Source organism: Ahaetulla prasina, chromosome 8, assembly GCF_028640845.1.
Source record: "Ahaetulla prasina isolate Xishuangbanna chromosome 8, ASM2864084v1, whole genome shotgun sequence".
NCBI lineage: Eukaryota > Metazoa > Chordata > Lepidosauria > Squamata > Colubridae > Ahaetulla > Ahaetulla prasina.
In genome coordinates this window covers 9,709,894-9,831,789 of record NC_080546.1, presented here as the reverse complement: position 1 = coordinate 9,831,789, position 121,896 = coordinate 9,709,894, and the positions used below count along the sequence as shown (strand labels likewise).

The window sequence follows — 121,896 nt, the reverse complement described above, 5'->3', positions numbered from 1 at the left end:
CAGCACTAGGGATTCGAACGGCCGAGCTGCCGACCTTTCGATCGACAAGCTCAACGTCTTAGCCCGAGCCACTGTGTCCCCTTCTAAAAATGCATTAGGTAACTACGTAATTTCAGATCGTGGGATGGCACAAAGTCTTACACAGTGAAATAGGGATTTTATTTGTCATAAGGATGTAAAATAAGTCTTCAGTCAGAGGCTGGAAGGTCATCTGTCAAAAAATGCTCCTAAACCGAACGGAGGGTTAGGCTCAGGGATAAAATGCTCTTGGATACGGACTGGATTGTGCGATCCGGTAGTGATCGTGGCCAGTAGTTCGGCGATCTGGTAGCGATGGCTCCGCCCACCTACCCGGCTGTCATTATTTCCTGATTTTAACCAGGAAGTAATTTTTTTTTTTTAACCTTCTGCACGGTGCGTGCACTTCCGGACCGGTAAGGAAGTTAAGTAGTAGTTAAATTAGGCTGGATTAGGGATGTCAAACTCCATTTCATTGAGGGCCTCATCAGGGTTGTATCTGACCTCAGGGGGGCCAGGGTGGACGTGGCCAGCTTGATGTCACTCATGTTGAGGGCGCCTGTGGCAGCCTGAGCGCTCTGCCAGCAAAAACCAGCTCCTGATCTCCGTTTCCGGCTGTGATGGCCTCCTGCCAGCGAAAACGGAGCTCGGGAGGACCGCGCATGGCTCTCGCAAGCTCCGTTTTCGGCAGCGACGGCCTCCTGCAACCCTCTGTCAGGCCCTCCTGAGCTCCATTTTCACTGGCAGAGGCACCTCGGGCCGGTCCTTTGCTGTTTCCAGAGCCAGAGCTAAGCACCCCGTGGGCTGGATCTGGCCCGCGGGCCTTGAGTTTGACACCCCTGGGCTAGATGATTGCTACAATCTCTTCCAACTGTTTCTGTGGAAAGGGTTCTTCGGCAAACCGGGTTAGGTCAGCCAGTCCAACTCATGTTAAAAGTTTAGTCAATAAATGAGAGGGCAGATAAATATATTTTCAAATATATTTAAAATCATATTTTACAGTCATGTAGAAGATAGGTCCTTTTCCCGTATACATAAATTTGTAGGCCGATGTGGTTCTGCAGCACTGATTTCCTTACGTAACAATCCCGTTGCAGTTTGTAGGATTTGGATTGGATTATAAATCATCATCATCTTCTTTTAATGACCACAAAATCGCTTGCGGGGTGGAGTCTGGGCAACTGAATGGAACTGAGTATTTACTGGCCGGATGCCCTTACTGTCACCAATGCGGAGTTATATTCAGCAGATATATTCTTGTTGTGCCCAGAGAGAGAAATATCTGCCTCTACCTGTGATTGAACTCACAGCCTCTTGACTGTGAGTTCTAGGCCACCGTACCACTCAGGACTGGAATTATAAATGCCAGAACACAAATAATCTTAATTTTTTTTAATTTTTGAAAGAAATCTTCCTTGAAGGCTGCCATGAGCTGAGAAAAATAGCTGAATGTCATTTATACTTTTCTTGTGCATGCAATGTCTCTTTTTCTTAAATTATCTTGGGAATGAAAGTTTATTGTTTTCAGTTTATTACAGTTCACCATCTTCAGTTATCTTTCTCCAGTCCTCTTAGATTTTAACTTTTCAAACTATAATTTCTGAAATTTTTATCCTCTGCCGTGCCGTGGTTATTTCATCAACCTTTTCTTCTGTCTCAAAAGCGCATCCCGTAGAGCCAGCTGCAATAGCAAGAAAAAAGAAAATTAAAATGTTAGCATTACCTGCAAAGGAAAAACTCAGAATTTAGACATTGCGCAATATCTCTTATAAAATCCCCGTGGGTTTAATTCCCCAATTGAATAGCCAGTTTGTGTGCCCTGTTCTAATCCACACCGTATGCTAAGCCATGCTAAAAATAATTAGATGGTTCCCATATTACATAAAATGAAAGAAACCCTGTTTTGCTCACTGATGCATGTTTAACCTCAAAAGTAATAATCAGTAAAGTAAAAATGTTGGCATTTCAGTGCATCATCATTCAACCTTCTAAGCCAGATGTATCAAACTCAAGGCCTGCAGGGCGAGATCCGGTCTGCGGTATTCTTAGATCTGGCCCACGGGGAGGGTGGGGGGCTGGAAACAGCAAAGGATCGGCCTGCAGTGCCTCTGCCAGCAAAAACAGAGCTAGGGAGGGCTACTTAAATTAAAATCCTTAATTGCGCAGAAATGGACAGACTTACTCTGGAGCTCAAGGATAAAAGTGAATCAATGTATTATGAAACCAGGACTAAATTTTACAAATAGTTGGATAAGAGGAAGAATGCCAAGAATGTGAATGTCTGTAGTGAATGTCTAGAAATGTATATCTCAATGTATGTTAAATTTATAAGTGAGATTTGACTACATTGAGCATGGATGTAGCTGTTTAGGAGGAACTATTCTGTATACTTGACATGTAAAAAGTTACGTAAATTTATATAAGGGTTAAGAAGTATATTATTGATTAGCTTAAATTTGACGATAATGTTAAAAACCCGAGATGTCAAACCATGTCCATTGTTTTTTAATGTGATTCACTAATAAAAAAACTTTTTTTAAAAAAAGATTCAAATTTGAACGAGAATATATCTGCTGAACAAAACTCCGCATTGGCGACAGGAAGGGCATCTGGCCAGTAAACACTCAGTTCCATTCAGTTGCCCAGACTCCACCCAGCAAGGGATTATATGGGGTCGTTAAAAAAAAGATGATGATGATTTTTAGCTATTCTACAGTCAGGAAAAATAGAAAACTTGCACTGAGAAACAGAAAAGAAAGCAAGGGTGATGAAAGGAACTAAGCCGATGAATTAAAAGTTGCTCACTGCACAGAATTAGAAATACATAATTCACTCAAAAGGTTCGGACAACTATGCATTATCTCCGGTGTTTAATTAACGTGGAGTAAATTTTTAGACTCCTCATCTTCCCTTCAGGCAAAGTGCCACCGTATATAAGCAAACATAATGATTATTCATTTCCAGCAATCCTTGATCTGGTTTTTAGGGCCTGGCTGTAGAATTAAAAATAACCAGCATTAATAACATACAGAAACAGGTCTTTTGCTCAAGCATACAGGCGGTCCTCGACTTACGACAGTTCGTTTAGTGACCGTTCAAAGTTACAGGGGCACTGGAAAAAGTGATGTATGACTGTTTTTCACACTTATGACTGCATCCCCATGATCAAAATTTGGATGCATGGCAATTGACTCATGTTATGACGGCTGCCATGTTCTGGGGTCATGGTACCTTCTGGACAAGCAAAGCCAACTGGGAAGCCAGATTCACTTAACAACGGGGTGACTAACTGAACGACCGCAGCGATCCACTTACAGTAACAACGGTGGCCCAGAAAATTTGGAAAACGGGGCACCAAACTCACTCGCTTTGCTTAGCAACAGAAACTTGGGGGGCTCGATTGTGGTCGTCAGCTGAGGACTGCCTGTATTTGGGAATCTTTTTGATGACAAATGGTCAAACTTGCCTGCTTCTCCCTAAACGAACGCTTATTTTTCGTCCGGACGTTGTGACTGTATCGCATCATCATGAAATTCTTTTGTTTTTTCTTCTCTCTGTTTGTGGAGCTGGCGTAAGGGTTCAGCTTCGTTTTCTTCTTCACAAACTCTTTTCTGTCCGTCTTGCCAGCCTAAAAAAAAAACCCCACGGGGGAAGAAAAGAGATGTAGCGATACCATGCTCTTTTTATGACCCAGTTCGCTTTTCCTTTTCCTTTACTGTCATTGCACCTCGTACAACAAAATTATCGTAAGACTGTAAGACGCACCGGCGTATAAGACGCACCTAGATTTTGAAAAGGAAAACAATGGTTTTGGCCTCATGAACTCCCCACGCATCCGTATTTTCTCTCCCCAGCCCCAGGAGCACTCTGCAGGCCTCCCAAACCCCCACATGTCCCATATTTGCCCTCCCAGCCCCAGGAGCACTCTGCAGGCCTCCCAAACCCCCCACATGTCCCATATTTGCCCTCCCCAGCCCTCAGGAACACTCTGCAGGCCTCCCAAACCCTTCATGCGTCCCATTTTTGTCACAAACTGGCCCGTTTTCATGAAAAACAGGCCCATTTTTGGCCTCCTGAACCCCCCCCCTCACATCCCATATTTGCCCTCCCCAGCCCCCAGGAGCACTCTGCAGGCCTCCCAAACCCCTCATGCATCCTGTTTTCATCACAAACTGGCCCATTTTCATGAAAAACAGCCCCATTTCTGCCCTCCTGACCACCCCACGCATCCCGTTGCCCTCCCCAGCCCCCAGGAGCACTCTGCAGGCCTCCCAAACCCTTCATGCATCCTGTTTTCATCACAAACTGGCCCATTTTCATGAAAAACAGGCCCGTTTTTGGCCTCATGAACTCCCCACGCGTCCCGTATTTTCTCTCCCCAGCCCCCAGGAGCACTCTGCAGGCCTCCCAAACCCTTCACGTGTCCTGTTTTTGCCAAAAATGGGACGTGTGTGTGTGTGTTTTGCAAGGCCAAAAACAGGGCCGTATTCGGTCTATAAGACGCACAGACATTTCCACCCACTTTTTTGAGGGGGAAAAGTGCGTCTTATAGTCCGAAAAATATGGTAAATGCCATCTTCAGCGTACCACAAAAATATGGTATAACTATATCTTAAACTACAGTATAACTATAAAAATAAAACACAAACACACATCCTTCACATTCTATACAACTGAATTGAAAACCCCTGGTATTGCATATATGTTGCACTATACAGTAGAATTCAATATGGTTACTGCCCTGGGATAGAAGCTGTTTTTCAGCCTATTTGTCCTTGTTTTTTTATTATCCTGTACCATCTGCCAGATGGAAATAGTTCAGAAAAAAAGGGTGCCCAGGATGTGATGGATCTTTTAAGATTGTTTTGAGCTTTTCCCCTTTGCCTTAAAATGCATGAACGTGTTTCATTTTAAAACATGCACCACGCCTTGCATAAGTAAATACGGAAGCTCACAAATTAAATCATAGCTGCACCGCAGAAATGCAACATCATAATAAGCAGCTACATTAGCAGAGGAGGCATGCTGCGAAGTACTATCCGCCGTGGACTTATATTTGGTGGGTCTCGGTGGGGGTTGGGCTTTCTCTGCCACAGTGCCCACCTTAAGGGGCATCCTCCCTCCTCCCCAATAAATTAGCTTAGTTTTGCACATGATATTCTGGAAGTTTAAAATGATAAAATATTTCTGCAGGCAAAATTGTGGGATGAACTACTAAGGGAAGTAGGTCTGTCTAGTCTAATGAAAAGAAGGACTAGGGGGTGACATGATAGCAGGCTTTCAATCTTTGATGTATTCCCTAAAGCACCTGAGGGCAGGATAAGAAGCAATGGATGGAAGATCATTAAAGACAAATCCGACCTGGAACTAGGGAGGAATTTCCTGACCGTGACAATAATTAAGCAATGCAACAGCTTGACTCTCGGAGTTGTGGGAGCTCCATTGCTGGAGGTTCAATTTCAATTTTCAATTATACAGAGTTGGAAGGGACCTTGGAGGTCTTCTAGTCCAACCCCCTGCTTAGGCAGGAAACCCTACACCACTTCAGACAAATGGTTGTCCAACATCTTCTTAAAAATTTCCAGTGTTGGAGCATTCACAACTTCTGGAGGCATGTTGTTCCACTGTTTCATTGTTTGAACTGTTAGGAAATTTCTCCTTAGTTCTAGGTTGTTTCTCTCCTGGATTAGTTTCCACCCATTGCTTTTTGTCCTGCCCTCAGGTGCTTTGGAGAATAGTTTGACTCCCTCTTCTTTGTGGCAGCCCTTGAGATATTGGAACAGTGCTGTCATGTCTCCCCTAGTCCTTCTTTTCATCAGACTAGACAGTTTTTTAAGGAAAGACTGGGAAAACATTTGTCTGGGGTGGTGTAAGGAGTCCTCTCTTGGGCAGAGGGCTGGACTAGAAGACCTCCAAGGTCCCCTCAAGCCTTATTAATTCTAAGTCTGTCAAGACTTGGTTAGCAAGACCACGTCTGGTGATCGCAGGGATCTGGAAACCGGCTTAGATGGTTTTACAGTTAAAGTGGATGTACTCACTCACTCTCTGCCTGGGGTACGTATGTTTTGATCTGAACAATATTCAATCTGAAGGAGGCAGAGGGTAGAGCTCAGCCCTCAGCAGGTGCACAAGTTATGCGGAGAAAGCACCCACTGACTCCTCTTCATAAAAGGACATCAAGCACAAATGGGACAGGGTTTGTCCAAGTTCCCGCTAAATTGCCTTGCTTTGCAATTTTTAAGTGACCGAAGGCATAGATGTCTGCCTACTTGGACAGCCGTCATAGTAAATGTATTAAAAATGTCATTAGAATCAAAGATTCCATTTTCTCCTGCCTCCCCCCACCCTCCACCTGCCCTGTGCAATTTTACTGTTCTCCCCTTCCCACACACTCAAACTGCATGCCTCTGGCTTAGATGTTTTTAGCATGCAAGAATCTGTTGTGGCCTGTCGGATGTTGGCCCCTTCAGCAGCCGAATCAGAGGAGGAGAAGGAGGTGGCGTGGGAGTTAGACTCAGCATCAAGACAACCTGAGAGCTCCGAGGGGGAAGAGGGAATGGAGCTGTCAGAAAGAGAGAGACAGAGGCGGAGCCTGACCCGCCCGTCAGCCCTCAGATGGAGAGTCAACAGTCCCCAGGTCTGGAGGTGGCTGATGGGGAAGAGGAGGAACAGCTGGGTCTGGAGGTAGCTGATGAGGAAGGGGAGGAACAACTGGGTCCACTGCCTGATGTGCAGATGCGGAGAAGGCAGAGGAGAGGAGAACAGTGGAAATCTATGGGCCGGTCCTTGGGACGGAAGAACCACCGCTGCTAGCGAAGCCCCACCCTAGCTCTGGGGATAAAAGGCAGGGGGGCGGAGATGAATAGATGTGGCAGACAACTACTCATCTCCCTGCCGGATGGAGTCGTTAGCCTGCGGTGAGAGAGAAACTTTCTGCCGGGGCCGCTGGCGCTCCTAATAAAGGAATCATTGCTTCAACTTCAGAGGTCTTGTCGTGTTTGGGGAGGCAGAGGGAACATCAAAATGGAGACGGGCAAAAAGAGAATTGGCGAAAGGTTGGTTGAACGTTTCACCTGCTTTTTGAACAACTGCTGCCAATTTAGGTCTGGCGTGTTCCCGCCCACACACAACTCACCAGTGCTGTGGCTAATCTTGTCTCTTTATCAGATCGAGGTTTTTTATGGAGGTGTTCGATGTCTCTAAGCGATAGCAGCTCCCCCCTGGAAAAGATCAGAGAGATACTGACAGCCTGGGGCCAAAAGGGGAAAAACAAATATTCCTTCAAGAGGAGGAGAAACTTGAGAGCCATTCTGGGTCGTGGTTAAGGGCCTCGGGTCAAAGACCAAGAGATCCTGAGTTTTGCTGCTCTCCCTCCCTCAACCCTCAATGCAAGGGCCCCTCGCCTTCGTATACTCAGGGATTACTACCTTGATTCTTCCTCGCTGTCTATTTCGACGTTCTTCCTCTTGGCTGCCTTGCCAGGGGCGGATTTGATTTCTTTGCTCAGCTGAGCGAGCCGGATTTTCTGAAAGTCTTCTTGAGTGAGAAGGCGGCCGCGGCTGACTTCCGTTGCCTTGGCCTTCCGTTCCTCCACAGGCATGCTCTCCATCTTTTTTGCCTTTTAAGGGAAGAGGCAAAACAAGGTGAGGAAACCGGAGGGCCCTTTGAGTCAGAGCTGCACACAACCTAATTTCATTTTAATATATGCCGATTAGTGTACATTCGAAGTGACAATAAAGTTATTCTATTCTATTCTATTCTATTCTATTCTATGCTATGCTATTCTGTTCTGTTCTGTTCTGTTCTGTTCTACTCTACGCTACGCTACGCTACTCTACTATTCTACTCTATATTCCATTCCATTCCATTCCATATTTTCTATTCTATTCTATTCTATTCCATTCCATTCCATTCCATTATTTCTGTTCTGTTCTGTTCTGTTCTATTCTATTCTGTTAATGGCTTGAATTCTATTCTATTCTATTCTATTCTATTCTATTCTATTCTATTCTATTCTATTCTATTCTATTCTATTCTATTCTACGCTACTCTACTCTACTCTACTATTCTATTCTATTCTACTCTACTCTATATTCCATTCTATTCCATATTTTCTATTCTATTCTATTCTGTTCTGTTTCTGTTCCGTTCCGTTCCATTCCATTATTTCTATTCTGTTCTGTTCTATTCTATTCTGTTAATGGTTTGAATTCTATTCTATTCTATTCTATTCTATTCTATTCTATTCTATTCTATTCTATTCTATTCTATTCTACGCTACTCTACTCTACTATTCTATTCTACTCTACTCTATATTCCATTCCATTCCATATTTTCTATTCTATTCTATTCTGTTCTGTTTCTGTTCCGTTCCGTTCCATTCCATTATTTCTATTCTGTTCTGTTCTATTCTATTCTGTTAATGGTTTGAATTCTATTCTATTCTATTCTATTCTATTCTATTCTATTCTATTCTATTCTATTCTATTCTATTCTATTCTACTCTACTCTACTCTACGCTACTATTCTATTCTACTCTACTCTATATTCCATTCCATTCCATTCCATTCCATATTTTCTATTCCATTCCATTTCATTCCATTCCATTCCATTCCATTCCATTCCATTCCATTCCATTATTTCTATTCTGTTCTATTCTTTTCTTTTCTATTCTATTCTGTTAATGGCTTGAATTCTATTCTATTCTATTCTATTCTATTCTATTCTATTCTATTCTATTCTATTCTATTATTTCTATTCTATTCTATTCTAAAGATAGATGAAATCCAACCCCTTCTTCACTAAGAACAGATAATCCTTGCAGTTGTTAAGTTAGTTGCACGGCTACTGCCAGATTCTGTAACAGCTTTGTTCCTCATGCCATCCATCTGGTAAACTCGCAAGATTCATTTCCCCCCCCCCACATGTATGAATACATCTGAACTATATTCCGTTGTTTCTCCATATCATATAATACATGTGGGTATATGCATAATTTTCCTTCCTTCCTTCCTTTCCTTCCTTCTTTTTGTCATGTTTATAAAGTTATACTAAAGCTCAAAGTCGTCTAAACAGCTTTTAAGTGACTCCAGCTTCCCCATTGACTTTGCTTGTCAGAAGGTCGCAAACGGGACCCCCCCACCCCAGACACGGCAACCGTCATAAAGTTGAATCAGTTGCCAAGCGTCCGAATTCTGTTCATGTGTCCACCAGGAGGCTGCAACGCAGAGGGGGGTTTCAGCAGGTTCTGACCAGTTCTGGAGAACCGGTAGTAAAAATTCTGACTGGCCCGGCCCCCATCTATTCTCTGCCTCCCAAGTCCCAGCTGATCGTGAGGAAATGGGGATTTTGCAGTAACCTTCTCCTGGAGTGGGGTGGGAATGGGGATTTTACAGTATCCATCCCCTGCCACGCCCACCAAACCATGCCACGCCCCCAAGCCACGGCCACAGAACCGGTAGTAAAAAAAATTTTGAAACCCACCATTGCTGCAATGGTTGTCAATTACGAAAAAACGATCATAAGTCGCTTATTTCCGTGCTGTGTGAATGGTCGCTAAATGGATTATTGTAAGCTGAGGACTACTTGCACGCTGAGGAAGTTTCGTAGCAGTGAGTCACACCTACACAACAACGACGGACTGTTTGCAAGCAAGCGTGCTTGTGAACATCATCCTAGAGAATGTGCCTGGCTGTCACTTCCCGCAACTCGGACACAACTAAATTAGCTAGGAACTTAGCAAAGAATAATCATACTTATAGAGGAAAGTGTTTGGTAAAAAATATATAAGGATGAAAAAACATCCTACTATCTCTTGCTGCTCTTCATCCGAGGAGTGATGCACGTCCACCCATTCTCCCTCTTCATCGTCTTCCTCTTCGCTGCAGCTGGCCGTCTCCCAACCGTCTGTAAAGAGGTTAAAAAAAAATGTGAGTGGTTTTGCTTTCTTCAGACCTCCGTGAAGGACAAGTGTAAGCCTTAAGGCTACAACATTCACTATAAGTTTTACTGAGGCTAGTATATCTTGCTGTTGTGGTCCGCCAGCAGTCCGCAGAGCTGGCAGCGGAGTCGGACAGTGAGGAGGCTGGGGAGGACCATAGGCCAGTCCTGGAGTCCGGGGAAGGCCCGAACGAGGGCTCTGCATCAGAGATGGGGCCAGGGCCATCTGGGAGCGATGTGCGGACTCCCCAGCCTCCAGAGGCCGACAGCAGAGAGGCAGAGGAACAGGAGGAGCCTGTTTCTAGTGCGCACATGCGAAGAACTGCCAGAAGGCAAGAGCAACTAAAGCAAAAAGGACGACTCAGGAGTAAGGCCAGGAGATGATTGGCTCCTCCCATAAGGCTTAAAAGAGCAGCAAAGGCTCTTGGGTTCTTTGTAGGAAAGCCTCATGTTGCTACAATTGTTTCTTGTCCGCGTCTCCTGTGTGGGGTTCTCGCCAAGAAAAGCCTTTGGCCGGGTGCGTTGTGATAAGGTTTGTGATAAGGCCGAAGGACTTTTTATGAAGGATTTGTTGTGGAATTAATTTGGACTAAGCTGAGAATGAAGTAATTCTCAGCTGTTCTAATAAAATATGTTTGTTTAGGACTGATTGCGTCTGGTAGTAACTACTTGGGCCTAGGTCACAATACTTGCACATCAGAATTACTTTGTGAATCATGGCTATTCCTAATTGCTTTAAATATTAAATCTGCCTATCTTGTCTCTGCCTATCCCTGAGGAGCCGAAATGTATGGATGCCAAACTTAAACTCACCTCCATCTTCTTCAAGGTCTTTTTCTCCTTCCTTCTCGAGCTCCAGGATTTCAGCTCCTGGAATGTAATCTTTGACATCCAGTTCCCCATATTCGTGGATCTTGGCTTCTGATGTGGCTTCTGTCGGTTTACCCTGCAGACCAATCAGCGATCAATGAATGCTACATGCTACTGAGATACTTATTTCTAAAAAAGATGCTTCAAGACAACTAGGATGGCTTTAAGCTTGGGGAATCTTCTCTCTTGCTTCTACAACAGGGGTGTCATGCCCCTGTCCGAGTCTGAATCCGAAGGGGAAGAGAAACGGCTGACAAGAGAGTGAGAGAGTGGAGCCATTGGTTGTGGAAAAAACTGGGGAAGAACAAAGTCAGGCTGGGCCGAGCAGGGGAGAGGTAGAACAAGGGTTCAGATGAAGACCAAGGCCCACCCCTCCTCATCCTAGGCAGCGCAGGGAGGAACGGAGAAAGAGAGCAACGTGGGTTGCGTGGCTTACGAGGGAGGAAAGGGACCTGATCCTCTTTACAAGGCACAGGTGCTACTGGAATTTAAAAGGAAAGGCAAATGGGAGGGGCATTTGTCAGGAACAAATACTGAGTTTATCTGGTGTTTCTTTGAATCCTGGCATCCTCCCAACTGGTTTGATTTATTGCCGTGCTACTTCAATTCTGGAATTCCTTATTTTGTTTGCCCTGCCGGATTAATTACTTTGTCTTGCCTTTGGATTTTTAGTTGGAAGTTTTCTGCTTACAACGTTTGGGACTGAAGTATTGCCAGCCAAAGACCATTACAGGTTGGTGGAAGAGCTCTTTCCAGGCCGGAGAGTTGAAAGGGACATTGGGAGCACAGTTGGTGATAATAAAGGGACTCATATCAATGCTCTGGCTGTGTTGCCTTTGTGTCACGCCCGGGTCATCACAAGTGGTCTCCAAATGTGGCGACTTTAAAGACTTGTGGACCTCAACTCCCAGAATTCCCCACCCGACAGAGGAATTCTGAGTGCTGAAGTCCACATGTCTTAAAGTCGCCACGTTTGAGAGACCCCCGTTTTAGAAGATGCCATCGAAGGCCTAGAGACGATGGATGGCAATGACAGAATTAGCTTAAACAAGCCAGAACTGTCTCCTACAACCCCAACAGGTGCAAAGGGAGTTCCAAGCTAACATGAACCACGCCCACTAAATGGCCAATGGCCAAAAAAGCCCCATCCTGAACAGTTACAACTCCAGAATCAATCAAAAGCAGAAAATACAGAGCAGATACAGCAAAAGTTAGGACATCAGATGTGACTTACAAGAGGTCAACAGACTAAAGCACGGGTGTGAAACTCAAGGCCCAGGAATCAGATCCGGCCCACGGGATGCTTAGATCTGGCCCGCGGGGCCCCCCTGGAAACAACGAAGGACCGGCCCGCAATGACTTTGCCAGTGAAAACGGAGCTAGGAGGGCTGTGGGCGGCCTCCGTTTTCACTGGCAGAGGGTCACAGGAGGCTGTCACAGCCGAAAACAGAGTTCGGGAGCCCGTTTTCTCTGGCAGAGCACTCGGGTCCCACAGCCACACGACCCGAGTGACGTTGAGTGAAGAGTGACCACAGCCACACGACCCAAGTGATGTTTATTTTAACCCACACGACTCGAGTGACGTTAAGCTGGCCACGCCCACTCTGCCCCACCCCCCCTTGAGGTCAAACACAACCCTCATGCGGCCCTCAATGAAATTGAGTTTGACACCCCTGGACTATATAGCTTTCAGTCAGACGTTCACACCAACTCTTCATCGCACTCGGCTCTTTGTGTTTAATTTCAGGAGGCGGGCGTCAGCGGTGAGCAGTTCATTCTTTGACGTGAAAATGAAATAATTATTTACCCGGAATTTTTTCTGCAACATTTGTGGATTCAGTGACTGGAACAGGTGGATGAGTGTCTTTGCCGACATCACTACATCTGTGAAGAACAATTCATAACGCTGAGCATGATTTGCAAAGCTAAGTTCAGATATATATATGTATATATGTATGTATGTATGTAGGTCTTTGGTTATTCGGGTTTTCTGAAGCACGAAGCTGAAGCCTGAAGATGACGAATGAGACTTCGTCGAAACGTCGCCAAGACACTTCCAATTTTACGCGGGAGAAAACCCGAATAACCAAAGACCTACATACAAACACCCGCGAAAACCTCAGAAAACAAGTATGTATGTATACGTATATAGATTTAGGTCTTGGCATATTCGGGTTTTTTCCTGTGTAAGGTTGAAAGTATCTAGGCGACGTTCTGATGAGGTCCCACTCGTCATCTTCAGGCTGGTGCTTTCAGCTTCATGCTTGTGCGAGCAAAGCACGAAGCCGAAAGCACCAGCCTGAAGATGACGAGTGGGACCTCGTCAAAACGTCCCCTAGATACTTTCAACCTTACACGGGAAAAGGCCTGAATACGCCAAGACCTACATACCTATACCCATGAAAACCTACGAAAACATGTATATAGATATATATACAAAAAGTAGGCCTTTGGATTTTTTTATTCTTCCTGATGGCTTCCCGCTGTTTCTTTTTATTATTCATTACATTTTTACGCCTCCCAATTTCTCTACAAGCTGGCTCTGAAAACAAGTGATGTGACAACATTGAAATAAATTTAAAAAGCCAATTAAAAAACTACACTCCCTTAGAATTAATAACAAACAAGCTGTGCAAAGCTACCTAGCATCTGAAGCAAGTAAACAAGGCCCCTCGGGAGGAAAATATGAGCCTACGGAGGTAATTATTTTTGTACACACACAATGACTCACTTTTGTTTTTATGAGATCTGTATTGAACCAGGTCTTGAAGCAAATCTTCCGTCATGGCCAGAGGGCAGCGAACAGATATCTCTTTAATAGCATTGATCCTAAAAAGTTGGATAATTCAATAATCTTTTGAGTAAGATATACTCTTATATTGAATCAGAATCAGAAATAAGAGCTGGAAGGGACCTTGGAGGCCCCATTTAACACCCGTCATAAAAAAGGTCAACCAATTGAGTCCAGCCACATGGTGAATTCAACATACGACCACAATAACTTTTTTTTTTAATTTGAATTTATATCGCGCCCTTCTCCGGAGACTCAGGGCGGCTTACACTATGTTAGCAATAGTCTTCATCCTATTTGTATATTTATATACAAAGACAACTTTTATTGCCCCCAACAATCTGGGTCCTCATTTTACCTACCTTATAAAAAATGGAAGGCTGAGTCAACCTTGGGCCTGGTGGGACTAGAACCTGCAGTAATTGCAGGCAGCTGCTGTTAATAACAGATGAGCCACAGAGGCCCCTAAACTTACGACCAAAGTTCTGAGCTCCATTATGGTTAAGTCGAGAAGTACCGGTACTGAATTTTGCAAAGCTGCTTTATCTCCTCCTTAAGATTTTTCCACCAAAGCTTCCATGCTGGTCCCAAGCTCTAAATCGGGGGTCTCCAACCGTGGCAACTTTAAGCCTGGCGGACTTCAACTCCCAGAATTCCCCAGCCAGCAAAGTTGCCAAGGTTGGAGACCCCTGCTCTAAATGCTTACCCAACAGTCATGACTTCCCCAGAATTTTTGTCCGTCACAAAGTTGTTGGCTATCGTCATGATGACTGGCTGAATAGTCTGTTGAAAAGAAAGACAAAAAAAATTATGCTGAAGACTTAGTATGGGAGTCTTTCTCCGCCCACTTCTTTAAAAAAGTCAGGAATGGAATTTAATTGCCCCCAACAATCTGGGTCCTCATTTGACCCACCTCGGAAGGATGGAAAGCTGAGTCAAATCTTGAGCCTGGTGAGGTTGGAACTGCCAAATTGCAGGCAGCCGGCAGTCAGCAGAAGTCGCCTGCAGTACTGCACTCTAACCACTGCGCCACCGTGGCTCATTGTAAAATGAGCAAGTGTAAAAATGGTTGTATGTCCCTTTTTTCAGTGCTGGTGTAATTTTGCACGGTACTGTTGTTAAGTCGAGGTCTACCTGTATCAGCCACAGGCTAACATTTATGCCATGAAGCTATATCGGCTGCTATCTATAAAAGGAAAACCCAATCTTGATCTTGAAGAGGGTCAACGTCATTGCCCAGAGGATCATTGGTTGCCCTCTCCCTCCTTGGAAGAGCTTTATAACTCCCGCTGCCTTAAGAAAGTTCAAAACATTCTTAAAGATCCATCTCACCCTGGGCACTCTTTTTTTTTTTTTTGAACTATTACCATCTGGCAGCCGGTACAGGACAATAAAAACAAGGACAAATAGGCTGAAAAACAGCTTCTATCCCAGAGCAGTAACTATGTTAAATTCTACTATACAGTGTAGTGATGGCGAATCTTTTGGGCATCAAGTGCCCAAACTGCGCATGCCCAAAATGAAAGGTGCATGCATGTGTGAACGCACAAATGCACAGGGAATTGTTGTTTGCAGGGAAACAAGCTCACGAAAGAAACACCACGGAGATCTGACCTGGGCGTGCGTGCCAGCAGAGAGGGCTCTGCGTGTCACCTCTGGCACGTGTGCCATATATTCCCGTCATGGGTATAGTGTAATATTAATGCAGTGTCAGTGTTGTGACTTGTCCTCTCTCCTCTCCTCAGCCGGGCCCCTCCCGTCTCCAACCGGGCCTTTTATCAGACTCCGAATCTGATAATGAAGATGAACGGCCTGTCATGACTCCAGCCCCCGGCCTTAGCCCCATGCCCGGAGAGGATTCCAGGAGTGAAAGGACAAGCCCGATAAACCTCACTCATACAGCGTGTGTTCCTTTGGCTCAGCCTTCAGAGCAGGAAGCCAGCCAGGTGGTGGAATTGCTCGGGCCTACTCCATCTGACCCCTTCCTTTCCCAGACGCTGACAGCAGATCCAGCTGAAAACAATTCAGGGTGGGAGGACCCTCGCTTCCGGAGATCTGAGAGGCGACGCCAGCAGAAGGAAGGGAGGGGCAGGCCTGGATAAATGCTGAGTCATGGAGCCACACCCCACAGCCTATATAAAGGACCTGCTTTTGGCATTCCAACCTTGAGTCAAGCAAAGTCTTATCTAGTTTGCTGATATTGGACTCTATCGCTGAAGTCACAACTTGGACTCCTGCCTGCCCTGATAAACCTCGAAGGAACATGGCAAGCTGCAGAGGCTTCGTTGCCAAGTTTGTTACGGACTTCCTTGACTCGTTCGTCGGAGTGGAGTGGGACACGACAATCAGGGGGTTTCCAATTCAATTCTACAGAATGTGAAGGAAGTGGTTTATTTTTTATATAAAATGCACACTGAAGATGGCATTTAATTTCGTTGTACGAGATGCAATGACAATAAAGTAAACGAAACTAAACTAAGAAGTCTGCTTCTTTCTAGTGAACTTGGCTAACATGAGCTGTGAAATAGCCTCACCTCTGGTGGGACAAGCTGATGAGATGCTTGTGCAGCAAAAAGAAGAATCCTGGTAACTTCTGCAACAACAATAACAAAAGGATAGTTTTAATGATAGGCCAAGAGGTCCATGAGTTCCTCAAACAGAAGGGCAAAATAAAATCGTTAAGTTTATCACTTGGGGAAATCTTGTTTAGGACTGTTGGCAACAACTGGCACTGGTTCTCCATATTTAATAATGTTTTCCTCCCACATGACTTGAAAATGCTGAAGACTGAATACGTCAAAGGTTGAAAAATGACTTGAAGGTTCTGTAAACCACCCAGTTCCCCTTGGAAAGTGAGATAAACAGAGTTTAAAGTTTGATAAATAAATCAAAATAAACAGAAGCTCTGGGCCTGAAAAGCAACTTGCTATTTTCCGATAGTCTGACATTCCCCAAGAGTTAAATCACACCTTTTTAATACTTTGCAATCCAGATTTTTTTTAATTGTCAAAGGAGCATCTGCCTTCATCTCTTGTAAGTATCTTCTTTCAAAATCAAGGCTGTCGCCAAAATAAAATAAAATTTGTCGAAGAAAGAAGCAGGTTATCGAAAGGCTCACTTTCCCAGGAAGCTCGTGGAGTTAAAAAAAGAGAGGAACTTTTCACTTTTTCACTGCTCATAATGTTTTTCTTTTTCACTGCTCATAATGTTCTTTCTGCGCCAACTCAGTAAGCTCAAACTGCCCTAGGAGCTGCTGATTCAGTTCTACAGAGGAATTATTGAGTCTGTCCTCTGCACCTCTATAATTGTCTGGTTCGGTTCTGCAACCCAACAAGAAAGACACAGACTTCAGAGGATAATTAGAACTGCAGAAAAAATAATTGCTACCAACCTGCCTTCCATTGAGGACCTTATACTGCACGAATCAAGAAGAGGGTCGTGAAAATATTTACAGATCCCTCACATCCTGGACATAAACTGTTTCAACTCCTACCCTCAAAACGACGCTATAGAGCACTGCAAACCAGAACAACTAGACACAAGAACAGTTTTTTCCCGAAGGCCATCACTCTGCTAAACAAATAATTCCATCAACACTGTCAAACTATTTACTGAATCTGCACTACTATTAATCTTCTCATAGTTCCCATCACCAATCTCTTTCCACTTATGACTGTAACTTTGTTGCTGGCAATCCTTATGATTTATATTGATATACTGACCATCAATTGTGTTGTAAATGTTGTACCTTGATGAACGTATCTTTTCTTTTATGTACACTGAGAGCATATGCACCAAGACAAATTCCTTGTGTGTCCAATCACACTTGGCCAATAAAAAATTCTATTCTATTCTATTCTAAAACTGAGCAGTATTTTTCCTGGGAATGCTCAAAAGCTGCAAAATTTTGGCACCAGATAAGACAAAGGATAGAGGAGATCCTAATGCAAAATATAGAAGCAAAACCAAAATTCTTTCTACTGGGTATTATAGAGGGCAAATACAACAAGAGCACAATTTACCCAATGTTACACATATAACAGCAGCAAGATTAACTTTTGCACAAAAATGGAAAAACAAAGAGACTCCCCACAGAAGTAGTGTTAGCTAAAATATTAATTTGCACGGGAATGGACAGATTGACCTTGGAACTTAAAGATAACAATGAATCAGAGTATTATGAAATCTGGAACAAATTTTATTATTGGCTAGAAAGGAGGAGAAATGCTGGGATTTAGGACCATTGACGAGTAAAATGCTTGGAAGTTTTTATGCTAATTTGTTATGATAGATAACGATTGAATTAGATATCGAAATAACCTACATGGATGAAAGAATATACGTATTCAAAATGTGGCAATTAGTGTAAACATGTATAGCGATAAGGAAGTGTATCAATTATATGACAAAATTTGATGAAAATGTTTAATGCCACACTCAGCCAGCAAACACGGAACTTGGGAAGATTGCGAAAGGCCTTCCCAAGCTCCATTTTTGCTGGCAGAGGCACTATGGGCCAGTCCTTTGCTGTTTCCAGGGTGGGCCTTCCGAGGTCGATAAAATGAGGACCTAGATTGTGGAGGGCAATAGGCTGATTCTGTAAACTGCTTAGAGAGAGCTGTAAAGTACTATGAAAAGGTATGTAAGTCTAAGTGCTCCTCCTTCCTTCCTTCCTTCCTGATTCAAGTTTGACTCAGCTTTCCATGTCACGCTATGTCCGCTGTTTTTAATTTGTATTATAAATAAAATTTAATTAAAAACAAAGCAAAACAAAAAACTGAGCAATATTTTTCTGCTAGAATAGGATTCATTTCCATAGAATAGGAATTTCCTATTCTATGGAATAGAATTTCCATCCGCTAGAACAGGATTCATGTCCATTTCCACAGGAAAAAAATCCACCTTTTTGCGCTTTTCTTCGGAGCCCAGTAATTTGTTTTCTTGCTCCGAGTTCTTAAAAGAAGCTGCAAAAGGTCAGAGAGGTATCAGGGTGGGCTAAAATTAAAACTGGATGGACGACTTTTAACAACAAGGAACACAAAGCAGAGCAAACAAGAATCTCCTTGCCTATTTGCAACTCGTAAACGACAAAGTGAAATGACATTGGGAAGGATATTGTTGTGGCCCGCCAACTGCCAGCAGAGTTGGCGGCAGAGTTAGACGAGGTTGAGGAGATTGGGTAAGAACTTGGGCCAGTTCTGGAGCCTGGGGAAGGCTCTGATGGGATGCTCAGCATCCGGACACAGAGATAAGAGCCAGGGCCGTCCGGCATTTCCCAGCCAGAGAGGCAGCTGCCTTTGGCGTCAGAGATGAGTGAGGAGGAGGAATGGCTGGGACCTGTTCCAGATGCGTTTATACACAGAGCAGATAGGAGAGTGAACAACGGAGGACAATGAACTGGCTCAGGAAGCCAAAATGAACATGGATACTGAATGGCGCCTCTCTGGCTGGGGAATAAATAGGACGAAAGGGGAATGATTTAGTTGTAGCAGACAAAATTTATTATTTTTTATTTATTTATCTGAATTTATATCCCGCCCTTCTCCGAAGACTCAGGGCGGCTTACACTGTGTTAAGCAATAGTCTTCATCCATTTGTATATTATATACAACTTTTATTGCCCCCAACAATCTGGGTCCTCATTTTACTTACCTTATAAAGGATGGAAGGCTGAGTAAACCTTGGGCCTGGTGGGACTTGAACTTGCAGTAATTGCAAGCAGCTGCTGTTAATAACAGACTGACTTAGTCTGCTGAGCCACCAGAGGCCCTGTTTGCATTTCTGGAAAGTTTACTCCTTGTGTGTTTTGTGCGACAAAGACTGCCTTGCCAGAACTGATATTGGTCTATTTCTCTGTTTGCATTAGCTTACCTTATTTTTTCGGAGTATAAGATGCTCTGGACTGTAAGACGCACCTACCTTTTTTGGGTGAGGAAAACAAGAAAAAGAAATCTGCCTCTGCTTCCCAGCAATTTTGCCTCGTTGCAGCAAACAGCCTGCTTTGCTTTCATTTCCATTTTCATCATAGCTTGATTAGCACAAGAAAAAAAAAAAAATTTGCTCCCAGCAATTTACCTCCTGGCAGCAAGCAGTGGAGGCCTGCGCAGCTGTAGGCCATGGCAATTCCCGCAGCCTGAAATAGCTGAGAGTCGGGAGGCTGATCCAAGGGACAATCCACTTGTGCTAATCAGGCTGTGCTGAAGCTGAAACGGGCTGTTTCTTCTTGCTGCTTGCTGCAAGGAGGTAAATTGCTGGGAGGCAGAGGCCAAAGGGTGGGGGCCAGTGGGTGGGAGGGGCTACATTTGGTGTAGAAGACACACCCACATTTTCACCCCCTTTTAAGTGGGGAAAAAGATGCTTCGTATACTCTGAAAAAAACGGTAATTTGCAGCCTCCCGGCTGAGAGCTCACAGCCTTGCATTTATCATAACCAGCTGATAAGGACTATTGTTTCAGTTAATTCCTTGCAGGACTCTTGCCTGGACTTTCTGTTGGTGAATGCAGTTAATTCCCAAGGTATAAATAAAGAGTGGTTTTTCTTTGCGGGAGAGTCTGTTTCTTGCTTGAATTGATGCCACTTACCTCTTTGGTGGGGTTGCAGGAATCGTTGTATGAAAGGGTAAAAGTTGAAGAGGAAAAGCTATGGAAACATAGAAAGTTGTCAAGAGGTCAGCGGTGAATGAAATGGGACTACTGAGTAAAATAACAGCAGCAACCACCACCACCCATTACCAGGGTAACTTTGCAGCAAAGCCAGAGTGAAACACATCTGGAACATCATTAGAAGATGAACCTAACCTGCCAACCTCCAGATGTGCTAACTTTACAATTCCAACCGTCCCCCAGCGGACAGTTGTCGCTTATAGTACAACTCCTCTGGAAGGCACTTCCTGAGTCAGAACAATTAACCAGTGGAACGGCTTGCCTCCAGAAGTTGTGAGTGCGCCATCTGTTGTAGTCCACCAGCAGCTGGCAGAGGAGTTGGATAGTGAGGAGGCTGGGGAGGACTATGGGCCAGTCCTGGAATCAGGGGAAGGCCCGGATGAGGGCTCTGAGTCGGAGGCAGAGATGGGGCCAGGGCCATCGGGGAGTGATGTGCGGACTCCAGAGCCTCCAGAGGCTGACAGTAGTGAGGCAGAGGAACAGGAGGAGCTTGTTCCTAGTGCACGCATGTGAGGAGCTGCCAGAAGGCAAGAGCAGCTGAAGCAAAAAGGACAACTCAGGAGTAAGGCCAGGAGATGATTGGCCCCTCCCATGAGCCTTAAAAGAGCAGCAATGACTCTTGGGCTCTTTTAGGAAAGCAAGATTGCTCCAATGGTTTCTAGTTGGCGTCTCTTGTTTCTGAACTTCGTGGGGCTTTGCCAAGAAAAGCCTTAGCAGGGTGCCAAAGAAGACAAAGATTTGTGATAAGGCCGAAGGACTTTTTCTGAAGGATTTGTTTTGGAATTAATTTAGACTAAGCTGAGAATGAAGTAATTCTCAGCTGTTCTAATAAAATATGTTTGTTTAGGACTGATTGTGTCGGGTAGTAACTACTTGGGCCTAAGTCACAACACCATCACTGGAGGTTTATAAGAGATCGGATAACCATTTATATGAAATGGTGTAAAATTTCCTGCCTGAGCAGGGGGTTGAACTAGAAGACCTCCAAGGTCCCTTCCAATTCTGTTATTCTATTACTTTCACGAACTTATCACAACATCCTTGTCATTTAACGACCCCCATAATACCTTGCGGGGTGGAGTCTGGGCAACTGAATGGAGCTGAGTGTTTACTGGACGGATGCCTTTCCTGTCACCAATGCGGAGTTATATTCAGCAGATACATTCTCATTGTGCCCAGAGAAAGAAATACCTGCCTCTACCTAGGATCGAACTCACAGCCTCCTGATTGTGAAGCGAGAGCTCCACTTCTAGGTCACCGCACCACTACACTAACATATCACAGCAGTGCTCATATAATTCTGCTGATCCCGAAGGCTGAAGCTACGCATTTTAAGGCGTTACTATCAAGCCATGTAAGTTTTATAGACCATCAGCAATTCTCACTGTATTGAGATCCAGATGGCCGCCACTTTGCTCTGACTAAGAAGAATGTGAAGACCCTAACTGTTCACCCAGATCTCTAGCAAGGAGACCCCTCTTGATTCGTGATGCTTGCTATATTTTGTCATTCTTTTTAATTGACTTTATTGTAACTGTTTGATATGAGCCACGGGGTTGTTGAGAATCGGGCAACATGCAAGTTTTTTAAAAAATAATTAAATTATTTTAGCTTTATTTTGAAGATTGCTGAAGGCAAAAACTGTCAACACGCAGAAAAAAAAAATTAAAGTGGTGATTTGTGGCACTGAATGCTGGGCCTCTAAAAAAAAATCAGAATTTGGGCCAGAGGTGAGATATAAATCCTAAATACAGGTAGTTCTCAACTTACAACCATTTATTTAATGCCTGAAGTTACAACGGCACTGAATAGAGCGACTTACGACCGCTTCTCAAACTTATGACTGTTGCCGCAACTCCGTGGGCGTATAATCAAAATTTGGATGCTTGGCAACTGGTTCACATTTATGACGGTTGAAATGTGATCCCCTTGTGCGACTTTCTCACCAGCAAAGTCAGTGGGAAAGTCAGATTCACTTAACAACCACAATTACTAACAACTGCGGTGATTCACTTAACAACTGTGGCCAGAAATGGGGCAAAACTCCCTTAGCAATGGCCTCGCTTAGCAACAGAAATTTTGAGCTCCATTGTGGTCGTACGTCGAGAACTACTTGTACTCTTTATCAGTGGACACAAAAGTTGGAAGCACATTTTCCTTTTCTGCCCGAGATCACCCAAAACTAAAGCAGAGGAGATGGAGGAGAAAAACAGAAGAAGAAAAAAAACTTCAGAAAAAACTCAAAAGAATGTTAACTGTACCTCATGAATCCCAACCAGCCTAGAAATTAGATCCATCAGCATCATCTTCACTTCAAATCTCTCCTTGGAGGATTCCAGATTCTTTAACAGTTTCTCCGCAAAATCTGAAATCAAGAGGAAATGTATGAAGATCACAGAAATGTGGCAGGGTAAGCTGTCCGGATGGGCTCAAAATTACAAGATTTTTTTTTCTGTGTGATAAAAATAGCCTCAGCGTCTCACAACAAATGCTGAGAAGTTTCGTGCCTGATTAAAACACACTGATGTAGGTGTGTTTAACAACTGACTCCCACAACATTGCCAAACCATCTAGTGTTGTGCCTCGACTGCCTCCCTCTCCGCAGCCGGGCCCCTCCCATCTCCTGTTATCTGAGCCAGAGACTGATAATGAAGAAGAATGGCCTGGCATGCCTCCAACCCCCAGCCCTGGCACCATGCCCGGACAGAATGAGCAAGAATCCAGCCACGAGCTAGAATTACCGGCAGCTGAGCAGGACAAAACATGGACAGATCTCCGCTTCCGGAGAATGGAGAGGCGACGTCAGCAAAAGGAAGGGAGGGGCAGGCCTGGATAAATGCTGAGTCATGGAGCCACACCCCATGGCCTATATAAAGGATCTGCTTTTTGGCATTCCTTGAGTCAGGCAAAGTCTAATCTGGTTGCTGAAGTCACACCTTGGATTCCTGCCTGCCCTGAGAACTCTGACAGGAATTTGGCAAAGCTGCAGAGGCTTCGTGGCCACGCTTGATACAGACTTCCCAGACCCGGCCGTCAGAGGACGAGTGGGACACGACATCTAGTAAGGCTGTAGGGTATTCTATTCTTCTTCTCATCTTTCCTACTACCTACGCTGTTTCTCCCAAAATAAGACATCTCCTGATAATAAGCCCAATTGGGCTTTTGAGTGCATGGCAATAAGGCCAAGCGCTTATTTCAGGGTTCAAAAAAATATAAAACAGGGTCTTATTTTCGGGGAAACACGGTATCTCCTTATCTTCTTTCAACTATAACTTGGTTGCTTGTATCTTATATTATTTTATTGAGTATCCTAGTATGATTTTTGTTGATTATTTAGTATCCTAGCACTAAGTTGTATCTTGTGATTTATGATGAATGTATTTTTATGATGAGTATGATGATTTATCACTTATTGCTTTTTTTTAAATTTGCATTTATTTCCCGCCCCTCTCCGAAGACTCAGGGCGGCTTACACTATGTCAAGCAATAGTCTTCATCCAGTTGTATATTAGATACAAAGTCAACATATTGCCCCCAACAATCTGGGTCCTCATTTTACCTACCTTATAAAGGATGGAAGGCTGAGTCAACCTTGGGCCTGGTGGGGCTTGAACCTGCAGTAATTGCAAGCAGCTGTGTTAATAACAGACTGTCTTACCAGTCTGAGCCACCAGAGGCCCTGCTTGTATGTACACTGAGAGCTTATGCACCAGAGACAAATGTCTTGTGTGTCCAATCACATTTGGCCAATAAAAAATCCCCTTCCCTTCCGCTATGCTATGCTATGCTACGCTATGCTACGCTACGCTACTCTACTCCCATCCAAACTCTAACCAGGACTGACCCTGCTCAGCTTCCAAAAGACAATAAGGTAAGCCAAAAGCTCCTTCCTGCAAAGATTTATCTCAGATCCAGTGAACCTACCTTGGGGATCGTGGATTAAGTGGATTGCTGAAAAGTTGAATACTTCTGGTTTCTTCTTTTTCTTGTGTTTCTGGTAAAAAAGGAAACAGACATGTTCAGTAAAGAATGAGATCAATAATTACGTTTCATTAGCCTCTCTGAATTAACTTCCTCCTGGGGCCAAGCTTCAAAAGAAATCCAGTTATTTATTAGGAGCTTCATGTCGGCACGTTCCCAAGTGAACCCGAGTTGTAGAGGTCACTCCCCTTGCTGCTGTAGGTAACCCTGGGATACAGCCTTGAGAGAGATAAGCATGGCATGTGCATCTGTTTCTGGCTGCTGCCGGCTTCCCATCCCCCCCTGGCCTATGGCAACTCCAGAGGGATGCTTTGCGAGTTGACATGATATAGATGGAAAGAATCAGTCTGCAGTATCTAGCTACCCAGAAATGTTTGCTCTAGACCTGTTGAACATCCACGTCTTAGCTTAAAATCTATTTGGGGGTCCATGAAAGTGACGTCCAATAGGAACATACTGTGTATTGTGACCATTTTTCAGATTGTAAATCGTCAGTTCACAAGAGGCCTTCCACAAAGAGGGCCTCTGTGGCTCAGACTGGTAAGACAGTCTGTTATTAACACAGCTGCCTGCAATTACTGCAGGTTCTAGTCCCACCAGGCCCAAGGTTGACTCAGCCTTCCATCCTTTATAAGATAGGTAAAATGAGGACCCAGATTGCTGGGGGCGATAAGTTTACTTTGTATATAAATATACAAATAGGATGAAGACTATTGCTAACGTAGTGTAAGCCGCCCTGAGTCTTCGGAGAAGGGCGGGATATAAATGCAAATTAGAAAAAAAATACATTGAAATCAAGATGCAACAGCAATAGCACTTCAACTTATATACCGCTTCACAGTGCTTTTACAGCCCTCTCTAAAGCAGTGTACAGAGTCAGCCTGTTGCCCCCAACAATCTGGGTCCTCATTTTATCCACCTAGGAAGGATGGAAGGCTGAGTCAACCTTGAGCCAGTCAGGATCAAACTGCTGGCAGTGGGCAGAGTCAGCCTGCAATACTGCATTCTAACCACTGCTCACCGAGAAGGAGAATAAGAAGGGAATTAAGAGAGGGAGGGAGGGAGGAAAAGCTATAGCGCTTAGACTTATATACCGCTTCACAGTGCTTTTAAAGCCCTCTCTAAGCGGTTTACAGAGTCAGCCTCTTGCCCCCAACAATCTGGGTCCTCATTTTACCCACCTCGGAAGGATGGAAGGCTGAGTCAACCTTGAGCCTGGTGGCAATCGAACTGCTGGCAGTCGGCAGCCAGCAGAAGTAGCCTACAGTACTGCATTCTAACCACTGTGCCACCACGGTTCATACAGGTAGTTCTCAACTTACAACTGGTTGCTTAGAGACCATTTAAAGGCTTACCTAGGGGATATTTATGATCCAGATTTGAAATTACGACAATCATAGTCCCAACCCTCCTCGGGTCATGTAACCCACTATGAGTGTTCAGCAACTAGGTAGCATTTATGGCCATTTGCTGAGTCCCACAGTCACATAACTATGGTTTTGAAAAAAAAAAAACAACCCTGGCATTTACTTTTGGTTTTTTTGGCAAAACCACACCCACAGCAACGTATCTGTTCACTTAATGACCACTCCAAAAATATTTCAAAATTGGGCTGGTTACGTAACTGACTTCAGGTTCCACTCCGATCCTAACTCGAGGATATTAGGAGAGGCATAGAGAACCAAGTTGCAGGATATGTCTAGATCTCGGCTGGGCAGGTCTACCAAACCACACTACTCACTTTTAAAACTCGCATAGCTTTCTCTAGTTTCTTCTTGTTCTTTGTCGTTTTCTTTCCTGTGGCGTACCGTACCATCAGGTCTCTTGCTGAGGGACCATCGTCCTTGAAAAATAAATATTTTACGAAAGAGAAACGTAAAGAGTTGGTGAAGCTTCGCATAAGGAAGATGCAAAATACCACTCTTTTATCAAATTCTATCCCCTAGGCCAGGGGTCGGCAACCTGCGGCTCTGGAGCCGCATGTGGCTCTTTCATCCTTTTGCTGCAGCTCTCTGTCGCTGGTCGGCGTCAATTTTGAGAGGAGCTTCTGGTTTCGGGAGGTGGGGAGGAAAGCACAGCGTGCCAGGAGGAGACTATGGCAAGGGGCGGGTTTTCCGGTTGGCTTCACAATTGACAGGTTTTTCGGTTAGGACAGGTAGAGGAAAAAGGACACCGCGCTATGAGAAGACTCTATGGTGGGGGAATCGGACTTCTGGCCGGTTCCAAAATTGAACGGGGGGGGGGGACGGGGACGACAACGACTTCCGGTTAGGACCTTTGAGGCTCTTCGAGTGTTGGTTGCCGACCCCTGGCTTAACCCCACATTCTCATGTCCCACAGATAATATTCAATCCAAAATGCAGTTTTCCCTAATCTGGCATTCAATTCTGGTTCCACAATTGAACAGGGGGCTTCCGGTTAGGACCTTTGAGGCTCTTTGAGTGTTTAAGGTTGCCGACCCCTGCCCTGGGTGTATAGACATACGCAGTGGTGGGATTCAAATGATTTAACAACCGGTTCTCTGCCCTCATGATTTCTTCCAACAACCAGTTCACCAAACTGCTCGAAAGTTAACCACCGGTTCTCCCGAAGTGGTGCGAACCGGCTGAATCCCACCGCTGGACATACGGTCATTTTGTACACCTTCTTCTACAAATTTTGCTATAACTTGTTGGCAATGAAGAGTCAAATGGTTGGGGAATTGAAAACAAAGACACTTTTGGCCATGACGAGTTAAATAAAAATTCAGAGACAAAATGACCATAGAATCCTTTGCATCTGACATTGTCGGTGGACATTAATGGGAGGGGCATTCAATTACGAATGGTACAGCCCAGACACAAGCTGTGGTAGTGGTACACTCCAGGCGCACACGTCTCATCTTTTGAGAATTAGGCCCAAGGCATGTCGCTGAGTTATTGAGTCTGGATTCCAGGATGCACTGACCTCCGATTCTGAATCACTGTCTTTCTTTCCATCTTCATCTTTTCCGAGGAAAAACGTCAATCCAGCAACTTGGATCTACAGTCATGGGAGCCAAAAGGAATTTTTTTAAAACACCCAACTCCTTGAGCGAACAAGTTTCATATGCTGCTGAACTAACAAAGTCAGAAATATTATTCCATCCCCCCCCCTCCCCATTTAAGGAAAAAAAGTTCAGGTGGACCTCGACTTACGACCACAATCGAGCCCAACATTTCTGTTGCTAAGCAAAAACATTTGTTAAGTCAGTCCCGCCTCTCTTTATGGACTTTCTTGCCACGGTTGTTAAATGAATCGTTGTAACTGTTCAGTTAGTGACACGGTTGTTAAGTGAATTTGGCTGCCCCGCTGACTTTGCCCGTCAGAAGGCCACAAAAGGGGACCAACGTGATTCAAGGACACTGCAATAGTCATGAAAATGGATCTGTTGCCAAGCATCTGAATAAGATCACGTGACCATGGGGATGCTCTCAACAGTCTTAAGTGTGAAAAACAGTCAAACAAGTTTTTTTTCAGTGCAGTTGCAACTTTGAACGGTCACTAAATGAACTGGTGTAAGTCCGTTTACCTGCACTTGGACCAAAATGCTTATTTTACCTTGGTGACTTTGGAAAAACAAGCCAGCGTGATGACATTCACAGTTCTGGCATCATTCCTGTTTAAAAAAAAATAGAAAAAGGATAGTTTACAACAGAGACTGAGAAATTAAATACCGTGTTTCCCCGAAAATAAGACCCATTATTATTATTATTTACTTTATTCATTAAAAATGAAACTCGGTCAACTGAACATTCAAAAATACATCACAAATAGCATTGACTGGTGCTGATGGGTGATACGGTTTGCTGCCAGCGTCCTAGGTATCAATCAAGTAGCAGCTACTGCCTCTTCTTCTCCTTCTCCTCCTCCTCCTCCTCCTCCTTCTTCTTTGGTTGATATGGGTTGCTTCTTCTTCTTCTTCTTCTTTGGTTGATATGGGTTGCTGCCAGCGTCCTAGGTATCAATCAAGTAGCAGCTGCTTCTTCCTCCTCCTCCTCCTCTTCCTCTTCTTCTCCTCCTCATTATTATATTGTTATTATTGTTATTATTGTTATTATTTACTTTTTACTGACCTAAGATGGCGCCGACGAAGGCTGCCTCGGTGAAATGCTCTCTAATTGTCTCTTTATTTCTAATTGTTCTCTGTGACTCACTACGGATTTCCTACTCACGAGACCATCTGCTAAAAATTAAGGAACATTTCTTTAAGGAGCAGCTTTCTTTAATCTCACCCCCGCCTGTCTTTACAAACACGGAGGAGATTCTAACACAGGAGGAGGCAATTCCCACGGAGCCATGGATTACTAAAAAAACCAAACGGCGGAAACGAAGGAAACGAGGGAAGCGATCTGGGATCTTAATCAAGCTAAGAACTACTAAAACTCCTCTGCCTTCAATTTTCCTAACAAATATCGCTCACTTGCAAATAAGATGGATGAAATACTCCTCTTAAACAAATACTATTCTGATTTTCGCAATTCAGCAGTCCTATGCTTCTCTGAAACCTGGTTAAATGAATCAATTGAAAATAGCAGCCTGAACATTCCAGGATTTCAAATTGAACGATCAGACAGGATTCCAGAAACATCTGGTAAAAAGAAAGGAGGAGGCTTATGCCTATATATTAATTCAACCTGGTGTCAAGATTTTAACATAATTTACAAATTCTGTGACAACAATTTAGAGACTCTAATTATCAACTGCAAACCTTACTATTAGCCTCGTGAATTTTCCTCATTTCTTCTAATTGCTGTTTATGTCCCACCACAAGCCTGTGTAAACAAGGCATTACGAACTCTAGCTGACCAAATCATGGGCTGAAGCCAAATACCCTGATTCACTGGCCATTGTTTTGGGAGATCTAAACAAGGCAAACTTAAGGAAAGAACTACCAAAATACTTTCAGCATGTCAATTGTCCCACCAGAGGCAAGAATACTCTAGACCACTGCTACACAACACTAAAAGATGCCTATCGGTCTTTACCACGTGCAGCTGTAGGACACTCTGATCATTGCATGATTCACCTTGTACCTGCTTACAGGCAAAGACTTAAAGCCATAAAACCAATAATTAAATCAGTGAAAACCTGGACGGAGGAATCAGAATTAAAGCTACAGGCATGTTTTGACTGCACTGATTGGAATATTTTAAAGATACCTCTGCAGACCTGGATGAACTCACAGATACTGTAACATCATATGTCAGCTTCTGTGAAGACCTATGTGTACCTACAAGGAACTTGCGAATACACAGTAATAACAAACCTTGGTTTACACCTAAACTTAAGCAGCTACGACATTCCAAAGAGGAAGCCTACAGAAAAGGTGATAAAATGCTGTACAATCAGGCCAGAAATGCACTAACAAGGGAGATAAGAGCAGCAAAAAGATGCTACTCTGAAAAGCTAAAGAATCAATTTTCAGCAAATGAACCAGCAAACATGTGGAAAACTCTTAAAAATATCACCGGCTATGGCAAACCTCCTTCCCAGGCTGAAGGTAATCAACAACTGGCAGATGACCTGAATGAGTTTTACTGCAGGTTTGAAAGGAAACTACAGCCACCTATCTCCACAACCCCCATCTCAGACACACCAACAACAGCCAAGCCTCCTACAACTGACCCCATTTCATTGGGTTCACAACCCCTAGTGATCACAGAAAAGGAAGTGCAGGACCTATTTCACAGACAAAAGCCAGGAAAAGCTCCAGGCCCAGACAAGATAACTCCTTCTTGCTTAAAAGTCTGTGTTGACCAATTGGCCCCCATCTTCACCCATATTTTCAATAAATCACTAGAGATGTGCTATGTTCCTTCTTGCTTCAAACGCTCTACCATCATCCCAGTGCCGAAGAAGCCCACCATCAAGGAACTGAATGACTACAGACCAGTTGCTCTAACATCTGTAGTCATGAAAACCTTTGAAAGGCTAGTGCTTTCCCACCTGAAAACCATCACGGATCCGCTGTTAGACCCCTTGCAATTTGCATACCAACCAAATAGATCAACAGATGATGCTGTTAATATGGCTCTGCACTACATCCTACAACATCTTGAGTCTCCAAAGACCTATGCAAGGGTCCTTTTTGTAGACTTTAGTTCAGCATTCAATACCATCATTCCAGACATTCTCCTAACTAAGCTAAACCAGCTACAGGTACCGGAACAGACTTGTAAGTGGATCACAAGCTTCCTAACAAACAGGAAGCAGCAGGTGAAGCTAAGCAAGATCACATCAAATACCTGTACAATTAGCACAGGGCCCCCCCAAGGCTGTGTGCTCTCCCCACTTCTCTTCTCTCTGTATACCAATGACTGCATCTCCAATGATCCATCTGTTAAGCTACTGAAGTTCGCAGATGACACAACAGTGATTGGTCTCATTCGAGACAATGACGAATCCGCATATAGACGAGAGGTCGAACGACTAGCCTTGTGGTGCAACCAAAACAATCTGGAACTGAACACACTCAAAACCGTAGAAATGGTGGTAGACTTTAGGAAAAACCCTTCCATACTTCCACCTCTCACAATACTTGACAACACAGTATCAACAGTAGAAACCTTCAAATTTCTGGGTTCTATCATATCGCAAGATCTCAAATGGACAGCTAACATCAAAACATCATTAAAAAGGACAACAAAGAATGTTCTTTCTGCGCCAACTCAGTAAGCTCAAACTGCCCAAGGAGCTGCTGATCCAATTCTACAGAGGAATTATTGAGTCTGTCATTTGCACCTCTATAACTGTCTGGTTCGGTTCTGCAACCCAACAAGAAAAACACAGACTTCAGAGGATAATTAGAACTGCAGAAAAATAATTGCTACCAACTTGCCTTCCATTGAGGACCTGTATACTGCACGAATCAAGAAGAGGGCCGTGAAAATATTTGCAGATCCCTCGCATCCTGGACATAAACTGTTTCAACTCCTACCCTCAAAAGCGCTATAGAGCACTGCACACCAGAACAACTAGACACAAGAACAGTTTTTTCCCAAAGGCCATCACTCTGCTAAACAAATAATTCCATCAACACTGTCAGACTATTTACTGAATCTGCACTACTATTAATCGTTTCATAGTTCCCATCACCAATCTCTTTCCACTTATGACTGTATGACTATAACTTGTTGCTGGCAATCCTTATGATTTATATTGATATATTGATCATCAATTGTGTTGTAAATGTTGTACCTTGATGAACGTATCTTTTCTTTTATGTACACTGAGAGCATATGCACCAAGACAAATTCCTTGTGTGTCCAATCACACTTGGCCAATAAAATTCTATTCTATTCTATTCTATTTATTCATTAAACATGAAACTCAGTCAACTGAACATTCAAAAAGGCATCACAAATACCATTGACTGGTGCTGATGGTTGATACGGGTTATTGCCAGTGTCCTAGGTATCAACTAAGTATCTTCTTAAGATGTACGATGTTCTAAGAAGTGCAGTTTTTTGCCCCACCTTGTGCAACCAGGTACAACGGAGTCGGCGGGATGTTTACTAGGGCTTATTTTGGAGGGTAGAGCTTATATTCGGCGCATGTGTAAACAAATCCAAGCCAGGGCTTATTTTCAGGATAGGTCTTATTTTCGAGGAAACACAGTATATATGTGTTTTATTCTCTCTGATATTTCGCCATTGTTCCTGCCCGCTGTAGAGCCTAACTCTTGACTGTGCCTTCCTTGCAACCTACCAGATGTTCCTTCTGTAGAGCTCCACCATCACATCCAGTGAGATCTTGGCTGCAGTTGGGTTGCTGTCTTGCAGCATTGTGTACATGAAACTCTGAAGCATCTGCCAAAAAAAAAAAAAGAAGAAGAAGAAGAAGAAAAAAGGACATTACTTTTGAGCAGTGGTCTCCAACCTTAGCAACTTTAAGCCAGGAGGACTTCAACTCCCAGAATTCAACTCCCAGAAATTCTGGGAGATGGAGTCCTCCAAGTTTCTTGGAACTTTCCAACTTAAAAAAACTTACAGTGTTCATTTTGTTGTTCTTGTGTTTGGCGTTGACGTTCTTGATGTCGGTAACGATGTGGGTGTATAATGTCTGTCAAAAGGAGAAAACTTAAAATTTCAGTAGGGGATAAAGTGTCAATCTTTCTTTGGGAAAAAATGAACAGAAGCAGAAACAGAGATTCTACGAGGGACCAGTCTGAGATGGATAAGACTTGTTGTCACTTTTCTGGGTGTGCAGTGGCACACATGAAAATGAAACCCCGATCCAAAAGAATCACACCCATACGGTATGTATGTATGTTTATATACACATATGTTAATCAGTCTATTTTGAATACGTAGCGTAAAAAAGAGTCTTGAGAGTTAACAAGGTTGATATTATAAGGTACAAAGCTATTACAGATTCTAGCCTAATCTTGCATAAGAGAATGCAATGTACTTTATTTTTCAGAGTATAAAACGCATCTTTTTCCCCCCAAAAAAAGGGTGAAAATCTGGGTGCATCTTATATTCTGAATGTAGCCCTGCCCAGCTTCTCAAACGGAGGTTTCAGAGGCTGAAAAAAGCTGCAAAAAGAGCTTCAGAAAAAAAAGCCAAGACGGAGCTTCAGAGGCTTTTTTTGTGAAGCTGTTTTGGAGGCTTTCAGAGGCAGAAAAAAAAGCAAAAAAAGGCACAGAGCTCACAACCAAGGAACCTGTTGCTAAAATTCACCTCTGGGAACAGCTGATTGGGGGTATTCTGGGAGGCCGATTCACCTGCTAATCAGCTGTTTTCTCCAAAAACAAAGGTGCGTCTTATACTCCAAAAAAATACGGTAATAATAATTTAACAAGTACAGACGGAAAATATTTAACTATTTGTCGACCTGTAGAACAAGTGAGGGGGGGACCTATTAGATTTGTTTCAGATATATAGGTATCAACGTTCACCCAAGGTGGAATTGTAAGGTTTACTGTTAATTTTATATTTGTTAGGTACACTTTTTGCCTTTCTTCTTTCTTTTTTGCAGTTGTTTTCTTGTTTTTTTACTTTGCATTTTGTGTTTTATCTTCAGGGGAAAATACTTTTTTAAAAAAAATATACCGTATATACTCGAGTATAAGCCGAGTTTTTCAGCACGTTTTTTGTGCTGAAAAACGTCCCTTCGGCTTATACTCGAGTATATACGGCTTATACTCGAGGTTTTTTTTTTCTTCTTTTTTTCACATTATACCGGATGGCGCAAACTTGGCGGGCTTTTGCATTAGCGCGGGGAAGCCCTGCCGGTGCAGTGAGAGGGCGGGGCGGGGGAGCCGCCAGCCTTCTCGGCTGAGGGAGGGAGGGTTTCCCCGACCGGTAGCTGCCTCATTTCCCACCCTCGGCTTATACTCGAGTCCCCAGTTTACCCCAGTTTTTTGGGGTAAAATTGGGGACCTCGGCTTATACTCGGATCGGCTTATATTCGAGTATATACGGTATATGGAATTTTGCAGCACATGGTTAAGAGACCAAATGGAAGCATTTTTAAAAAAAATGTTATCCCGTATCCTGCTGACTTTTAGTTCTTCTTCTTCCGGCTGCTACTGCTTCTCATTCTAGGATGGATTATGCAATTCTGCATTATTCCCATCAACATGTTTCAGACACAAAAAGGCAAATGAGGTTACTGGATAATTTATAGTATTGAAATTAGATCGTTCATCAAGGAGCTGCTGATCCAATTCTACAGAGGAATTATTGAGTCTGTCATTTGCACCTCTATAACTGTCTGGTTCGGTTCTGCAACCCAACAAGAAAAACACAGACTTCAGAGGATAATTAGAACTGCAGAAAAAATAATTGCTACCAACTTGCCTTCCATTGAGGACCTGTATACTGCACGAATCAAGAAGAGGGCCGTGAAAATATTTGCAGATCCCTCGCATCCTGGACATAAACTGTTTCAACTCCTACCCTCAAAACGACGCTATAGAGCACTGCACACCAGAACAACTAGACACAAGAACAGTTTTTTCCCGAAGGCCATCACTCTGCTAAACAAATAATTCCCTCAACACTGTCAGACTATTTACTGAATCTGCACTACTATTAATCGTTTCATAGTTCCCATCACCAATCTCTTTCCACTTATGACTGTATGACTATAACTTGTTGCTGGCAATCCTTATGATTTATATTGATATATTGATCATCAATTGTGTTGTAAATGTTGTACCTTGATGAACGTATCTTTTCTTTTATGTACACTGAGAGCATATGCACCAAGACAAATTCCTTGTGTGTCCAATCACACTTGGCCAATAAAATTCTATTCTATTCTATTCTATTCTATTCTATTCTATTCTATTCTATTCTATTCTATTCTATTCTATTCTATTCTATTCTATTCTATTTTCTCAGTCTTTAAAGGAAATGCTAAATGTGTTGTAGCTTTTAGTTTTTTCTAAAATTAACATTTTAAAGTAAAATTGGCAAGGGTTTTTACTTTAAAGTCCGTTCGGCTACTCACTTTTCGTAAAAATTTATCATGGCAACGGAGGAGCTCAAAGAACAGTTCCAACAAGCTTGTGGGATTAATCAGGTTCTTGTTTCGCAGCAAGATCAGAGCTCTGCAAAACGTCTGCAAAAAGGAGAAAGGAATGACTACGAATGACAATAATGAAGTGTGAATCAACCAGATTGCAACACTAAAACTAAAACAACCCATCTATACTATTTTTTCATCTCAATTTTTTTTTCCAAAGTCACCTCCATGATTTCCTACAAGCTCTGTTAGAAGCTCCAGCAACCATGAAGCAGAAACTTGAGTTTTTCACAGCTCTTTTCCCCCTTCCCTTAACAACAAAACAGGATATAAATTTATCAGCATGGCAGCATGAGATCTAGCAGTCTATTATCCATTCCAAAACACTGGCTCCAATCTCTTAAAACAAGAAACTAAAGCAATGTTGGACAAAGTTGTCTTCCCTGCAGAGTCCTCTGCTCCCAATGATCAAGCACAGGGGTAGTGTTGTGACCCAGGTTCCTGGACCCGGACTCCTGGACTCGGATGATTCAGAAAGTGAGGGAGAAGACCTGGCCAGCCCTGCTTCTCTTGAGCCCTTTCCCTCCCTGGCACCCACTCAAAGGGAGGAGGAGGGGCTGGCAAAGCCTGATTCCCTGGAGCCTCCTTCTGATTTGGCAACGCCCCAAGAACAGTTTTGGAGTGATGCAAGATTACACAGACGTGACCGGCGTGCGCAGCAGCGGAAGAGTTGGGACAAAGCCAAGTCATAATTGTCATGCAGTGACATCTGCAGAGACTATGAATAGGAGGCGGGATTTCCTGGTTTTTTGTCTTGGACAAAGTAATGAATTTGCGCGGGCAATCTGTATCAATGGAGGGAAGAATATATTCGTGAGTAATTCTGGCCTTATCTGTAATTTCCTTGTTATCTCCAGAAACTTGGCAGGCCCGTGGGTAGACGTAGCCAGGACATTTATATATATGTAAATAAATCAGAAAAGGAGGCCTCTGACTGACTCTTTGCTGGGAGTATTGGGGGAAGGGAAACAGAACAGGTAGTCAACCTTTTTATACCTACCGCCCACTTTTGTATCTCTGTTAGTAGTAAAATTTTCTAACCACCCACTGGTTCCACAGTAATGCGCTGTGTATCGTTGTCTGCGCATGCCTCTCGCGCATCGTGGATTGGGTTTGGAGGGGGGCACCGGCTACCAGCTCTGCTTGTCTGTTACAACTGGGTGGTGTGGGGGGAGATGCGCAAGCTATTCTGGGACGAGGCTCTTTTGTTTGCGGTCGCATTATAGCACCATTTAGTTTCGCTTACGTAACGTGAACTAAACTTATGTGCGGGCGATACAAATAGTATATTTTCAGCAATTTAAATTGTCATGGGGAATTTTATGAAAACCTAATGAAAATGTTTTTAAATAATGCTATGAAAATTTTTTAAAAAGTCAATTAAATTAAAAAAAGGAAAGTGCTTCAGTATCGGACAAAACCCCTACCGCCCACCATGAAAGATGGAACGCCCACTAGTGGGCGGTAGGGACCAGGTTGACTACCACTGATCAAACATCTGGAACTGCAGATGCTTACCATCCGAAGATCTGGATCCAAGACTGTGTGACAATAGGACAACAACTCCTTCAACTGTTGCGGAAAGTCTTCTAGATATTTAGGGTAGCAATGGGCAACCTGTTTCAAAAACAAAAGAAATCTAAATAAAACAATTTCCCACCTCAATCAAAAGTTTTGTTTATACTTAAAATAACATTAAGGGGGTGTATCTGGAGGGTGCGGTGGCCTAGAGGTAGAGCTCTCGCCTCACAATCAGGAGGCTGCGAGTTCGATCCTAGGCAGAGTCGGCTTATTTCTCTCTCTGGGCACACTGAGAATGTACCTGCTGAACAAAACTCTGCATTGGCGACAGGAAGGGTATCCAGCCAGTAAAACACTCTGCTATTTCTATTCAGTTGCCCAGACTCCACCCCGCCAAGGGATTATGGGGTCGTTAAAAGATGATGATGATGAAGAAGGAGGTGTATCTGGTGCCTAAAGTAAATTTTCTAATGAATCTTTACGACAACCTCAGTCTCAATAGGTGTCAGAACACAGGTGTCAACCCTCTCAAGTAAACCAGACAGAAAATAACTAGAGAAGCTTAAATGTACTCTACTGCAAGGCTACATTAACAAAATCTTGCAAATAAAAACTTCCTGTTGCTGCCACTGTTTGGTCAACTAGGGCAGGTCCTTCCTAAGTTTCTTCCCCTGGCTGCTAAGCCACTGGGGAACTCCTGCATCTCGTCTGATCATTCCCCCAAAACAGCATCTCTTTCCTTCGTCCAGTCATCCACACATTCAATTCCAACAGGTGATTCCCCCTCACCCTCAACCCAAAATTATCTAAATTCCTGTAAGATTTTGACATTCTTATATGAACTCTCAGCTCTGAGGTCTTTGGAAGCTTGGAAGATTTGGGGATCTCATGACTTTCCACCTTAGAAAATGGGGGGGACGGGACACTGCTGATTCCTGCCCCAAAGGGAAATGCCTCTTAATAGCTTAACCCAGGGGTTGGCAACCTGCGGCTCTGGAGCTGCATGTGGCTCTTTTATCCCTCTGCTGCGGCTCCCTGTTGCCGATCGGCTCCACAATTGATAGGGCTTTCGGTTAGGACAGGTAGAGGAAAAAGGACGCTGCCCAAGGAGGAGACTCTATGGTGGGGGAAACCAGACTTCCAGTTGGCAGAGGAAAAAAGGATACCATGCTAGGAGACTCTATGGTGGAGGAATCAGACTTCCGGTCGGTTCCAAAATTGAACGGGGGGGCTTCCGGTTAGGACCGTTGAGGCTCTTGAGTGTTTAAGGTTGCCGACCCCTGGCTTAACCTCACATTCTCATGTCCCACAGATAATATTCAGTCCAAAATGCCTTAATCTGGCATTCCCTGGAAATATTGGATGTCAGTTTCACCACGGTTGCACTACCAAAATGGAGATTTTCCGCTAAAGAGGGTTTCTATCAATTTTTGTTGTTGTTAGTTGCGAAGTTGTGTCCGACCCATCGCGACCCCATGGACAACGTTCCTCCAGGCCTTCCTGTCCTCTACCATCCTCTGGAGTCCATTTAAACCAGGGGTGTCCAAACTTGGTCTCTTTAAGACTTGTGGACTTCAATTCCCAGAGTTCCTCAGCCAGCTGGCTGAGGAACTCTGGGAATTGAAGTCCACAAGTCTTAAAGAGACCAAGTTTGGACACCCCTGATTTAAACTCATGCCGACTGCTTCAGTGATTCCATCCAGCCACCTCGTTCTCTGTCGTCCCCTTCTTCTTTTGCCCTCAATTGTTCCCAGCATTGGGCTCTTTTCCAGTGAGTCCTTCTTTCTCATTAAGTGGCCAAAGTATTTCAGTTTCATCTTCAGGTTCTGGCCTTCTAAAGAGCAGTCAGGGTTGATCTCCTCTAGGACTGACCGGTTTGATAGCCTTGCAGTCCAAGGGACTCGCAGGAGTCTTCTCCAGCACAAGAGTTCAAAGGCCTCCATTCTTTGGCGCTCAGCCTTTCTTATGGTCCAACCTTCACAGCCATACATTGCAACTGGGAAAACCATAGCCTTGACTATACGCACTTTTGTTGGCAGGGTAATGACTCTGCATTTTAGTATGCTGTCTAGATTTGCCATAGCTTTCCTCCCCAAGAGCAACCGTCTTTTAATTTCTTGGCTGCAGTCCCCATCTGCGGTGATCTTGGAGCCCAGGAAAATAAAATCTGTCACTACCTCCATTTCTTCACCATCTATCTGCCAGGAATTGAGAGGGCCGAATGCCATGATTTTAATTTTCTTAATGTTGAATTTTAAGCCAACTTTTGCACTCTCTTCCTTCACCCGCATCAAGAGTCTTTGCTGAGGACTCTGGGAGTTGAAGTCCACAAGTCTTAAAGGGACCAAGGTTGGGGATCCCTGGTCTAGTGCATACACTGCCTTTTTTTCCCACTACAGTATCCTTGCAACTCAAGGATAGTGAGAATGTTCTATGAAAATATTGTTCAAGTCTCCGTCAAAATGGTGATTCAAGCAGAAGAAACTACTAAATCAGTTTTAGCTCCATCTATTAGAATTGTCAGAAGTGATTATTCTCATTTACATTTAGAACCTTTCATTAGAATTATTGGAAGGAAAAAGCCTTAGCATTTTCATTCTCTTAATATATTTTTTTTCCAGTGAGGGAGGTTTAATCTAATTCCAGAGGTCTCCAAATTTGGCAACTTTAAGACTTGTGAATATTATTAGAACAGCCAGGATTGTGGTTGCCAAAAAACTGGAAAAATGCGAAATTACCTTTGCAAGATGAAATAATTAGGAAGATGATGCAATGCGCAGAGATGAGTAAATTGACTTTTGAAATTAGAGATCAAGAAGATAAGCAATATTATAAAATATGGGATTTATTCTATAGTTAGCTAGATGGGAAAATATGTTAGAAAAATAAAGATATATTTATGAAAGACATGTTCATCTTGAGATTGAACAGGAAGATATGTAAACACTCCTTCAGCGTATTGAAATTGTTTGATGTGGATGTTTTGTTTTCCTTTTTGTTAAAAATAAAATTTCTTTAAAAAAAAAAAAGACTTGTGGGTTTCCACTCCCAGAATTCCCCAGCATAGCTAGCTGGGGAATTCTGGGAGTTGAAGTCCACAAATCTTAAAAGTTGTCAAGTTTGATGTCATTCAAGCAAAATTCTCTTTTTCTTTCTCTCATACACACACACACACACACAAAACGCCACGCATTTTACCTGGGCCAAGAACATTACCAATTCACCCAGTTCTTTATTGGGCTTTGCTGGCTGAAGTTTGAATATTTCCACATTGGACTTATAATGGCGAAACTGTTGAAGGAACTAGAAGAAATTCCAAAGGGAGGGAAAAATAAAAATACTTCCATTAGTAGTTCATTGCTAAATATCCATAACCAAATTGAGCTGGGAATGAGGATTGAGGATTTGTGAGTGTCAGCGGCAACGCTACCCCCCCCCTCCACAGAAATAATGAAATGGTAGAGCTGGAAGGGACCTTAAGAGGTCTTTTAGTCCAACCCCCTCGAACCGAAACATCATGCAGGACCCCTTTTTTCAGGCTGTTTCCCTCCCCCGCCACAATTCCTCACCTCCTCGGTGTAAGACGGCGGGTCCCGCTTGATCAAGTTCTGCAGCTGCGGCAGGTTGAAGGGCAGCTTGTTGTTATGGCGAGCGGCCATGACGACGGACGGGGCAGCTTCTTCCGGACCGGCAACGTGGGATCTTCACTGGGCGGCGCCATGTTAAGTCACGGGGCTACGGTAGCCGCGAAGGGTCGTTTTGTCCATAAATGCGAGAGCGCCTCAGAACGCAGTACTGTAGCAAAAACAGCGGAGGTGCCTTTTGCCTTGCTTCGGTTGCAGCTTCCGGGATTTCCCAGCCGGCGCACAGAACTCTGGGAGCTGGAGTTCCAGCTTATCTAGCTCAGGGGTCTCCAACCTTGGCAACTTTAAGACTTGTGGACTTCAACTCCCAGAATTCTTTGCTGGCTGAGGAACTCTGGGAGTTGAAGTCCACAAGTCTTAAAGTTGCCTAGGTTGGAGACCCCTGAGCTAGCTGGCTTTTAAATCAGAGCAGCGTTTCTCCACACTCAGCAATTAAGGAGCCCTAATTAACCCTCATATTATGTTCATACAATACACTGGTTGGGGAATTCTGGGAGTTGAAGTCCCCAAATCTTAAAGTTGCCAAATTTGGAAACCCCTGATAAAAGATATGGTGCCAAAATGGGTGGTTGTAGAGAATCTCCATCGGTGTGTTAGAATATTTATTTATTTATTTATTTATTTTGTCACAAAATCATACAAAAAGATTATATAGTATAAACATATATATGAGTAAATGTTAGGAGGTATAAGCATGTATATATAGAATAGAATAGAATAGAATAGAATAGAATAGAATTTTATTGGCCAAGTGTGATTGGACACACAAGGAATTTGTCTTGGTGCATATGCTCTCAGTGTACATAAAAGAAAAGATACGTTCATCAAGGTACAACATTTACAACACAATTGATGATATATAGGAAGAAGAAAAGAAAACAATAGGACAGGAACGGTAGGCACATTTGTGCGCTTATGCACGCCCCTTATGGTCCTCTTAGGAATGGGGTGAGGTCAATAGTAGAAAGTTTTTGGTTAAAACTTTTAGGGTTATGGGAAGAGACCACAGAGTCAGGTAAAGTATTCCAAGCACTGATGATTCTGTTACAGAAGTCATATTTTCTGCAATCTAGATTAAAGCGGCTGACATTAAGTTTAAATCTATTGGTTGCCCTTGTATTATTGCTATTAAAGCTGAAGTAGTCTTTGACAGGAAGGACATTACAATAGATGATTCTGTGAGTTAAGCTTAGGTCATGTCGAAGGCGACGGAGTTCCAAGTGTTCTAAGCCTAGGATTTCAAGTCTGGTGGGATAAGGTATTTTGTTGTTTTTATAAAAAAATATTTTTTATGATATGGTATTAGGATATTGCCTTTGAGCGTTTGCACTTTTATTAAGGCTCAGAGACCATGTCTCCCTTTGTTGACTTTAAAGAGTAGTTGGGTGCCTTGCGCTTCCTTGTTCACAGCACTTGAAAGTAATTTATCCACGGAAGTGAGATAAGGTGACTATCCCAAGGATTCTCCCTAATTATTCTTATAGAACATGGAATCATAGGGCTGGAAGAGACCTCAGAGGTCTTCTAGTCCAACCCCCTCCTCAAGGCAGAAGATCTTATAACATCCCAGTCAGATTTTTTGATTTTTACAATTCAGCAGTCCTGTGCTTCTCTGAAACCTGGTTAAATGAATCAATTGAAGACAACAGTCACCTTAAGAATAAGACTCTTCTCTGTGACAGCCCCTTCAAGTACCAGAAGAATGCTATCATGCCCCCCCATAGATTGTATGCTCAAATACAATATTCTAATATCATTTGCACTTTTATTAAGGCTTAGGAACCATGTCTCCCTTTGTTTATTTTAAGATTAGTTGGCTGTTTTACATTTTATTGTTCACGCAACTTGATTCTTCCACCCATTACCTCTTGTCCTGGCCTTCAGCGCTTTGGAGAATAAATCAGTCCCTTATTTTCTATGACAGCCCCTCAGGTTCTGGATACGCCAGACATATCCAGCTCCCTCAACCAGTCATTGCTCAGAAAACTCAAATACCACTGCAAAGAAGGAATGATTACATGGAATGATGTGAAGAGGGAGATGAGTACCTGGAGAAGGAGAAGTATTCTATAGGAGGAACTGATTGTAATGTATATAAATGGTGTTGGTTGTGTGTTTGCCGCTGGCGCTGCCCTGTAACTGCTAGCTGTCATCGCTTTTTGGTCAAGAATCAAGAGCTTAATCCATGCATCTGCCTGTTTTCTGGAACTCGGCTTGGAAACGAGTTTGGTGCTGGTAAGAAGCCTGTTATTAGAACTCAGCAGCCTGCAATTACTGCAGGTTCAAGCCCGGCCCAAGGTTGACTCAGCCTTCCATCCTTTATAAGGTAGGTAAAATGAGGACCCAGATTGTTGGGGGGGCAATAAGTTGACTTTGTAAATATACAAATAGAATGAGACTATTGCCTTATACACTGTAAGCCGCCCTGAGTCTTCGGAGAAGGGCGGGATATAAATGTAAATTAAAAAAAAAAAAATTCCGACAATGAATATTGCTGTTGGAGCTTTGACTTCCAGAGTCAGTTTGGAAAAGCAAATCTTCTCCATGCTTTTGTAAAAGGGAAACCAAAACATTTGCTTTTAATAGTTGAAGAATACCATAAAAGAAGTGTGTTTTGTCATCTTTTATTGAATAATTTATAGTTTCTTAGGTAAAAAGTTATTTCCTCTACACTTAATTTACATTATTTTCTTTAAAACATTAATAGACATATGTTTACAAGGCATCCTGCTATTAATTTCATTTTTCCTGAGTAGACATAACAAGTTACATTTTCAAGTATAGCTGTAAGCAATATCTGTAACAGTTCAAGAACTGATCAAATGTGTATTACATCATCTCCAATATAAATGTACCGGTTTCATACATTTGAAAATACATTTAACAGAAGCAAATCTTTAGAACTGACATATGAGAAAATAGCTTTGCCTGTTGCTACATAAAATGGAAATGAGGACTGAATTTTTCTACAGATTTCTTGGAGCGACAAGACTCATTTTAAATCCCCACACAATGTGGGATGAATAATATAAATTATATTGTTAACTTCAGCAGATGGAAAGAGTTAGATATGTAGGTGCCTATCTAAAGTCTTAAGAATATATCGTAGTGGATTCCTTGCACATTTTTATATTTTATATATTTTAAAGCAGTTCGACAAGACCGAGGAACTGTATTCAATAAAGCTATATTCTCCGAGCTTAGTTTTCCGTTTGCAGATATTTAATTACTTGCTGAATCATATCTGCAATGCTACCAGCTGGGATTTTTTCCATTGTAAAATATATTAATATCTGTTACATGTCATCACATGTACTATTTACATTACATATCATCGGTGAGCTACCCTGTTCGATGGAGTTTTTGCCTGCAGGACTGGCCTGTTGTCAGGATTGATTATTGAGGAAGAAAGAGGAATGATACTGTGATCTCATTCAGCTTAATCTTTGGTTATTTCTGTGGTAAATTAAATTCATTTGTGCAACTCCTGCACGCTGCAGATGTGACTCCGGGTGTCTTACCATACATTCAAAACAATAACACAATGTCAATGAAACATAAAGAACCAATAAGGGATGCTGACATAATAAACCAACGATTATCAGCAGGCCAACAACAATGCTTAAGTCACAAACAAAATCCCATGCTGTGGAACTCATCCAGGTCTTCAGGCTTTGTAGAGGACTAGCAGGGTCCATGCCAATGTTCACATTAGAAAATGGCTCATTGCAATTTGTAGCCATGAACATTTGCAATTGTAAATGTGGAAAAGCTGACTTGGAGTACTTCTGCAGCCCAACAGTGCAACTCTGGGGCTATATCTTTCTTCTATCTTCAAAGTGTAGGTTCAAAAATCCTTGGTTACCTAAGATTAATTGCATGGCTTTTTGGAACCCACCAATAATGATGAAAGGTTTTGGGGATAATTAGTTTGATTGCTGTGGCCACCTTCGATTGCACTACCTCTCAGACAAAACCTGGAGCCTACATATTTTGTTTGATTCTGCTGTTAGGCTAACAATTGGCTTGGTTCACTAATCACGAATGATGGCTTAAATACATGATGGAGTGGGATCATGCTACGTATACATTTGATAAATAAAAAACACATACTTAGCCCAGATCAAACTAGCTGCTTGGTGTGGTATGCAAGCCAAACCTTTAGGACTCTTCCAAACAGACTGACTTCAAATACTTGTTTAACCATCATTTGGTTCATTCAACACAGTTTGGCTATATTTAAACAGCTACGCCATCATGCTAACAAAGTCCAGCAAATTGTATGATGCCTTAGCTTGTATATTATCTACAAAAATATATGGCTTTACAAGCCCGCAGACTTCTACCGACTTTCATCCTCTTTGGTTGAGGCAATTTTGTTCCTGCGGCGTGGATGAGACATCCAATGGAGACCATCAGCCCTTGCGTGGATGAAATTACTGGTGTCTTATTTGTCTTCTGCTTCTGTCTTCCGCTTTTTGATTCTTCAAAGCTAGGTCTGGTTTAAACAAAATGGAAGAGGTGAAAACAGCTTTCCTGGAAGGACCATTAATTTCAGCCAAATTACAGGTGCTGCAGAAACATCTTCCTAGCCAATTCTAGCCAAACCGAAATAGCTTTTGTGTTTAGCCTTTAGGGGTGCTCATCTCCATTTCAAAGCCGAAGAGCCAGCACTGTCCGAAGACGTCTCCGTGGTCATATGGCCGGCATGACTCAACGCCAAAGACGCATAGAACACTGTTCCCTTCCCACCAAAGGTGGTCCCTATTTTTCTACTTGCATTTTTTACGTGCTTTCGAACTGCTAGGTTGACAGAAGCTGGGACAAGTAACGGGAGCTCGCCCCATTACATGGCAGCACTAGGGATTCAAACCATTGAACTGTCGACCTTTCAAGCTCAGCATCTTAGCCACTGAGCCACTACGTCCCTTTAAACACTGCTTAAGGACGGATAAATTGTCTTTTGAAGACTCCCTAAGTTGAGTTTGGCGAGCCCAATATGGACACCAGCTCTTCCAAAAAGAGATCTTTCCCACCCCTAGTTGGAAAAAAGATGTTGCTATCCAATAACTTCTCTTATTTCTGATAGAAAACCTAACCTGAGATTTAATGCAAGGCAAGTGTTTTGCCTAATCTACTCCATACAGGATAACATGGGATAATTCTGCTACCTGCTATGGGTTCCTTTTAGGAGTGTAATTCCGAACTCGCAGCAGGCAGAATAGTTAGAGAAAGAAACAAAAAGAAGATATATTCAAAAAAACAGTTAATAGTTTAGATTGGGGCATCCAACCTTAGCAACCTTAAGACTTCTGAGTGTTGAAGTCCACAAGTTTCAAAATTGACAAGGTTGGATGCACCTGATTTAGATTCAGTATCTCCAATAGCAGCTAGGTATCATGGGAGTTGTAGTCTAACAGATGAGGATGCCAAGATGAGATAAGCTGTGTTATATTAAATAGGTGGTTTCATACAACATGCTCAGCCAGGTCTGTCAAGAAGCATAATAGTTGCCTTTTGCAAAACCTGCTAGGCTCAGCTAGGTTTAAAATTGGGTAGGTTAATGCAAGGTGTTAATTGGGGTGTATTGAATTGTGGAAACTCAGAAAAAAATTAAGTTCGTAACTACTTTAAATGGTATTAGGTAAGTCTTGCTGCTCACCTTATTACAACCAGAGAGTGATATAAAAGTATAAAAGATAAGTTTGAATGTAAAATATAAAAAATAGCTGAAGCAACTTCCATTTTGCTATACTTCATCTTAGCCAAAACACCAAGAAGGTATTGTGAATTTTATGAGTCTTCAGAAGGAAGTTATCTGGCTATTTTAAAATCTAACCAGGAAGAAAATACTTTTTTATAAATATGTATAAAATTTACCTGCAGATGAAAATCCTAAGATTATAGTGGCAACAGCCAAATTTTTAACTATGGCTATGAAGACCAAGCTGTTAGTAATCAATCCATGAGCTGGAGTTTCAAGTCTATTCTGTTATATTTATTAAATGTTTTGCTTCTTAAGTGCTTTACTTGCTAAACTGTTTCAACCGTGCCGAGTTTAGATGATGTTTGTAACCTGTTTTTGGTCCTTTCAACTGTAACTAAAATTGATTGAACTTACAGTTTTTGTACGTCGTCTGCACTTTTTGTGAAGTTGGGTCTAGGCACAGCTGCATTCCTAAGGGCTTCTTCAGTGTCACCCTTGAAAAGATGGAAACAAGGAACAAAACTCTGTATTTATTATTACACTTACAGGTGGTTAACAACTAGCAACCCTTCATTTAGTGACGTTCAAAGTTACAACCAGTCCTCCCTCTTGTGTCCATCACAGCATCCCAACAATTACATGATCAAAATCTGACTGCTTGGCAACCAGCGTTTATATATGATGGTTGCATCATTTCCCATTGCATACGAGGGCCATTTGTAACCTTCCCAGCTGACTTCCCACTTACCCCCAAATCAATGGGAAAAGCCAGATTAGCTTAATAAATGTCTGGTAAGCGCAGCAGCAATGGCAAAAAAAAGAATTGTAAAATCAGGTGCAATTCACTAAGCCAACTTGCTAAGCCACAGGAATTCTGCTCTCTATTTATTTAAGAAGATTCATATGGCCACCAGAGGTGGTATTCAGGTGGTTCAGACCGGTTCGGGCAAACCGGTAGTGCCACCCGCCCGGATGGAATGCCATCCTATTTAGTCACGTTTTTGAAGCCGGGCGCATGCACAGAAGGCACCCACGAGAGCAAAGCGCATGCGCAGAAGGCTGGACCCATGTGCGGAAGACGCGTGCATACGACGAACCGGTGGCAACAATTTGTGAAACCCACCCCTGATGGCGATCCAATTCACTCTTAGTGCCTCTGGGCAGTTTACAAGGATAAAATCTCAAAAGTAAAACAATTTGTTGTTGTTTTCACCATTTACTCGTGCCTGACTCTTGGAGAGTTTGTAAGCAAGTGCTCTCCATGCTACCCTATCCGACACAGCTTCTTTCAGTTGTTGGATGTTCATCTTTGTATCAGATTTGATATTATCAAGCCAGTGTGTTCTTTGCTTGCTCCTTTTTCCTGTTCCACCAACCATTTCTAGGATCACTGACTTCCTCAATGAATTTATTTATTTTATTTATTAAATTTTTATATTTATTAAATTTTTATACCGCCCTTCTCCCAAAGGACTCAGGGCGGTGTACAGCCAGAATAAAAACAAAAATATATACAATTTAAAACAACATTTAAAAAGAGCAAATTTTAAAGGCTGATTATTAAAATTTAAGTTAAAAAATTAAAAATATTAAAAAAACCCAATTAAAATACATCACTAATTATGCCAGTCCCGCTTTAATGAATAAATATGTTTTGAGCTCACGACGGAAGGTCCGAAGATCAGGCACTTGACGCAGGCCGGGGGGAAGTTCGTTCCAGAGCGTCACTGCCCCCACAGAGAAGGCCCTACTCCTGGGGGCCGCCAGCCGACACTGTTTGGCGGGCGGCACCCTGAGGGGACCCTCTCTGTCTTGCGTCTGGTCGATGGGAGGCAAAGGGTAACAGCAGGCGGTCTCGTAAGTACCGGGTCCTAAGCCATGGGCGCTTTAAAGATAGTTACCAAAATCTTGAAGCGCACCCGAAAGACCACAGGAAGCCAGTGCAAGCTACGGAGCAGCGATGTCACGTGGGAGCCATGAGCGGCTCCCGTTACTACTCGCGCAGCCGCATTCTGGACTAACTGCAGCCTCCGGGTGCACCTCAAGGGCAGCCCCATGTAGAGAGCATTGCAATAATCCAGCCTAGACGTAACCAGAGCATGCATTTACGTGCGTGACCTGGCCACACACAATACAAAAAGGCAAGACAAGAGAATATTTGCAGCTCAGGCTTGAAATGAGGGGTCCTTGGTGCTTTCTGAGCTTGGTTGTTTTCTTGCAGACTTTTCATGACCCTACTAGGTAACCTCATCAGTCCTAGTCGAGTGAAACGTGTGGAAGAAGGCAACCAAGCTCAGAGAGCATCAAGGACCATAATAAACAACCCCATTTGCCTACAACAATCAATAAAACTACTTGATAAAACGACCATATCATTCTGGGTCCCCAGGCCCATTAGCAGAACCAAGTCTTCAGGATCTTGAGAAAGAGTGTTAAAGTGGGGGCCAATCCTGTTTCTGCAGGGATGTTTTTTCCACAGAGAAGGAACACAACTGTGGTCATAAGTTGAGGATTACTTATATATTTAAGAAGATTCATATGGCCACCAGAGGTGGTATTCAGGTGGTTCAGACCGGTTCGGGCAAACCGGTAGTGCCACCCGCCCGGATGGAATGCCATCCTATTTAGTCACGTTTTTGAGGCCGGGCGCATGCACAGAAGGCACCCACGAGAGCAAAGCGCATGCGCAGAAGGCTGGACCCATGTGCGGAAGACGCGTGTATACGACGAACCGGTGGCAACAATTTGTGAAACCCACCCCTGATGGCGATCCAATTCACTCTTAGTGCCTCTGGGCAGTTTACAAGGATAAAATCTCAAAAGTAAAACAATTTGTTGTTGTTTTCACCATTTACTCGTGCCTGACTCTTGGAGAGTTTGTAAGCAAGTGCTCTCCATGCTACCCTATCCGACACAGCTTCTTTCAGTTGTTGGATGTTCACCTTTGTATCAGATTTGATATTATCAAGCCAGTGTGTTCTTTGCTTGCTCCTTCTTCCTGTTCCACCAACCATTTCTAGGACCACTGACTTCCTCAATGAATTTATTTATTTTATTTATTAAATTTTTATATTTATTAAATTTTTATACCGCCCTTCTCCCAAAGGACTCAGGGCGGTGGACAGCCAGAATAAAAACAAAAATATATACAATTTAAAACAACATTTAAAAAGAGCAAATTTTAAAGGGTGATAAGTAAAATTTAAGTTAAAAAATTAAAAATATTAAAAAAACCCAATTAAAATACATCACTAATTATGCCAGTCCCGCTTTAATGAATAAATATGTTTTGAGCTCACGACGGAAGGTCCGAAGATCAGGCACTTGACGCGGGCCGGGGAAGTTCGTTCAGGCGTCACTGCCCCCACAGAGAAGGCCCTACTCCTGGGGCCGCCAGCCGACACTGTTTGGCGGACGGCACCCTGAGGAGACCCTCTCTGTCTTGCGTCTGGTCGATGGGAGGCAAAGGGTAACAGCAGGCGGTCTCGTAAGTACCCGGGTCCTAAGCCATGGAGCGCTTTAAAGATAGTTACCAAAATCTTGAAGCGCACCCGAAAGACCACAGGAAGCCAGTGCAAGCTACGGAGCAGCGATGTCACGTGGGAGCCATGAGCGGCTCCCGTTACTACTCGCGCAGCCGCATTCTGGACTAACTGCAGCCTCTGGGTGCACCTCAAGGGCAGCCCCATGTAGAGAGCATTGCAATAATCCAGCCTAGACGTAACCAGAGCATGCATTTACGTGCATGACCTGGCCACACACAATACAAAAAGGCAAGACAAGAGAATAGTTGCAGCTCAGGCTTGAAATGAGGGGTCCTTGGTGCTTTCTGAGCTTGGTTGTTTTCTTGCAGACTTTTCATGACCCTACTAGGTAACCTCATCAGTCCTAGTCTAGTGAAACGTGTGGAAGAAGGCAACCAAGCTCAGAGAGCATCAAGGACCATAATAAACAACCCCATTTGCCTACAACAATCAATAAAACTACTTGATAAAACAACCATATCATTCTGGGTCCCCAGGCCCATTAGCAGAACCAAGTCTTCAGGATCTTGAGAAAGAGTGTTAAAGTGGGGGCCAATCCTGTTTCTGCAGGGATGTTTTTTCCACAGAGAAGGAACACAACTGTGGTCATAAGTTGAGGATTACTTATATATTCCCATCCCAAACATTGTCGTGCATTCTCTGAGGCACACATTAAGGCAGTGGGTTCTCAACCTTTATAGTGCTGCGACCCCTTTAATACAATTCCCCACGATGTGGCGACCCCAACCATAAAATTATTATTTTTTTAGGCAGTGATCTCAGTGCGCCTCAGCAGCCGCAGAAGGGGGGAAAAAGCGGCAAACTGTTTTTTTGAATTTATCGTGCCTGAAGCCGTATTGGCTAGCGATCTGAACTGCTTGCGATTGCCTTGAGGACGGAGGCATTAAAGCGGAGATGCCTCCCCTATTAAGTTTATGGCGCCTGAAGCCAGATTAGGCTAGCGATTGGGAGTGATTGCAGCTGGCTTGAGAGGGAGACGTCAGAGCAAAGATTTCTCTCTTTTTTAATTCATCGCGCCTGAAGCCGAATTCGCGATTCTTCGACTCGCAAGTATACTTCCCATATTTCCGATGGTCTTAGGCGACCCCTGGCAAATCGTCATTCGACCCCCAACGGGATCACGACCCGCAGGTTGAGAACCGCTGCATTAAGGGATAAAGGCTCCACCTTCTGTCTACGGCAGGAATATTCTTAAATCAGAATTTTGTGGGTGGGGGGGTTTCCTTTCCTCCCTCCTCGCTTCGCTCTGGAGAAGATTTGGTACTTACACATATTCGAGTTTGTCGCAGGAAGAGCTGACGGTGAAGACTTCAAAGTTGGTCATGAATCTCACCGGTATACTTCTGGCAGACATGCGTTTACACTTACAATTATTCTTCCGATCAGTCACCATGCCTAGATACCGGGCAAAATAAGCAAGAGAATGGTGATTGCAAATCCCGGCGGACATTTTGAAACACATCAGTTTAGAATAGAATAGAATAACAGACTTAGAAGGGACCTTGGAGGTCTTCTAGTCCAACCCCCTACTTAGGCAGGGAAACCCTACACCACTTTCACTATCTACAGATAGTCCTCGACCAGAATTGAGCCCCAAATTTATGTGACGAAGCATCAGACATTAGTTAAGCGAGGTTTTGCCCCATTTTACGACCTTCCTCGCCACCATTAAGTCAAGTCACCGCCCTTGTTCAATTAGTAATACAGACGTGAGATGAATCTGGCTCTTCCCATGGGCTTTGCTCGTTACGAGATTGCAAAAGGGGATGATATAATTCGGGGTTGCGAATAATCCGTTACCAGGCATCAGAATGGAGAGGCGCCTTTTTAATAGCCAGCTGTGGGACTGTGTGGAGAAGAAGCAGCCAGCCATGGATTGAAAAACGGCGCAAATGCTTTTTCACAGTTGCAAAATGGCCACAAAACTTAAAAATTGCCCTGAAAAACTCATTTAACAATAACAACAACAGAGTTGGCAGGGACCTTGGAGGCCTTCTAGTCCAACCCCCTGCCCAGGCAGGAAACCCTACACCATCTCAGTCAGATGGTTATCCAACATTTTCTTAAAAATTTCCAGTGTTGGAGCATTCACAACTTCTGCAGGCAAGTCGTTCCACTTATTAATTATTCTCATTGTCAGGAAATTTCTCCTTAGTTCTAAGTTGCTTCTCTCCTTGATTAGTTTCCATCCATTGCTTCTTGTTCTACCCTCAGGTGCTTTGGAGAACAGCCCGACTCCCTCTTCTTTGTGGCAGCCCCTGAGATATTGGAAGACTGCTATCATGTCTCCCCTAGTCCTTCTTTTTATTAAACTAGACATACCCAGTTCCTGCAACTGTTTTTCATATGTTCTAGCCTCCAGTCCCCTAATCATCTTTGTTGCTCTTCTCTGCACTCTTTCTAGAGTCTCAGCATCTTTTTTACATCGCAGCGACCAAAACTGAATGCAATTTTCCAAGTGTGGCCTTACCAAGGCATTATAAAGTGGCACTAACACTTCACGTGATCTTGATTCTATCCCTCTGTTTATGCAGCCCAGAACTGTGTTGGCTTTTTTAGCAGCTGCTGCACACGGCTGGCTCATATGTAAATGGTTGTCCACTAGGACTCCAAGATCCCGCTCACAGGTACTATTACTATTTGTTGTTTTCCTGTTGCAAGACTAAAAAAATAACATATTTTTAAGATGTCACGTAACCTAGTGGCTTGCTGTTTCCTTAGACCTGGTATGCGCTAGACTTTATCAACACTAACAGTGAACATTTGTATTCTAAATGTGCTTTGAGCTTTAACAAAATAATTTAACTGACCAGTATTTCTCAACCTTGGTGACTTTAAGATAACCAAGGGCTGCATAAACAGAGGGATAGAATCAAGACCACGAGAAATGTTAATAACACTTTATAATGCCTTGGTAAGGCCACACTTGGAAAATTGCATTCAGTTTTGGTCGCCACGATGTAAAAAAGATGTGGAGACTCTAGAAAGAGTGCAGAGAAGAGCAACAAAGATGATTAAGGGACTGGAGGCTAAAACATATGAAGAACAGTTGCAGGAACTGGGTATGTCTAGTTTAATGAAAAGAAGGACTGGGGAGACATGTTAGCAGTGTTCCAATATCTCAGGGGCTGCCACAAAGAAGAGGGAGTCAAACTATTCTCCAAAGCACCTGAGGGTAGAACAAGAAGCAATGGGTGGAAACTAATCAAGGAGAGAAGCAACTTAGAACTAAGGAGAAATTTCCTGACAATGAGAACAATTAATCAGTGGAACAACTTGCCTGCAGAAGTTGTGAATGCTCCAACACTGGAAATTTTTAAGAAAATGTTGGATAACTAATTTTCCGAAATGGTGTAGGGTTTCCTGCCTGGGCAGGGGGGTTGGACTAGAAGGCCTCCAAGGTCCCTTCCAACTCTGTTATTATTGTTATAAAATGAGTGGACTTCAACTCCCAGCAAAGCTGGCTGGGGGACTCTGGGAGTTGAAGTTCACCCATCTTAAAGTCACCAAGGTTGAGAAACACTGCAATAGACACTATAAATGAATGCAAATTAATTTCCAGAAATTAATCAATTCACATTCTAAGATAAACAAGCTCAGTCCCCCAAATGCTCTCATTCTTTCTTACCTTCTATTCCCAGTGCCAGCAGGAGGAGCAAAGCAAGAGAAATAGCACCGACTTTCTTCATGGTGATGAGAGTTCTTGAGGATTCATTCTCTCTAGCAGAAAATGCTGTGATTTATAGGCAGGGAATTCTTCCCCTCCTGAGAGTTGATTGGTCCTTTTAATTCCTTAAGGGAAAGTCCCACCCGGCTGCAAATACCAGGAAAAAGTTCCTGTTTTAGGAAATGGACAGATTTCACTTTCAGTTCTGTTTAGAATCTCGACACAAGCTGTAAGCTTTGTCTTTGCTGACATCTACAAGCCTTGAATTATTTTATTTATTTATTTATTTTGTCACAACAGAATATATAAGTATAAGCATGAAATAACTATATAATATATAAGCATATATACGATTATAAGTATGGAATAACTATATCAATTGGATATAATGAAAGGAAACAATAGGACAGGAACGGTAGGCACGTTTGTGCTCTTATGCACGCCCCTTAAATTAAATTAAATTAAATTAAATTAAATTAAATTAAATTAAAATGCCCTTGGCTTATAACCATTCATTCAGTGACTGAGCGAAGTTACAACTGAAAAAAGCGACGGAGGACCGTTTTTCACACTTAACGACCGTTTTAGCATCTCCGCACGGTGTGATCACAATTGAGAGACTTGGCAACTGATTCATATTTATGACGGTTGTCTATGGCAGGGGTCTCCAACCTTGGCAACTTTAAGCCTGGTGGACTTCAACTCCCAGAATTCCCCAGCCAGCAAAGCTGGCTGGGGAATTCTGGGAGTTGAAGTCCGCCAGGCTTAAAGTTGCCAAGGTTGGAGACCCCTGGTCTATGGAGATTCTCAGTCAATTCAGCTCATGGTGGTCCCAAAGTTCCTTTTTTTTTGAAGCAACGTTGTAATTCCGTAACATTCAAAATACAGTCATTGGAAGGTCAGCTGCTTACCTTCCAAGGCAGCTCCGGTCAGTAGAACAATGGAGGCGCGGAAATCATCTGAGCCAGAAAGAAGGGAATATAGGACAGGAATGGGCAGGTGGGTGGGGCCTGCTGATGGTCGGAACTACCGGTTCGCTAGTACCAGAGGTGGGATTCAGCCGATTTGGACCAGTTCGGGCGAACTGGTTGTTATGATTTTGCGCAGTTCGGAGAACCGGTAAAATCAACCACCGGCTGGATCCACCCACCCCGCCCTGCCCTATATATTATCTTTCCTTCACCACAGCTAATCTCCGTGCCTCGCCTCCATGCCTCGTCCGCTCTGCTCACCAAAGGTAAGCATGCTGCACGCTTGCCTTTCGCCTCAGGTCAGAGCCCAGGGACATGCCATTCCCTGGCTCTGGCCTTGCTCCGGAGCCTCCACCCACTCGCCGCCTGCCTCGGCTGGGTCGGGGAAAGCGCATGGCGGAAGCCATGCATGTGTGGAAGCCGTGCGCATGGCCAAGCCCGCACAGACACATTTTTGGCAGACTGGTTGTTAAATGGGTTGAATCCCACCGTTGGCTAGAACCGGTCCAAACCGGCAGCAGTCCACCATTAAAGAAAAGAGAAATTCTAAGTGATGATCACTGAATTAGGTCAAGGCTAGCAAATTTGGAGCAGCAAATTGGAGCCCCTCCTCCTCCTCCTCCTCCTCCTCCTCCTCCTCCTCCTCCTCCTCCTCCTCCTCCTCCTCTTCAGAGTTGGAAGAACACTGGAAGTCTTTTAGCTCTGCTCAGGCAGGACACCCTACACCAATGATGGCTAACCTTTTCCGGAACGAGTGCCCAAAGCGCACGGGTGAACCCCCCGAATGCAATGCGTGCGCGGCCCCGCGCATGCGTCCCTCCCATCGTGCATCTGCGCCCCTGCCCCCGTGCGCACCTCCTGCAAGCACCCGGTTGCCCGCACATGTGTGGCTGAGACCTGAAGACCAGCTGGCTGCGCATGCGCAGTGAAGCTGAGCTGGCGTGACGGCTCGCACACCCACAGAGAGGGTGTTGCGTGCCATCTCTGGCATGCACGCCATCGTGGCCCTAAAGCATTTCAGACAAATGGCTGTCCAATCTCTTCTTAAAAACCTCCAATGATGGAGCACTAACAACTTCTGGAGGCAAGGAGTTCCATTGGTTAATTGTTCTAACTGTCAGGAAATTTCTTTTTAATTCTAGGCTGGTTCTCTCCTTGATTAGTTTCCATCCGTTGCTTCTTGTCCTGCCTTCAGGTCCTTTTGAGAATAGGTTGACTCCACTCTTCTTTGGGGCAGCTCCTGAAATATTGGAAGACTGCGATGATGTCTCCCCTGCTCCTTCTATTCATTAAACTAGACAACCCAAATTCCTGCAACTGTTCTTCATATGTTTTAGCCTACAGACCCCTAATCATCTTAATTGCTTTTCTCTGCACTCTTTCTGTCTCAAAAACTTTTTTTATATCTAATGGTTTCCCCTAATTTGCATTTAGGTAAAAAAAAAATCTCATTAATTCTGGCCATTTAGTTTTCTTTTAAAAAAAAAATAGTCAGGCAGTCAACGTAGCTTATATTTCTTCCTAGCCTCTTTGCTGATGACTCATCAAGATCTTGAAACTGAAACTGAATCTGGCTTTTAGGAGAAATCTCTGTTTTGCAGGAAAAGAAAGGAATCTGACTTCCCGAACTTTAAGGGGAAAACCAAGAGATTCTCAGCAAGACCATCGGTGGATTCTGGCTGTTATTTCTTGTAAGAACTCAGCAATTGAAGGGAATTCAGTTCACTTGGTAGTGGACTTCAGAAAGTCCTCAACTGACAACCATCTATTCAGCGACTGTTCAAAACTACAGGGGCATCGAAAAAAAGTGTTTTTCAGACCGTCGCAATTCTCCGTGCTCACGTGATCAAAATTTGCATGCTTGGCAAATGGTCCATATTTATGACGGTTGCAGTGTCCCCCGGTGTTGTGTCTGCGCCCCCCGAGCCAGGCCCCCTGCCAGAAAGTGACTCGGAAAGTGAGGGGGAAGGGCCATCAGGACTTACCTCGGGAGCACCGGCTTCCCTGGCTCAGCTCCAGGAGCCAGAGGCAGGCCAAGTGGAGGAGATAACAAGGCCTCCGTCCCCTGACTCTTTCCCCCCCAGGCCACGCCTCCAGACCCGGCTGATGGCAATCAGGCCTGGCTGGACCCTAGGTTTCGTAGGCAGGAGAGGTGGGAACAACAGAAGCAAGGGTGGGGCAGTCCTAGGAAGTGCTGAGTCATGGAGCCACACCCCATAGGATATAAAAGCAGCAAGGGCTGCTATACCCCTTCGTGGCAAGCAAATCAACTGCTTGACTGGAGCTGAAGTACTGTTTGTTCCTGGTTGACTCATCGGCCTCAAGGGAGATAACAGAGTCACTTGGCAGACGCTCGCTAGTTTGCTGCCAGAGCTGATAGTGCCGGCTAATTAAGCCATCGCTCGGACGGAGGCGAGGTGGGACAGAACACCCGGGTCATCTTTAACGACCTTCTGACAAGCAAAGTCAAGGGGAAGCTAGCTTCACTTAACAACGGTGTTATGAACTGAATGAGGGCAGTGATTCAGGTGACAACTATGTCAAGAAAGATCGTAAAAGGAGGGGGGGAAAGCTCACTTAACAACAGTCTCACTTAGCAATGAAATGTTGGGCTCCATTGTGGTTATAAGTCGAGGACTACCTATATTGCACTTTCTTGTAAGACTCTCGTAATTTTTTAAAATGCCTTTTGATGACACCCCCCCCCCGTAATCCCTTGCATTGGGGGTGGAGTCGGGGCAGCTGAATGGAGCTGTTTATTGGCTGGATGCCCTTCCTGTCACCGATGCAGAGTTTGCAGCTGATATTTACTCATTGTGCCCAGAGAGAGAAATACTTGCTGCTACCAAGGATCAAACTCACAGCCTCCTGGATGTGAGATGAGAGCTCCACCTCTAGGCCACTGCACCACTCTTGTGAGAATCTCATAATGCCCTTTCCAATATTCCTTTTCCATCAACATGGGAAGGGTCATTGAGTGCATTCCTTGTTTAAATTGCTGGTTCCAACCTCGAATCATCTGATGACCATGTTATTTGTTTGTTTGTTTGTTTGTTTGTTTATTTGTCAAGCATATATAAGATAACAGATAAAAGTATAAACATAATTTGGATACATGAAAAGAGTAAGTAAAAAGGAATATTAGGACAGGGACGGTAGGCACGCAGGTGCACTTATGCACACCCCTTACAGACCTCTTAGGAATGGGGTGAGGTCAATAGTAGACAGTCTAAGGTTAAAGTTTTGGGGATTTGGGGAAGAAACGCCCCAAGAGCCAGCTGAGGAGGATCAATCTTGGCTAGATGCAAGGCAGCGACACCGAGGGAAACGTGTGCAGCAAAGGAAAGGGAGGAGCCGGCCCAGGGAGTGCCGAGTCACGGAGCCACACCCCACAGGGTATAAAAGTGGGTGGAGCTGCCTTTGGGCTTTGTGACGGACAAAAACTGACTTTTGGAAACTTTGGCTGCTTTGTTGCGAGGCTAAGGAATTGGCTTTTGGATTTCTGTTTATTTCTGAACTCTGGGTTGCTCCAGCAACAGACCGCAGTTGCACTGAAGAGATAGGAGGACTTGGCAGGCAATCGCAGGTTCGTTGCCAGAACTGATATCTGTAGTAGGAATAAATTGCTGGCAAATATAGTCAGCTCGCGTGTCTTTTGGGTTGTGGTTGAGGGGGACAGAACAGCCATGTACATGTATACATCCAAACTAGACTGTGTTGTTTCTCTGTGTCATAGAATATATCTGGGTATATACCATATTTTTCGCACTATAAGACAAACTACCCCCCTCCAAAAAAAAAAGTGGGTGGAAATGTCTGTGAGTCTTATAGAATGAATATTGCGGTGAGGGCAAGGGGGTTTGGTTCACCGCTGCCGCCATTCCCCGCTACCAAGGAACATTGGAGTCTTCGTTGGTGAGCAGCTGATTGGCGGTTGAATCAGCCTCCCAGAATACTGCCGATCAGCTGTTCTAGACGGGGATTGCCACCGCCACCAATTGCTGCCATTCGCTGCTACCGTTGATCGCCGCTGCCAAATGGTGGCAGCAGTGATAGGCGACAGCAACAAGCAGTGGCGGCAAGCAGCAGCAAGTGATGGTGAGCGGCAGTGAGCAGTGGTGAGCGGCGGTGGCAATCCGGGCCTAGAACAGCTGATCGGTGGTATTCTGGGAGGCCGATCCAACTGCCAATCATCTGCTCGGCAGCAAAGGCTCCAGTGTTTCCTGGCGGTGGCAGCAGCTCAGCTCAGTTGACCAGTGGTGGGCACAACGGAGAGGAGCCCTGACGAGCCACTTGCTGAGGCTGCGAAAATGTGCTGAATCTGACCAGACTGTTTGCTGTTTGCTGCAAGGGCACTAGCCAGATGAATACCGGATGGATGCTGAGAGGCAGAGGCAAATTTTTTTTCTTGTTTTCCTCCTCTAAAGCTAACGTGCATCTTATGGTCCAGTGCATCTTATAGTGCAAAAAATACGGTACATAATTTCATATTTATTTATTTATTTATTTTGTCATGTATATTGAAGGTGGTGACCTTTTGAAAGCTGTGTGCAATGAAATTTCATTTTAGTGTATGCCGGTTAGTTTATGTTCAAAGTGACAATAAAGTTATTCTAATTCTAAAATATATATATATGGTAAAAATCTAATAGGTAAAGGTAAAGGTTGCCCTCGCACATACGTGCTAGTCGTTGCCGACTCTAGGGGGTGGTGCTCATCTCTGTTTCAAAGCCAAAGAGCCAGCGCTGTCCAAAGATGTCTCTGTGGTCATGTGGCCAGCATGACTCAACGCCAAAGGCGCACGGAAGGCTGTTACCTTCCCACCAAAGGTGATCCCTATTTTTTCTACTTGCATTTTTATGTGCTTTCGAAACTGCTAGGTTGGCAGAAGCTGGGACAAGCAACGGGAGCTCACCCCGTTACACGGCAGCACCAGGGATTCAAACCGCTGAGCTGCCGACTTTTCGATTGACAAGCTCAACGTCCTAGCCCCTGAGCCACCGCGTCCCCATATTTAAACACATATTTAAATGTGTTTCAGAGTTAAAGTTACCAGCTATCTGAACAGGAAAAGGGGAACATGGACAATTGGTGAGGGGGGGGGAGGAGAAACAGAGAAAGAAAGGCATGTTAGCTGCTTAACTTTATTTTTCCAGCACCCAAAATGCTGGATTTTCAATCGCAATATTTTTTCCAACAAATCTTTATTTTTAGGAACGTATCAGAAGTAAATTTCAACAGGTTCTGACCAGTTCTGGAGAACCGGTAGCGGAAATTTTGAGTAGTTCAGAGAACCAGTAGTAAAAATTCTGGCTGGCCGCCCCCATCTATTCTCTGCATCCCGAGTCCCAGCTGATTGGGAGGAAATGGGGATTTTGCAGTAACCTTTTCTGGAGTGGGGTGAGAATAGAGATTTTACAGTATCTTTACCCTCGAGTGGAGTGGGAATGGAGATTTTACAGTATCTTTCCCCTGCCACGCCCACTAAGCCACGCCCACCAAGCCATGCCATGCCCACCAAGCCACACCCACAGAACCGGTAGTAAAAATTTTTGAAACCCACTGGAATGTATTAAATGCTAGCGAGCACATAGCATATTGACGACAACAATGAACTTTTCCAAATTTAACCACAGAAACATAAAATGAGTCTTCTCTAGCTGGGCTACCAGATTCTGTAACAGCTTTGTTGGCCGAGGCCATCCGTCTGGTAGACTCACAAAGTTTGTTTCTCTCGCCATATACTTATATACATCCGAACTAGACTGTGTTGTTTCTCCGTGTCATATACTATATGGGGGTATATGCATAATTTTGGTATTTATTTATTTATTTTGTTACGTTTATGTAGTGTACATTGGAGGTGGAGCCCCTTTGAGAGCTGTATGCAACAAAATTTCATTGTAATGTATGATGATTGGTATACATTCAAATTGACAATAAAGCTATTCTAAGTCTCGTCTAAGTCATGTAAAGACTATTCCTAGAACAGCCTGCATTGAAGCTGATGGCTCAAATTAGGAAATAAATAACTTACATCTAGGCTGAGTCTGTTGATGGACAAGTCAAAAAAAGAAGCAGATAATTTGCATGGTAGCAATATACAAAAGTTTGAAAGGTTACGAAGAGAACAGAACAGAACAGAACAGAACAGAACAGAACAGAACAGAACAGAACAGAATAGAATAGAATATATGTTTTATAACAAACATACATCACTTTTGAGTGGGTTTACTCCTGTGGTTTTGTTGGAATATTCTAAATCTAAATGGCATAAAGTCATCCCAGGATATGGTTTTATAATGTTTGTCACCAGATTTTTAATATTGTTCTAAAAAAATCAGTTGTTTAAAATAGTTGGATTTTTGGTAGCTTTGTAAGGAAGATTGAAAATGTTTAGCATTTCAAGCATTGTCTTGATTGAAACTAAGTCTGTTTTTACGTTTTCCTTCCCCTTCTCGTTTTTTAATATTTAATTTAGAAAATTTGCATCAATGCTGATTTTTTCCCCCCACCTCAGGCATTGTTCAGCATATATTGTACACTTTTAAGTACACACCATCGTATTGAAGTTGGTTGCATAAAATAAATGCTTCTAGGTGTCAAAAAAAGAGAGAGAATAGAATAGAATAGAATTCTTTATTGGCCAAGTGTGATTGGACACACAAGGAATTTGTGTGTCCAATAAGCTCTCAGTGCACAAGTACAGTGTCTTTGACTTACAACCATTCATTTTAGCAACTATTCGTAGTTACAACAGCATTGAAAAAAGTGACTTCTGACCCATCCTCACTCTTACGACCGTTGCAGCATCCTCATTTGGTCGCATGATCAAAATTTGGGGACTTAGTAATTGGCATGTATTTATGATTTCAATGTCCTGGATTCATAAGATCGCCATTTGCTACTTTACGACGAGTAAAGCCAATGGGAGAAGCCAGATTCACTTAACAACGGCATGATTCATTTAACAGCTGCAATGATTCCCTTAACTATCATAGCAAAAGTAACATCCAGCATGATATTTATTATTATTACTATTATTATTTATTTGATTTTTATACCGCCCTTCTCCCGAAGGATTGAGGGCGGTGTACAGGCAAAAGTAAAAACAGACAATACAATATACAATTTAAAATGCAAATTAAAAAACTTATTATAATTGGCCTAAAACTTTAAAATATATAAAAAACTAAAACCCCATTTAAAAATTAGTAGTAGAAAATTTAAAATCAATAAAATTTAAGCCAGCCCCGCGCGAATGAAAAGATGTGTCTTCAGTTCGCGGCGAAAGGTCCGAAGGTCAGATATTTGGCGTAAACCCGGGGGAAGCTCGTTCCAGAGTGTGGGAGCCCCCACAGAGAAGGCCCTTCCCCTGGGGGCCGCCAGCCGACATTGTTTGGCGGACGGCACCCTGAGAAGTCCCTCTGTGGGAGCGTACGGGTCGGTGGGAGGCATGTGGTAACAGCAGGCGGTCCCGTAAGTACCCAGGCCCTAAGCCATGGAGCGCTTTAAAGGTCGTAACCAAAACCTTAAAGTGCACCCGAAAGGCCACAGGTAGCCAGTGCAGTCTGCGCAGGAGCGGTGTTACACGGGAGCTACGCGAAGCTCCCTCTATCACCCGCGCAGCCGCATTCTGGATTAACTGAAGCCTCCGAGTGCACCTCAAGGGGAGCCCATGTAGAGAGCATTACAATAATCCAAGCAAGAGGTAACGAGCGCATGAGTGACTGTGCACAAGGCATCCTGATCAAGGAAGGGGCGCAACTGCCGAACCAGGCAAACCTGGTGGAAGGCCCTCCTGGAGACGGCCGTCAAATGATCTTCAAACGACAGCCGTTCATCCAGGAGGACACCTAAGTTGCGCACCCTATCCTTTGGGGCCAGTAACTCGCCTCCAACAGTCAGCTGCAGCTGCAGCTGACTGAATCAGGATGCCGGCATCCACAGCCACTCCGTCTTGGAGGGATTAAGCTTGAGCCTGTTTCTCCCCATCCAGACCCGTACGGCTTCCAAACACCGGGACAGCACTTCAACAACTTCATTGGGGTGGCCCGGGGTGGAAAAGTACAGCTGGGTGTCATCAGCGTACAGCTGGTATCTCACCCCGAAGCCACTGATGATCTCACCCAACGGCTTCATATAGATGTTGAACAGAAGGGGCGAGAGGATCGACCCCTGCGGCACCCCACAAGTGAGGCACCTCGCGGTCGACCTCTGCCCCCCTGTCAACACCGTCTGTGACCGGTCGGAGAGATAGGAGGAGAACCACCGATACATGGTGCCTCCCACTCCCAAGCTTTCTTGCTTAGCAATGGAAATTCTGGTCCCAATTGTAGTTGTAAGTCTAAGATCACCTGTACTGCTGTAAAAACAGACCAAAGAATTAAAAAAAGCTGTTCAATATTTAATTTTAAGGCTATGCCTGCTGGATGGAGGACATCTAGTAATCCTATTTAGAGCCAATTTTTTCTTGTGCTAGCTAGGAATTTGGGAATTTCTAATCCCCAAAGATCTGTTGAGGAGAAACTTCCCTTGGAAGGCACAGATCACAAATGAACATAATGAATATTTATTACTTATTTTTTTTATTTCATTTCAAAGATACAAAAGGGGCCCATTGAGATGAAGAGTTAATTTAACCAAGCACAGCTCCCAAAACCCTTTTTTAAAAATTTCTTTAGCATGAACCAAAACATTAGCAAGACTCTTATCAGTGCAAATTACTTTTTTGTCTTTTATTTTTTATACTGTCATTTTTCCTAGCCTGCAATTGCTCCTTTAGCTGAAGGCATGAAGGTTAAAAAAAAGTCAAGCTGGCGGCTTAGATCACTTTGTGGCTGCCATCTTGATTTTCTTTAATCCGCCTCCAGATGGCCCAGCGGTTAGATGATGTAATTTTCCAACAAAAATATGCTGCGAGAAATACAATACAAATACAAATAAAAGACAAATACGCTTTGAAAATCATGTCAGATGTGAGCCTTTATATCCATTGAAAAATACCATAAACATCAGTTACAAATCTAACTGCTACATTTCCACAATGGCAAAGCTTTATTTTGTAAGGGATATGTTTGTGTTATGTAATTCAGCCTGCTTGTCTAATTTATGATTTGAGGTCTGCGGGAAACCAGGATATGGGGGTTATTCAGCAATCAGGTTAAATGTATTTTGAGGAAAACCCGCATGAATAAACGTCGGGCAGAGAATAGCAGAATGACATTTATTTAATGTCATTTATTTATTTATTTAATGACATTTATTGAAGTATCGAAGAAATATTATCTTTAACTACAATACATTGTATGCATAGATGACCAGAAAGCAATCAATGGGCAATATGATGTGTTATAGTGTCATGAATTCAATCTATTTATTTATTTATATTTATTTATTTATTTTGTCACAACAATATACATAAGCATCACACAAAAAGATTATATAGTATATAAACATATATATGAAGAAATATAAAGAGGTATAAGCATATAAATATATAAGAAGAAGAAAAAGAAAAAACAATAGGACAGGAACGGTAGGCACGTTTATGCTCTTATGCACGCCCCTTATGGTCCTCCTTAGGAATGGGGTGAGGTCAATAGTAGAAAGGTTTTGGTTAAAGCTTTTGGGATTATGGGAAGAGACCACAGAGTCAGGTAAAGTATTCCAAGCACTGATGATTCCGTTACAGAAGTCATATTTTCTGCAATCTAGATTAAAACGGTTAACATTAAGTTTAAATCTATTGGTTGCTCTTGTGTTATTGCAATTAAAGATGAAGTATTCTCTGATTGATGTACACAAAATTGTAAGACTACTAAAAAAATGGTGAAGCTTGGGCTGCAATATTACAACACACAAAGTTCACGATTAGAAACGGAAGCGTATAATGGTATAACGAAGATGAAATACAGTACAGGTAGACTTTGTGACTGTTTGAAGTTACAATGGCACTGAAAAATGTGACCGATGACTTTTTTTTCCACACTTACAACCGTTGTAGCATCCCCATGGGCACGTGATCAAAATTCAAATGCTTGGCAACTGACATGTTATTTATGACAGTCGCAGCGTCCCAAGGTGATATGATCCCCTTTTGTGGCCTTATGACAAGCAAAGTCAATGGGGAAACTAGATTCACTTAACGACCGTGTTACTAACTTAAACAGCTGCAGTGATTTACTTAGGAGCTGCCACAAGAAAGGTCGTAAAATGGAGCAAAATTCACTTTTAACGGTCTTGCTTAGCTACGGAATTGTTGGGCTCAATTGTGGTCGTAAGTCGGGGGACTATCTGTATTGGTGTAACAAGCATAAAATATTCAGGAATGAAGTACGCCAATTTGACATTGTCACAGCTCGTTTGATTTGGAAGAATGAAGATCTTCCATGGTCAGAAATGTCAAAAACAAAAACAAAAATGACAGGCGTTTTGCCTCATTACATAGCTTTTTGTACTCTTTTTTAAAAAAAATTAAATTGCTACAGGAAGTACTTGGGGCTACGTCTAAATCCATATAACGGTGTTGGATCCGTGGTTCCCAATTTGAGTGTCACAGATTATGAGTCCTTCACAAGCAGATGACATGTCCATAGGAAGTGAAGCATTTGTGAAGCAGCTTCTTCAAAACTCAGCTTGAACTTCATTATTTGGTCTGATGGTTGTTCATCAAATTCTGTAAGGGAAAACATGAAGTGTAAGCCACTTGGTTAGTTTTCTCCACTTATAAAAGATTGCCTTTTTAACACATTCTTCTGATCGTTCGGCTCCATGTTTTGACTGAGTCTAGTCTAGTACATTCCATTCCATTCTATCCATCATCTAATTCCTTATTTTTCTATTCTATTCTATTCTATTCTATTCTATTCTATTCTATTCTATTCTATTCTATTCTATTCTATTCTATTCTATTCTATTCTATTCTACCCTACCCTACCCTACCCTACCCAACCCTAATCTACTCTATTCTATTCTATTCTATTCTACCCTACCCTACCCTACCCTACCCTACCCTACCCTACCCTACCCTACCCTACCCTACTCTATTCTATTCTATTCTATTCTATTCTATTCTATTCTATTCTATTCTATTCTATTCTCCTTATAAACCTCCAGTGTTGGAGCATCCACAACTTCTGGAGGCAAGTCCTTCTAATGACCAATTGTTTTCACGGTTAGGAAATTTCTCCTTAGTTCTAGGTTGCTTCGCTCCTTGATTACTTCCCAACTGTTTCTTCTGGTCCTGCCTTCAGGTGCTTTGTAGAATAGAGTGACACACACGCTCTCTTCTTTGTAGCAGTCCTTTAGATCAGGGGTCTCCAACCTTGGCAACTTTAAGACTTGTGGACTTCAACTCCCAGAACCCCTCAGCCAGCAAAGCTGGGAGTTGAAGTCCACAAGTCTTAAAGTTGCCAAGATTGGAGACCCCTGCTTTAGATATTGGAAGACTGCTATCATGTCACACACAAACACACACACAGTTCTCCTTTTCTCAGACCAGACATACCCAGTGGTGGGATTCAGCCAGTTCACACCACTTTGGGAGAACCGGTTGTTAACTTACTGAGCAGTTTGGCAAACTGGTTGTTGGAAGAAATCATTAGGGCAGAGAACCAGTTGTTAAATTAATGAATCCCACACTGGACATACCCAATTCCTGCAACTGTTCTTCATATGTTTTAGCCAGATGACATATAACATGATGAAGAATATAAAGTAAGGGAATCCTTCAAAAAGGGGACGTCCCCTTTAAATCCTAGAGAAAGTAATTTCTAATAGGAATTCATTCCAAGAAAAGGTCTCAAGGGACGTTTTGAAGATCAAGTCAGTCAGGAATTAATCCACCTATGTAGAATAACAAGCCACCTGTAGTTAGAACTGATTAAATGATTCACTGGGCTGTCTAAGCTTCCCCTCTCTTTGCTGGCTTCCTTGCAAAACTGACAAACAAGCTACAGTTAAACAGCAGGAAACTTCTGACAGCTAGCAGCTAAAATTTGGAAGCTAAGATTTGGAAGTTTTGAGGAGCTGCTACGAGTAATTTTGTACGTAATAAATGTGATAAGTAAAAAGGGTGAATGGTAACCTTGTGAAAGAAATTACAGAGACCTATAATTGTGGCAAATAATTTTTTAATATATAACTTTCTGAGCCAAGCTTGAAGCTATTTCTGCGGAAATAAACACCTGAAAAACGACTTCTTTCCTAGTTCCAGCTTGGTTTATTAGCCCTCAGAAAAACAAATGATCTTACCTGTTTCATTTGCCTGCCTTGCTCCCCGTTGAGGTTCACACAGAATCTTTGACCTTTTCTGAGGGTCACTCTACATATATGCAAAGGGACCAAATTAAAGACCAGGTTAGACAAAGGATTGTTTGATATTATTAGCATTCATCATTAACTGACTGATCTACCTGCCTGATTAACTGACTGATCCACCTGCCTTCTCACCTCTCCAGATTTTTTTTTTATATTTATTTATTTTGTCACACAGTATATATAAGCAGAAGCATGAAATAATTATACAACATGTAAGCATATATATAAGCATGAGTATGTAATAACTATATTAATTGGATATAGTGAAAGGAAACGATAGGACAGGAACGGTAGGCACGCTGGAGGGAATGGGAGAGGGAGGGAGAGAGTGTGTTTTATTTCGGATGCTTGCAAGTGGCATGTCCTTAACTGTTGTAGTGTCCCAGGGCTGTGTGATCACCTTTTGCAACCTTCTGACAAGCAAGGTCTAAAGTCACTTTATGACTGTGTTACTATCACAGACCAGCTGGGTGGGTTTCCATGTTACTAATTGAACAACTTCAGTGATTCCCTTAACAACTCTGGCAAGAAGGGCTGTAAAAGGGGGCAAAACCTACTTTAAGAACTGTCTCACTTAGCAATGAACATTTTGGCCATTCAATAGCTTCAGTAGGAGAAGACATCAAGATTCTGTTCAGTTACTTACATCAGTTCCTCTTGGCTGCAGGTGCTGCTTGGCCGGTAGTACTCGGTTTTAGTTATAAGGTTCCTATTCACAGAATTTCTCAGACCTTTGCAAAAACAGCGGTCCCGGGCCCGGGGCATGCTGGGCAATCCTGCAAGAGATCATATAAAGAAGGTGAATATTTCAGCCATCATTTACAATCATCTAAAGCAGTGGTTCTCAACTTATGGGTCACGACCCCGTTGGGGGTCGAATGACGATTTGCCAGGGGTCGCCTAAGACCATCGGAAATATGGGAAGTATACTTGCGAGTCGAAGAATTGCGCTTCAATGGTTGACTCCACAAGCCAGCTGCAGGCTCTTCAAATCGCTAGCAGAATTCAGCTTCAGGCGCGTTGAATTAAAAAAGGGAAAAATCTTTGCTCTGATGTCTCCCTCTCAAGCCAGCTGCAATCACTCCCAATCGCTAGCCTTAATCTGGCTTCAGGCACAATAAACTTAATAGGGGAGGAGTCTCCGCTTTAATGCCTCCGTCCTCAAGGCAATCGCAAGCAGTTCAGATCGCTAGCCAATACGGCTTCAGGCGCGATAAATTCAAAACGAAAATAATTTTATGGTTGGGGTCGCCACATCGTGGGGAATTGTATTAAAGGGGTCGCAGCACTATAAAGGTTGAGAACCACTGATCTAAAGCAAAGCAACCCAGCAATTTTAAGATGAGTGGATGTCAGTTCCCAGAATTCCTCTGCTGGGGAATTCTGGGAGTTGAAGTCCATCTACCTTAATATTGCTGAGGTTGAGAAACACTGATAAAATGTAGGAGGATGTTTGCTTGCAAACCTTCCATTGTACTAATAACAAAATATCATTACGATATACTGTAATTTGTATTTGTATTATCTACCTATCTGTCCATTCCATCCATCCATCCGTCTATTTCTTTTTAATGTTGAAAAGTTTTTATGCAAAATGAAAACAATACGAATTTAAAGGAAAAAAAAAGGAAAGGTTACATTATGTCTCCCTTCTTTCCATATTCTAATCTTTCTAATTATCAAACCCATAAATCACGAATCTTCAGCAAAAAGCCCATGAAAGGTTTCCAGACACTAAAAAATATAGCTATTGGTTTTCCCCTAATCAGAAAAGTCAATTTGCCTGCCTGCCTTTCTTTCTTTCTTTCTTTCTTTCTTTCTTTCTTTCTTTCTTTCTTTCTTTCTTTCTTCCTTCCTTCCTTCCTTCCTTCCTTCTTTCTCTCTCCCTTCCTTCCTTCCTTCCTTCCTTCCTTCCTTCCTTCCTTCCTTCTTTCTTTCTTTCTTTCTTTCTTTCTTTCTTTCTTTCTTTCTTTCTTTCTTTCTTTCTTTCCTCACTGTGCATTACAGTAAAATCTGTGCATTACAGTAAAAGTTATCTGTGCATTACAGTAAAAGTTATGACTTTATTCAGCAACCTACATGAAAAAAAATCTTTTTCTTATCCCAGCAAAAACTCAGCAACTTATACTTTCTCTAATGATAATTGTCAAAGCCAGAAACAGATACTCATGGTCCTCTTTAATGAGTAGAGGAGATGCAAACAATTTGCACAAAAGAGGAAGTAGCAGGAAGTAGAAGAAACAAGAAAAGGGCCTACTGGAGTACTCTTGAAAATCTGGGGAGAACTTGGAAATACCCCTCTTCTAAAATCATTTTTAAAAAAAACAAAAACCACGAATCAGATCATTTAACCTTGCGTGAGAATTACAAAGCAAGCCAGAAAAACAAGGATGGGAAGGGAGCTCTGTTTGATCATCTTTGTGTTGAGTCTCTTTTCCTAGTTGTGATATCTTGGCCAACACCTAATTTACTGGCTAAATTCACCCCCTGCTATTCTTTCCCACCAACTAACTTTCATGACCTTTTTAAAAAAAATTTTTATAAAATACCTGAAACACTACATAAGAAACACAGGAATCTGTCCTAAAAGAGGAACCTTGGGATTAAGAATCTTTCAAAATAGAGGTGATAGATAAATTGCATGTATGGTTTCAATTATAAATGCATTCCCCATAAAGGGCTTAACAGCTGTGTTCCCTTGATTCTAACCTCTTTCCCTGTTACTTCCCTGATCCAAATTCTTTCAACTCTTTTTTCTCCATTTCAAAATCAGAAACAGATACTCCTGAAGACTAGGAATAGAGAAGGAGACTCTGAACAAAAGAGTTGGAAGGGACCAACTCTTTGGCAATGCTCTATCAAATCCTGTTCCTGTTAAAAGTGGCGTTCCCCAAGGCAGCGTTCTTGGACCAACACTCTTCATATTATACATTAATGATCTCTGTGACCATATTACAAGTAATTGTGTTCTCTTTGCGGACGATGTCAAACTATTTAACACCATTAACAATACTACTACCCTTCAAAAAGACCTTGACTTTTTATCTGAACAGTCTAAAACTTGGCAACTCCAAATCTCAACCAGCAAATGCTCAGTCTTACATATTGGAAAAAAGAACCTAAACGTTAAGTACAAGCTTAATGGACATTACCTTACTGATGATCCCCACCCTGTTAAAGATCTTGGAGTTTTCATATCAAATGATCTAAGTGTGAAAGCCCACTGTAACTACATCGCAAAAAAGGCCTTAAAAGTTGTAAACCTAATCTTGCGTAACTTCTTCTCCAAAAACACTACACTACTAACCAGAGCATATAAAACATTTGCTAGACCAATTCTTGAATACAGCTCGACTGTTTGAAAACCCATGCCACATTTCTGACATCAATGCAATTGAACGTGTCCAGAAATATTTTACAAGAAGAGTTCTCCACTCCTCTGAATACAACAAAATACCTTATGCCACCAGACTTGAAATCCTGGGTTTAGAAAATTTAGAACTACGCCGCCTTCGACATGACCTGAGTTTAACTCATAGAATCATCAATTACAATGTCCTTCCTGTCAAAGACTACTTCAGCTTCAATTGCAACAATACACGAGCACACAATAGATTTAAGCTTAATGTTAACCGCTCCAATCTTGATTGCAGAAAATATGACTTCAGTAACAGAGTTGTTAATGCTTGGAACACACTACCTGACTCTGTGGTCTCTTCCCAAAATCCCCAAAGCTTCAGCCAAAAACTATCTACTATTGACCTCACCCCATTCCTAAGAGGTCTGTAAGGGGCGTGCATAAGAGCACAAACGTGCCTACTGTTCCTGTCCTATTGTTTCCTTTCGTTATACCCAATTAATATAGTTATTACATACTCATACTCATAAATATACTTATATATTGTATAATTATTTCATGTTTATGCTTATATATACTGTGTGACAAAATAAATAAATAATAAATAAATAAATAGACCTTGGAGGTCTTCTAGTTCAATGCCCTGCTAAGCAGGAGACGCTTTGCTATTCTGGAGAAATGGTTGTCCAATCTCTTCCACAACTTCTGAAGGCATTCCTCTGCTTAATTGTTCTCACTGTCAGGAAATTTCTCCTTAATTCTAAGATGGCTCTTTTCTTGATTACTTTCCACCTATTGTTTCTTGTTCTTGAGGTGATTTGGATAATAAGTGGATCCCCTCTTCTTTGTGGCAGCCCCTCAAATATTGGAAGACGACTGTCATGTCACCCCTTCTTTCCATCAGCCAACGATAAGGTAAGGGATGGTTTCCACTGTCCAGTTGTGTCCTATTCTAGGGGTCAGTTCTTATCTCCATTTCATTGAGCCAGCACTGTCCAAAGACATTTTCTGCAGACATTGTGGCCAGCATGACATCATGGAGTGCTGTTACATTCCCACCAAAGTGGTACCTATTGATCTACTTGCATGTTGCATGGTTCCTGCTAGGTTGGTAGGAGCCAAGGCAACGAACTGGAGCTCACCCCATTGTGTGGCCTGGGTTGTCAGCTGAAAAGCTGACTAGCACAGCATCTTTAACCGTTGAGCTATTGTGCCTCTTCCATGAGACTAAACATACCCAATTCCTGACAACCGTTCTTCCTCTGTTTTAGCTTGATGGCAGCTTAAGGATATAAAATGAGGAAAAATTAAAAAAAAATAAAAATAAGGGAATCCTTCAAACAGAGAAAGACAGCTTTAAAATCCTAGAGAAAGCAACAGCGAAAGTGTTATTTCTTCTTCTTATTTCTGGGTTACCGAAAGGTTACCCAAAATTATGCAAAGAAATTGTACGAAGGACGAAGGAGCGAGAAGCAGAAGAAACAGGAAAGAGGGTCAGGAACATCTGGATGTGAGGTTGGAAATGCCTCCTTTCTAGAACCAAAAAATGAGAACAATATATATATATTTACCTTCCATGAGAGCCAGAAAGCAAGCCAGAAGAACAAAGACGGTGAGGAAAGTCTGTTTGATCATCTCTGCGCTGAGTCTCGTTTCCCGCTTGTGATCCGGAGGGAGAAGTGGCGTTCTGGTCAGGGTGAACAGCTAATTTATTGCCTAGATTCACCCACTCTTATGCATTAGGGAATCCCCATCCGACTCACTTTCACTTCCCATTTATTTACATTTTCAAAGAAACCATTCTGTAGGTCCCAACTATTGTACACCCACGATCGTGCAGTTTTCCTTCTCCAAAAATTGTGCTTTGTTTTTTAAATTGATACTTTCCCTCAATTTTCAAAAAGTTTTTTATTTTTTTTCAAAACAAGCACACATACTGACCAACAAACAATAATTTTTTTTTCTGAACAGAGTATTGGCCGAGTCAAATTTGTACCGCTTCTAGCTTTTTCCCAACACAATTAATATATTTCACTTTTTGACATAATATTCTTTCTCTCTATTCTTTTTTTATTTTATTTTCCTTCTGTTTCTTCTGGTGTATAAATAATATTACCATTCACCCTAATCTCTAAACTTAATCAGTTTTTCTTTCCCCCCTCATTACTTTTTTTAAATTGAAACCCTTTAAATTAAAATCAATCATTTTTCTAAAACCTAACCCCAACTCTAAATCCTCTTATTCAAATATTTTCCCATTGCTCCCTTTTCACAATATTCAAATATTTTCCCTAAATTCCATTATTACAATTATAAATATTCCTTTTCCCAATATAATATAATTTCAAATATTTTCCCTAGATTCCATTATTACAATTATAGATATTAATATTCATACAATTTTCACAATATTCAAATATTTTCCCTAAATTCCATTATTAAAATTAGAAATATTTCTTTTCCCAATATAATATAATTTCAAATATTTTCCCAAGATTCCATTATTACAATTATAGATATTAATATTCATACAATTTTACATATATAACCCATTTCCTTCCCTTTTTTTCCATTTCTTTTTTATCAGTTTTCCAAATACTACCATCAAATATATTACTGCAATTCACTTAAGTATATAACATTAAAATCATTCAATTCTGTTTCTCAATTCCAATCTCTTCATATTAAGCAATACAATATAATTTCAAATGCGTTAGTTGAATTCCCATTATTACAATCACAAACAGTCCAAGTATTACAATCACATCTATTAAACTTACTACCATTCATTTATAATTATAGAGCCATTAACTACTTCTTTCTCCCTTTCTCCCATTCTCGTGTTTTCTTCTTTTTCCCTTTCCCCCCCTAATTTTAAAATCCCTTACTCTCCTAATTTGCCCCGTATTTCCATCTGCTCTCCTCCTTTTTCCCTTTTTCACCATTTTTATTTTAACGTTGTTGATCCCAGTGCATCATTTGAGGTTTTTGTTCTTTGTCTCTTCCCCGCTTCTTTCTCTCCTTGTCTTTTTCCAACCCCTCTATTTTTGTCATTGTTAGAACAGAACAGAACAGAACAGAATAGAATAGAATAGAATTTTTTTATTGGCCAAGTGTGATTGGACACACAAGGAATTTGTCTTGGTGCATATGCTCTCAGTGTACATAAAAGAAAAGATACCTTCATCAAGGTACAACACTTACAACACTCGTAATTTTTACTACCGGTTCTCCGAACTACTCAAAATTTCCACTACCGGTTCTCCAGAACTGGTCAGAACCTGCTGAAACCCCCCTTTGGTTGACCCCTCTTGTCTGTGGCATCCCATGTTTCCCTAGAAATAAGACCTCCCCGGATAATAAGCCCAATCAGGCTTTTAAGCGCATGCTCTAAAATAAGTTCCCCCCAAAATAAGCCCTCCCTGAAAATAAGCCCTCCCCGAAAATATTTAAACGCATGCGCAGCTGGTCCCCACCAATTCCTCTGCTTAGGGTTAGGGAGACAGAGCTGGAAATCAGGTGAGACGGCAAGGGGAACCCCGTCTTGTTCCATGTGCCCCAAAATAATAAGACCTCACTAAAAATAAGGCCAAGCACTTATTTCAGGGTTCAAAAAAATGCAAGACAGGGTCTTATTTTCGGAGAAACATGGTAAATATTAGAACACTGCTAGTTCTTCTTTTCACCAGGCTAGACATATTCAATTCCTGAAATCGGTCCTCATATGTTTTAGCCTCCAACACCCTGATCAACTTAATTATCTTCTCTGTACTCTTTCCAGAGTCTCAATATCTTTTTTATATCTAATAGTTCTAAAATTCTCTCTTAGTTTGCATTTAGGAGAAAAGCTAATTAACTAATTCTGGCTGTTTTAGTTTTTTAAAAATATATATATATATCAGGCAATCAATGTAGCCTGTCTTTTCTTTTCTCTCTCTTTGCTGATGACTCACAAGGAACTTGAAACTGTAAGCACATGTAGCTTTTAGGAGAAATCTCTTTCAAGGAAACGGAAGGAATCTGGCTTCCAGACACATTAAGGGGAAGCCCAAGATATTATATTAATTAAGGCAGACGGTGGATTCTGGTTGTTATTTCTTGTAAGAACCCAGGAATATTTTGAAGAGAATTCAGTTCACTTGGTGTCAGGGTTCCAAGTAATAATCCCATATCAAGCAAAACTCCGAGGCAGTTGAAGTCCTCAAGGAATAGCTTTATTGGAAATACCATATTGGCACAGATCACGCGGTTTTCACTTAATTAAAAGTAAAAGTTTGTCACTTCCCCCCAGACTTTCAGTCACATAGTCCAATCAGCATACAGTCCAGTTTCTAGATAACCTCAGCCTCCTCCTTGTGAACAGCTGCAGGAATGTCCTTTCTTTCTTTCTTTCTTTCTTTCTTTCTTTCTTTCTTTCTTTCTTTCTTTCTTTCTTTAATTTCTATACCGCCTTTCTCCCGAAGGACTCAGGGAGGTTTACAGCCAGAATAAAACAACATAGAGAAAAAATTAAAACATTTTAAAAATCTGATTCTAATTTGGCCAAAATAAGTTAAAACTATCATAAAACCCTAATAAAACCCCCACATTAAAATTATGTTAGGCCAGCCCCACATGATAGAACAAAAAGGTCTTAAGCTCGCATTTGAAGGTCCGGAGGTCAGGGAGTTGACGTAACCCCAGAGGCAGCTCATTCCAAAGGGCAGGAGCCCCCACAGAGAGGGCCCTCCCCCGGGGGCCGCCAATCGACATTGTTTGACTGACGGCACCCTGAGGAGGCCCTCCCTATGGGAGCGCACAGGACGGTGGGAGGCTATTGGTGGCAGTAGGCGGTCCCGTAGATAACGGGGTCCTATGCCATGGAGCGCTTTAAAGGTGATAACCAACACCTTGAATTGTACCCGGAAGACCACCGGCAACCAGTGCAGCTTGCGCAGGAGAGGTGTTACATGGGAGCATCGTGTTGCTCCCTCTATTACCTGCGCAGCCGCATTCTGGACCAGCTGAAGCCTCCTGGTGCTCTTCAAGGGGAGCCCCATGTAGAGAGCATTGCAGTAGTCCAGGCGGGAAGGGAAAGCATTTTGTTTTGGCTACAGCATCCCAGCTATTGTGTTTCCCCAAAAATAAGACCTACTCAGAAAGTAAATCCTAGTTTAATTTTTGCATGTGTGCCCAATATAAGCCCTAATTAAGATCTTGGCCGCTCCAAGGTGCACGGGTAAAAATTAAGCTGGGGGGGGGGGCTTTGGAGCTGCCCTGCTACTGTTTTGCCCAAGGCTTCCTGAGACAGTAACAATTACACGCTTAGTCCCAAAAACCCTCTTTTTCTTTCAACGGCTGTGAATTATGTTCATTCACAGCCTGTAATGAGTCCTAAGCAGTTTGTGAACAGTCCGACAGAAGTCTGCTACAGTCTTTCGGGATAAGGCTGATAAGCACCCACCTTTACCTCCCTTGAAATGCTGCCAAAGACCTAATTCCCAATTAGCTTCGCAAGACCAAACAGAGCACAGAGTCAAAATGGAGCTTCAGAGTTTAAACCAAGCAGAATGAACAAAGTTGCTTCCTGCAAAGGCTCATGTCTCTTTGCTCCTCCTTTATGTCTTATGGGAGGGGCCCAATCATCTCCAAGCCTTACTCCCGAGTCGCCCCTTTTGTCTTAACTGTTCTTGCCTTCTGACAGCTCTGCGCCTGTATGTACAGACATGTAGTAAGGGCATGTTATAGCATCATGGCTTCTGCCAAGCAAAGTCAATGGGGAAGCCAAATTCACTTAACAGCTATGTATGTTACTGACTGAACAATTTCAATGATTCATTTAACAACGGTGGCACATAAGGTCATAAAATGGGACAAAGCTCACTGAACAAATGTCTCACTTAGCCACGTAAATTTTGAGCTCACTTGTGGCCATAAGTTGAGGACTATCTGCACAATGTTTAATTTTAAGGCTGCGTCTGCTGGATGGAGAATGTCTAGTAATGCTATTTAGAGCTGAATTTACAGCTGAATTTTTCTTGTGCTGGCTAAGAATTTGGGAATTTCTAATCCCCAAAGCGCTGATGGATGTCTAGTCAGGAGAAACTTTTTTTCTTTAGCATGAGCCAAAAATATTAGCAGTCCTCTATCTTGTTTTCTTCGGCTCAGTGCAAATTACTTCTTTCTCTTTTATTTTTTATACTTTTATTTTTCCTAGCCTGTGACTTTTAAGCCCACTCCGTGCCAAATCCACCTTCAAAAGAGAAACATTTTTGGGCTAGCTTCATAGAAAGAAGTCCATGCTCCATTTCCTAATTTTTGATCACTTCTTTAGCTGAGATAAAAAAAATGTTAAGATGGTGGCTTTGATCACTTTGTGGCCGCCATCTTGATATTTTTTTTTAACCCTCTTGCAGATGCCTCAGCTGTCAGATTGTTCTATTTCGGGCTCGAGTGGGTTTAGCAATAACTGAGGCGAGACAGATATCAGTAATAGCTAGCATTTATTTCTAACAGTGCTCTTAACAAGGAAACAGCTTCGGCAACAGAAAAGAACAACATGAATCATGTGCCTGCAGAACAGCTCCTTTTATACTCAGCTATCAAACGGGCAGCCAATCAGAAACATGATAGGAATAGCTAGGCTCCACTAGGGGAGTGGACCAGAGGGAGGACTTGGAACATAATACAGGTGATGTAATTTTCCAACCAAAATATACAAATCTGGATGCTAGAGTTCTTACAAGGGCAAAGCTTTGTTTTGTTGAGTCAGGTGTGTGTGTTGTGTAAGTCAGCCAGTTTGGTAAACTTATCATTTGAGTATGTGACAACCAAAGGATTTGGGTTTATTCGGCAATCGGGTTAAATCAGCGGTGAAATTCAAAGTTTTTACTACCGGTTCTATGGGCGTGGCTTGGTGGGCTTGGCTTGGTGGGCATGGCAGGGGAAGGATATTGCAAAATCTCCATTCCTTCCCTACTCCTGGGGGAAGGATATTGCAAAATCTCCATTCCCACCCCACTCTGGGACCAGCCAGAGGTGGTATTTGCCAGTTCTCTGAACTACTCAAAATTTCCGCTACCGGTTCTCCAGAACCTGTCAGAACCTGCCGGATGTCACCCCTGGGTTAAATGTATTTTGAGGACATACTGTGTGAATAAAAGTCAGACAGAGAATAGCAGAATGACATTCATTGGAATATTGAAGAAAATTTATCGTTTGAGTATGTGGGAATGCAGGATTTGGGTTTATTCAGTAATCAGGTTCATGGATTATGGATTACGGATTATGAATCTTCAGAAACTGATTACATATCTAAAGGAAGAGAAGTATTTGTGAAGCAGCTTCTCCAAAACTTAGTTTGAACTTCCTCGGTTGGCATTGTTGCTTTCCATAATTGCCTATAAAGAAAGCATAGGAAATAGGACACTTGATTAATTTTCTCAATTTACAAAAGGTTGCATTGAACGTTAATGGCTGATTATTTGGCTCCATGTTCCGACTGATAGCTTGACGAAAGCTTCAGAATGCCGTGGTAACTCAGGCTGGTAAGAAGCCTGTTATTAGAACACAGCAGCCTGCAATTACTGCAAGTTCAAGCCCGGCCCAAGGTTGACTCAGCCTTCCATCCTTTATAAGGTAGGTAAAATGAGGACCCAGATTGTTGGGGGGGCAATAAGTTGACTTTGTAAATATACAAATAGAATGAGACTATTGCCTTATACACTGTAAGCCGCCTTGAGTCTTCGGAGAAGGGCGGGATATAAATGTAAATTAAAAAAAAGAAAGAAACGAATAACAGAGTAACAAAATAGCAGAGCTGGAAGGCACTTAGAGGTCTTCTAGTCCAACCCCCTGCTCAAGCAGGAGACACTATACCATTGCTGACAAATGATTGTCCAATCTCTTCTTTAAAACGTCCAGTGTTGGAGCCCCTACAGCTTCAGAAGGTAATCTGTCAGGAGATTTTTACTTAATTCTAGGTTGCGTCTCTTCTTGATTAGTTTCCATCCATTGCTTCTTGTCCTGCCCTCAGGTGCTTTGGAGAATAGCTTGACACCCCCTTTTTTGTGGCAGCCCCTCAGATATTGGAAGACTGCTATCCTGTCACCCTAGTCCTTTTTGTCACTAAAGTAGACAAACCCAATTCCTGCAACTGTTCTTCATATGTAGATAGCCTACGGATATAAAATGATGAAGAATATAAAATAAAGGAATCCTTCAAACAGGGGAAGTCCCCTTTAAATCGTAGAGAAAGCAACAGCAAAAGTGATAATTTATATAGGAAAATAGGAGACCTATAGGAGACCTAAGAAAAGGTCTCAAGGGATGTTTTGAAGATCAAGTCAAGTCAGGAATTAATCCACCTATGTAGAATAACAAGCCACCTGTAGATAGAACTGATTAAATTATCCCCTCTCTTCGCTGGCTTCCTACACAGCAGGAAACATCTGGCAATGAGCTAGGATTTGGACATTTCGAGGACCTGCTCTGAGTAATTTTGCACTAAAAATGAGAAATGTAATCAACGCTAACCTTGTGAAAGAAATCACAGAGACTGACATGCAGTAAATAACAAAGTCAGTTTAAATATATATAGAGAGAGATATATAAATATCTGAGCCAACTTTTACTCCGGATGTTTGATTCCCAAGTTTGAATGAGGCTGTCTATTTGCACAGGAATAAAGAAAGATGGGGGGAGGGGGGAAGAGATTTCTTTCCTCATTCCAGCTTGATTTATTGGTCCTCGGAAAAAACACGAACACAGCTAAAGCTCAAGATTGCTGCTTACCTGTTTAATTCTCCTGCCTTGGACCCCATTAACATCCAGACAGAGTTTTTGGCTGTTTCTAAAGATCACTCTGCAGATATGCAAAGAGAACAAATTAGAGACCAAATTAGACAAAGGGTTATTTGATGTTATTAACATTAATTGACTGTCTGTGCAACCGTTGTGAAGCCGACCCACCTGCCCTGCCCTCCCAACTCTCAAGATTGTCAACTGCAAATTCAACATAGCCTTAAAGTTGGCCTTAAATGAGGAAGACCTAAAGCGTAATTGGGGAAACCATATGCAAGATTTCCATATCCCTCTGGAGGGGAAACTGGATTTTTTTAAAAAAACGATACATCTGGCAACTAGGACAGGTAAAGGAGTTAAGATCCTTTTGTTCTGATCCCGATTTTAGGATACGATCAACGAGAAACTGAAGAATCCTAGGAGATCCAGACAGGAGTCCTTGGAAGGACTTTTTCTAAGTAAGATATAGATGCGTGTTTCACACCATGGATTTGCAACTAGACATTTGGTTGACTTGGTTCAAACAATTATTTTTTATTATTTCTAAGGGTTACTTTTGTTTCTGCCAGCTCTGTGACTGTTGGGCTTGAATTAATTATTTTGTGGTCTGCTTAGACCCTTAAGGTTTACAGTGTATTATATACCGTATTTTTCGGAGTATAAGACGCACCTTTTTCCCACCTAAAAGGGGGTGAAAATTTGGGTGCGCCTTATACACCGAATGTAGCCCCGCCCAGCATGGGTGAAATCTATTTACCTTCCTTGCCAGTTCGGAAGTGTGCATTTGCTTCGTGCACACGCGTGCATCACATGCACACGCAAAAACACATTACTTCCTGGTTAAAAAACACATTACTTCCTGGTTAAAACCAGGAAGTAATGACACCCGGGTGGGTGGGCGGAGCTTCGCTCTGCCATCGCTACTGGATCACTGAACCAGCGCTCACGATCGCTACTGGATCACGCGATCTGGTCTGAACTGGGAGCATTTCACCCCTGCTGCCCACCCACTGGCCCCCACCCTTTGGCCTCTGCCTCCCAGCAATTTACCTCCTTACAGCAAGCAGCAAGAAGAAACGGGCCCGTTTCAGCTTCAGCACAGCCTAATTAGCACAATTTGATTGTCCCCAACTCTCAGCTGTTTCAGGCTACAGGGATTGTCATGGCCTATAGCTCCGTGGCCTTTGCTGCTTGCTGCCAGGTGGTAAATTGCTGGGAGCAGATTTTTTTTTTCTTGTGCTAATCAAGCTATGCTGAAAACGAAAATGAAAGTAAAGCAGGCTGTTTGCTGTTGGCTGCAACGAGGCAAAATTGCTGGGAGGCAGAGGCAGATTTTTTTTTCTTGCTTTCCTCACCAAAAAAGGTAGGTGCGTCTTATAGTCCGGTGCATCTTATACGCCGAAAAATACGATAAATTGAACAAAACAAATAAATTTGTCTGCAGCCCAACTAAAGTACCTTGTTTTTCTCAACCTGGTGGCTTTGCCCTTGACATCATGTGAACAACGGATTAAGAACAGCCACAGAGGCTGAACTAAAACACAATGTGCCTTTCTTTTCTAGCAGGCAACCTTTGCCCTCTTTTTATGAGCTGGATGGGATGGGCATGAAGAAGGGAAATAGGGGATAGGGGAAAGTGATAGGGGAAAGTCAGCCAAAAGTTTCAATGGAAAACAGGACCATGTGACCAATTACGCAGAATCCTCGACTTGCAACCATTCGTTTAGTCACCGTTCATAGTTACAGCAGCGCTGGGGGGGAAAAAAGGCGACATATGACTGTTTTTCACACTTGTTGCAGCAACTCCGTGGTCACGTGATCAAAATTTGGACTTATGGCGGTTGCAACATCCCAGAGTCACGGGATCCGCTTTTACGGGCCTTCCGACAAGCAAAGTCAATGAGGGAGCCAGATTCAGGGGTGGGGCTGCTGGGGGTTCGCAGGGGTTCTGGAGAACCTCTAGCTACGATTCTGTGCAGTTCGGAGAACCCCCAAATCCCACTCCTGGCTGGCCCCTCCCACCCCTCCCCTCCTAGGAGTCCCCACACGGCCCATTTTGGATGCAGGTAAGTGCAGGGTGAGTGCGATGTAAGCCACCCTGAGTCTTCGGAGAAGGGTGGGATATAAATTCAAATTTTAAAAAAAGGGCCTATAGGAAGTTTGGTAGGGCTTCCAGAGCCTGGGGGAGGCTGTTTTCACCCTCCCAGAGGCTTGAGGAAAACCTTCAAAGCCCGGGGAGGGCAAAAACTTCCCTGTCCCCCCGCCATGGTGCAGGACACCGACTAGGCCACACCCACCATGGCCACGCCCACTCAGCAACCGGGTAGGGAACCCCTTGCTAAAAATTTTGAAGCCCGCCCCTGGCCAGATTCGCTGAACAATGGCGCCACTAATTGAACAACTGCAGGGATTCCCTTAGCAACTGTGGCATGAGAGGTCGCAAAAGAGGACAAAAGTCCAGAACTGCCTCTCTTAGCGATGGAAATTTCGGGCTCAATTGTGGTCATAAGCCGAGGACTACTTGTAGAGCGGTTCAATAGTTTCAACAGGACAAGGAGCAGGACTCAGCTCAACTACTTACATCAGCTCCTCTTTATTACATCTGCCGTTTCGCATGTGGAATTCGAATTTAGCCACATGGCCAATATTCACAGAAAACATTCCTCTTCCGTTGCATAAACAGCGCTCGAGTCTGGAGGTGGGAACTCCTGCCAGGGATCATATAGAGAAGGTGAGTTCTGTTCTGACCCAGCCTTAGCAGAAGCAAGAAACAGACTTCTTGTCATGAAAAACCCCTCTTTATTTACCTCTTGGGAATTAATGGCATTCACCCACTGAAAAGTCCAGGCAAGAGTCCTTCAAGGAGTTAACTTCAGTAACAAACCTTACCAGATCCTTGCGATAATTGCAAAGCCGTGAGCTCTCAGTTGAAAGGCTGCAAATTAAGTTCTGGCAAGCAGTCTTTGTGGCATGAAACACAATGGGCAAAATCTTTAGAAATACGAACGGTTGTCTCCTATGACAACTGCTCCCCTTTCCTTCTATTTATTTCCCAGCCAGGGAGGGGCCATTCAGCGTCCATGTGTGCTTTGCTTCCCGAATCGACTCCTTGTGTCCTCCGTTGTTCACCTCTCCTAACTGCTCTGCGCATACGTGCATCTGGAACAGGCCCCAGCTGTTCTTCACCTCACTCATCTCAGCCTCCAAAGGCAGCTGCCTCTCCGGTGGTTGGGAAATGTCGGATGGCCCTGGCTCTGGCTCTGCATCCAACACAGAGCATTCATCAGAGCCTTCCCCAGATTCCAGAACTGGCCCAAGTTCCTCCCCAACTTCCTCATCATACGAGTCTACAGCCAGCTTTGCTGGTGGCTGGCGGGCCACAACAAGTTCTTCACCTATCCTTCAGAATCATCTAAAGCAGGAGTCACCAACCTTTCGTACCTCAGGGACCACCAAATTCATAATTTTAAATCCCACGGACCACTAATATGATTTTTTTTAAAAAGATAAATAGTATTTAGTGCAATATAAAAAATGCAAATAATCTTTCTGTGGCCCATCACAATTTTCTTGCGGACCACCAGAGGTCCACGGACCACCAGTTGGTCTAAAGCAGTGTTTCTCAATCCACCAACTTTAAGATGAGTGGACTTCAGTTCCCAGAATTCCCTTTCTGGGGAATTCTGGGAGTTGAAGTCCATGTACCTTAATATTGCTGAGGTTGAGAAACACTGATACGATCTATGGGTTTCCATCGTTTCCCCTAAGAAAACACAAGAAAACGAACAGTTCCCCCACGATATATTGTAATTACCAGTAATACTATCTATCTATCTTTTTTGCCCATCCATCTGTCTGTTAATTTTTTAAAAAACAAAACGTGGAAAAGAATGAAAACAATCCAAAATTTAAAGAATGAAAAGAAAGTGAAGTAAAAAAGAAATAAGAAGGGCAGAAAAGAAGAAAAAGAGAAAAAGCAGCGACTTTTCATCGGTGTAGAAAAAAGGGAGCCACAATGTAAGCTCAGACTGAGAAGTTACATTGTCGCTTCCTTTTTTCTGTATTCTATCTTTTCTAATTATCAAACCCATAAATCAGAAGCTTTTAGCAAAAAGCTCATAAAGGGTTTCCAATAAAAATGTATTAAGAGTTTTTCACCATTCAAACAAGTCAAATTGCCTCCCTTCCCTCCCTCCCTCCCTTCCTCCCTCCCTCCCGTCTTTCTTTCTTTCTTTCTTTCTTTCTTTCTTTCTTTCTTTCTTTTTCTTTCTTTCTTTCCTTCTTTCCCTTTCTTTCTTTTTTCTTTTCTTTTCTTTCTTTCTTTTTCTTTCTTTTTCTTTCTTTTCATCTATCTTCCCCTTCCTTCCTTCCTTCCTTCCTTCCTTTCTTTCTTTTTTCCTCAGTGTTTGTGCATTACACTAAACTAAAATCAAGCTATATTATGACTTATTCAGCAAACTGCATGAAAAAAAAATCTTTTTCCTATCCCAGCAAAAACTCAGAAACTTATATTTTCTCTACTGATAATTGTCAAAGCTCACTCTTGAAAATCTGAGGTAAACTTGGAAATGCCCTTCTTCTAAAATCATTTTTAAAAAAAACAAAAACCACGAATCAGATCATTTAACCTTGCATGAGAATTACACAGCAAGCCAGAAAAACAAGGATGGGAAGGGAGCTCTGTTTGATCATCTTTGTGTTGAGTCTCCTTTCCTAGTTGTAATATCTTGGCCAACACCTAATTTACTGGCTAAATTCACCCACTGCTATTCTTCTCCACCAACAAACTTTCATGACCTTTTTTAAAAAAAATTTTACAAAATACCTGAAACACTACATAAGAAACACAGGAATCTGTCCTAAAAGAGGAACCTTGAGATTAAGACTCTTTCAAAATAGAGGCGATAGATAAATTGCATCAATTGCATGTATGGTTTCAATTATAAATGCATTCCCATAATGGACTTAGCAGCTGCGTTCCCTTGACTGCAACCCAGGGGGTGGGTTCTACTTACCTTTAGAATAGAATAGAATTTTATTGGCCAAGTGTGATTGGACACACAAGGAATTTTCTTGGTGCATATGCTCTCAGTGTACATAAAAGAAAAGAGACGTTCATCAAGGTACAACATTTACAACACAATTGATGGTCAATATATCAATATAAATCATAAGGATTGCCAGCAAAAAGTTATAGTCATACGGTCATAAGTGGAAAGAGATTGGTGATGGGAACTATGAAATGATTAATAGTAGTGCAGATTCAGTAAATAGTCTGTTGAGGGAATTATTTGTTTAGCAGAGTGATGGCCTTTGGGAAAAAACTGTTCTTGTGTCTAGTTGTTCTGGTGTGCAGTGCTCTATAGCGTCATTTTGAGGGTAGGAGTTGAAACAGTTTATGTCCAGGATGCGAGGGATCTGCAAATATTTTCTGGCTCACATTGTGCTCGCGTGGGTTTGCTCACTCCGCTCGCGCACGCTCTTCTGCGCATGCGCAGAAGAGTTTTGATGACATTTGGGTCAGTGGGCGGAGCCTCCCGCCAGTTTTACTACTGGTTCTATAGAACCGGTCCGAACTGGGGGCAACCTACCACTGCTCCAACCTCTTCCCGTATTACTTTCCTGATCCAGTTTCTTTGGAGACAGAATTCTGTTTTCTACAATTCAAAGTCAGAAACAGACATTCCAGAGGACTAGGAATAGAGAAGGAGACTCAGAATAACAGAGTTGGAAGGGAGTGTGGAGGTCTTCTAGACCAATGCCCTTCTCAAGCAGGAGACCCTATGCTACTCTAGTCAAAGGGTTGTCCAATTTCTTCTTGAAAGCCTCCAGTGATGGAGCACCCACAACTTCTGAAGACAAACCATTCCACTGCTTAACTGTTCTCACTGTCAGGAAATTTCTCCTTAATTCTAGGATGGCTCTTTCCTTGATTAGTTTCCACCCATTGCTTCTTGTCCTGCCCTCAGGTGCTTGGAAGAATAGCTTGACTCCCTCTTCTTTGGGGCAGCCCCTCGAATATTAGAACACTGCTATCCTGACACCCCAGTCCTTTTCATTAAACTAGACATACCCGATTCCTGCAACCGTCCTTCCTCTGTTTTAGCTTGATGATAGCTTAAGGATATAAAACGATGAAGAATATAAAATAAGGGAATCCTTCAAACAGGGAAAGACCCCTTTAAAATCCTACAAAAAGTAACATCAAAAGTGACATTTCTTCTTATTTCTGGGTTACCGAAAGGTTACCCAAAATTATGCAAAGAAATTGCACGAAGGACGAAGGAGCAAGAAGCAGAAGAAACAGGAAAGAGGGTCAGGAACATCTGCATGTGAGCTTGGAAATGCCTCCCTTCTAGAACCAAAAAATGAGAACAATATATATATATTTACCTTTCATGAGAGCCAGACAGCAAGCCAGGAGAACAAAGACAGTGAGGAAAGTCTGTTTGAGCATCTCTGCGCTGAGTCCCATTTCCCGCTTGTGATCCGGAGGGAGAAGTGGCGTTCTGGTCAGGGTGAACAGCTAATTTATTGACAGAGTCACCTATTCTTATGCCTTAGGGAATCCCCATCCTACTTACTTTCACTTCCCATTTATTTACATTTTCAAAGAAACCATTCTCTGGGTCCCAAGTATTGTATCTTTCCCGACTATCGATACTTTCTCTCGACGCGTGTCGACATGTCTGTGGAATCCCTAGGCATTCTTCTTGACAGATCAGCACCTTCCATAGTAATTTAAGTCACTGATGAGCCAAGGTTTGGGATTTGGGCATTCAAACCAGGATGCAGTTTCGATTTGCCTGTTTGAACCCAGTGGCACTGTGGTTTAGAATAGAATAGAATTTTTTATTGGCCAAGTGTGATTGGACACACAAGGAATTTGTCTTGGTGCATATGCTCTCAGTGTACATAAAAGAAAAGATACCTTCATCAAGGTACAACATTTATAACACAATTGATGGTCAATATATCAATATAAATCATAAGGATTGCCAGCAACAAAGTTACAGACATACAGTCATAAGTGGAAAGAGATTGGTGATGGGAACGATGAGAAGATTAATAGTAGTGCAGATTTAGTAAATAGTTTGACAGTGTTGAGGGAATTATTTGTTTAGCAGAGTGATGGCCTTCGGGAAAAAACTGTTCTTGTGTCTAGTTGTTCTCTATAGCGTCGTTTTGAGGGTAGGAGTTGAAACAGTTTATGTCCAGGATGCGAGGGGTCTGTAAATATTTTCACGGCCCTCTTCTTGATTCGTGCAGTATACAGGTCCTCAATGGAAGGCAGGTTGGTAGCAATTATTTTTTCTGCAGTTCTAATTATCCTCTGAAGTCTGTGTCTTTCTTGTTGGGTTGCAGAACCGAATCAGACAGTTATAGAAGTGCAAATGACAGACTCAATAATTCCTCTGTAGAACTGAATCAGCAGCTCCTTGGGCAGTTTGAGCTTACTGAGTTGGCGCAGAAAGAACATTCTTTGTTGTCCTTTTTTAATGATGTTTTTGATGTTAGCTGTCCATTTTAGATCTTGCAATATGATAGAACCTAGAAATTTAAAGGTTTCTACTGTTGATACTGTGTTGTCTAGTATTGTGAGAGGTGGAAGTATGGAAGGGTTTCTCCTAAAGTCTTATTCGAAACATATTAGATAAATAAATGGGTTTGGTCCAAAGTACGAATCAAGACCTGTTGATCAGTTTCTTTCACTATTTTATGAGTGAAGAGCTGGGGTGGCGCAGTGGTTAGAAGGCAGTATTGCAGGCTAATTCCGCAGTTCGATCCTGACCGGCTCAAGGTTGACTCAGCCTTCCAAGTTTCAGTAAAACGAGGAGCCATATTGTTGAGGGTGATATGGTGACTCTGTAAACTGCTTAGAGAGGGCTGTAAAGCACTGTGAAGGGGTACATCAATCCAAGTGCTATTGCTATTATTCTAGTCGCTGTTTTTCAATGTGTGAAAGTCCACACATCTTTTTTTTTTATTTCTTTTTTTTTTAATTAAAAAGTTTTACGAAGTTTTTACAAATTCTTCCTCCTACCTTCCCTAAAGTCCTCACATCTTAAAGCTGCCAAGTTTGAAATACACTGCTCTGGTTGCTTTCATTGTCTATAATTGTTCTGGTTTTAAGCTATGCTAAAGTAAAGAAATATTATTGAGGTCAAATAATAAAAGAAAAGAATTAGTTTTTATAATTTTCTGTATTTTTTTTTCATAGGCTAAAAAAATACAGGTAATCCTTGGTTTACAAACTGTTGTGTCTGCGCCCTCCGAGCCGGGCCCCCTGCCAGAAAGTGACTTGGAAAGTGAGGGGGAAGGGCCATCAGGACTTACCTCGGGAGCACCAGCTTCCCTGGCTCAGCTCCAGGAGCCAGAGGCAGGCCAGGTGGAAGAGATAACGAGGCCTCCATCCCCTGACTCTTCCCCCCCCAGGCCACGCCTCCAGACCCGGCTGATGGCAATCAGGCCTGGCTGGACCCTAGGTTTTGTACGCAGGAGAGGCGGGAACAACAGAAGCAGGGGTGGGCAGGCCTAGGAAGTGCTGAGTCATGGAACCACACCCCACAGGATATAAAAGCAGCAAGGGCTGTATACCTCTTCGTAGCAAGCAAATCAACTGCTTAACTAGAGCTGAAGTACTGTTTGTTCCTGGGTGACTCATTGGCCTCAAGGGAGATAACAGAGTCACTTGGCAGACGCTTGCTAGTTTGCTGCCAGAGCTGATAGTGCTGGCTAATTAAGCCATCGCTCGGACGGAGGCGAGGAGGGACAGAACACAAACATTTTTTTATTCTGCATTGCAGGTAGCTGGGCTGACCATTATTGCTCCTGCCTCTTCTCTGCCCTGCGTGCTCTCGGATTGGCTGGTGGAGCCCATTCTTCCTCATCCAGGCTGGCAGGGCTGTCCTGCTACAGTGGTACCTCAACTGTCCCGTGCTCATATCTGGTCACTCCCTCTGCGACCACTCCACTGCGCTTGCTTGAGCCATCTCTAGACATGTTGTCATCTGTCCCCCTCGACTTTGCTTGTCAGAAACTGGCTGGGGAGGTTGCAAATGATGACCAGATGACTCCAGGATGCTACAACCATCCTAAATGCGTGCCAGTTGCCAAGCGCCTGAATTTTGATCATGTGGCTATGGGAATGCTGCGATGGTTGTAAGTGTGAGGACTAATCATAAGTTACTTTTTTTCAGTGGTGTTATGACTTCGAATGGTCACTAAACCAATGGTTGTAAGTTGAGGACCACCTGTATGTCACTAGACTTCTCTACGACTTAAGAAAATGGAAATTCTAAGTCAGGATCACTGGATTGGCTCAAGGCTAGCAAACTTGGAGTGGCAAATTGGAGCATATCATCATCATCATCGTTGGAAGGGACCTTAGAGATCTTCTAGTCCTACCGGTTCTGTGGGTTTGGATTGGTAGGCGTAGATTGGTGCTTATGTGACAGGGAAAACCAACTATCACACTTTACACAAAAATAACACAAAAGCTACACAACTGACTCACAGACAATGCAAAAGCAGCTGGACTTCACACAAAATGGCCCTTGCAACAAGCAGGACCCTCACAGAGTCACAGAGAGCTCAAAACAAAACTATCACACTTTACACAAAAATACCAGTTTGGGCAATAGGCAGCATCTACTAACCGGAGGATACAAAACATTTACTAGACCAATTCTCGAATACAGCTCATCTGTCTGGAACCCACACTGCATATCGGACAGTAATACAATTGAGCACATCCAGAAATATTTCACAAGAAGAGTCCTCCACTCTTCTGCTCGCAACAAAATACCTTATGCCACCAGACTTGAAATTCTGGGTTTAGAAAATTTAGAACTACGCTGCCTTCAGCATGACCTGAGCATAGCTCATAAAATCATCTACTACAATGTCCTACCTGTCAATGACTACTTCAGTTTCAAACACAACAATACACGAGCACACAATAGATACAAACTTAAAGTGAACCGCTCCAATCTCAACTGCAGAAAATATGACTTCAGTAACAGAGTTGTTAATGCTTGGAATGCACTACCTGACTCTGTGGTCTCTTCTCAAAATCCCCAAAGCTTCAACCAAAAACTGTCTACTGTTGACCTCACCCCATTCCTAAGAGGTCTGTAAGGGGCGTGCATAAGAGCACCTGCATGCCTACCGTCCCTGTCCTAATGTTCCCTTTTATTCGTATCTATTTTATGTATTCAATTCATGCTTATACTTATATATATTATCTAATATGTACTCGACAAAATAAATAATAAATAAATAATAAAAAATAAAATGCTTTAAAAAGTAAAAGAAAAGTCCAAGGATCAAGCGGCACAGCTAATTATCACAGCTGATTGTCAGAACCTTTTTAAAACTTTCTTAAAGCATTTTTTATTACCTACTGCACAAACTGGTAGTAAAAAAATGGGAAAAAAAATATTCCGAGGATCAGCTGTGCCGCGTGATCATTGGAACTTTTTTTTTAACTTTTTAAAGCATTTTTTTACTACCAGTTCGGGGGAACCAGTAGCATTTTCACTACCGGTTCGGGCAAACCGTCCCGAACCGGTAGTATTTCACCCCTGTTCTAGTCCAACCTTCTCCTCAAGCAGGATATCCTATACCAGCTCCTATAAGAGTGATGGTTAACCTTTTCTGCACTAAGTGCTAAAACTGGAGCGTGCATGCGCTGGAGCACCGGAACCTGGAAGAGAGTAGTTGGCCAGTGTGCATGTGCGCAGAGGCCAGCTGCTTTTCCGGGTTCCGGCGCATACATCAGTGGTGGGTTGCTACTGGTTCTCCCCGGATTGGGTGAACCGGTAGTGGTGGTGGTAGGAGGCTCTGCCCACACTCCCAGATGCTTCTGCATAATTTCAAAAAAATCATCAGACAATCAATGTAGTTTGCCGTTTCTTTTCTCTCTCTTTGTTGATGACTCACGACAATCTTGAAACTGAAAGCACATCTGGCTTTTAGGAGAAATCTGTTTTCAAGGAAACGGAAGGAATCTGGCTTCCAGACACATTAAGGGGAAGCCCAAGATATTATATTAATTAAGGCAGACGGTGGATTCTGGTTGTTATTTCTTGTAAGAACCCAGGAATATTTTGAAGAGAATTCAGTTCACTTGGGGTCAGGGTTCCAAGTAATAATCCCATATCAAGCAAAACTCCGAGGCAGTTGAAGTCCTCAAGGAATCGCTTTATTGGAAATACCATATTGGCACAGTTCTGGTGGAAACCGACTCTAAAAGTTCTCGCGGTTTTCACTTAATTAAAAGTAAAAGTTTGTTACTTCCCCCCAGACCTTCAGTCACATAGTCCAATCAGCATACAGTCCAGTTTCTAGATGACCTCAATCTCCTCCTTGTGAACACCTGCAGGAATGTCCTTGCTTCCCAAGGGAAAGCATTTTGTTTTGGCTACAGCATCCCAGCTACCGTGTTTCCCCGAAAATAGGACCTACTCAGAAAGTAAGTTCTAGTTTGATTTTTGCATGTGTGCCCAATATAAGTCCTCCCCCCAAATAAGCCCTAATTAAGACTCCGGCCGCTCCAAGGTGCACAGGTAAAAATTAAGCTAGGGTGGGAATAGGGTTTGGAACTGTCCTACTACTGTTCTGACCAAGGCTTCCTGAGACAGTAACAATCACACGCTTAGTCCCAAAAACCCTCTTTTTCTTTCAATGGCTGTGAATTATGTTCATTCACAGCCTGTAATAAGTCCCAAGCAGTTTGTGAATACTCCGACAGAAGTCTGCCACAGTCTTTCAGGATAAGGCTGATAAGCACCCACCTCTATCTCCCTTGAAATGCTGCCAAAGACCTAATTGCCAATTAGCTTTGTAAGACCAAACGGAGCACAGAGTCAAAACGGAGCTTCAGAGTTGGGGATGAAACCACAGAGTCAGGTAATGCATTCCAGACATTGACCACTCTGTTGCTGAAGTCGTATTTTCTGCAATCGAGTTTAGAGCAGTTTACCTTAAGTTTGTATCTATTGCGTGCTCGTGTATTATTGCAGTTGAAGCTGAAGTAGTCATTGACAGGCAGTACATTGTAGCATTGATAACAAATGAGTTGGACAACTTCTGAATCTCAATCCATTTATGAACCTGCCCGTACTGGTAGTCCTTGAGTTACAATGAAATTGGGGCCAGAATTTCCATTGCTAAGGCAGTTTTTAAATGAGTTCAGTCTGATTTTATGAACTTTTCTGCAGTTGTTAAATGAATCACCGCAGTTGTTAAGTGAACTATTTGATCTCAGACACACCAACAACAGCCAAGCCTCCTACAACTGACCCCATTTCATTGGGTTCACAACCCCTAGTGATCACAGAAAAGGAAGTGCAGGACCTATTTCACAGACAAAAGCCAGGAAAAGCTCCAGGCCCAGACAAGATAACTCCTTCTTGGTTAAAAGTCTGTGCTGACCAATTGGCCCCCATCTTCACCCATATTTTCAATAAATCACTAGAGATGTGTTATGTTCCTTCTTGCTTCAAACGCTCTACCATCATCCCAGTGCCGAAGAAGCCCACCATCAAGGAACTGAATGACTACAGACCAGTTGCTTTAACATCTGTAGTCATGAAAACCTTTGAAAGGCTAGTGCTTTCCTACCTGAAAACCATCACGGATCCGCTGTTAGACCCCTTGCAATTTGCATACCGAGCAAATAGATCAACAGATGATGCTGTTAATATGGCTCTGCACTACATCCTACAACATCTTGAGTCTCCAAAGACCTATGCAAGGGTCCTTTTTGTAGACTTTAGTTCAGCATTCAATACCATCATTCCAGACATTCTTCTAACTAAGCTAAACCAGCTACAGGTACCGGAACAGGCTTGTAAGTGGATCACAAGCTTCCTAACAAACAGGAAGCAGCAGGTGAAGCTAAGCAAGATCACATCAAATACCTGTACAATTAGCACAGGGCCCCCCCAAGGCTGTGTGCTCTCCCCACTTCTCTTCTCTCTGTATACCAATGACTGCATCTCCAATGATCCATCTGTTAAGCTACTGAAGTTCGCAGATGACACAACAGTGATTGGTCTCATTCGAGACAATGACGAATCCGCATATAGGCGAGAGGTCGAACGACTAGCCTTGTGGTGCAACCAAAACAATCTGGAACTGAACACACTCAAAACCGTAGAAATGGTGGTAGACTTTAGGAAAAACCCTTCCATACTTCCACCTCTCACAATACTTGACAACACAGTATCAACAGTAGAAACCTTCAAATTTCTGGGTTCTATCATATCGCAAGATCTCAAATGGACAGCTAACATCAAAACATCATTAAAAAGGACAACAAAGAATGTTCTTTCTGCGCCAACTCAGTAAGCTCAAACTGCCCAAGGAGCTGCTGATCCAATTCTACAGAGGAATTATTGAGTCTGTCATTTGCACCTCTATAACTGTCTGGTTCGGTTCTGCAACCCAACAAGAAAAACACAGACTTCAGAGGATAATTAGAACTCCAGAAAAATAATTGCTACCAACTTGCCTTCCATTGAGGACCTGTATACTGCACGAATCAAGAAGAGGGCCGTGAAAATATTTGCAGATCCCTCGCATCCTGGACATAAACTGTTTCAACTCCTACCCTCAAAACGACGCTATAGAGCACTGCACACCAGAACAACTAGACACAAGAACAGTTTTTTCCCGAAGGCCATCACTCTGCTAAACAAATAATTCCCTCAACACTGTCAGACTATTTACTGAATCTGCACTACTATTAATCGTTTCATAGTTCCCATCACCAATCTCTTCCCACTTATGACCGTATGACTATAACTTGTTGCTGGCAATCCTTATGATTTATATTGATATATTGACCATCAATTGTGTTGTAAATGTCGTACCTTGATGAACGTCTCTTTTCTTTTATGTACACTGAGAGCATCTGCACCAAGACAAATTCCTTGTGTGTCCAATCACACTTGGCCAATAAAATTCTGATAAATGAATCTGGATTCCCCCATTGTCTTTATTTGTTGAAAGCTGGCTGGGAAGGTCACAAAAGGTGATCATATGACCCTGGGAAGCTGCAAACCATCCTAAATACATGCCAGTTGCTAAGCACCTGGATTTTGATCAGGTGATTGTGGAGATGCTGTGACTTTCATAACTGTGAGGATCCTTTTGTGACTTTTTTCAGTGCCATTGAAATTTTGAGCAGCCATTAAACAAATGGCTGTAAGTCAAAGACTACATGTACTACATTCCAAAATTGCCTTTGTTGAAGAGTTATGAAAGTTTTCAGATGTAAAAGTGTCTTTGCATTTTGCTATGGGAAGTCCATTTACACGTCATGGCATTGCTGTCCCAACTGTGGCCCTTTTACACTGACGTGTATTTCAGGCATATAATAGGATCATAGCTTCTGCCAAGCAAAGTCAATGGGGAAGCCAATTCACTTAACAGCTATGTTACTGATTTAACAATTTCAATGATTAATTTAGCAACGGTGGCACGTAAGGTCGTAAACCGGGACAAAGCTTACTTAACAAATGTCTCACTTAGCCACGTAAATTTTGGGCTCAGTCATGGCCATGCATTGAAGACTATCTGGACAATGTTTAATTTTAAGGCTGCGTCTGCTGGATGGAGAATGTCTAGTAATCCTATTTAGAGCTGAATTTTTCTTGTGCTGGCTAGAAATTTGGGAATTTCTAATCCCCAAAGCTCTGATGGATGTCCAGTCAGGAGAAACTTCTCCCGGAAGGCAGAGATCACAAATGAGCATAATGTTTATTTGTTGTTGTTTTTTTCTTTAATTCGTTTCATTTTGAAATGAAACAAAACAGGACCGCAAAGTGACAGCTAATTAAATCAAGCACAGAACACAGCTCCCAATATCTCTTTTTCCCCTTTAGCATGAGCCAAAAATAATAGCAGTCCTCTATCTTGTATTCTTTAGCTCAAGTGAAAATTACTTTTTTGTCTTTTATTTTTTATACATTTATATTTCCTAGCCTGTGACTCTAAAGCCCACTCCGTGCCAAATCCAGCTTCAAAAGAGAAACAATTTAGGGCTAGCTTCATAGAAAGAAAGGAAGGTCCATGCTCCATTTCCTAATTTTCGATCACTTCTTTAGCTGAGGTTAAAATAAAGTCAAGGTGGCGGCTTTGATCACTTTGTGGTTGCCATCTTGATTTTTTTAAACCCTCTTGCAGATGCCTAAGCTGCCAGACGATGAAATTTTCCAACAAAAAATATATTGCAAGTGAAATGCAAACACACACATTTAAAATCGTGTCCAATTTGTGCCCGAGACTTTATATTGGTTGAAAAATACAAGCACTGTAAATTGAACAAGATCCGATACAAATCTGGATGCTACATTTCTACAAGGGCAAAGCTTTGTTTTGTGTCAGATCAGTAGGGGAATTCAACTTTTTTTACTACCGGTTCTGTGGGCATGGCTTGCTGGGCGTGGCTTGGTGGGTGTGGCAGGGGAAGGATACTGCAAAATCCCCATTCCCTCCCCACTCCAGGGAAAGGATACTGCAAAATCCCCATTCCCTCCCCACTCCAGGGGAAGGATATTGCAAAATCCCCGTTCCCTTCCCACTCCAGGGGAAGGATACTGCAAAATGCCCATTCTTTTCCCATTCCAGGGGAAGGATATTGCAAAATCCCCGTTCCCTTCCCACTCCAGGGGGAGGATATTGCAAAATCTCCATTTCCATCCCACTCTGAGGCCAGTCAGAGGTGGTATTTCCTGCTTCTCCAAACTACTCAAAATTTCCGCTACCGGTTCTTCGGAACCTGTCAGAACTTGCCGAATAGCACCTCTTTGTGTTGTGTAACTCAGCCAGTTTGGTAAATTTATTGTTTTGAGTGTGTGACAACCAAAGGATTTGGGTTTATTCAGCAATCAGGTTAAAATATCAGGTTAAAATATCAGGTTAAATATCAGGTTTAATCAGGTTAAAATATATTTTGGGGACATACTGTGTGAATAAAAAGTCAGACAGAGAATAGCAGAATGACATTTATTGAAATATTGAAGAAATATTCTCTTTAACTATCATAGACTATATACACACGTGCCCACAGAGGACGTAATGAGAGGTATGTTATGTTGCATTCTGCGACTTACGTACTTGCGCACAAATTTGCAATGCTACTAAAAAATGATAAAGCTTGGACTGCAACATTACAACACACACGGAACACGATCAGGAATGGAAGCCTATAATGGTATTAACCAGCATGAAATATCGGTACTCCTTGACTTACAACCATTCATTTAGTGACCATGCAAAGTTACAATGGCACGGAAAAAAAACGAACTTAGGATCAATTTTTTTACACTTACAACCATTGTTCATCCCCATGGTCACATGATTAAAATTCAGGTAAACAGTAACAGAGTTGGAAGGGGCCTTGGAGGTCATCTAGTCCAACCCCCTGCTCATGCAGGAAACCTGTACTAGGGATTCGAACCGCCAACCTTTCTGATTGACAAGCTCAGTGTCTTAAGCCACTGAGCCACCAACTAGTCCTTTTGAAGTTAAAATGGCACTGAAAACAGGGATAATTTTCAGATTCAAGACTGCTGCAACAACTCCAAGGTCACCTGACCAAAACTGACAACGGACTCAGATTTATGACGGTTGTAGGGTCCCGAGGTCATGTGATCCCGGTTTGCGACCTTCTGATAAGCAAAGTCAAGGAGGAAGCCAGATTCGAAAGTGGTGTTACTAACGTAACAGCTGCAGCGAATTCACTTAAGGGCTGTGCGAGAAAGGTCGCGAAATGAAGGAAATCTCACTTGCTTTTGCAACGGAAACGCTGGGCTCCGTTGTGGTTGCAAGTCAAGGACCATCTGCATTGGTGTTACAAGCATAAAACATTCAGGAACGAAGGGTGCTTCTATCACATTGTCCTGGCTTGTTTGATTTGGAAGAATGAGTTCGTCTTCCATGGTCAGAGATGTCAAAATCAAGACAAAATTACAGACATTTCAGCTCATTGCATTACTCTTGTTTTAATAAATTCCTACAGGAAGTACTTGGGGTTAACTTCTGAACCCCATCAGCTTGATAAGAATAACGCTCTTGGCTCCCAACGTGGATGTCATAGATTGTGAATCCTTCGGAAACTAGATTACGTGTCTTTAGGAAGTGAATCATTTGTGAAGCAGCTTCTCTAAAACTCAGTTTGAACTTCATTGGTTGGCCTTGTTTTTTTCCATAATTGCCTGTAAAGAAAACATAGGAAACTTGATTAGTTTTCTCAACCTATAAAAGGTTGCATTGAAAGTTGATGGTGTTCTTTTAAAATCCTTTGTGTTCTGACTGATAGAATAACAGAATAGCAGAGTCGGAAGAGACCTTGGAAATCTCAGAGACCCAATACAATTTCAGACAAATAGTTATCCAGTCTCTTCTTAATAACCTCCAGTGTTGAAGCACTCACAACTTCTGGAGGCAAGCAGTGATTAATTGTCAGGAAATGTGTGTTTAATTCTAGGTTGCTTCTCTCCTGGATTAGTTTCCATCCATTGCTTCTTGTCCTGCCCTCAGGTCAGTGGTGAAATCCAATTTTTTTTACTACCGATTCTGTGGGCGTGGCTTGGTGGCCGTGCCAGGGGAAGGATACTGTCAGGAAATTATTATTTGCCTAATTAGTTGGCCAGACAATATATAAACTAACTATGTATGTTGGTAGAAAGGCATGATATTGCTTTAAGGCTGTGCTGCATCATGCAAGCATCCTGACTGGTTGAGCTCTGTAGCCAAAGTATAAAAGGACTACTAAATTATGGCTTGTGGGGAATCTACAGGGATGCTACAGCATTGTAACCTAATGACATGCTGCAACTGTATATTTGAGCTTTATGATCGTTGCTTGATCATGACTAGTTACTGATTCCTCAAGATACTGACTGTTGTGAATTGAACTGTGTTTTGCCGAACTGAAAGAAGACCTTGTTTGTTGTTGCAAGTCTACATTGGTAAGAAGACTTTGTAACATCCCTGACTGGCTTTATATGTGTATGACCTGGAATTGTTTTTGGACTATGTCTTTGCCTTTTCCATAAAAGTAAAGGAATATCAAACCCCAGTTTGTCTGCAAGTGACTGTTATTGTATACAACCAGTCTCAGTCATTTTCATGCATAGGGTACTTTGCTCAACAGTCCACGATCTTGGTTGTGAACCCAGATTACCCTTAACAAAAATCCCCATTCCCTCCCCACTCCAGGGGGAAGGATATTGCAAAATCCCCATTCTCACCCCACTCCTGGGGGAAGGATATTGCAAAAATCCCCATTCCCTCCCCACTCCTGGGGGAAGGATATTGCAAAATCTCCATTCCCTCCCCACTCCAGGGGAAGGATACTGCAAAATCCCCGTTCTCTCACCACTCCTGGGGGAAGGATATTGCAAAAACTCCATTCCCACCCTACTCTGGGGCCAGCCAGAGGTAGTATTTGCCGGTTCTCTGAACTGCTCAAAATTTCCGCTACCGGTTCTTTGAACTGCTCAAAAGTTCCGCTGCTGGTTCTCCAGAACCTGTCAGAACCTACCTGATTTCACCCCTGCCTCAGGTGCTTTGGAGAATAGGTTGACACTCCCTTTACTTTGCGGCAGCCCCGCAAATATTGGAAGACTGCGATCACGTCATCCCAGTCCTTCTTTTCATTAAATTAGACATACCCAATTCCTGCAACCATTCTCCCTATATTTTAGCTTGATGATCGCTTAAGTATATAAAATGACGAAGAATATAAAATAAGGGAATCCTTCCAACAGGGAAAGTCCCCTTTAAATCCTAGAGAAAGCAATAGCCAAAGTGATCACTTCTATAGGAAAGGAATTCCATTCCTAAGAAAAGATGTTTTGAAGAGCAAGTCAGCCAGGAATTAATGCAGCTATGTAGAATAATGAGCCACCTGTAGTTAGAACTGATTAAATGATCCACTTTCTTCCTTGAGGAAGAAGAAGAAGAAGGCGTTTTGCTTCTGATCTAAGAAGCTTCATCAGTTCTGACTGGATGGTGGAGGATAGGTTCTGAAAAGGATTATGGTGGCAAGGTGGAAGGAATATATTTCTTTGCAGTCGTCTGGTCTTCATCGTCCGATGGAGCTTCTTGGAAAAGAAGCGAAACTTCTTCCCCAAGGAAAAAACAGTTGCCTTTTGAAAAAGCACTTTTAAGACAACTATGACCTGGGTGACCGAGAGCCTCCATAAACATCTGGCAAGGAGATAAGATTTATAAGGTTTCAAGAACCTGCTATGAGTAATTTTGTACTAAATATGGCAAACATGATCAGCCAAGGGAGAACGCTAACCTTGTGAAAGAAATCACAGTGACTTGGGAATCGGAGCATCCTGCAGGATGCGTAAAAGTTGGCTCAGCTATTTGTACAAAAAAAATTTACCACACAATGTGGTAAATAACAAAAAAAGCTTTTTGTACAAATATCCGAGCCAACTTTTACTCAGGATGCTCCGATTCCCAAGTGTGAGGCTCTCTATTTGCGCAGGAATAAAACAAAGTTAAAAAAAAAAATTCTTTCCTCATTCCAGTTAAAAAAAAAAATTTCTTTCCTCATTCCAGCTTGATTTTTGGTCCTTGGAAAAACACAAACACAGCTAAAGCTTCACCAAAATAATCGCTGCTTACCAGTTTAATTCTCCTGCCTTGGTCCCCGTTCAGGTTCAGACAACGTCTTCGCTGGTTTCTCAGGAACACTCTGCATATATACAAATTAGAGACCAAATTAGACCAAATTAGGATTGTTTGATGTTATTAACATTCATCATTCATTGACCAACAGTGCAACTGTTTCGAAGCCCGTTCACTTGCCTTCCAACACGGTTCGAGTCCCTAGTATAGATCTCCTGCGTGAGCAGGGGGTTGGACTAGATGACCTCCAAGGTCCCTTCCAACTCTGTTACTGTTACCTCTCCAGATTGTCAGCTGCAAACTCAACATACCCACAACTGTTGACCTCAAAGGAGGAAGACCTAAGGCGGAGCTGAGGAAACCATATGTAAGACTTCCATAATAACCCTCTGGGGGAAAACTTTGGGATTTTTTAAAATCCAAGCTAGACATCCTGGCTACTAGGACGCATAAAGGAGCTAAGATCATCTTGTCCCAATCCTGATTTCAGGATGTGAACAATAAAAAAGCTGAAAAATTCCAGGAGATCCCAACAGGAGTCCTTGGAAGGATTTATTCTAACTAAGATATGGATGTGTATTTCACACCATTAATTTACAATTTAAACATTTGATTGTTGGAAACAAACACTTTTTTTTTATTGAAAAAGTTTTACAAAAACAATTAAATTTTTCCCCTCCCCTCCCCCCCTCCTTCCCCCCTCCCTCCAAAACCCCCCTCCCCCCCCCGACTTCCCGGAGCAAACACAAGGTATAGTTCAATAAACAAATAGTCATACATTAAATTTTTAAAATCTAACACAATTATAATCCTTCTCTCTCACATAACCTGACTTCTTCCATTAAAATCAAAAACAACATCCTTCATTCAAAGGCAATCTGAAATTTCTTAATCTGATATCTATTTTGAATACAATCAATCCAATTCTTCCATTCGTTTAGATATTTTTCTTGAGTACTGTCTTTCAAGAAGGCTGAGATTTTAGCCATCTCAGCCAAATTAGAAACTTTCAATATCCATTCTTCTATTGTGGCTACTTCTTTTTTCTTCCAATATTGTCCAATTAACAGTCTTGCTGCTATTAAGTTCAAAATCAATTTCGTCTCAAACACTTTCTTATTTCTGAAGTTTACTTTTGTCTCTGCCAGCTACTGTGTGAATTAATTATTTTAGGGTCTGCTCATAAGGTTTACCATGCAGTGTATGAACTGAACAAACTAAATGAATTTATCTTTTTTATATATATCTTTAGGGCATCTGTTTGAAACCACACCTTGGATCTTTTGCGGTTTTCTCCGTCTTACTTCGTTTGCAGCTACGTGACTTTCGGCTGTGTGACCATTGAAAGCAGCTAATGGAATTTTTGTTGCTTTCAAGTTTTGTTTTTAAATCAGGTAGTTTGACTTATCCCTTTATTTGTCTTCCAGAGGGTAGGAGACCAGTTCTCTTTTTGATACGTGCCTCATGCTGCAGATTTAGGAGGCAGGGTTGTAAAACTGTTGTTTGCCTGCAAGAGCATTGATCCTGTGTACATATGTATGTGTGTATGTATGTGTGGGGGCTTTCCTATCTGTCTCACAGACTGCGAGTTAAATGGGAGAAAAGGAACAACAGTAAAAAGTATTAAGAAAGAGAGAGAGGCTGCATAAACAGAGGGATAGAATCAAGATCATGTGAAGTATTAATAGAATAGAATAGAATAGAATAGAATTTTTATTGGCCAAGTGTGATTGGACACACAAGGAATTTGTCTTGGTGCATATGCTCTCAGTGTACATAAAAGAAAAGATACGTTCATCAAGGTACAACATTTACAACACAATTGATGGTCAATATATCAATATAAATCATAAGGATTGCCAGCAACAAGTTATAGTCATACAGTCATAAGTGGAAAGAGATTGGTGATGGGAACTATGAAACGATTAATAGTACTTTATAATGCCTTGGTAAGGCCATACTTGGAATACTGATTCAGTTTTCATCAATGTAACAATGTAGAGACTCTAGAAAGAGTGCAGAGAAGAGCAACAAAGATGATTAGGGGACTGGAGGCTAAAACATATGAAGAACGATTGTAAGAACTGAGTATGCCTAGTTTAATGAAAAGAAGGACTAGGGGAGACATGATAGCAGTGTTCCAATATCTCAGGGGCTGCCACAAAGAAGAGGGAGTCAAACTATTCTGCAAAGCACCTGAAGGCAGAACAAGAAACAATAGGTGGAAACTAATCAAGGAGAGAAGCAACCTAGAACTAAGGAGAAATTTCCTGATAGTTAGAACAATGGATGAGTGGAAAAACTTGCCTCCCGAAATTGTGAATGCTCCAACACTGGAAGTTTTTAAGAAGATGTTGGATAACCATTTGGTGAATTGGTGTCGGGTTTCCTGCCTAAGCAGGGGGTTGGACTAGAAGACCTCCAAGATCCCTTCCCACTCTGTTATTCTATTCTATTCTATTCTATTCTATTCTATTCTATTCTATTCTATTCTATTCTATTCTATTCTGCAAAGGGAGAGAAGGAGACACACAGAGAATCATGTATACATTTATAGATACCTACAACCAGTGGCATCAAAGTTTGGTTTAACATGGGGATATGGAACATGAAAAATAGATTAGGTTCAAAGTCCCATAGCTTTGCTGCTTTTTCAAGGTACATAGGCACCCACCTATGGAAGTTTTAAAAGGATAAAAAGATACATTAAAAAAAATAGGATCACAGTATGATTGTAACTATTAAACGTAAAGAGCAAGGAGTAAAGAAGTAATATTTTCAAATGAAAAGACTTTCCTTTCATGGGATAGGGTAAATTATAAGTGATATTTCTGAATATAAAAAGTAGAAAGAAGTTATGGATTGTATGATAAACGGGGTGTAAATTGTTTAGAAATTTATGGTGTGGGGAATATGGTGAAGAATATGAGGTAAATCTTAAATTTATATAAGGAAAGATGATGTTTATTATTATGTATGATGGATATATAAATATGATGGATTATAAGGTATACGGAGGAATAATTTTTGATATTACAATATTGGAAGATGGGATACTGTTTATTACAAAAGTTTTTCAATAAAAAAAAGAAAAAGAAAATGCAAGGAAAAGAAAGAAAAGAAATAAGTAACTGAAACAAATGCAAATAAGGAAGGAAAAGGGGAAGGCAAAAGGAAAAGGAAAAGGAAAGAGAAGCTTATAAGGTGGTTTCCAACCTTTTTAAAGGCAGTTACATTTATTTATATTTTAGCCTCTCTCTCAAAGGTTACAACATAGTTTCCTTCTTTCCATAGTCTACACTTTCTAGTCCTCAAACCCCTAGATTGCAAGTTAATTGTTCCCCTTTGTTTCAGCAAAAAAAAACAAACCCAAAAACATTCCCCTGGTCACATGATCAAAACCCCAGCATTTGGCAACTGGCATGTACTTATGACGGTTGCAATGTCCCAGGGTCACATGATTCCCTTTTTTAAGACCTTGTGACAAGCAAAATCCATGGGGAAGCCGGATTCGCTTTACAATGGTGTTACTAACTTGAACGATTGCAGGGATTCACTTAAAAACGGTGGCCCAAACGGTCATAAAAGGGGAGAGGGAAGAACCATTTCACTGAGCAATGGAAATTTTGGACTTCCAAAATTGAATTTTGGATTTTGTTCGTGGTCGTAAGTCAAGGACTACCTAGAGAGCAATTCAATAGCTTCAACGGGAGAAGGCAGCAGGATTCGGCTCAGCTACTTACAGCAGTTCCTCTTGTCCACAGCTACTGGTTGACTTGTAGTATTCCACTTTCTCCACACGGTCCATGTTCACGGACAGCACGCCTGGTCTTTTGCAAAAACAGCGCTCCCGTCTGGAGGTGGGCAATCCTGCAAGGGATTATTTAGGAAAGGTGAATTCTTCACCCATCAGTCACAATCATATTTTACTGCTGGCATCTAATCCCGACAAGAATAGCCAGAATGTTTAAGAATAAATCCGAAAAATGTTAGAAATGCCATCAGGTACCCAGCTCATATTACCATATGTGGTAGACGTGCGTAGAAGCTAAAAAATATTGGACTAAAATCCACACGTGGTTGGAAAAAATGATATAAAAACATATAGACTTCAAACTATATGGGCCTCTGTGGCTCAGACTGCTAATGCAGTCTGTTATTAACAGCAGCTGCCTGCAATTACTGCAGGTTCTAGTCCCACCAGGCCCAAGGTTGACTCAGCCTTCCATCCTTTATAAGGTAGGTAAAATGAGGACCCAGATTGTTGGGGGCAATAAGTTGACTTTGTATATAAATATACAAATAGAATGAAGACTATTGCTAACATAGTGTAAGTCGCCCTGAGTCTTCGGAGAAGGGCGGGATATAAATGCAAAAAAACAAACCAAAAAAACAAACAAACCAGAGGTCTTTTTTAATTGGGGATCATACCTGAAACTTATAATAGAGAACTGAGATATTTGATTGTGAATGTAGCAACAGCGGCTAGAATTGTGTTTACTAAAAACTGGAAAAACGAGAAAATACCAACGCAGGATGAAATTATTAAGAAAATAATGGAATGCGCTGAAATGAGCAAATTGGCATTTGAAATTAGAGAACAGGAAGATAAACAATTCTATAAGATATGGGATTTATTTTATCAATGGTTAGATAAAAATATGTTAATGAAGTTTGATAGAGACTTTTACAACGTAAGAATTGTTGAAACATACAAAATATAATGTAATATTATCGGTTTGATTTAAGATGATGAAATGAATAATATAGTACAATTAATATAAAATTTAGAACTTTTTATACAAATTTTATTTTATAAAATTTTTATAAAGTTATAAAATTTTACAAATTTTATACAAAGCACTTGAGGGTAGAACAAGAAGCAATGAGTGATCAAGGAAAGAAGCAACTTAGAACTAAGGAGAAATTTCCTGACAGTTAGAACAATTAATAAGTGGAATGACTTGTCTGCAGAAGTTGTGAATGCTCCAGCACTGGAAATTTTTAAGAAAATGTTGGATAACCATCTGACTGAGATGGTGTAGGATTTCCTGCCTGGGCAGGGGGTTGGACTAGAAGACCTCCAAGGTCCTTTCCAACTCTGTTGTTACATTATATTATATTATATTATATTATATTATATTATATTATATTATATTATATTATATTATATTATATTATATTATATTATATTATATTATATTATATTATATTATATTATATTATATTATTATATTATATTATATTATATTATATTATATTATATTATATTATATTATATTATATTATATTATATTATATTATATTATATTATATTATAAGAAGTGAGGGAAGAAATACCTATAGTTAAACAAATAATTAATTGACCAAAATATCTGGATATATATATTAGACTGGTAAAATGTAAAACTAGATAAATTACACATTATGAATATGGTGAAATTGCACAAAAGATCTGTAATCAACCAACCGACACGCTGTTTGTATTTATATTGAAGATGTTTTTATGTATGTTTGTCTAAAAAAAAAAAGAAAGAAAGGAAGAAACTGAGAATTTCTCAGACCGAGGCGACAAATAAATCACGTAGATTTCATTTCATGCATGTTTTCACCCATCAATGCATTCCTTTAGTCTACTGGACTCCACAGCTGCCTTCTCTTGACCCTGTTCCCATAAAGCAAATCTTATTTTCCCAACCCAGATCCTCTCATTCCTGTTTCCCCACTACCACCACTTCAAAGCCAGAAACAGACATTCCAGAGTACTAGGAACAGAGGAAGGCGTCCCCGAATAACAAGAATAACAAGAGTTCGGAAGAAACCTTGGAGGTCTTCTAGTCCAACCCCTTGTTCAAGGACCTAAGTTTAACTCATAGAATCATCTATTGTAATGTCCTTCCTGTTAAAGACTACTTCAGCTTTAATTGCAATAATACAAGAGCAACCAATAGATTTAAACTTAATGTCAACCGCTTTAATCTAGATTGCAGAAAATATGACTTCTGTAACGGAATCATCAGTGCTTGGAATACTTTACCTGACTCTGTGGTCTCTTCCCATAATCCCAAAAGCTTTATCCAAAAACTTTCTACTATTGACCTCACCCCGTTCCTAAGAGGACCGTAAGGGGCGTGCATAAGAGCACAAACGTGCCTACCGTTCCTGTCCTATTGTTTTTTCTTTTCTTCTTCCTATATATATATATGCTTATACCTCCTAATATTTACTCATATATATGTCTATATACTATATAATCTTTTTGTATGATGCCTACATATATTGCTGTGGCAAATAAATAAAATAAATAAAAAATATATACCCTTTCAGGGCAAATGGCTGTTCCCTGTCTTCTTGAAAAACCTCTTAACGTTAGAGCAACCCCAATTTGTTCTGGAAGCAAATCCGTTCCACTGATTAAATGTTCTCACTGTCAGGAAATTTCTCCTGATTTCTAGGTTCCGAAAAGGTTACACCAGGATACGAAAAGGAAGTTGGCCGAAGGAGCGACGGAGGAGCAAGAAGTAGAAGAAACAGGAACGGGGTCTTGAAAATCTTGGGGGTGGGTGGGTGAGCTTGGAAATGCCTCCCTTCTAGAACCCCAAAAAGATAACCAGATCATTAATTTACCTTGCATGAGAGCCACACAGCAAGCCAGAAGGACAAAGACGGTGAAGAAACCTTGTCTGTTCATATCTGCGCTTGGTCCCCTTTCCTGCTTGCGATCCAGACAGAGAAAAGTGGTTCCTGACCCGGTGAACAGCTAATTTATTGCCTGAATTCACCCACTGTTAAGTCTTCAGGGAATTCCCATCCTACTCACTTTCACTTCCCAATTCAATTTTTTACCTCAGCAAACAAATCGTTTTGTGGGTCCTGACTCAAACACCCACCCACACTCAGTTGTGTAATCCCATTGCTTTTTTCCAAAAACAAACAAACAAACAAACAAACAAACAAACAAACAAACAAACTGCGCTTTGCTTTTCGTTCGACTCTTCTTCCCTCCACTTCTTCCTTCCCTCCCCCATTTTTCTCATTCCTTTTGTTGCCAAGAAAGCTGTGTGCAGGCATTTCTGCGGTATCCCTCGACAATCGCCGTCGCTCCTATTAATTTAAGCTGTGGATGATCCCAATGTTTGGAATTTTGAGATTCTAAGATAGGATGCGGTTTGGATTTAGGGCTGTGAGAACCCAGTGGTCTGTGTTTAAAACTTCAAAACGTTGTGGTTAAATAAACCACGGTTCGGCACAACGTATGAAGCAGGGCTTGTTGCTCAGTTTAATTCACCTGTTTATTCTAGTAGTTTATTTTGAGTAGTTCAGAGAACCGGTAGTAAAAATTCTGACTGGCCTTGCCCCCATCTATTCTCTGCCTCCCAAGTCCCAGCTGATCGGGAGGAAAGGGGGATTTTGCAGTATCCTTCCCCTGGAGTGGGGAGGGAATGGAGATTTTACAGTATGCTTCCCCTGGAGTGGGGAGGGAATGGAGATTTTGCAGTATCCTTCCCCTGCCACGCCCACCAAGCCACGCCCATAGAACCGGTGGTAAAAAAAAATTGAAATCCACCACTGGATAGTTTCAATCCATTTGTAAGTACAACTTCCAACTTGTATAAAATCTGACTTAAAGACAGAGTTAGGAATTTGTTCTTCACCCAGGAACTGCCTGTAAATAATTATCTTGAAATGCGCTTGTGTGTATAACGTGGAAACCTTGGGGAAAACCTTCCTTTGTCCTTTGCCAAATCTCTCTCTCTCTGTCTCTCTCTCTCTCTCTCTCTCCCAGGTTAAATATTTATTTTTCTAAAGCTCATAAAGGAGATACCGTACCAGGCTACCTTTCATCTGTTTAGCAAGGAAGAGCAAATCGCCTCTACAGGTAGTCCTTGACTTACGACCACAATGGAGCCCCCCAGATTTCTGTTGCTAAGTAAGACATTCGCCAAGAGATTTTTGTCTCCTTTTACGACCGTCCTTGCTGTTAAGTGAATCACTGCCAATGTGAAGTTAGTAACACGGTTGCTAAGTGCAATCTGCCTTCCCCGTTGACTTTGACGGTCAGAAGGTTCGCCAAAGGGGATCACATAACTCCGAGACACTGCAATGGTCATAAATCTGAGTTGGTTGCCGAGCATCTAAATTTTGATCATGTGACCATGGGGGATGCAGCGTGAAAAATAGTCGTAAGTCGCTTTTTTCAGTGCTGTTGTAACTTCAAATGGTCACTAAATGAACTATACAGGTAGTCCTCGACTTACAACTGCAGTCGAGCCCAAAAATTTTGCTGCTAACATTTGTTAAGTGAATTTTGCTCCCTTTCACGACCTTCCTTGCCACTGTTTTTCAGCGAATCACTGCCCTTGTTAAATTAGCAACACGGTTGTTAAGTAAATCCGATTTCCCCATTGACTTTGCTCCTCAGAAGGTCACAAAAGGGGATCACATAACCCCGGAACGGTCATAAATCTGAGTTGGTTCCCAAGCGTCGGAATTTTGATCAGCTGAGCAGGAGGATGCTGTCGTAAGAGCGGAAAACGGTCGTAAGTAACTTTTTTTCAGTGCCGTTACAACTTCAAATGGTCGCTAAAAGGACTGTTGCAACTCGAGAACTACCTGTACTCAATTTTATCTCTTAAAATGTCCCCTTAATCCAAGACCCTGCCTAATTTGATTGACAGTAGCGTTTTTCCCCCTTGATGGCTACAGCACCCGGGGCTTATGTGCACATGTGAACATACGGGCCTCTGTGGCTCAGACTGGTAAGACAGTCTGTTATTAACAGCAGCTGCTTGCAGTTACTGCAGGTTCAAGCCCCACCAGGCCCAAGGTTGACTCAGCCTTCCATCCTTTATAAGGTAGGTAAAATGAGGACCCAGATTGTTGGGGGCAATAAGTTGACTTTGTATATAATATACAAATGGATGAAGACTATTGCTTGACATAGTGTAAGCCGCCCTGAGTCTTCGGAGAAGGGCGGGGTATAAATGCAAATAATAAAAAAAAAAACCAGTTTCTAGGATGTTAGAGGCAAGATTCTTATTCTTCTCTTCAAGTATCCTGTGCTTGAATAAATAATATTTAGATACAGATAGGCCTGGAGCTCAGATGCGTGTCTGAAAGAATTTGCATCTTTTATTCAAAACCCAGGTGGGATTGAGAAAGTATAATTTAAATTTTCCAGGGCAAGGCTTCCCCAGTCGATATAAAATTCATTGCAGCTCCTAGTCTGTTTGTCTGTTGGGGGAGAATTTAGATATTCTGCACTCTAGACAGGCAGAAAGGAAGGCAGGAAATCTAGAATTTAATAAATCTAGAGCCAGTTGCCGGACTCAAGGAGCAGCTGTGCAATCATGTGGTTACATAAACAGGGAAAGTTTGAATCAGAAAGTCCCTTTCAAAAGTCTACCGCTACAGACAATTTAGTGATATACAGTAAAAAGAGTTTATTGGGAGGAATCACGAAGACCACAATAATGTTCCATAATTCCTTTTTTTATATGTACAAGTTTTTATTGGTTTTTCAATTTCCCCCCTTCCACACAACCACAATTCATGAACAGAGCATTGACATTTTCTTATCTTATACAATTCAAAATATTCAAATAGATTTCTCTTAGTTGCAATTTTAGCCAAGATGTTCCTTTTTATTTTCCCATAGTTTTTTATTCTTTTCCTAATATTTCTCTGCATATTTTATTGAATCACATCTACTTTCGCCCTTCATTTTCTAATTTCTCCATTTTTGTTCATATTCATTCCTTTTTTTTGTTTAACTATTTCAATTTTTATACTTGGAATATTTTCGGGGTTGTCTTTTCTCCATTTCCTTTTCACAGCAATCTCTTCCCTTGCACTCCTCTCCCTCTCTCCTTTCTTCCTCTCTTCTCCTCCCTTTTCTACTTCCGTTTCCCTTCTCTTTATTTGGAATTATGTTCTATAATTCCAAATAATCATCTAGCTAATCCACTTGTTTATTGCCTGCCTGTCTGAGATACACCAAGTATAGATAGTTTTCGAGCTGCAACCACAATTGAGCCGAACATTTATGTTGCTAAGTGAAACATCTTTTAAGTGAGTTTACCCCCATTTTACGACTTTTCAAGCCACTGATGTTAAGTGAAACATTGCAGCTGTTAAGTTAGAAACCCGGTTGTTATCTGAATCTGGGTTTCCCCATTGACGTTGCTTGTCAGAAGGTCACAAAAGGGGATCACGTGATCCAGGGACACACCCAACGCCATAAATATGAATCAATTGTCAAGCATCTTAATTTTGATTAGATGATCATGGAGATGCTACAATGTGAAAAGGGGTCATAAGTCACTCTTTTCAGCAGGGGTGAAATTGCTCCCAGTTCAGACCAGATCACGTGATCCGGAAGCAATCGTGGCTGCTGGTTCGGCGATCCAGTAGCAATGGAGGCGCTAAGCTCCACTCACCCGTCCGGGTGTCATTACTTCCTGGTTTTAACCAGGAAGTAATGTGTTTTTGTTTCGGGGGGACGCGGTGGCTTAGTGGGTAAGAGACGCTGAGCTTGTCGATCGAAAGGTCGGCAGTTCGGCGGTTCGAATCTCTAGTGCTGCCATGTAATGGGGTGAGCTCCCGTTCCTTGTCCCAGCTTCTGCCAACCTAGCAGTTCGAAAGCACGTAAAAAATGCAAGTAGAAAAATAGGGACCACCTTTGGTGGGAAGGGAACAGCATTCCATGCGCCCCTGGCATTCAGTCATGCCGGCCACATGACCATGGAGACGTCTTCGGACAGCGCTGGCTCTTCGGCTTTGAAACGGAGATGAGCACTGCCCCTAGAGTCGGGAACGACTAGCACGTATGTGCGAGGGGAACCTTTACCTTTAATGTGTTTTTTACCTTCTGCGCATGCGCAGAAGGTTTTGCGCATGTGCAGAAGATCTGCGTGCGCTTGTGACATGGGTTTTGAATAAAGGACGCAGCGCGTGCACTTCCGAACCAATAAGGAAGGTAAGTAGATTTCACCCCTGCTTTTCAGTGCCATTGTAACTTGGAATGGTCACCAAATGAACTGTTGTAAGTCGAGCACTACCTGAATTCACAGAAAGTGCAGATGGAAAGGCTAGAGAAAGAGAAGAGAAAGAATTATCTGGCTCTCCTGCTCAAATTTTGGTAGGCAGGCCCTGCCTTATAATTCCTCTCACCTATTATTCGTTCTCTTTCTCTCTTGTGACCACTGTTCTTTGTACAGATAGTCCTCGACTTACAACCACAATTGAGGCCAAAATTTCTGTTGCTAAGCAAGGCTGTTGTTGTGACTCGTGCTCCCTCCTCTCCTCATCCGGGCCCCTCCCGTCTCCAACCGGGCCTGTTATCAGACTCTGAGTCTGATAATGAAGATGAATGGCCTGTGATGCCTCCAGACCCTGGCCCTGGCCCCATGCCCAGAGAGGATTCCAGGAGTGAACGGACAAGCCCAATAAACTTCACTCCTACAGCGTGTGAGCAGGAGGCCAGCCAGGTGCTGGAATTAGTGACAGCAGATCCAGCTGAAGACAATTCAAAGTAGGTGGACCCTCGCTTCCGGAGAACTGAGAGGCGACGGCAGCAGAAGGAGGGGTGGGGCAGGCCTGGATAAATGCTGAGTCATGGAGCCACACCCCACAGCCTATATAAAAGATCTGCTTTTGGCATTCCAACCTTGAGTCAAGCAAAGTCTTATCGAGCTTGCTGATACCGGACCCTATCGCTGAAGTCACAGCTTGGACTCCTGCCTGCCCTGATAAACCTTGAAGGAACTTGGCAAGCTGCAGAGGCTTCGTTGCCAAGTTGGTCACGGACTTCCTTGACTCGCTCGTCGGAGTGGGGGGTGGGACACGACAGCCGTTCTTAAGTGCGTTTTGCCCCATTTTACAGCCTTTCCTGCCAAAGTTGTTAAGGGAATCACTGCAGTTGTTAAGGTAATAGCACGGTTCTTAAGTGAGTCGAGTGAGTTAAGTGAGTTGACTTTGCTTGTCAGAAGGTCGCAAAAGGTGATCACAGGAGCCCGGATCACTGTAACCGTCATAAATACATGCCAGTGTAGGACATGAGCAGACTGAGCCCGAGGGAGGGGTCAAAGTAACACATCATAAGTCAAATCTCTGCGTGCCTACATAAGATCTAAACCTACCTTGAATGACTTCTTATCTCCCGCTCATTTCGCTTATCTGTTAGTCAGCCAGATTCTTGTAGAAAGCTTAAGCTTGCAATAAATCTTTATATTCATTTGAATTGCCTAAATCTCTCGATTTCCTGGCGCTTGACAGCCGGTGGCCAAAAACATCCGAATTTTGATCTCGCGACCATAGGGCCTCTGCAACGGTCGTAAGTGTGCAAAATGGTCTACCAATACTATGTTATAGCTTGAGGAGACAGTGAAAGCCAACCACCTGAGGGAAATCGACTGTTTCTTTGCCCACTTAAGGGGAGATATCCTGTCACAGCACTTTGACGTAGGCCAACTAAGGAAACAGATACCACAAGAAATTTTGCCCAGACTTGGCTGGAGTTGAGCAACATCCGAATTGAAATAAATAAAATACCAGACTCCTACTACATTGGCATAGGCTCTAAGGCAGATAATCTTCCATTTGTGACCGCAAGCAGTACCAGAATTTCCATTGCTAAGCCAGACCGTTGTAAAGTGAGTCACAATTTTACAACCTTTTTCCTCACCGTCGTTAAGCAAATCATGGCAAACTGTTAAATGAATCAACTGTGGGAAGCACAAACTCCCGGAAGAATGAAATTTTTTTTGGGGGGGGGAATAATAAAAGAGGCAGAATATTATATTTCCCCAATGGAGAAACATGTTCTTAGAGGCAGAAAGCAGATCCCAGTCTTTCTTAATAGCCCACAGCAGAGGCCAGCGCTTAAGGAGATAATGAGCGTATTGAAAGAGGAAGCCCACTATCTAGATGGCCCCATTCATAAGCAAAGCAAACGCTGCCTGGCAGAAGTCCATTCAAGACAGGATATTTCGCAACAGCCAATTTTGACAGCTAAGAAAAGCAAAGTGATAGGATTAGAGCAAGCAAACCCTCACTCCCCCCCAAAAAAAAAATCTAACACAGGACATAGCCATCCGCCACAATAAGAATTACCCACCACCATTTAGCAAAAGACACAAGCCCCTTCATTGCACAACACACACACACACACACCACAACAGTTCAAACTGCAAAGTCACAGAAACCTATAAAGAGCCATCCACTCAGTCAACCATTTGGTCAGCTTCTGGTGATTCTGCTTCATCAATAAACCAATTTTGATTCACTATAGTACTTAAAAGATGTTGAGACTTTGGAAAAAGTTCTGAGAAGAGCAACTAAGATGATCAAAGGCCTGGAGAGATTAAACCATATGAAGAACGGCTGCAGGTTTTGGGTCTGACTAGTGAAGTCTAAAGAAAAGAAGAATTAGGGGTAACATAATGCTTTTAAAAGTAAAAAAAAAAAAAAAAGTTGGCCCTGCCCACCCAGTCACATTAGCCCCTCCCCCACCAAGCCACGCCCACAGAACCGGTAGTAAAAAAAATTTACATTTCACCCCTGATTTATTTATTTATTTATTTATTTATTTATTTATTATTTCAATTTCTATACCGCCCTTCTCCCGAAGGACTCAGGGCGGTTTACAGCCTGATAAAACAACAGATACAAAAATTAAAAAACAAATTATAAAAGACTGATTCAAAATTGGCTGAAAATTCTAAAAACTAATAAAAACCCCATTAAAAACTATTAGGCCAGTCCTGCGCGGTGGAATAAAAGAGTCTTCAGCTCGCGTCGGAAGGTCCGGAGGTCAGGGAGTTGGCGTATCCCTGGAGGTAGCTCGTTCCAGAGGGCTGGGGCCCCCACAGAGAAGGCCCTCCCCCTGGGGGTCGCCAGTCGACATTGTCTGGCCGACGGCACCCTGAGGAGACCCTTTCTATGGGAGCGCGCAGGGCGATGGGAGGTCACCGGTAGCAGCAGGGGGTCCCATAAATAACCCGGTCCTATGCCATGGAGCGCTTTAAAGGTGGTAACTAACATCTTGAATTGCACCCGGAAGACCACCGGAAGCCAGTGCAGCCTGCGCAGGAGAGGTGTTATATGGGAGCCTCAAGTTGCTCCCTCTATCACCCGCACGGCCGCATTCTGATTGAGAACCAATGTGCTCTAGTGCAGGGGTCTCCAACCTTGGCAACTTGAAGACTTGTGGACTTCAACTCCCAGAGTTCCTCAGCCAGCTTTGCTGGCTGAGGGTCTCTGGGAGTTGAAGTCCACAAGTCTTCAAGTTGCCAAGGTTGGAGACCCCTGCTCTAGTGGTTAAGGCATCCGGCTGGAAAGAAGATTGTGAGCTCAGGTCTCGTCGTAGGCATGAAGCCAGCGTGGTGACCTTGGGCCAGTCACTTCCTCTCAGCCCTAGGAAAGAGACAGTGGCAAACCACCGCTGAAGAAAATGGCAGGAAATCTGCAGAGACCCGTCTGCACTGTTTCCAAGAATCAGACATGATTGAACAGAAGCGGGTGGGGTGGGGAAGAAGTAAGATAAACTGTTTGGCTAATTCTTTTTCTGTCGGGAAAAGTGAAGATGGCCCTTTTCCAGGGAATTTATTGTGAATAACCAGCTAACACTCACCGTTCTGGTCTCCCCTGCCAATCTAAATGCCAGGTGGAATTTAAATGTATGTCTCAGGCGTGGCTGTTAACATGCATGTTCAGAAGATTTCCCAAGCCTCTTTGTCAGGAAATTGTTATTTGCCTAACTAGTTGGCCAGGCAATATATAAACTAACTTGGTATGTTTGTAGAAAGGCATGATATTGCTTTAAGGCTGTGCTGCATCATGCAAGCATCCTGATTGGTTGAGCTCTGTAGCCAATGTATAAAAGGACTACTAAATTATGGCTTGTGGGGAATCTACAGGGACGCTACAGCATTGTAACCTAATGACATGCTGCAACTGTATATTTGAGCTTTATGATCGTTGCTTGATCATGGCTAGTTACTGATTCCTCAAGATACTGACTGTTGTGAATTGAACTGTGTTTTGCTGAACTGAAAGAAGACCTTGTTTGTTGTTGCAAGTCTACGTTGGTAAGAAGACTGACTGACTGACTTTATATGTGTATGACCTGGAATTGTTTTTGGACTATGTCTTTGCCTTTTCCATAAAAGTAAAGGAATATCAAACCCCAGTTTGTCTGCAAGTGACTGTTATTGTATACAACCAGTCTCAGTCGTTTTCATGCATAGGGTACTTTGCTCAACAGTCCACGATCTTGGTTGTGAACTCAGAACAAAAATCCCCATTCCCTCCCCACTCCAGGGGGAAGGATATTGCAAAATCCCCATTCTCACCCCACTCCTGGGGGAAGGATATTGCAAAATCTCCATTCCCTCCCCACTCCAGGGGAAGGATACTGCAAAATCCCCATTCTCTCACCACTCCTGGGGGAAGGATATTGCAAAATCTCCATTCCCACCCCACTCTGGGGCCAGCCAGAGGTAGTATTTGCCGGTTCTCCGAACTGCTCAAAATTTCCGCTACCGGTTCTCTGAACTGCTCAAAAGTTCCGCTGCCAGTTCTCCAGAACCTGTCAGAACCTACTGGATTTCACCCCTGCCTCAGGTGCTTTGGAGAATAGGGTGACACCCCCTTTACTTTGTGGCAGCCCCGCAAATATTGGAAGACTGCGATCACGTCATCCCAGTCCTTCTTTTCATTAAATTAGACATACCCAATTCCTGCAACCATTCTTCCTATGTTTTAGCTTGATGATCGCTGAATGAACCCAGATTACCCTTAACACTCTTCTCCTAGATACATTTTTTTATTTGAATTTATATCCCGCCCATCTCCGAAGACTCAGGGCAGCTTACACGATGTCAAGCAATAGTCTTCATCCATTTTTATATTATATACAAAGTCAACTTTTATTGCCCCCAACAATCTGGGTCCTCATTTTACCTACCTTATAAAGGATGGAAGGCTGAGTCAACCTTGGGCCTGGTGGGACTTGAACCTGCAGTAATTGCAAGCAGCTGTGTTAATAACAGACTGTCTTAGTCTGTTGAGCCACCAGAGGCTCAACAAATTAAAAAGCTGTTCTTTAAAAAGAAAAAAGAAAAAGCAACTTTTGGGGAAATAGAGCGAGAACTTTCTGTGCCTGAACTGACAAAGCTGGTGGATAGTCCACCTTCCCGACAGCTGGCATTTCCAACAAATTGGGGTGTTGCAAAACACAGATGGTCCTTACATCAATTCGTTTAGCGACTGTTCAAAGCAGTGATGGGTTTCAAAAAATTTTTACTACTGGTTCTGTGAGTGTAGCTTGGTGGGAGTGACATGACTTTGTGGGCATGGCTTGGTGGGCGTGGCAGGGGAAGGATACTGCAAAATCCCCATTTCCTCCCGAGCAGCTGGGACTCGGGTGGCAGAGAATAGATGGAGGCGGGACCAGTCAGAATTTTTACTACCGGTTCTCCAAACTGCTCAAAATTTCTGCTACCGGTTCTCCAGAACTGGTCAGGACCTGCTGAAACCCACCTCTGGTTCAAAGATCTAACAACACTGAAAAAAGTGATTTATGACCATTTTTCATGTGGCCTTTGCAACATTCCCGAGGTCACGTGATCAAAATTTTGCCACTTGGCAACGGATTCATATTTATGACGGTTGCAGTGTCCTGGAGGGTGTGTGTGTGTCACGTGATCGCCTTTTGGGACCTTCTGACAAGCAAAGTCAACGGGGAACATCAGAGTCACTTAATGAACATCTGCAGTGATTCACTTAACAACGGTGGCCAGAAAGGTCTACCACGGGGCAAAATTCACTTAACCAATGTCTCGCTTAGCGACGGGAAGTTTGGGCTCAATTGTGGTCATATGTCAAGGACTACCTGTAGCTGAGAGCTTTGCCTTGGGGTTCCTGTCTCTCTAGCCTTAACTGCTCCAGTTAGATGTGTTTACTTTTAATTGCTTTGCACGTGGCTTACGCTTTCCTGTTTTCATTTCTTTGAACAACTAGAGTGTTCTGGGTAATGTAAGATTTATTTTTCTCCTTATTCTTTGGGAGCAAATACTTTGAGAACAGATTAACACAGCTGGAAGGGACCTTGTACGTCATCTAGTCCAACCCACTGCCCAAGCAGGAAACCCTACACCATTTCTGACAAATGGCAGTCCAGCCCCTTCTTAAAAGCTTCCAGTGATGAAGCTCCCACAACTTTTGAAGGCAACTTCTGTTCCATTGTCTACTCGTTCTCACTCTCAGAAAATTTATCCTCATTTCTAGGTTGAATCTCTCCTTGATCCATTCCCATCCATTATTCCTTGTCTAGCCTTTAGGTGCTTTGGAAAACAGGTTGAACCCCTCCTCTCTGTGGCAGCCCCTCAACTATTAGAAGACTGCTATCCCGTCTCCCCTGGTCCTTCTCTTCACTAGACTAGCCATGCCTAGTTCCTGCAACCGTTCTTCATATGTTTTAGTCTCCAATCCCCTAATCCTCTTTGTTGCTCTTCTCTGCACTTTTTCTATAGTCTCAACATCTTTTTTATAGTGTGATGACCAAAACTGGATGCAGTACCCTAGGAGTGGTCTTACTAAGGCTTTATAGAGTGGTATTAGTACCTCACTTGACTTGACTTGACTTGAAAGCAATTTGTTACCCCAAATGACTTGATGACACTGATCGAAAGTCAATCAGGGCCTTGGGGCCTGCTCAGAACTTGCGTATGTTTTTCTCACAAGCTCTCGCATACTTTTTTAAAATAATGTCATTTCATTTTGCTTATCTCTTGTGAAATCAATTTATCTCCCAAGTGGGAGGGAGAAAGAGCGAAACCATTACTCAGATGCAATTATGGCACAAGGACAAGAGACTACGTAACAGAGTAACAGAGTTGGAAGAGGCTTTGTAGGTCTCCTAATATAGGGGTCTCCAACCTTGGTCCTTTTAAGACTTGTGGACTTCAACTCCCAGCTTTGCTGGCTGAGGAACTCTGGGAGTTGAAGTCCACAAGTCTTAAAGGGACCAAGGTTGGAGACCCCTGTCCTAATAAGCCAACCCCCTCTTCAAGCAGGAGACCCAAGGATCTCCAACCTTGGCTACTTTAAGATTCGTGGACTTCAACTCCCAGAATTCCTCAGCCAGCCATGAAGCAAACCCAGGCTGGATGAGGAATTCTGGGAATGGAAGTCCACGAGTCTTAAAAGTACCCAAGGCTGGAGATCCTTGGGATAGGCCAAGGTTTCCTGCTTAAGCAGGGGGTTGGATTTGAAGACCTCTAAGGCAGCGGTCACCAACTGGTGGTCCATGGACCACTGGTGATCCGTGAGAAAATATTGGTGGTCCGCAGAAAAATTCTTTCCATTTTTTATATTGCACTAAATCAGGGGTCCTCAAATTACGGGCCCTGGGCCATATATGTGCAATGTACGTTTGTGTTGCTGCAGAGAGTCTTCAGGGACTTTTTGTGCGGGTCAGAGGAGGGGGGAGAAACTTTGACTTGGGGTCTGCTTCAGCCTTTTTGGTGAAGGCTGGAGGGAAAGGCTGCTGGTGGCAAAGAGACGGAGGGCCTTGTTCCAGTGGGACTGCATCATGGTCTGGAACTGGCTGACCATTTCAGCCCGCTGAGCCTCCACCTGGCCTTGCACTGCCACAGGTCTTCCCTCTGCTTGGAAAGTCTAGGCTCATTGTCCTCAGGGAGGCGCTTCTGCTGGGCCTCCTTCTCGGTCAGATCCAATTTGAACTGAGCCAGCTGTTTGGCCAACTCTTTCTCATGGTGGCTGCTTAGCTCCAACTGGTGTTTCCTGTTGGGGAAGTCCTAAGGATCCCAGGCGGACAGGGGAGCAGTGGCTGGGAGGGGAGGAGCGAGTAGAGGCTGGTGAGGCGCCCCTTGATGTGAGTGACATCGAGTTGGCCACGCCCACCCAGTCACATGATCAGCTAGCCATGCCCAGCCAGCCAGTCATTAGGCAGATCATATTAGTGGTCCGTGGGATTTAAAATTATGAATTTAGTGATCCCTGAGGTCCGAAAGGTTGGGGACCCCTGCTCTAAGGCCTTCCTTTTGAACATTATTCTGCGATGTAGTCCCTTGTTCTTGTAGCATAGTAGCCTGTGACTAATGGTTTCACCTTTTCTCCTTTCCACTCGCCTCCTTTGGGAGAGAAATCAATTTCACAACATTATAAGTGCCTCCCCTCCCCTCCCTTCCCCTTCATTTCCATTTTCCATAACCCGGAACATTATTTATTTATTGATTTGATTTGATTTGATTTGATTTCTATACCGCCCTTCTCCCGAAGGACTCAGGACGGTTTACAGCCAACATAAAACAGATTCATCAATAAATTAAAAAATAATTTTAAAAATCCAATTCAATTAGGCCGAATTCCACTAAAACTATTAATAAAACGATAATAAAACCCAAATTAAAAACTATATTACAATTACGCCAGCCTTGAGCGGTAAAACAGAAAGGTCTTGAGCTCTCGTCGGAAGGTCCGGAGGTCGGGGAGCAAACGTAACCCCAGAGGCAGCTCATTCCAGAGGGTAGGTGCCCCCACAGAGAAGGTTCTCCCCCTGGGGGTCGCCAGCTGACATTGTTTGACTGACGGCACCCTGAGGAGACCCTCCCTATGGGAGCGCACAGGGCGATGGGAGGCTATTGGTGGCAGCAGGCGGTCCCGTAGATATCCCGGTCCTGTGCCATGGAGCGCCTTAAAGGTGGTAACCAACACCTTGAATTGCACCCGGAAGACCACCGGCAACCAGTGCAGCTTGCGCAGGAGAGGTGTTATATGGGAGCCACGAGTAGCTCCGCATTCTGGACCAGTTGGAGCCTCCAGGTGCTCTTCAAGGGGAGCCCCATGTAGAGAGCGTTACAGTAGTTACATTAGAAGCCACTTCTGGATCTTCTGCTGTGTGATTCATGTCTGAATCCTTCTCTTTTCAAGGTGATCCATGACCCATGATTTCAATTTCTCTTCCTTGATCCCCTGATCGACCTGCCTTGCCAGGTTATCTGAACGCTTCCTAACCAGCAGCCTCCCAATCAGATTGATTGACTGATTGATTGATTGATTGATTGATTGATTGATTTATCGAGTACGTATTAGATCATGGGTCTCCAACCTTGGCAACTTTAAGCCTGGTGGCCTTCAACTCCCAGAATTCCCCAGCCAGCAAAGCTGGCTGGGTAATTCTGGGAGTTGAAGTCCTCCAGGCTTAAAGTTGCCAAGGTTGGAGACCCCTGTATTAGATAATATATATAATAATAATAATAATAATAATAATAATAATAATAATAATAATAATAATAATAATAATAATAATAATATTTTAATTTGTATACCGCCCTTCTCCCGAAGGACTCAGGGCGGTTTACAGCCAAAATAAAATACAGCAACAACGCATACAATACTAAAAACAAACATTTAAAAACTTATTCAATTTGGCCCCATTTTAAAATACAATCAACCCTGTAAAATTAATAAAAACTTAAACCCATAAAATCAGCTAAAAATTTAAAAATTCAAGCCAGTAAGACGGAATAAATAAGTCTTAAGTTCGCGGCGAAAGGTCCGAAGGTCAGGTAGTTGTCGAAGTCCAGGAGGAAGTTCGTTCCACAGGGTAGGAGCCCCCACAGAGAAGGCCCTTCCCCTGGGAGCCGCCAGTCGACATTGCTTGGCTGACGGCACCCTAAGGAGTCCCTCTCTGTGAGAACGCACCGGTCGCTGGGAGATAGAAGATGGCAGTAGACGGTCCCTTAAGTATCCCGGCTTATATAAGTATAAGCATGAATTGAATACATAAAATGAATACAATTAAAGGGAACATTAGGACAGGGACGATAGGCACGCTGGTGCTCTTATGCATGCCCCTTACAGGCCTCTTAGGAATGGGGTGAGGTCAACAGTAGACAGTCTAAGGTTAAAGTTTTGGGGATTTTGGGATGAGACCACGGAGTCAGGTAGTGCATTCCAGGCATTAACAACTCTGTTACTGAGGTCGTATTTTCTGCAGTTGAGATTGGAGCGGTTCACTTTAAGTTTGAATCTATTGTGTGGTCGTGTATTGTTGTGGTTGAAGCTGAAGTAGTCATTGACAGGTAGGACATTGTGGTAGATAATTTTATGAGCTACGCTTAGGTCATACCAACGGCGGTGTAGTTTTAAGTTTTCTAAGCCCAATATTTCAAGTCTGGTGGGATAAGGTACTTTGTATGTTATTAAGTATGTCATCACTTGCATGTCATTTTTGCTTCCTTTGGATGGCCTCCAGGACTGAGACATCACGAAAGCAGATGTTACAGCAAACCAGAAACTGATCGAAAGTAACTATAGGGAAGCAACAGTCATAGGAAAACCCGCCCACACAACAATCCCACAATGACAAAATGCTCACTCTCAAAATTTGGAAGGAAGGAAAAAGAAGGAAGAACATCATAGAAATATCATTCCTCCTACTCCTACTCCTACTCCTACTCCTACTTCTCCTCCTCCTCATGTACAAATGCTTATTTGTCACAAATTGGTATTTGGAGGGGACAGATGAATAACTCAAACCAAGGAACATATGCAACAGATCTTCCTCCTATTTTCCGTGGGGATTTGGGCTGACGGAGAGGACACCCAGCCGGCTTTCATGCCTAAGGCAGGACTAGAACTCACAGTCTTCTGGTGATTTGCCCAAAGTCAACCAATTGGCTTTCATACCTGAGATGGGATTAGAACTCTTCGTCTCCTGGTGAATGGTCCAAAATCACGCAGCCAGCTTTCATGCCTAAGGCAGGACTAGAACTCACAAGCTCCTGGTGATTGGTCCAAAGCCACCCAGTTGGGTTTCTTACCTAAGCCAGGATTAGAATTTACTGTCTCCCAGTTTTTAGCCTGGTGCCTAGAAATAACCACTAGACTCAAGCGGCTGTTGTTGAACAGCTCCAGATAGTCTTCCCGACAAAAATGGTGCTAGGAGAAGATGAGAAACCACTCCTTCAAACAAAGAAGAGCTAAAGAAGAGTTGACAATCTTGTTATCTGAAGAACCACCTGATCCTTCAGTCTACCACCCGTCCCGTCCCTTGGGGGCTGCTATCGGATACGCTTCAGAAGGAGCATTCTCCATACGTAACCATCCCAAACTTTGGGATGCGCTTTCACAGAGCTTCAATCAGCCCCGTCTCATCTGACTTTTTGGGAAAGCTGTTAGAATCTCCTTGTTCCATCTGGCATATAAAGAGGAGCGTTAATTGATGGTTGTGAACAGATTGGGGGGAGTTGTCATTTTTGTCTGTTGGTTCTTTTATCTATTTTTGCAGGGTTTCCACACCCTAACTGTTCTGTTCCCCCTCCCCACTTCATAGAGCAAATGCAAAGACGCGTGTCTCCCGGTCTTTTTATTTGCTACAGACCTGATTTTCTTCAGTTGAGGAAATATTTGGCAGTGACCGTGCAAAGGCCTGCCAAGTTCTGAATCCGTTATCTTGTGTCCAAGATCTGTTGCCAAAAACTCATTAACAAAGTCTTTTAACCCTCCAACAACCGAGCTGCAGTGCACCCTTGGTAGCTTTTTTGTCCGTCACAAGGGCCACATGGCAGCTCCACCCATTTTTATACCCTGTGAGGTGTGGCTCAGTGACTCAGCAATCTCTGAGCCTGCCACACCTTTTCCTCTGTTGCGTACACTTATCTTTATGTCGCTGCCTCGGATCAATCCAGGATTGATCGTCAGCAGCTGGGACTTGAGGCGTTGCCAGGGAGGAGGAGGGTGTGGGAGAGGGAGGCCTTGTCAGCTCCTCCTCCTGGCCTGCAGTTGGAACTTGGGGCAGTGCCAGCGAGGAGGGTCCTGGTGAGAGATGCCTTGCTGGCTCCTCTCCCTCACTTTCCGAGTCATTCTCCTCCATGAGAACAGGCTCGAGGGCCGGAGTCACAACACTAACTCTAACCCTAACCTTTTTCTAACTTTGATTTTAATCATGATGCGACTGTTTAGAGGGATTAAGGATCCAGAGGCCAGAAAATAAATAGATAAACAAACAAATAAGAAACAAACATCCTGACCAAGTGTTTTTATTTAATTTATATTCCACCTTTATTATTTTTGTAAACAACTCAAGGCGGTGGCCATATCCAAAATGCCTTCCTCCTCCTATTTTCCCCAAAACAACAAACCTGTGAGGTGGGCTGCACTGAGTGAGACTAACTAGTCCAAAGTCACCCAGCCCGCTTTCATGCGTAAGGTGGGACCAGAAGTCACCTGATTGGCTGAAAGTCACCCAGCCAGGTTTCATACCTAAGGTGGGACTAGAACTCACCATCTCCTGGTGATTAGTTGAAAGTCACCCAGCCAGGTTTCAGACCTAAGGTGGGACTAGAACTCACCGTCTCCTGGTGATTAGTTGAAAGTCACCCAGCCAGGTTTCAGACCTAAGGTGGGACTAGAACTCACCGTCTCCTGGTGATTGGCTGAAAGTCACTCAGCTGGCTTTCATGCCTAAGGTGAGACTAGAACTCACAGTCTCCTGAGAATTGGCCCGACATCATCCAGCTGGCTTTCATGGCTAAGACTAGAACTCACAGTCACCTGGTGATTGGTCCAGTCACCCAATCATCTTTCGTGCCTAAGACAGGACAAGAACTCACCATCTCCTGATTTCTAGCCTGGTGCCTTAACCCCTTGACCAAAATGGCTCTTGCCAAGGAGACTATATGGATGTAGACATGGAATTACTAGGTGCTGAGTTATACCTAGCAGGCTGGGTACCCGTGTTTGCATTCAATGCATTTTTCCTCAACTTTCCATAAACAACGTCAAGGGTACAGCATGTGGCTCCTTGAACAGTGTCTATCATATAATCAGAAATCTTTTGCATGTGGAAAATTGTGTGTGTGTGTGTGCTTTGC

The 121,896-nt window shown here is 42.6% G+C and overlaps 4 protein-coding genes across 4 annotated transcripts; all 4 read right to left on the bottom strand.

Moving 5' to 3' along the window:
• Positions 1 to 1,395: 1,395 nt before the first annotated feature.
• SDAD1 (SDA1 domain containing 1) lies at positions 1,396 to 40,088 on the bottom strand. The gene is made up of 22 exons (XM_058193463.1): positions 39,907 to 40,088; positions 39,536 to 39,640; positions 36,335 to 36,433; positions 34,742 to 34,852; positions 32,273 to 32,344; positions 31,991 to 32,091; positions 27,842 to 27,899; positions 27,209 to 27,283; positions 26,004 to 26,105; positions 24,206 to 24,275; positions 22,543 to 22,646; positions 20,201 to 20,258; positions 16,153 to 16,211; positions 14,325 to 14,401; positions 13,559 to 13,656; positions 12,635 to 12,711; positions 10,771 to 10,903; positions 9,827 to 9,924; positions 7,446 to 7,636; positions 7,154 to 7,238; positions 3,485 to 3,646; positions 1,396 to 1,699 (listed from the first exon to the last, which is right to left on the bottom strand). Exons 1-22 carry the CDS (start codon positions 39,994 to 39,996, stop codon positions 1,649 to 1,651), a joined length of 2,076 nt encoding a protein of 691 aa, XP_058049446.1. The 5' UTR covers positions 39,997 to 40,088; the 3' UTR covers positions 1,396 to 1,648.
• Positions 40,089 to 42,597: 2,509 nt separating this feature from the next.
• On the bottom strand, positions 42,598 to 52,936 carry CXCL9 (C-X-C motif chemokine ligand 9). Its single transcript, XM_058192979.1, has 4 exons — positions 52,862 to 52,936; positions 50,502 to 50,628; positions 46,103 to 46,182; positions 42,598 to 44,479 (listed from the first exon to the last, which is right to left on the bottom strand). Exons 1-4 carry the CDS (start codon positions 52,920 to 52,922, stop codon positions 44,418 to 44,420), a joined length of 330 nt encoding a protein of 109 aa, XP_058048962.1. The 5' UTR covers positions 52,923 to 52,936; the 3' UTR covers positions 42,598 to 44,417.
• Positions 52,937 to 63,246: 10,310 nt separating this feature from the next.
• LOC131203121 (C-X-C motif chemokine 11-6-like) lies at positions 63,247 to 71,235 on the bottom strand. Its single transcript, XM_058193064.1, has 4 exons — positions 71,122 to 71,235; positions 66,839 to 66,968; positions 66,127 to 66,196; positions 63,247 to 64,549 (listed from the first exon to the last, which is right to left on the bottom strand). Exons 1-4 carry the CDS (start codon positions 71,183 to 71,185, stop codon positions 64,520 to 64,522), a joined length of 294 nt encoding a protein of 97 aa, XP_058049047.1. The 5' UTR covers positions 71,186 to 71,235; the 3' UTR covers positions 63,247 to 64,519.
• A 23,099-nt stretch (positions 71,236 to 94,334) lies between these two features.
• Positions 94,335 to 104,747, bottom strand: CXCL11 (C-X-C motif chemokine ligand 11). The gene is made up of 4 exons (XM_058193421.1): positions 104,621 to 104,747; positions 101,737 to 101,863; positions 97,991 to 98,060; positions 94,335 to 95,559 (listed from the first exon to the last, which is right to left on the bottom strand). Exons 1-4 carry the CDS (start codon positions 104,682 to 104,684, stop codon positions 95,527 to 95,529), a joined length of 294 nt encoding a protein of 97 aa, XP_058049404.1. The 5' UTR covers positions 104,685 to 104,747; the 3' UTR covers positions 94,335 to 95,526.
• Between the last annotated feature and the right edge of the window lie 17,149 nt (positions 104,748 to 121,896).

Coding starts and splice junctions, on each gene's coding strand:
- SDAD1 (XM_058193463.1), bottom strand. CDS start 39,996: ATGGCCGCTCGCCATAACAACAAGCTGCCCTTCAACCTGCCGCAGCTG. Junction 14,402..16,152: donor ATCAGCTTGTCCCACCAGAG/GTGAGGCTATTT, acceptor TCTTTTCAACAG/ACTATTCAGCCAGTCATCAT. Junction 13,657..14,324: donor GGGGAAGTCATGACTGTTGG/GTAAGCATTTAG, acceptor CCAACTTTTTAG/GATCAATGCTATTAAAGAGA.
- CXCL9 (XM_058192979.1), bottom strand. CDS start 52,922: ATGAAGAAAGTCGGTGCTATTTCTCTTGCTTTGCTCCTCCTGCTGGCA. Junction 50,629..52,861: donor GCTGGCACTGGGAATAGAAG/GTAAGAAAGAAT, acceptor CCCGGTATCTAG/GCATGGTGACTGATCGGAAG. Junction 46,183..50,501: donor TGCGACAAACTCGAATATGT/GTAAGTACCAAA, acceptor CATCTTTTCAAG/GGTGACACTGAAGAAGCCCT.
- LOC131203121 (XM_058193064.1), bottom strand. CDS start 71,185: ATGATCAAACAGACTTTCCTCACCGTCTTTGTTCTTCTGGCTTGCTTT. Junction 66,197..66,838: donor TGCAGCCAAGAGGAACTGAT/GTAAGTAACTGA, acceptor GCATATATGTAG/AGTGACCCTCAGAAAAGGTC. Junction 64,550..66,126: donor AAGGCAGGCAAATGAAACAG/GTAAGATCATTT, acceptor TTTCCCTTACAG/AATTTGATGAACAACCATCA.
- CXCL11 (XM_058193421.1), bottom strand. CDS start 104,684: ATGAACAGACAAGGTTTCTTCACCGTCTTTGTCCTTCTGGCTTGCTGT. Junction 101,864..104,620: donor CTGTGTGGCTCTCATGCAAG/GTAAATTAATGA, acceptor AATCCCTTGCAG/GATTGCCCACCTCCAGACGG. Junction 98,061..101,736: donor TGTGGACAAGAGGAACTGCT/GTAAGTAGCTGA, acceptor GTATATATGCAG/AGTGTTCCTGAGAAACCAGC.